This window comes from Drosophila santomea, chromosome X (genome assembly GCF_016746245.2).
Source record: "Drosophila santomea strain STO CAGO 1482 chromosome X, Prin_Dsan_1.1, whole genome shotgun sequence".
Classification (NCBI taxonomy): domain Eukaryota; kingdom Metazoa; phylum Arthropoda; class Insecta; order Diptera; family Drosophilidae; genus Drosophila; species Drosophila santomea.
In genome coordinates this window covers 4,431,748-4,549,988 of record NC_053021.2, presented here as the reverse complement: position 1 = coordinate 4,549,988, position 118,241 = coordinate 4,431,748, and the positions used below count along the sequence as shown (strand labels likewise).

The 118,241-nt window shown below is 40.7% G+C and overlaps 10 protein-coding genes across 15 annotated transcripts; 5 read left to right on the top strand and 5 right to left on the bottom strand.

Annotated features, from left to right (window-relative positions):
* The first annotated feature begins 1,288 nt into the window (after positions 1-1,288).
* On the top strand, positions 1,289-2,509 carry LOC120456675 (galactosylgalactosylxylosylprotein 3-beta-glucuronosyltransferase I). Its single transcript, XM_039643632.1, has 2 exons — positions 1,289-1,571; positions 1,630-2,509. Exons 1-2 carry the CDS (start codon positions 1,363-1,365, stop codon positions 2,339-2,341), a joined length of 921 nt encoding a protein of 306 aa, XP_039499566.1. The 5' UTR covers positions 1,289-1,362; the 3' UTR covers positions 2,342-2,509.
* Positions 2,510-2,963: 454 nt separating this feature from the next.
* LOC120457398 (fasciclin-2) lies at positions 2,964-68,320 on the bottom strand. Of its 6 annotated transcripts, XM_039644969.2 has the most exons (11): positions 68,155-68,320; positions 65,643-65,924; positions 24,938-25,109; positions 24,743-24,787; positions 19,728-19,891; positions 13,569-13,693; positions 12,004-13,497; positions 11,707-11,890; positions 6,524-6,725; positions 5,399-5,485; positions 2,964-4,892 (listed from the first exon to the last, which is right to left on the bottom strand). In XM_039644969.2, the coding sequence occupies exons 2-11, from the start codon at positions 65,710-65,712 to the stop codon at positions 4,769-4,771; spliced, it is 2,667 nt and encodes an 888-aa protein (XP_039500903.1). In that variant the 5' UTR covers positions 65,713-65,924; positions 68,155-68,320; the 3' UTR covers positions 2,964-4,768. The 6 variants fall into 6 exon arrangements, with proteins under 6 accessions (XP_039500903.1, XP_039500905.1, XP_039500904.1 ...); XM_039644971.2 differs by lacking the exon at positions 5,399-5,485 and having other exon boundaries at positions 68,155-68,313; XM_039644970.2 differs by lacking the exon at positions 24,743-24,787 and having other exon boundaries at positions 68,155-68,313.
* Positions 68,321-75,741: 7,421 nt separating this feature from the next.
* LOC120456438 lies at positions 75,742-76,234 on the top strand. The gene is made up of 2 exons (XM_039643271.1): positions 75,742-75,869; positions 75,932-76,234. Exon 2 carries the CDS (start codon positions 75,939-75,941, stop codon positions 76,122-76,124), a length of 186 nt encoding a protein of 61 aa, XP_039499205.1. The 5' UTR covers positions 75,742-75,869; positions 75,932-75,938; the 3' UTR covers positions 76,125-76,234.
* Positions 76,235-80,636: 4,402 nt separating this feature from the next.
* Positions 80,637-81,167, bottom strand: LOC120456095 (A-agglutinin anchorage subunit). Its single transcript, XM_039642691.2, has one exon. It carries the CDS (start codon positions 81,100-81,102, stop codon positions 80,659-80,661), a length of 444 nt encoding a protein of 147 aa, XP_039498625.1. The 5' UTR covers positions 81,103-81,167; the 3' UTR covers positions 80,637-80,658.
* A 743-nt stretch (positions 81,168-81,910) lies between these two features.
* Positions 81,911-86,509, top strand: LOC120456709 (serine-rich adhesin for platelets). Its single transcript, XM_039643683.2, has 12 exons — positions 81,911-82,744; positions 82,842-83,165; positions 83,263-83,292; positions 83,350-83,484; positions 83,552-83,698; positions 83,756-83,890; positions 83,951-84,217; positions 84,318-84,566; positions 84,640-84,771; positions 84,830-85,486; positions 85,556-85,690; positions 85,752-86,509. The coding sequence occupies exons 1-12, from the start codon at positions 81,961-81,963 to the stop codon at positions 86,318-86,320; spliced, it is 3,564 nt and encodes a 1,187-aa protein (XP_039499617.1). The 5' UTR covers positions 81,911-81,960; the 3' UTR covers positions 86,321-86,509.
* A 19,928-nt stretch (positions 86,510-106,437) lies between these two features.
* Positions 106,438-107,303, bottom strand: LOC120455771. Its single transcript, XM_039642227.1, has 2 exons — positions 107,216-107,303; positions 106,438-107,121 (listed from the first exon to the last, which is right to left on the bottom strand). The coding sequence occupies exons 1-2, from the start codon at positions 107,262-107,264 to the stop codon at positions 106,571-106,573; spliced, it is 600 nt and encodes a 199-aa protein (XP_039498161.1). The 5' UTR covers positions 107,265-107,303; the 3' UTR covers positions 106,438-106,570.
* Positions 107,304-108,369: 1,066 nt separating this feature from the next.
* Positions 108,370-110,133, bottom strand: LOC120457065 (mucin-2). The gene is made up of 2 exons (XM_039644243.1): positions 109,955-110,133; positions 108,370-109,896 (listed from the first exon to the last, which is right to left on the bottom strand). Exons 1-2 carry the CDS (start codon positions 110,004-110,006, stop codon positions 108,479-108,481), a joined length of 1,470 nt encoding a protein of 489 aa, XP_039500177.1. The 5' UTR covers positions 110,007-110,133; the 3' UTR covers positions 108,370-108,478.
* A 1,327-nt stretch (positions 110,134-111,460) lies between these two features.
* Positions 111,461-112,026, top strand: LOC120455781. The gene is made up of 2 exons (XM_039642238.2): positions 111,461-111,619; positions 111,685-112,026. The coding sequence occupies exons 1-2, from the start codon at positions 111,580-111,582 to the stop codon at positions 111,891-111,893; spliced, it is 249 nt and encodes an 82-aa protein (XP_039498172.1). The 5' UTR covers positions 111,461-111,579; the 3' UTR covers positions 111,894-112,026.
* Positions 112,027-112,546: 520 nt separating this feature from the next.
* On the top strand, positions 112,547-112,915 carry LOC120456666. Its single transcript, XM_039643606.1, has 2 exons — positions 112,547-112,669; positions 112,724-112,915. Exons 1-2 carry the CDS (start codon positions 112,630-112,632, stop codon positions 112,879-112,881), a joined length of 198 nt encoding a protein of 65 aa, XP_039499540.1. The 5' UTR covers positions 112,547-112,629; the 3' UTR covers positions 112,882-112,915.
* Positions 112,916-116,062: 3,147 nt separating this feature from the next.
* LOC120455798 lies at positions 116,063-117,074 on the bottom strand. The gene is made up of 2 exons (XM_039642259.2): positions 116,933-117,074; positions 116,063-116,862 (listed from the first exon to the last, which is right to left on the bottom strand). The coding sequence occupies exon 2, from the start codon at positions 116,831-116,833 to the stop codon at positions 116,450-116,452; it is 384 nt and encodes a 127-aa protein (XP_039498193.1). The 5' UTR covers positions 116,834-116,862; positions 116,933-117,074; the 3' UTR covers positions 116,063-116,449.
* Positions 117,075-118,241: the final 1,167 nt, after the last annotated feature.

The window sequence follows — 118,241 nt, the reverse complement described above, 5'->3', positions numbered from 1 at the left end:
TGCGAAACGAAAAACTGGCCGATTTAGCAGCGAAAATAATATCCGGACGGCTGAAATTTTAAAGAAATTTAAGAGATTCCCGATTTTAAGTACTAGGCGAACAAAAATCCTAGTAGGTAGCCAATGATCCCTTTTTTTGCCTAAAATAGAGAGGCTCGCGTGTAACTGATTTTTTGTCACGCTCCCAACAACCACATGGGATATTTTAATTATATCGTGATTGTCGTGCAAATCTCGTGATAAACGCGTGAAGCACCAAGTGCACAATGTGACTGCGCATCTCTGATCTGAGTTTCGTTGCGAAGTAACGGCTTTTCTCCTGCATGCCTGAAAGCATGCAAGGGACGGCAATCATGGAAATATCAGATAGTTGTCTCGTTCTATGATAATTGCTGGCATCTCCTGCCACCTGCTGAGATTTCTGTTCGCCTGGTGTGCGAAACGAAAAACTGGCCGATTTAGCAGCGAAAATAATATCCGGACGGCTGAAATTTTAAAGAAATTTAAGAGATTCCCGATTTTAAGTACTAGGCGAACAAAAATCCTAGTAGGTAGCCAATGATCCCTTTTTTTGCCTAAAATAGAGAGGCTCGCGTGTAACTGATTTTTTGTCACGCTCCCAACAACCACATGGGATATTTTAATTATATCGTGATTGTCGTGCAAATCTCGTGATAAACGCGTGAAGCACCAAGTGCACAATGTGACTGCGCATCTCTGATCTGAGTTTCGTTGCGAAGTAACGGCTTTTCTCCTGCATGCCTGAAAGCATGCAAGGGACGGCAATCATGGAAATATCAGATAGTTGTCTCGTTCTATGATAATTGCTGGCATCTCCTGCCACCTGCTGAGATTTCTGTTCGCCTGGTGTGCGAAACGAAAAACTGGCCGATTTAGCAGCGAAAATAATATCCGGGCGGCTGAAATTTTGAAGAAATTTTAGAGATTTCCGATTTTAAGTACTAGGCGAACCGAAATCCTAGTAGGTAGCCAACGATCCCTTTTTTTGCCTAAAATATCCGGACGGCTGAAATTTTGAAGAAATTTTAGAGATTTCCGATTTTAAACACAAGGAACAAAAATCCCAGCCAACTAATAATTTAATATTTATAATACAATAATATAATATTTATATTGTTTATAAAACAAGGTAGATGTTTTTTGTGTTTTTTTTTTTTAATACGCTAATATAAATTTGTTATTTAAAACCTTAAGTGTAACCATACTGGGGCTGAAGAATATAGATAGCTGCCCGGGATTGGATAGTGCGACCGTTCGCTCCGTAGACATGCCTTTTTTTAGGCACACAGGCCGCCGATTTGTTTGTTTTAACAAAATTGGGTTTTTACCAACTGCCGCAGGATGTCGGAGGTCCGCATTCGCCCGCGCCAGGTTCTCATCCTGATCATCGTCTTCCTCGTGGTGCTGATGATGGTACACCGAAACGGGAAGCGCACATGCCAAGGCCCAGAATACCTTCAGGCCATGTTCGTCCAGGCGGACACGTTACCCACGATTTACGCCGTAACGCCAACGTATCCACGGCCCGCCCAAAAGGCAGAGCTAACCAGGTGGAGTATATCTATACCGCGTACAAGTACCACCACGTAACGCCCCGCATTCCATCAGACTATCTCACCTGTTTATGCTGTTGCCGCACCTGCACTGGATCATTGTGGAGGATACGAACGCCACCACCTCGCTGGTCAGAAACCTTTTGGATAGAGCCGGCTTGGAGAAGCGTTCCACGTTGCTAAACATCAAGACTCCATCCGAGTTCAAGCTGAAGGGCAAGGACCCCAACTGGATTAAGCCACGCGGCGTGGAGCAGAGAAATCTGGCTTTGGCCTGGTTAAGAAGCCATGTCGACGACGATCGGCATTCCATAGTATTCTTCATGGACGATGACAACTCCTATTCCACGGAACTGTTCGCCGAGATGAGCAAAATCGAAAGGGGTCGCGTGGGCGTCTGGCCGGTGGGTTTGGTAGGCGGTCTGATGGTGGAGAGACCCCTGCTAACTGAGGACGGCACCAAGGTTACCGGATTCAATGCCGCTTGGCGACCGGAAAGACCATTCCCCATCGACATGGCCGCCTTCGCCATTAGCATGGATCTCTTCATCCGGAATGCGCAGGCCACGTTCTCGTACGAGGTGCAGAGAGGATATCAGGAGAGCGAGATTCTAAGGCATCTGACCACCAGGGATCAGCTTCAGCCACTGGCCAACAAGTGCACGGATGTGCTCGTCTGGCACACGCGCACTGAGAAGACCAAACTAGCCGCCGAGGAGGCGCTATTGAAGAAGGGTCAGCGGTCCGATGGCGGCATGGAGGTCTAACGCACGGGGCCCTATTGTATATGTAGCAAACTATCATCCTAGTGAATTTACTTACTGTGTTCCGTCTCCCTAAACTTTAACTGTTTCCTCATAGTCTAGCCCCAATTTATTTAACATTTTTTACCTCATTTTATTCTTCATATTCTATAAAAATATGGTGTAGGCAAATTTTTATGATTTTAGTTCAGACATTTTCAGAAGCAGTCAAAAAATCACATATACTGACGGCATTAGACTTCAAATTAAATGAGATTTATTACGTCTTAGTTATGAAAACACTACTAGTTGTACAATGCTCAAATCAAAGTTGTAACATATCTCTGCGCGAAGGTTATTATTATACTTTGAAAAGAATAGCCCAAAATGAATTAATTCTCTAATCTATAAGAACGCTTTAAGTTGTCCCATTATATTGTACATACACCAAAAGGTATTGCAAAACTTTAGAAGATCGTTAGAAATATAAGCTTCAATTGTGTGCCTCCCAATTAACGCAAATAAAATTGATAGCTACTATCAATACCTATTTCAAAAACATGTTGGTTCTTTGATAATGAATTGGGTCGATATTGTTGATTCATTATTACCGCCCAAATGGGAATTGAAACTACATCGATTGGAATTATAGTACAGTAAATAAGATTTATTTCCCCCGTTTCAGTTTCAGTGTATAATTTTTCATCAATTTGGTTTAGTTCATATAAAAAGCTACACTCTGCCGCCGAACAAAGTTATCGAGTCTTCCGATTCGTTCAGTTCCTTGCAAACATATTTCATATGCTCGAATGACCAGCAGTTTTTCAAACAATCTCATCCAAATTTAAATGTATATAGCCTCCTGTATTCTCGACTTGAATTCGCTTCGTGGGTTGTTCAATAGGTCTTTCATATAGTATCATGTATATTTATAGGTAAAAAGCTCTGACAAGGCGCTTGACTTAATTGGCAACAGAAGGTACAAAGCTCAAAGGCAAAGAACAGAAAAATAGAGGATCTCAGCGATTTCAGAGATCTTTATGGCTGTCAAATTGTCAAATAAAAAAGCGTTTTTCAGATCGGCGTGATAACATATACTATACGTAGTTCGCTTTTGGTTTTTTTTTTATTTTGTATTATCTGTTTCGTGTAGAAAAAAAAACTTACGAGTAACTTTAAATACATGTACATACATATATATATATTTTTAGATTTATATATCCGTTAGATTAATGGGTTTCAGATCTCTTACCTACAATTTGTTTAATTTTTACATATATAAGAAAATACTTTTAACACAAAACTGAGCGATTTGCGGTTGTTCGATGGAAGTGGGATGAAAGGTTATGAAAGGTTGTTAATGTCTGGCAATCGCGTAGTTCTCAGATTTCTCTACAACTTAGCAGGTGGTCTTACCAAGATCGATCTTTTGTGTTACGAAACGGATGTGGAGTTGCCTCGGGGTGCTTATTTCCGTTGGTCAAGCAGCTAAGCAATTTGTAAACATTTTCAAATATGTATTCAATTTCTTCAACATTAATGTACATTGAGCATTATTCATTAAGTGCCGCCTGTGGGTTACACTTGCTGGTGGTTAAGTATACGAATTAGCAGTAGGACCCCAAGGATTTCGATATCAAGTAAGTATTCAAGTCCATTCTTTTGTTGTTCTACCTTTAAGCTATCCAATCTCATGGTTTTGTGGAAAGAAATGCTCGCAAGTCTTTTGTTTAGCGTTTTAAGTACTACGAATTGGTGGGGGATGATGATCAGGGGCAAACTTAATGTTAAAACTTATTTATGGCATGTTTAAGTTAGTTATACTAAAGAAATCGATCTCATTTCTTGCGGCTTACATGCATAAATCCCTCCTCTGCGCTTTAGCTGCTAAATAATTGTAATTTTTTGTTTGTAAGGCATTAATTTAAGATTTCTTTCTTGCATACATTCATATATATAACTTAGGCTAGGACCTTTTCTTATCATCTCTTTTATATTCATTTACTTCTCCTGCTTTGTTCATCGTTCATTGTTATTTGTAATTTTTCGTTTTCATTTGTGACCTTTTTTTGGACTAAGAAAAAACAAAGCAAATGCAGCGGTATAAAATACTTGTTTAAACTAGAAAATGAAGCTACATTGAGTTATTTCTTTCTTTGTATGCTTGCTGGTTTTTCGAGCTTAATGTGCTAGGTTTTAGATGTTGTTAAGATATCGTATGCATTATAGTAAGACATTTAGTAAGATTTACGCTGTGTACGAAAGTAAATTAAAACCAACTTAGTGTGCCAATCGATCGATATTCAAGTGCTCTTCCCCAGCTTTGGCTTTGGCTTGTTCTCGCTTCTAGATCATCATACATATATATTTTCATATATCTTCCCTCCTCCTCTTTATTTTGTGCACATTGTGGTCGGGACTCTGCAGTTCCAGGTGCTGTGGATACCCTCCTTACACCGCCGAATTCTTCCCGATTATCTCGCCACTGCGTGAGTGCACGAATCGCCCGTCGAACTCGATGGTCGAGTTCTGTTTGATGCTGCCGGTTGGCGTGCGAAGCGGCTCCTTTTCGTCCCTGCGAAAGTCATTCGAAAGTTAAAATTGGTTAGTTGTCACTTGGAGTTCAAATCTCAATTTCCACTGCATGCCAGCTACTCATGCATTCCAAACTAACCTTCCGCCAGAGTATGACACTTATCTGGTACAATTTCTAGCTAAGCTTGGAAATGTAAGCTATTGATAAATGTTTCAAAACAAAGCTAATTAAATCATAAGAGTAACCCGTGTGTCATATGCTGAGGTAACCCTAGATACAGTTGAATGGCATGCAGTGCTAGCTGAATATGACTTATGAGGTATTTTTGACAGGATATAGGTGATGTCAGTTGTCGAAAGAAAGGCGGCAATAGAAATACAACAGCTACAGGGATGCAAAGATGCAGACAGGCCGAGCGGCGGCGGAAAGAAAAAAATGCAGAATGGAAAGCGCGCGTGGAACGGAAACGGAAATGAAAATAGAAAAAGAAATAGAAACGAACCGAAAACGGATACGGATACGGATAGAGAAGTCGGGGTACGTACAATGGCGTGCTCATGGGCGAACCGCCCAATTTGACGGGCGGCGGCAGTGGCAACGGCGACGGCGGTGGCTCCTTTACCAGCTGGCCACTGCAATAAGGTAGCGGAAAACGCCAACCGTAAAGACTGCTTGGTTAGATGGTTTTGGGTTGATATTGTGATTGTGGTTCGGTTTTGGTTGGATTTGGTTTGATTTGGTTTGATTTGGTTTGGTTGGATGTGTGATTGGATGATTGGAATAATACATGATGAGGTTGATTTAGTATCGAAAAAGAGTTGAATACATAGATATGGATGTAAGTGACCAACAATGATTGGTGTGTATGTATAACTTTGAGTGCTGTTGTTATGTTTCTTTTACATTGATCAAATTGCTGAGAAAATAACGGAAATAAATATTTGTAGGTATTCCACTTTTTTACAGAATTCGTAAAATTGGATAACGTTATTTTATCAATCATAATTCTTAACTAGACATATTTAACCTGTTTCAGCTTAACACACACTTAAAACACAACAATCTTGTACAATTAGTCAAAAAATTAAGCAAATGATTTTAAGCAAAATTGGGTGTTTCTGTGTTAACGAGTGTGAGTAATAGATTTATATTATTGACTTGGTTTGTGTTGTTCTGTTTTTGGTCTTCCGATAACATTCAATATTGCACTAAAAATTTCATGGCAACCGAAAAGGTAAATGGTAAACAAATTGAATGTTAAATTTTGTTAAGTCCCTCTGGACTTTCCGGACTTGGCGAATCGCTCAGACGGATATCAGAGAATTGCGATTGAACAATAAGGACTTGGGCCGCGCATAAACCCAATTGTATTCGAATTCCTGGCGAGTGTGGCTTAATATCGCAAAATAGGAGCGTGTGGGGGAAAACACAAGTAGAATGCAAAAAGCATAAGGTTAAATTCGAATCCGATTCTGATTTTTAGTGCAATATTTAATTCAAAAGTTTTCCACTCAAATAAGGTAAAGAAAACAAAAAGGTAACAGAACGAAGTGATTAGCTTAAGGTTAAGTTTGACCTTCGAAAGTGGTCTTGAATCAAATACTTATCGGCTATATCACTTGGTTCTGCCTACTATGTATATACAGATGCTACACATCGATGAAGCTTACCTGCCCAGCTTGGCCTCGTCGTCGATCTCGGAGGGCGATCGCTTGGCCTTGCGGCACATGGTGGCCATGACGCCCATGTGGACGGTGATGCAGCAGAGGAGGTCGACCACGAACAGGAGCAGGAGGACCCCGCCGAGTGCGATGCCTACGATGGCCGACGAGGAGAACACCTGTCGCTCAGCCACCTGGATGACGTCAATTCCTGCATTTTGCATTTTGTTTGCAGCGTATTAGGGAGGGTGCAGACGAAGGGTCGGCAGGGGGAAACAAGTGTACTTGATTAGTAAGTTCATTCATTCAAATCGATGTATGTATATTTTGGGGAAGGAGTATTAACTATACGTATCTCTAGGTGGTACGGTGCCAGCACCTGGCTCACTAGCCTAGGAAAACTCCTCCAATTAACAGCTAATCTTACACATTTAAAACTCGGATTCTTAATCGTTTAATCGTGGTTAATCGTTTAAAAGTTTTTTTTACATTTTTGTGTGTGTATTAATTTGTGGTTGAAATTAGTAGAAAGGTTTATCATAACGAAATCATAACAGTAATAACAATAGTAGTAGCAATCATAAATTCCAAAAACACAAGATGGAAATCAATTTCAAATTGCACCAATTGACATAACATGAAAAGCATTTTCAAACAAAGCAACAAACTGAGCAATACAAATTTTCATTTCTCCTCGACGCCGGATTATTTTCTTTTTTTCCATATATAAAAACTGGAGGGATTACGAATAAAGCATGCAGCTGGGAACGGGGAAAAGTGTGGATTTTGGGGGTCTTTTTCGCTCAGCACAAAGAGATAGTAAGAGAGTGGGCGGTGAAAGTGAGAAAATTAAGCATTTGGTTGAAGTGTTTAAGAGTTATACAAATTGCAAAATACATTAGTAGGCCAATATGCAAAGTATACAAGCAGTGTTAAGCAGTTCAACTTAAAAATAACTCATTGATACCTTATGTTATATAGAGGTGTATTTGTATGTACATTTCGTGTGCGGAAGGGGGATTATATAGAAGGTAGGGAATCGTTTGTCTAGAGTGCCTTGCTTGGGTTTTAGAAACTATAAAATAAACAATCAACAATTAACAATGGGGTTTTTATAAACAGAATTCTCTCGGTTTTCGGGTGTACAATAATTTGTTTTTCTGGTTATTTAACTGATAGTGTCTGCGGTTGATCATGTGCAGTGCAAATAAACAGGTTATGATACATATATAGGCGTTAAAAACATCCTTTTTTTGTTACCTGGCGGCATCCAAAATGCTGATGGCAACCCTGTCCCAAGTCACACACGCACGCACTGCTTCTGTTAAAGTTTTCTCTTTATTACCCAAAATGAACTGCTTAAGTGGTAGCCTTTATTTTCATTTCCTTTTACCAACTTTTTTAGCGTTTTTGTGTTCGACTTCGTTTGCTTACATCATTCGGGAAAATGTTATAATGTGATCTGTGTGAACAGTGAAAGGTCCTACTGCTTGCCCAAGGGCGTTAAAAAAAATCGCTTTCCCCATCTCAGCAACGTTAGGCGGGCTGCATTATTCACTAACTATATATGTATACATATGTATAACTAGATATTGTAAAGGTATAAACTGTATTTATGTTTCCTTCTTTTTGTTTCTGATTTAAGATATATATTTGGCTAGAAAAATCGATTTCGCTTGCTAAAAAAACGTGTATACAGGAATATCGGTTCGTCTAGATCGAGTTGCATTCTAGTTTTGACTTTCTAAACGCTTACTATCAACAGAAGGTAAAACACTCGAGTGTGGAAAAATTCGTAATAGCTTTAACTTATTTAGAGTTACTTATTGTCCCCTCTTAACGTTTACGTGCTCAAAATAGAACAGAGACTCGGATAACTGCTCGCAACTGCCTGAAAGACAGTGTTGGAAGAAGCTTTTTGGGTAACTTTAGAGTAGGGTATGGTGTAAATGTAATTGTAATTGTTTTCGTAACTTGTACTCGTATGCATTTAATAATTTTTTTTTTTGTAATTTTCTTGTAGAATTTCGCTAAAATTTGGTTTATTTAATTTGGTATTCTTTTGTTTTTAATCTTTTATCGCTTGGCAGTGTTGTAGAATTCACGTTGAACTAATCGGAACGGGTGTACGGAATCGGCATACGTTCTATAAATGCTGTCGCTATACACATACAACTAAATAACAACATAACACATTGGCTTAGTGGTAAAACAAGGTCTCTAGCGGTTAGACATAGGATTTAGGATACATATAAGTACAATTTTTTAGTTGTGTAAGCTGTGTTTCGGTTTTGGCATTTCGATTTCTTTCTGTCTTTCTTTTTTTTTTTTACTAGGTACTATCATATATTTTGGTTTTTTATTTGTACAGTTAATGGAATCGTGACCCGCCCTATATTTAATGATCATATTCTCTACTTGAGCACATTTAACGTAATTATGTCCGCTTCTTCATGCTTGTTAAGGGTATGTTTTATTTTATTACTTTTTGCGTTTTTTCATTTAGTTTTCTTATTATTTACACATTGACACACCAAACGGAAACAAGAGAAAGAAACCCATGATAGATAATTTATCAGCAGAAGGATCCTCCAAACACTGCTTCTTGATGGCTGGAAGCAGAAGCATCGGCATCTAAGGTCGTTTAAGCAGTGTGCGTCGTCGGCAGCAAAATCAGCAGCATAGTCGGCAGAGCAGTAAAAATTACAAGCAGTTGGGCCAGGGTTGCAGCGCCACTCGCCGAGGGATGGGGATTATCTGTTGGTTTTTCGATATTGGTTGTCGATTTTCGATATTTGAATGCATTTTGGCATTTTTACAGTTCGATTTTGATGGATTTTAGTAGTAGGAGTTGTTGTTGTTGTTGTGGTTTTTAGCACATACACACCATAAAAGAGAGAAAAACGAGGAAGAAAAGTGGTAGAAGAAAAAGGAAGAAAAGGAAACACACAAAAGAACATTTCGTTTTGTTGGTTGGTCTAGATTTGCTTTTACTTATGTTTTTGGTTACTGAGAAGACAACGACGGTGGATCAAACACAATGTGCAAAGGGTTAGTTAGTTGTTTGTTAGTTTGCAATGCTTGCAATGTTTGTTTTTGTTTGGCTCGGTTTTGAGTTTGCGTGTGTTTGTGTTTGCTTTCGAGTATTTGATTCTCTAACAAAAGGGCCACAATTGTGTTGCTAGTAAAGTTTTGTGGTTGTTGTTGGTTAGAATTATAGCTATGACTAAATGCCTAATTAGATGCACACACTAAGTTCACTGTTTAGCCAAAAGATCAAAGATTAAATATTGGATTTGGGGTTGATTTGGGGTTTCGGTATAAAAGCGGTATGGGGAAAAACGGTATACACAGAGAGAAATTGACAGCTAGAGAGGGAGCACACACAAACACAAAGGCTTTAATACAACACAAACAAACAGACTACGCACAACATTTATGTACTTAAAATTAGCAAAGAAAGGGACATCAAATCAAGGAACAGAGACGACACAGCGAGAGCGACAGAGAGGACAAGAGTGTAAGTGGGGGTGAGCGAAAGAGATAGAGACAACGCAGGCAGAACGAACCGATACAAAATAAGTACGACAGCAGTTGCAGTAAATTACAGTTTGTTTCATTGGTTTTCTTTGAATGTTTTATTTGAGAAACGTTTTCATTTTCATCGCTTATAATTCAAAAATTTAACTAAAGAAGTAATCGCATTATACAAACAAAATCAAATCAAATGAAATCAAATAATAATCGACGTAATAAAAAATAATATTGAAGAGCTCTAGTGCGGTAGCGATCCAATTTGAAAACAGAAAATACTTTCATTTCTTGTTTTTTTTTTCATTACATACTAGATTTACATTTAACAGGGTTCTTGTTTTGTTATATGTATGTGATGAATGCAGACACACACACAAAAATATAAAGTTTAAAATTATAATCATAGTTTTCGAGTGTTTCATTTCCTTCATTTTGTGTCACAAAAATGTCATGTTTAGTGTGTTGGTAATTATAATTAAGTAAATGCTTAATAATGATAAGAAAAAAAAAGAGCGTAAAGTAAGCTAAAATTCAATTCGGACGCGCGCGTCTCGCACATTTCTACATATCGTACAACGGCTGACTGACGAGAGTGTGGTGAACCTCGCATTTGAATGCTAGTTAAAAATGATTACGGTTTGATCTCAGAGGGACGACAACACGATCTCGAACGAATTGTAATGCTTAGTCAAATGCGTTGCAGTACTTTTGCCATTTTTTTTTTGGCTCAGTGGGTTGTGTGGTGTGGACATTGCGATTGGAATGTATACATTGTAATGGATTAATGGATTATTATCAATAAAAGAAGTTAAGATGGTTAGGATGCTCGAGACAATTCAGAACTCACGAAAACATGCAAACGTAAAAGGTTTTAAAAGAATAGACAAAGAATTGAAGTCATTACGTTGAGCAAATGAGGTTAAAATCGGGGAGGGGTTCGGTTTTAGGATATTGGTGGGACATTACAAGGTAAGGGGGTGTAACACTGAGTGTACACGAAAAACAAAAGTTGAAACGCAATTGAAATAAACACTACAAAAATGTATGCAAAATTCATCGATTATATCTGGGATATATTATGTATCATATTCATATATAAATATATATATATATATGTATGTATAGAGCAGTAAAAATTATGTCTTTATCTAGATATCATGTAGATGATGTTTGAGTGTGAGTGAGTGTATGTATATATAGAGATTTTTCAGTTATATATTTTGATCTTTTTCGTTTTTTACTGGGATTTTGTAGACTCGATACGATTTGATTCGATATTATCGATATTCAGTATCGAACGATCGGTTAGCCGAAGAAACAGCGGTCGTATGATAGCTCTCTGCTCGCATTTGGAAAAGAAAATGCAAGATATTGTCCACGAGCAAATCTATATTCCACTGTGTTTCGCTGATTGATCGATCGATTCTTCTTTTTTTTTTAGACTAACATTGAGGCTAGGACACTAAGTAATGTTATGCTTATTGTGGTGGCCAGCGTAATGATTGTTGTTGTTGCTGTTGTTATCGATGTGATTGTTGATGTGGCTGTTGTGGTTGTTGTTGTTGTGAACAGTCGTTTGTGTAGCGCACCGACACCGGAATTAAATCCGGCCGAATAGAGCAACGTGCCGAGATTGTTATTAGCTGAATCGGACTCACCTCGTGTCGTCTTCATGATAATGGAAGCAGGCGAGGAATAGCCGATGGCGTTGTGCGCCTTCAGTTCGATGCGATAGTAGGTGTTGCCCACCAGCTGGGTCATCTCGAAGGATGTGGTCTCCGTCACCTCGACGGTGTTGCAGGAGTTCTCCAGTTCCGTCCAGGTGCCGCTGATCTTAACGCCCTGCGGAACAGAAGAATGGATTAGAATGAATTCTTTTGGGAATTACAACCGCCCCACCAAAAACTAGATTAGGTCTATAAATACGATTAGTACTTTAAAAAAACCTCACTTACCGGACAGTATTTGATCTGGTACTTATCAATAGGCTCTCCATTGTCAGCGGGCACGCCCCAGCGCAGCTCAAAATGATCGGAATAGGGCGACACGACCACCGGCTCCTCCTTGTCGTGCTGGACGGGGTTATGCAGTGGCTTGGGCTCCTCGGGGGCCGATCGACGGGGTGTGGACTGCTGCTGATTGACGCCCCAATTTCCCAATCCCACCTGGTTGCGAGCGGCGAATCGGAAGCTGTACTCCGTCTGTGGTCGCAGTCCCTCAACAATGTACGGTGAATCGGGTGACCAACTGCGGTTATAGGCCGTCGACCAGTCCGGATTCAGGGCCTCCTTGTACTGCACACTGTAGTCCAGAATGGGCAGACCCAGTTCGGTTGATGGGCCGCGAATGTCGAAGGTCATCGTGGTGGCGGTCAGTTGACTGGGCTTTGCTTCGGACACAAAATCAGGCACACGTGCCTCCTTCAGTTGCATATCGTGTTCGGCGGAGCCATGGATGTTGGTCGCAATGCACTTGTAGCCTGAGTAATACTGCCTCGTTACTGGATGCACAATCAAATCGCTGCGGGGTCCAGTGCCGACAATCTTCAAGTTGGTGTCGTACAGATCCTTGATCTTGCGACCATTCCAGTGCCATTCGATTGTGGCATTCGGGATGCCCATGGCCAGGCAGCTGAGATTCGCCTTGCGCTGCTCCCACGAGAAAACCGGAGGAAGATCCTTCATGTGGCTGAAGTCCGGAGCAAACTCAACGGTAATGTGTCCGGTTTTGTAGGCATCGGCTCCCTTGTTCCTGGCAATACATTGGTAAAGTCCATCGTCGGAACGTTCGGCATTGGCGATGCGAAGGGTGCCGGTGCTCTCGCCACGCTCTTCATCGAAATTTGGCTCCAAAATGATGCGTGGATCGTCATCCTGCTGCCCGTTGGTGTACTCCTCCTGGGTTCCCCAACGTCGGAAGGTAATCGCCGGTGCCGGACGTCCTTTGGCACGGCAGGTTATGGCAATCTCCTTGGTCCTGGCCCCGGTCACATTGTACAACTCATAGATCTGCGGACGCACCAAAACATTCAGCTTGGTCTTCTGGTCCACTACACCGGCCTTGTTCTTGGCCAAGCATGTGTATGTTCCGTAATCATCTTGGCTAACGGAGCTGATGGTAACCAGGCCAGTTTGGGGATTCACTTGGAAGCGATCGGCGGTCGCCACGTTCAGTTGTGTGGCATCGCGAATCCAGCTAATCTCCGGAACTGGCTTGCCTGTCGCTGTGCAATTGGCTGCAAAGGGTTTGCCTTCGACGGCCTCCAGATTGGTGGGCAGCGATACGATCACCGGCTGAATGAAGACCTCCACGCGAATGGTGCGTTCCAATAGCTCACCAGTTTCGATGACGGCCGCTCGGCATGTGTAGATACCTTCGTCACTTTCCTGGACATTGCGGATGAGCAGGCCATTGGTTTGCACCACATACTTGTCGTTGGTCGTGCGGATCTGTAATGGTGAATCAGGTCAGTTGTGCAACTCTACAAGGGTATGTCGTAATGGTAGTCAGTTCTACTTACCGGGTCTCCGTTGCGCAGCCAGTCGATTGTTGGATTGGGATCGGCTTTAACCTCGCACATTACCACGTAGTCTTGGCCAAGAGTGGGATACTGATTCTCCGGTGCATTTGTCCAGGTAATGGCCACTGCAAAAGGGCAAGCAAAATATGTTATTTAGTTTGACGTGTTTATGTTTTTATCAAAATAAATAAAGCTAATCATTATATTTTTGGCCTGTTTTTTATCTGTTTGTATTTCCTTTTCTGTTGTTACTGATTGGAAAAACCATTGTTGCTATGTGGGCAATAAGACTATTGCCAACTAAACAGTGATACAAGGATTCCTTAAGATGTGCAACAAACAAATTCCTGAGCTAGGTGTGCGCAAATTGTTTGATTTCGCTTCCCATTCATTTACACAGCACACAGACCTAGAACAAGGAACAAAGGACAAGAAAGGAGATGCTCGGAAAAGTGCAAGCCAAGCCGGACGCTATTTTTCTGGTCATGTTGACAATCCAAGCGAAGCTGTACGTGGCGAATACGTAATATAATTTTAAACAAACTGTCTGGCACATGAAAGCAATTCAAGCTTCAAGACATGTGCGCGGCATTCTCCTTCTCTTTTCCAGAGGGTCACTAACGAGTTGGAAAATGGGGGGGCAGATGGACGTCCCTGCCTGGCTGCCAATAAATCTGCACTGGCGAGATGACTTGGAAATTGAAAAAGGGAAAAGAGCAACAGAAAAAGTTTAACGTAGTGCATTGCAAAAGTCAAATTCCTAGATCAAATACTTGCAAACACTGTGCGGCACTGAGTGCCAGTAATAAAAGCAACAAGGAGCAGATAAACGGGGTCGTCCTCCTTGGAAAATCGGTCTATTGAAGAGTACCAGGTGTTGGAAAATCAAAGCTCAGACTACCAACCAACTGCAATGCAAGTCAAGGCGTGAAGCGGAAGAGTACCTTAAATGTAGAAAATAGTCAAAAGGCCTGAAAGGCAAATCAAAGCAAATCCCGAAGGTAAATTGCTGGTGCAGTCGTATTCCAAAGGGCAGTGGGAGATGGACTGGGAATTTAGTTGGCAGCCTAAAAATTGATAAAGCACTATAGACACGCATAAGCTTTTTCACTAAATTTACAATTTAAAGCCCTTAATCGATAGCATTGCATTTGGGAATGGCACTGGACCACGATTTATTTATAGATCTACTTTCCTCAAAATTTCAAAAATATCACATATCCCTGTACAGATAATCCTCTGAAAGTGCCACTCGGGGTATTTCAAATAACATGTTAATCAAAACATGAAATCTACCTGTCAGGTAAATTTCATTTTATATTTTATACTCCAGATCTTGACTCAGTTTTGCTTCTTTTCGGGCAACGGCTTTCAGGTGGAAGTGGATTCCACAGCCCACTTAAATATGCCATCATATTTTGCATTTGAAAAGGCAATCTTGGCCTAAAAGCTGTTAACCATCATTGGCAGCCTTTCAGTGCCAGCATGTGTGTGGCTCAAATATTTACACTTTATTTATAAATCAGTGTAATAACAAGCCATCTATGTCTGTCCACCGGCTGTCAAGTTTTCACATACATATCTATATGGTATATACATATATATATATATAGAACCGAAATCTTTATATATATGTATATATATATTGGATGTCCGGCCAAAGCCAAAGCCAAAATAACGGAAAGTTGTGTTAAAAACATTTTCTATTTGCAGTTTTTATTGGCAGTGTCTGGCTCTGGATGTCCTGTATCCTTCTGCGCTCTACTCCTTTTTTGCACCCACACAACATATAAAATAAATAAAAACTTGCTGCTCCTGTCATTTCTCTCCTTTCCCCGGGATTTTTCCAACATTTTTCATGCCCCTGCCCCTCTGGCCATTCCTCTTCATCCCCTTGCTCTTCTCTGTTTGGCTGCATTGTCGTAGCGTGTGAGATTTTGTTGTTCAAACACTTTTCGCTAGCTGCGTTCGTTTCTGACGTCTGATGGGCAGCCGGCACACACAGATATATACATATGTACATATATATACACCGATTTATATATATCCAGCCAAACGGAGAGGGAAAAACGATGAACTAGTTTACGATTTCATTATTAGTTTGAACAAGGACAAGCCTGTGTCCCGGAGTCCAGGAGTCTGGATCCTGAGCTTTCTTTACCGGTGCTGGCGAGCAATGAACATGACTCACAACTTATTGAAAAAGTTGCTGCAGCAACTTATTAAAAAAGGTATACAAAAAATAATGGATAAAGGAACGAAAGGAGACCGACAGGGGGGGCCTGTACCGGCAATAGGTTCAAATTACCGCTGACCAGGTCGAATCCACAAAATCGGCCAACAAAGTGATAATAAAACAAGAGAGAACGCTATAGTCGAGTTCCCCGACTATCTGATACCCGTTACTCAGCTAGTGGAAGGGAGAAGGAGAGTCTTAAACACAATTTTTGGCGGTTTGTAGGCGTTATAGTGGGCGTGGCAGAAAGTTTTTTGGCAAATCGATAGAAATTTACAAGACTAATACAAAAATGACAAAATTTCAAAACATTTTTCAAAAGTGTAGGCGTGGCAGTTTTGGGCGGTTTGTGGGCGTTAGAGTGGGCGTGGCAACATGAATCGACAAACTTGCGCTGCTTCTATGTCTCTGGAGTCTATATGCTTAATCTCAACTTTCTAGCTTTTGTAGTTCCTGAGATCTCGACGTTCATACGGACGGACAGACGGACAGACGGACGGACAGACGGACATGGCCAGATCGACTCGGCTATTGATCCTGATCAAGAATATATATACTTTATATGGTCGGAAACGCTTCCTTCTGCCTGTTACATACTTTTCAACGAATCTAGTATACCCTTTTACTCTACGAGTAACGGGTATAATGAAACAGATTGCTGCACTTTCGGAGATTAAAGACATTATATGTGGTTGGATCTTTTAAGAAACATATTTCCAGCATGTAGAACATTTTTTCAAGTCTGCAATACCATACTATACCAACAATATTGTTAAAGCCCAATTATTATTTATGCTAATTTATCATTTTCGCCGGATCTTGTTTTATAGCTGTATATTATGCTATAAATCCTTGTTTGTTTTGTTACTGTGCGCCAGCAGGACGAGCACTTCCGCTTAAGAATCTTTAAGTTACTGACAATGCCAAAAGCTGCATTGCACACCGAAAGCAGAAACAAGCTAATTGGTCAACCAAGGCAGATGCATCGAAGAATTTATGTTTGCCAAGTGCAAAACTCTCTAATGCCTCCAATCAACGTTATTAGTGGCAATTACATGGCCGGCATGGCAAAAGGACGTCTACTATCATCGGATAGCAAATTAAATTCAAATATGTATATATTGTATATAGAAATAAATATGGAATTAATGCACTGCCTCCATTCTTTGAGCTAATACGCTTTAATTCCCCTAATTGCGAGCTGCAAACAACAAATTGCACAAGATAACTTAAAGCGCTCGAAAACGGAAGTAGATTCTAATCTGCTGCCATACCACCGATGTAGTTTGCGTCTGTTGATGCTGTTGCTTTTCTGGCGGAAGTTTGTTTTGAGCATATGCATTTATTAAAAGCATAAATATTGAAATATTAAGCTGTGACTGGCACAAACAACGGTATGTAAATATGCCATTCCCTTTCCCCCTCCGAATTCCCACTCATGTGTGCCATGTTTTCTTACACTGAAAGTGAAGCTCATCTGCATAACAGTTCTATATGGATTTAATTAACCTAAAGAGGTGAATAGAATTCTCTTAACAAACAGAGGTTATCTAATAATCGAACTGCATGATCACTTACTTGACTGTTTGATTTATGGTATAATTTTTAGTTTAAAATATATATCTATTTTGCAAGACACACGTGCGGAGTTTCAGTGTAGCAAAAGTAAATCTTGCAATTTGCCTCCAGCTCTCTGGATGTCTGTGTTGCAGTGTGTCTGCTTATTTGCTGAACTAAATGCAACTTGTGAGTTGTCAACACAATGCCAGTTACTTCTAACCCCCCTCCACCCCATATCCTGGCCACATCCTCGCCCAAACCCTTAAGTTACTCGTTGTTGGTGTTGATAACTAACTGCTGTTGGGCTTTGTATTTGAATTCTGGCTGGCCAACCTGGTTTTGAACTCATCCAGGAGCAGGGGCTCTTAAGTCGACTTAGCACGAACATTCCGACCGCAGAGTTGGAGAGCTCTTTAAGTTGCACCTTTTGCTTGGCATTTGGCAGCACTCGCGCTGACCAACACTGATGTCCTGGCATTTAGTCAACACTGACTGTGTGCAAATGCGAGACTGCACTGCAGCACTGCCCCATTGCCACACACCTGCTGTTTACCTGCCCCTCATTGTGACGAGAGATTCCATTCCGAGGCAGTCATTGCAAGTCAAACAGTTAGCCTGACATCGATCGAGAGTGGAGTGCTGCTAGCAGTCGTATTGCTTCCATACACTACAAATACTACTCCTCCAGTCCTCGAGTTCCGTGTGCCCATATCACCGGGCACAAATTGTTGCCCGGCAAAATATTTGATTTCATTTCAAACGCACCAGCCTGGGCGGCCTTTCAATACGATTTGCTCACTCTCTGCACCCCAATAAAGGGCCGCAACTGCACGGTTAGAAAAATGGGATCAAAGTACATATTTCAGAACGGCTAAGCAGTTGAATTACCAGTTGGGAAAGTAACGATGCCAAAGCACTGAGAACTGAGAGATGTTTGGCATCGGTTTTAGCCTAATTTAGCAATTACCTAATCCAATTCATTTCCATTCATTTTCCCGGTGTACTTCTGTCGTGCTCCTGCAACAGTCCAGAAATTCTCACATATCACGAGAACGAGTATTGTTGCCCCACTACTTCTTTACCTTGACCAGCTACACCCTTCCACCAAATGAGCTTGTGCATCCGACGCAAGTAGATAGAGTGGGAGCAGGGGGTGGGTTCCAGTTGTTAGCGCCCAGTGGTTTTTGCTCCGTGTGTGCAATGAGTACGAACTTTAAATTGCTTAGAAAAATCAATCTCGTAAAAGTTTTGAGCTGCAGCGTCACTTATGTGCACTCGACTGCAGGCAGGTGGTAAACAGGGGAAGGGTTCAGGAGCAAGGGCTTTCGCTTGCTGAAAGAGCATGGAAAGAGTTTCTAGAAAATCAACAAGCCAGCAAAATGTGTGCAGGTGAATGGGGTTGTGGGTGTGTGGGTATGTGGGTGTGTTTTTTCTAGCTGCTTATTGAGGGACGTGTTCTGCTTTGTATTGTTGCTGTTTTACTTCTGTGTTATTTTTTTTTTGTTTGATTTTTTGTAGTGATGAAAGTGGGTGGCGGCAGGGGCATATCCTCAGCTATTGCTTCGTACTGGACGCATCCATTTTGTTTTAGATTCGCTTACAATGCTGCGCATGTAATGAAATCCCGGCCACTGAAATTTCTTACTGCCGTAACACTGGAAACTCTGGCATTCGGGCGCTCTGGAACTCTGGCACTCGAGCAATGTGCAGGGGACACAAATTGCTAACAAGATAAATGAATCATGCAGCAGAGGAATCACGTCGAGCTTTTCCGCTTTCAAATGGCGATTACTCACAGCATGCCGGACGACGAGGGGGAGTTCAGATGGTCCCTAATCGATGGCGACAACAAGTCAAGCATGCTTGGACATGTAATGACAAATTTTGGCCACCCGAACACAACTGTACTTGTCTCGGAACCACCAAGCCACCAAGGCGACCTGGCCAGCCACAGATTTGCTATTTTATTTAATTGGTGGCTTCAATGCATATTTGTCAAGATCGCATCACGTAAATACCACTTACTGTAGATCTAATAAGACTGTTTGAATTGGAAGCTGCTCATTTAATGGAGTGCTCTTACTCTTAATGCTTAAAGTTACATAACTTTACTGTTGCTTTTTCACATAGTACAAATACCAAACAAAGAGAATGGAAATAAGCATTCCCATCTTCACATTTACATGGCATTGCGAAATGAATGTAACAGAGTAATTTTCCATATATGTTAAGATATGCCACACACTTGCACAAAGGTCATGTGCAAATAAATATACATATAAGTTAAACAAAAAGGAAAAGCCCCGAAAACAATTTATAGCTCTGCCGCTGGAGTGTTATTACATACTGCAACTGGGACTTACCGTAAGTTTTAATTGTGACGCCCTTCTCGAGGATCTCCGTATTTGCATAGGAGGCGGTGCAGTAGTACTTGCCGCCCATTTCCACCGACAGCGAGGTAATCATCAGGGCCAAACTTTCGCCGGGCAGCGTTTCCGTGTACATCGGCGGCTGGTTGCGTCCATTCCTTCACGGCGGGAAAGCACGGAAAATGCCGGAAAAGCAAGTGGTGGGAGGGGCGGAAGAGCGAGCGGGCAATGAAAGTGGGTTGAATGTGTATTAGTAACGGAATAATATGCATTTCATTTGTACGATTACGAGTATAGGAGTATGGGTGTCAGTAGTACTCGGGTACACGGTATAATTATTATTATTATTTTTATTACGATGGTTTTATGCTTATGCTTATAACAATTACCGTTGCTGTTAGTAAATTCCCTGCTTTTCTGTTCCCCTGCTCATTTGCATGCCTCACCAAAATGTGTTAAGCATTTTTCCCCATGGCTGTTAAAAATATACATACGTATGTATGTATGTATATATAGAACGCATTTTCTACAAATTTGCCACGGCAACATGAATGGAAAATGTGAAAATTCTTTGAATTCAACAGCAAGTGCGGTTCCTACTTTTCAAAGGGGAGGTGGAAAACCAGCTTTTCCTTATGTTGCTTGGCCAAATCGAAGCTTGAATCTCCTTTGACAACCCCAATTGCGAATACAATTGATTTATTTAGTGTTCACTGTTTTTATTGTAAAATATGTAGCTGTGATACTTAGTTGACCATAACTATAACAACCTTAAAACACACTAAAATAATTCATAAAGTGATGTGCGTGTTTAACCGATATGCTAATCAAACCTCGATTCAAATTCCATTTCCTCACGATTCGCTTTTCTTTTGCGCTTGTAAGTGTGTGCAGTTTTCCATGACTGCTCTCAGTTTTCTTCCTTTGAATATTTGCGAATTAGCAGGAGTAAATCGCATAAGGCAAACAAATTACTTCGGTCCCCTTCCAATTCCCCTCGAATAGTGGGAGTTATTACAAAAAACTCCAACTATTTTCAAACTGCTGGTCATTGTGCGACTCACGTACTAATTAATTAAAAAAGTTTTCTTCGTGGCGCCGAAACTAAATATACATAGAGGCGGTTATTATTATTGTTACGACTTTGACAAGCAAAAAAGAAAGTAACAACTACAAATACCGACCAAGATACACAATGAGAAAAAAAGGAATGGGTAAAGGCAAAAAGCAAGATGCATTTTCCTTTCTCCTTTTTTTCAAGCAGAAATTACAATATTTGGAAAAGCGGCAGTCATTGAAAGCCTCCTTCTTTTTTCGGCGGTGGATTTCAATTTTTGACAGTCGCTCGACTTTTGATATTTGCTTTTTTTGTTTTTACGACTGTAATTGGTTTTATATATTGCACATTGCACATGTGTGCGAGTGTTTGTTTGCATTTCCTTGTTTGTGTGAGCTCAGGCACAACCTGCGTTCGATTTGCGATTCGTAATTGTTTGCAAAAATGCAAAAACAGAAAAAATATTCCGGAAAGCAGTGAACGCTGCACGGTTTTTGGATGCTGCACAGTCTTGTTCGCGAAAATAGCACCAAGTGCATTCTATGCCAATGAAAAATTGTTTCCACCTTGTAATCCAGACTTTCAACTTTAGCAAGCGCTGATTTTTCAGAATCATTTTCAGCCCGCCCACATAATAATGGATTTAAAAACACAAAATATATTGTGTGGAAATCGCGAGTCACTTGTAACTTGAACTGACTTGTGCGCATGGAAAGTCGTCACTGTCGAGCCCAAAATTATGCTAACCAAAGTTGTTGGCGCATAAAAAAGCACGACGCCTCGCAGGAAAACCGCAGCAGTGGGTGGAAAATGGAAAATGTGAGTGGAGGGCGTACTCCCCCCACGGAAGAGGGGCTCTGAAGACATTGTGCAAAAATTTCGCTGCATATTTGCGTTGGATTTTTAATATTGCGCCAAGCACCGGGCACATTGAAAAACGAGGGAGAAAAAGTAAACGAGCATTGAAAGCGGAAAAATAGAAGGAAAATGGAAAAGAATAGGGATGAGCAAACCGTTACGCATACGTAAAAATCAAATTTTTTTTTGTTGATTGTCTCTCTGGAGAGTTGGCGCCTTGGGGACCCGCGCCATATAGCAATTTCTACTTTTTATTGCATTTATTTTGGCCCCCTTGGATGCGAATAAAGATGTCGCTGCTTTCCTGCTGTTATTGCTGTTTTCGCTGCTATTGAATACGCGAATGAATGAAGGTCGCGGCGGAGTAAGCGCGTTGTTCCATGGGGTTTTCATGAATGTGTTTAGACGGGTGTATCCATTCCATCTTCAGAAAAATTCAGGAAAATGTGCTGGCATTTCCAAATGCGATCATCGGTAAAGCGCGTTTTCGACAGTTTAAAATTCATCAGCGTTCATCAGCGTAATTAGCCAGCGAAGCTGACTGCATAGCTTTCCCATTGAGATGCACACAGATGCGTTCTGTTGGCACCAGTCTTGCTGGAATTATGCCCGCTCCTTGCACCCGAAAGATGCTGACCAAAAATCAAAAATAGGCACAAAAAATGGGAAAGACAAGCCCCCGCCCCCGCCAGAAGGCCATGCCCAAAAATGTGAGCAATGCCCGGCCGCAGAACTATGCCGAACTTAATCGCTTTAATTAACTTGGCCCCGAGTATAAACGGAACCATGGGTCCGGGTCCGGGTCCTACCATTTTCATTCGTTTTTGGGGCGCGGATGGCAGAAAGAGGCCGGCTTGTCGGTTGGTTTTTGGCAGCTTAATTACATTTCGCGCCTGCAAGTATGCACTGCATAGCATGCGTAATGTGGATGGGTGGGTGTAGGGTGTAGGGTATGGACGGTGGTCGTTTGGGCCGGACGTAGGCGTGTCCAGCCCCAAAAAACAAAACCAACAGCACCAGCAAACTGGCCAGGAACAACAACATACTGGCCACAGAGTAGGGAAGAGGAGCCCCAATACCAAACCAAACCAAACCAACACAATACAATCGGCAGTTGGCGGAGAGGTCAGGAAACTGAGGGTAGAGCGATGGAAAACGGGGAAGAGCAGGCAAAAGCAAAAGGGGTTTGCCCAACAGGCCAGAGTTGCCACAGCATCGTTTGCAATGAAAAACTGCATTCACTTTTGCGTGAATGGAATTGAAAAGTCGGGTATACAGCCAGGGTTGCCGCAATCATAATTAAAACTGGCTTTGCCAAAGCAGAAATGATGAATGAAATGGCCTAGAGTAATAGAGGAATTCGGAAAAAAAATCTATATATGCAGAGACCAAAATAAAAAGGGAAAAAGAAAGATTTAAAAATTTATAATTTTTTAAAATCAATTGTACCAGCTTCTGGACAAGCTTTGATACCTTATAGCAAGGATGTACGAAACAAAAAACGTTAAATAATATAGAATGTGCTGAAAAAAACCCCCATCTAAACTGAACCCTAGCCGAAACACAAATTTCCACTAGTCTAAGTTTGAAGAGGAAACGGGGCTAATTGGCACGCAATGGACGGGCGAAAATGTCCCGTCCGGCAAAAGCCCCTTGAACCCTTTCACGGCTTAAACGGGGGTCAGGTGTGAATCGCTCTCGAGGGACCGAGGGTCCTTTTCTTGTATTTTCCGTGTTATACTATGGATTTCCCACTCTGGTCAGTCTGCAGGCAAATTAATTAACACGATTTCGCTTTTCACACGCACACACAGCCACTGCCACTCACATACACACACAAAACTGGGAGTTGAGATTTCGATCTGGATATTTGACCTAAGAATTTCCATTCGAATTTGCCTTTCACATTCCCTTGCGCGTTTTTCTGCAGCATTTTCCTTTATTGCAATTTCGTCCTTTTTTGTTGTCAAGTAAAGGATTTCACTTGATTTTGCAGAGGAGAACTTTTGTTTCAGTTTATTTTGTATGTGAAAAGTTCGTTGGCTTTTAATTTACCTGCTCATGAAATTTGCTTTTAATTTATCTTGCATTTTTATGGAACGACAAGCTGATGAATATGAGCAGAGTTAAGCGAAAGCTCTAAAAAGTTTGACAAGTTAAAAATATGTAATTACTTGCAGCAGCCTTTAGTTGTTCATGTTTGTTAAAAGTGTGAGACTGGGAAGAATAATTCTTTCATTGCGCAGCAATCTATGTATTCGAAAATTTGTTATCGTTTTTGATCAAGTTATAACCGTATTGATAGAAAAACCGACCCTAAACGTTTCTTTTAGCTTCTGCCACTCAAATAATTTAAAATGAATGCTCAAGATGAAGAATTGTTAGTACAAAAACTAATAGGGATATTGCATGAGGAAATGGACGTGTGTGTGAGTGCTTTTGTGTCAATGTCGAATGGAAAATGGAAAATGCCAAATGCCAAATGCTACTCTTAGGTTAGGCCCGTGAAAAACCGGGCCTGGGCAAAATGCAGCGAGGTGAGTTAACAACAATCAAGAACAAATCAAACAATTAATCATGCCAAAAACAACCACAATGAGGACGCTGGGAATAGGGGCAGAGGCAAAGCTAGAAGTCTAGAACTTTGGTATTTCAGTCGCAGTCGATTTACCGGCAAATAGAGCAAGTGGTCGTCAAAATGACCAGCTACTTAACAATGTCCTTGCGGCAGTCGGTTAGAGTCCATTGGGACTTTAAAAAGTTTCGTGGGAAGTTGTTGTCAGAGGATTTGCCAAATTTTGGTGCTTGAACTTTTGATGACAATGTCACAAGAAAGCGTAAAGTATCTTTACAGGATTCCGATAAAAACGGCTGTTTAAGTTAACAAGTTAACAGGGTTAACTGTCTCGGTCCTTGGAATCAGTTTCGCAGTCGCAGGTCGCAAGTGTCCATTTCTAATGCTGGTTGCAGTTGCATTTACTGATTACTGTTGGAGTTAAATTACTGGTTACTGTAGTATACTCTTGCAGTTGCTGTTACTGATTTACGGATTTACTGCTTTTTTTTTTTTAATATAGGCGTTCGCGTCACTTACTCTTTCTTTCTATTGCCCTTGGAATCATACAGTGGATCGTAATTCCTACAATACGATATACGATAGAGGAGAAGTGAGTGTTGTGGTGTATATTCATTGGTATGTGTTTTGTGTTCGTGTTTGTGTATACACGGATCAGTCACCGATAACCGGAGGTTAGGATAGAACCCTGGGGTCATTAGATTCAATACTTACGGCTTGGGCAGAATGGTGTTGTTCCGGTTATCCTTCCATTGCAGATCGGCGACCAGGGACGGCTCGGGAACAGTGGGTCGACAGGTGAGGATCATGGGCTTGCCAACTGGCTTGCGCTGGACTTCTTGTTTGGGATAAATCTCCAGGATGGGAGACTGCGCACTGGTCAGATCTGAAAGAAAATTAATGTAAATATAGTGGGTAATTAGCAACGTTGCACTCGGAGAAAAGCATGGAAAAGTTAATAATTATTTGAATTCTGTTTAATGTATTTTAGGTATTTAATACGGCAAATGTATATCGGAAAATGAAGCTACCGCCCATTTTAAGAAGATTATTCAAAAGCTAGGATGGAAAACGCGGAAAAACTCATCTGAAATGGCGTTTTTCTCTTGATTGAGTGCTGTGGTCATCGGTCTTTGTTTTCATTTTATCTGCTCTTTATCCGTGTGACTCATTTGCACAGGCGAGTAAATTTTAAATTAATTTTAATTGCCTTTGCTGCCAAAGGGCGTCGTTTTGGTGGCGGGAGGTGGTAAGTGGGAGTGTGTGCCAGCTGGGGACCTTTGTAATTTTCGCCCCCACTCATTATGCACGAATATCGACGGGAGTGTGTGGGTGTCTCAATTAAATGAAATTATTCCAACGAAAATCCAAGTGAAATAGAATCGACGTTTTATAGAAATGTGATTGAAATTAGGCGAGCGCACTTATTATTACATCACAATTATTACATCAAGAATTTAATAAAACTGCATGCAGCACTTTCCGGTGGAAAATTGTGAAATGAAAGTTTATTAATGGGGGGCATTTGGAAATCAATATTTCAACATGACTTATGCCATTCAAATGCACAACAGTGAAACACGCCAGAAACACGTTCATTTAAAATGTTCAAATTAAATTTGAAAGCTATCTGTGTCGATGTAAGTGAAAATAATAAAGTGATATAAAACTTGTCCTAAACGGAAGCTCAATTAAAAATGTGTGCAGCACTCATTGAAATTTATTGTGAGCTTCTGCATAAAACTTTATTTAATATTGCCATTAAGGCCATTTAAATTATTTTTATTATTTTCTTCCCGTGAACGCTTATTGGTTGCTTTCATGTGAAGCTTGTTAACATTTTAACGACAACTTGTCCGTTGATTGCATTTTATGTGAAATACTGTAACAATTAAAAATCATTATCTTCCTCTTTTGAAAATGTTGTCGAGTTGTTGAGGGAAATGCGGATGGGAACACAAACCGGTTGACAGTTTAATATTATTATTATTAAAAAATATCTTCCATCCCGAACTCCACCCTTTCTTCCACCAATGGGGGAAGTGCATCTGTTTTATCCTAGAAAAGCTCTCCATATCCTTTACTTATATAGGCTAGTTACCCATTTTCTGCGCCAGCTGCTCTTTTTGCTCTCCCTTTGAAACTTGCTCCATGGCGACTAAAAGTTGGCCATTGTTCATCTAGCTAATTACCGACAATTAAACGCTCATGAAACCCTTTGTTACGAGGTCGTGGGCTGCTATATGGATAGAGATCCTTGGATGCCAAGGACTAACCAGACTATCCTCTGAAAGGCAAGAAGTTCCAATGTTTTTGCCTTACAGTTTCATTTTCATTTTCATTTACGCCATCGTGCCCATTACAATTAAAAGCCTTTCTGCCCATTTTCTTTGACATTTTATTGGACAGTCTCAGTTGACTTGGCAGGATGGCATTTCGGGTGGCTGACTGGTGGTGGGGAATGGAGCCAAGAATAACTGCTTAGCCTTTTGGCCAAGTTCAAGTTGTGCCCGCTGCCTAATAGCCAAGTGTCTGCACATTTGTTGGCCAACTTAATGTATGTGTGGTCAAGATTAAAGTGGCGCAAAGGCAAAAAAACTGAGCGAGTTGTATTCAGTGGGGTTTTGGGCGCTGCGTACCCTCCACTGACAGTGGCAGCTGTGATCACTCCGGTTTTTTTTCTTTTTGTCAAGCCGCAAGTGGCGCACACAGTCGAGTGCATAAATAATTTAATGTAAACGAATCCGCTGAGGGGCGTGGGTGCAAAAGGGGTGAGCGGGTGAATGGGTGAACGGTAAGGAGGGGGCATGCAACAGAGTGCATTAAACTGCCCCCAGCTTCTCTTCTTTTTTCGTTGCTGCCCCAACGCCCGTGTCTCCGTTTCCATCTGCAGCTCGGGCGAAATTAAATATGAGAAATTTATGCGACGTTGCCTTTTTGCATTGCAATTAATGCAAGGCAACAAAATGGCGCCACCAACTATCCCGGCAACAAAAACAAAGAAAAGCGCCGCAAAAAACACAAATAAAAAGTGAATAATAATGAAAAGCTGAGGGCTTTTCATGAAACTATCAAATGCCCTTTTTTTATTTCTTTCTAAGAGAAATACTCATTTAAAATAGTTACTCATTAAGCTAAAATTGCTATTCATTCACAGGAAAAAACTCTATTTCAAATATATAGAGTTCTTTTTTCTTTCAAAGTATATCGCGCATACACCATAATAAGTATGTAGTAGTTTTAAGCGTCTTTTCGAATCAGTTGCAGTATTTTTCCTCTGTGCATGCTTATATTTGTGCACGTATTTTTTTTAATTTGTAAATGGTTTTGTTTGACTAATGGATCTTTTTTTTTTTTTTTGAATGTTGATAGCGATTAATGGATTTACTCGTTCATTGATGTTTTCATTTAACACCGATAAATGTGGATTCAGTTTGGCTTAAAGGTACCGAAAACGCATTGATAGTTCAAACGTCCATTTAACCTCTTAATGCATTTTTTAAACGTGTAAATCCGATTGTATACAGCGATTATTTTAATGCCGGTATTTATTACATTTTAACAGCTTCATCAAAGGCCCCTTAAGTTCTGGCACCCGCTCACCATATTTTTAAGGCTCTTTGTGGAGGGCAGGGCATTTCCTTTGGGACTCGGGCTATGCTTAATTTATATTTATTTTATTTTAAATGTATGCTGCATAAATAAAGGCGCAGGCTCACACATACGAATGCACATTATCTTTCTACCTCTTTGAGCCCCCGTCTTTCCCCGCTTTCCTCGCTTTCCACGATTTTCCCTGGTGAATGCGTGTTGCTTTTCCGGCGCCGTATAAATAAACAAGCGGTTAAGAATTATCGCGAGGCTCTGGGGAGAGCGGCGAGGGAGTGAGAGGGACTGATATGAGCCGGAATGAGATAGGGCGCAGTGTGGGCGTGGCAGCTCCTGGACAATGCGCCCACTTCTCGAGCAATTAATTCATTTCGCCTGGCTAGAGAGAATATTTTTGAAAAACAATTAAAAATTGCACAATAAAATGGGCAAATTAACAGACACATAGGAGAGCATCTCTTATATGTACGTATTTGTAATGGCTTTAAGTCTTGAACTCGTTTTTATTATCCCACTTTTTGTAGCTGTTTTTGTTTTTTTTATTGCTTTGGCCGCGCAAAAGTTAAAATTAATATTTGTTTGCTTGAAAGTTTTTGGCGCTTTTTCGGCCAGCAGAAAATGTTGATTTATGTAATCCCCCTTTCTCCGAGGAAAAGTTAGTTTTCTGAATTATGGCTGCAGAATATTGGCCATCTCCGTCTCGCTTGCACGTAAATATTGTTCAGCCTTGTACCATTACCACCACATCCCCCTTCATCGAGCGCCCCCTCTACACCTACTCGGCAGAGACGTGCTCAAGTGGCGCCGACCTGAACCCGGCTCCAAAAATAGCATCTATTAGATATCGAGAGCAGCCTAAATTTAAACAACCCACTCGAAAAAAAGCGAGATCAAAGAAAATTCGCGATGGGGGGTTTGCTGATGGCATAGTGATTGCATAAAAAGTGAAATCCTTTTTGATAACTAACGCTGGGGCAAGGGTATGCTTAGTATTCATTTGGAATCACCTGAAAAAACAGCTTTCCTAATTTTTCTCTACAAAAGTAGTGTGTGTAGTAAAATATTACATCTGTTGTGCTTAACGCGTGAGCACCGTACTGCCGTACATTAGACGCTGTTTCGGGCAATTCAAGGCCGAATTTATTTGCACAATAAACATTAAAGGGCGCCAGGAAGCCGCTAACCGCCAACCAGACCGTCTGGGGCTCCTCCTCGTTTTGGCCGCAAACATGTTTGGCATATGTGATGGCGTTTCCTTTAGGCATGCATGCGTGCCACCAAACGATTGCAGACATCCTCGACATCCCAGTGTGTTTTATTTGCACTCGTTATAATATTTCCACGTAATGTTTGCGCTCCTTTCTCGCTTTTCTTTTTGTTTTCCTTTTCAGCTGGCTTTGCTCAGCCATGTTGCATACTTTTGTGCGCGCTGGCGACAGGAAACTGGAGCAGCCGCCTCAAGTGGTCGTCGATGATGCCACCCGCCATCCGCTACCGATGGCACCCCCTAAACAAGGACCCTTCCTCCACAGACGCCAGCTGAAAATCCAGGATGCGTTTGGATTTTTTTGTGCTTGTGTATGCCTTTTGAATTTTTAAATAGGCCACAAGAGATGGCAGGGGGCGCAAGGCAGCGGCATTGACAGTCGGGCTTCGTTTTGAATACCCATTGGGGTAACTCTCTGGGATTGTATGGGCTAAGATTCCAGTTTGGAACGCAACATGTAATCTGGAGATTTTAAAATATGCTATGGCCTAGCTTTGGGAGTTGCACAAGTCCGCTGAAAGCTGGTAGCCTAGTCTGATTAAAGGTTGGGTATTACTTTTGTCTGAACCTCCCCCTTTGGTTTGGGCTCTTCCTTTGGGTTTTTCTGATTTGACTTAAACTCTCTTTTCGTGCGCACTTCAGGCCAAACTCAAGTGGGGCTTTCAAATGGCAAAGTGATGCGAGGGGCGGCACTCTGACGATTGTCGCCGTCTGTGGCTGCACTGTAATTGCTGCCATTTGCACGCCTCAGATCTTGCCATATTCTATTCTGCTGCCGAATTTCCAACGAGTCGCAACGATTGCGCCAAATGTGTGCGTGCATCTATTAAGCAAGAAACATTTGCGTCTGAATTTTTAAAGTGCGTCGAGTGTATGTTTACTTTCCTAATTGGCGCTCGATTCATAGAATTCTCCATGTAAATGCCAGACATACCAAGTGACTCATTCAATTCCACGCACTCAGCTGCTGACCTTCAAATGGGATGCGATTTATCGATGAAGATCTTTATAATCACTTCGAATTGCCTCGTGGCCGATGAAACAATGTATTGCCGTCTAAATTGGCACAAACTGTTTGCGCTCGGTCGATTTGCACTTGAAAATGTCAGTGACCCAGAAACCCAGTAACAAGTGAATTCTCGGCCCCACCCAAAAATTAAACCACCGGCAGTTGCCCGCCAATGTTTAAACAAATGAGGTCATTATGAGAGCAACGGAGACGCGAATGGCAAATGGCGAATAATGGCAGCAGCCAAGTGGCGACAAAGTAGTTAAAGTTTTTATCTCCCTGGAAAAACTATAAAATGGCAAATGAAAAGTTGATGAGCATTGAACAAGGCAACTGCAACTGTAACTGCAATGCAATGCAACAGCCACATCCACAGCCACTGCCATTGCAAGTGCAAGTGTAACATCCATTGCAATTGCCACTGCAACTGGCAGTTGTTGAGCAACTGAGTGGCAAACTGCTAAGTGAGTACTTGGCAATTGGATGCACACGATCCTCCGAAGACGAAGAATAAAGGGATAATATCTACCCGAAAAAAGTTGACATCCAACGCAAGCACGTTCGCGGCCCCCAAAGATGCAACTGATTTCTGGGGCAATCAGTAATTAAACGGCTTTATAGCTGCTGGCTAAGAACAAACTTGTTCCAGGCAACAGAGTGCCAGCGCGAAAAGATTTCCAAAATGGCTAATTAATGGGGTAGTTAGTTTTAGCACAGACAACAGCGTTCAAATGTACAGAAAGACGTGCCCATTAAATATATTTGGACAAAGTCCCCTTATACTTCGACTGCGCCTTTATTATAGGTTGGAGCATAAAGGCTAAATTTCATTGACAGTTAAGTATAATTTGTGTGTCTATTTATCAAATAGCGCCAAAGCTTAAGTATTTTTCAAGACGCGATAATGCGAGTATACGACTTGCACAAATCGCCACATAAGACTTTTGAATGGTCCCAGATCCCCCAAGCAATCCATTATAAGTAGAAGATCAAACTCGTGACTTTTGGTGGCAAGCTGCCCGTAGAAAGTTTTTCAATCACTGCAAAGAATGAATCAGGTACGAGGCGAAAAGGACGAAGGTCTGAAAATATGAGTGCGAAGGGGTCGAATTCTCTGCGGTGGACAATCGTTGCATATTAAAAAGAACTTTCCAGCGAAAACAGAAAATAGTCAACAACAAAAACCATTGCGGTGAAATACTTGGATATTAAGCGCTTGAAACCGAAAGTTGCTGAAAGAGTCGGGTGGCAAAGTAAAAAGAAAACTACACGAAAAAAACTTCAAAAATTGCATATAGAAGTTGAGCTTATTATGCGCGTAAAACTTTTCGCCGTCTCCGTCATCGCCGCTTGCTTTTAACTTACTTTGCGTATTAAGTAAACTTGGCTGATAAAGTTCCGACCGGGATAGGGAATAAAAAAATAAAATCCCAGAAGAAAAAAACCCGAACGGAACCACGCGCAATGTGTGTGACCCCTAAAGAATCAAGAAAAGTGCGCTTTCACTGCTTCTTTTCATCAAGTCACCTCAGGTATGAGTGAGAAATTGTGCAGAGTGAGATTTGTGGGATGATGATATTAAATTATTATATTGCAAAAGTCTGTCTGGCTAAAACCAGCATTATTTAAACGCGTGCTCTGATCCATGCTTACATGCGGACAACCTAAACAATCAAATGGTTTTGAGCACGACAGATCATATGAATACATTTCATACCGCCTTTCTCCATCTACATACATATACTTGGAGAAATGTTCTACCCAGCTATATCGTCCTTTTAAGGCATTTTTTTGCTCCTCTCTCCCCTGGCGTTTTATTTTGCTTTTAAGTGCTTGAATATGTCTTGTTAAGTAAGCAGTTAGTTTTTTGGGCTCACGTTGTTCCTGTCCCCGTCCTTGTGCCACCCCTATCCCCTCTCCACCTCTCCGCCTCTTCCAAGCCCCTGGCATGAAATGTTTCGCAAAGTGTTTCCACCACCCCCTCAGGCCTACAAATTTTCCTGGCTAGCAAGTTTCAACTCCTGCACCGCCTGCAAGCCAAAAGTTACAGCGTTCACTCTCCATTTTTTTGCTCCTCACTTTCTTCAACTTTTTATTTAGGTTTTTTTTTCTTTTTTTTTTTGGCCAAAAGTTGTGTTGCCTCTTATTTTTCTTGGTTGGCCCTTTTCTGGGTGTGTTGTTCTTTTTTATTTCTCATTTGCGGCGCTAGAAACTTTAAACAAACCCGAAAAGTCAGCTCGGTTAGGAGCCAATGGGTGGGTGGGCAGTTAGGAAAGATGAGTTGACATAAGTAAGCCTAAGAGTGTTTCCCCAGAATCTTCCGGATTAGAGATGCCAATGCAGGGGGAAGGCTACGAAGAGAAACGAGAAAGCTTGACTTTCGATAAGTTCGAAACGGTAAAAGCAAGTGGTTAGCCGGTTATGTTGGCAGCGACTTGGAGAGGGATTTAAAGTCACTTCAGGGATCAAGAAGTAATTCCCGACAGGATAAGCGAGTTCACATCGTAACTAATTGATGTGCATACATTTTGCACGATAACATATCGATTTGTTGCTATCGATCCTTCTAAGGGGCCATTCTAAATCGAAAGACCTTCGTATGGTGCTTCTATTTTCAAAATCAATGCACGTAAAGTGAGCAATTAAAGTCCAATTTGAAAGGTTTCAAGCAATCGCTATCGATGGCCCTTGACCAAGTTTTCTTCTCGCTATTTCGTTCGCTCTTTTCATTATTTTCCCTCTATTTTCGTGCAATTTCCCCTTGATTCTTGCGCTATTGCCTTTTCTCTGTGGCGCCGAACAAAAGTTCAATTGCATAAATTAACCAAAAGCACACACATCTACACATATATTTCACATTCCACATTCCACGTTCTGCTGCCACACAGCATTTGCTTCTTCTCCATTATTGATGCATTCAATGACAATTCGTAGGATCTATGGGGAGATTGAATGGCTGGATGGATGGATGTGGAACTGGCAATGGAAAGGGTTGAGTGGTTTCGCTCGCCAGTGAACTCATTAAAATGCCATTTAATTAATCATCGCAGCGACGACGGCAGCGAGGCCAACCAAATGCTATAATTCAACGCTCTCCTCTAATTGTTATTGGGGTTTCAAGGGGCGCGAGCTGCTGTCCAGAGGGAGCTTCCAAGGGGGAGTGTCGTAGGGGAACTATGTGGGGTATACATATATGGGTGGCTGTATACCGTGGTCGATTGATTCATGCTCCGCTTGTCCGCTCATTAAACATTGCCCATTGCAGCTGCGGCATCATCAGCATTATTATCATCACCGCTGCATATCATCATCCGCATCAAACGGGGTTTATCACCGACATATATACCAACCATCAACAGTTACTTAGTTTTCCCTCCTTAGAGGCGGGTGCTTTCTGGCAGTGTGATTTCAGTGAATCATACTTCTTGTTTTTAACCCAGAAACATTATGGCTCCCCACCCTTCAGTTAGTAGTTTATCTTCTCCAGCATCTTAGGCTATCCGGTTCCTTTCTATACATTTCCCGAGTATTGGGTCGCGGACGTGGACAATTCCAATTAACTGAGCAACTTTTCGCTCAATTGAATATCTTTGAAGTGCACTGGGAGAAACCAAGTTCTTTTAAGTAAAGAATTTAGGTTTGACTTATAAATATACCATGTATATTTACTAGGTGTAAACTTTAAAATCTATTTTCCATTTAGAAATATTTAATAATATTTTTGTGCACTTTTTTCGGGAGTGAGCTCTGTAGGCTTAGCCCATAGGCAGTCAACGTTTTGCACAGTTGGAGCGTCCGAGAGATGAAGCGAGCTATCAATCAGGTTATCAATCAAATCCGCCGGCCCATTTTTCCCATTCCCCTTCTTTGATGATCGATTTGTGCTAGACTGCTAGATTTCTGGGCTACCTGCCCACTGCCCCGCCCACTTTGCCGGACAGCTGGCGAGCGTTTTCCACCGCCTTTTTCCCTGACTTACCCGGGGGAGTGGATTTCGTCCCTCTAGCTGCAAATTATGCAGCCCGACGGGGCCATCGATCAAAAATCCGTACGCAGGAGCAGCTGGTTCGGATTCCTATCTGCGGCTCATATTTTTTGCAGTCATCAATTTGGTCTTTGATTTGCCTCGCTTCTCACTATTCGCTTTTCCCTTTTTTCCTACGTATTTTGTTTGGCCGGTTTTAATTCTTGGCTGCAACGTTTGCATTTGGGATTTAGGCCTCGGAAAGGGGGCGTCCGGTATTCGCATATACTATGCTCAATTGAGCCACCATGATGGATGGGTGGTGGTGGATTGGAATACAGGTATATTGCAGGGGCCATAAGTCTATCTAAATATGACAGATGAGCCATGCCCTTCTGATTTCGATTCTCGCTCTCGTGTGTCAATTTGCATTCAATCGCAATTTCAAATTGACTTTGAGTCTATAGTGTGGTATAATAAACTTCTAAAGGGCACTGAGTTGGGAATAGACCTAACTTTCAATTTATTCTAAGGCCTTAAAATAAAGTAGCCATTTCAATTGTGCAAATGTCCTTTTTAAATTGAACTTCTATTTTATAGCTGAATAAAGCAAAAATGACATTTTATATACCGTTTAATCTGTCCATAAATATTCTTCCTTCACAAAATAGTACAACTCAAATTCAAATTCAGGCGACTGAAAGCGATTCGTTTGATTGATTTAGTTATTCCCATGGGGCCCATATAATTGCTTATCAACTCGGTGGATGGCCAATAAAAACGAAATCGACGACTATCAACAGCGAAATGGCCAAAACAATGAGCGGGGACATCGTATGCATTAACATTAATGTCTTTTCATTTGCATTGACAAAGTTGCAGGCGGGAAGACTGGGGATGCTGAATGGGGTTAAGTGTTTCAGTACAGAGACAATACGAGTAACAAAAAAAAAAAAAAAAAAAAAAAAAAGAAACACAGAAACTGAGCGTAATAAACCCGATTTTCTTACTGCCTCCAGGCCCATTCTCAATTGATCGGAATATATTCTGTACATAGAGCGTTTATGTTCTCGGTCTATGACATTCCCTGCCCCTTTTCCCATAGAGCTAAATTAACACCATCACACAAACTAATTGACTTCAATTAAAACAAATAATGCCAGTGCAGACTGCAATAGTTGAATGCTCAGCGTTCAATGCTACATAGAAGTTGAACGGAATCTGAACCGCAACGAGTAAATATTTCTGTTCCACTTATGTATACCCTGTAATCGGCCAGGTAAGGGGGTATATTTAAGCACAGATTCTAAAGAAAGAACAAATAATTTTCGCTCTGTGCTCACATGCTAAAATACCCATATATCAACATACATTTTTAGAAAAATTTTACTATATTATCACATTTAATGTGATTTGAGTACTCGGTACCAATCATTCGAAATCTCCACCATCGAAGTTATCTTTACTTTTCGTTTCGAACTCGCAAAAACGTAAACATGTAAACAACAACTTTTTGAAAGCCCCCAGCTTTGTTTACCCCTTTTCCTTTTCATCGTTTTTTGAACTATTGTAGAGAGCAGCAATATAGATGGTTTCAGATATAAACGCAAACAATTGATCCTGCTCCATTTGTTCATTTGGAATTCATTTAATTTGGTGGCGTAAGTTAATATAAACATGTTTAATATATAAATACGAAATGCAGGCCACAAATCATGTAAAATGTGAACAATATGTTGCTACTATTCGATTCCAAGGGAGATTGCATTGGGTGAGTTGCGGCAAAGGTTGTGGGAGTCGAAATGAATTCAATTGTCCATTATAATTAACAATTTCATGTGGTTTTATTGCGCCTTCTCGTTTTCCTTTGTGCGTGGGAAGATCGGAAATTGCCAAGTTAAAGAACATTGAACATCAAACACGAAAGTCCAATGCAAGTGGAAAATTAGTTCAAGTCGGTAGTCGGTAATGCCATTTGTCAGTTTTAGTTGACGAATTTATACACATTGAAACGAGCATCAAATCGATTGAATGCTATTTGTACGGAAATAGTTTGTTTAATTGAATCGCAAATTGAAATTGATTGAGTAATAGAAATGGAGGGCATGATGAACATTGCAGGGAAAGTTAAATGTGAAGAAATATTAGACTGCTGCAAATTGTTGAGAACAGCAATTGCTGCCTTGATTGACTGAGCAAGTGTTATTGTGTAACTGTGGATGGAAATTCGAATGTTATTTCACTGCATAGCTACGAGTAAACTATTCAAGAATTCAAAGAAAAAAATGCAAGTGCCCTTCAAGACACTTTAGTTTTCAATGTGTGTTTGCATAGTATTGAAGGGTATAGTGACTGCAAAAACTCTTGCGGTTTTGTGTTGCTCTTCCTGTGGGTCGTGTGGGCGCATTAAATATTTAATTAAATTCGGTCAAAAAGCCGCAGCAACCGTCTAAGAAAGTAACCAAATGAAATGCCTTTTGCGGCTGCCATTGAAATGAAATGAGCGGGCGACTTGGAGACCCCGAGCCCTTGGAGTCTGAGCCTGAGGCTCAGTCTGAGTCTAGAACTGGTAGTGGAAGTGGAACTCCGACATGGAGACCCCGACATTCGACCCCGAACTCTGCAGAAGAAGCACTTGAAAATGCCACTGACAAGCAAAGGAAATTTATAGCAAAAATGTATGTACTTATTGTTGCTGCTGCTACTGCTGCTGTGGCAGTTGCAGTTGCCGCCGTTGCCTCTGATGTTGCTGCCGCTCTGCGGCTGATGTTGGTTGTGTGGGAACGACAGCCGCCGCATTTGCAGAAGCATCTGTAGGCTGCGGAGGAGCAGGAAGTCAGCTTCTACGCAAAATATTTGCATGCTGTTTATACTTTTATTGCAAATATCTCATTCGCCAGTTCTCGCTCCCTTCCCAGTTTTTTGCCCGACAGCAGCCCCCAAACAGACATATGTCAAAGTTTGGGACACTGGCTGCTGCCCGAGGGCCGTTTTGGCCGTTTTTACACCGAGCATAAACAGAGTTCGAAGAAAGGGAGTAAATTTAACTTTAAAATGTTGTTGTATCGTCCTTCGTTAAACTGAGTATTTAATTTAATTGTTAATATACCTTCTGTATTTTTTCAGTTCGGGATAAGACCATTAGACCATTTCAGGGACCACTTTTTGCAGTGCAAATATATATGTTCATGTTTTTGAACGTTGCCCCGCTCCGAGGCTCATAAATCACTTGGCAAAATGTGCTGCGTCTGGTCCCGGGTTCGGATACGGATTCGAGGTCTGGGCTGGGGTCTCCACGGCAGTTCCATCTGCAAAGCAGCCCCAACTGCGATCCTCGGCAGCTAATTCCGCCTGATGCTTTTGCACCGAAGCATGGAAAAGGAGGAGGGACTTTCGGTTATGCCTCATTTAAATGCGGCAACTCTGACACTTTTTCAGACACAACTCCTCCCGAAAAAAAGAAAAACTTTAATTGTAATAAATTTGCCACATACTTGCGTGCGTCGGTCTGAAGTTTTACCTCCCCAGTGTAATGAAATGCTAAACAGACAACAGACACTTGTTGCCGCCCCCTCTTTAGCTTTCGGCCACGCCCATGGGCACCCACATGGCAGACGAAGAGGGGGTGAACTAACTAAAATAAGAGCCGAGAACACAAAGGATAAGACAGTTTTATTTTATGACACATTTTGGGCTGTCTGTATATACAGTCAAGTGCGGAATAAACAATTGGGTCTTCAACATGATGGAAGACAGTCATAATTGATGCCAAGTTGATAGGCAATTGAGTGCGTTGGGTTTTTCATGTGAAATGAAAATGAATGTTGGGAAAACGGTGGAAATACCCCATATTTACTTTCAGTTTTGTTGCTTTTCATTGAATTGCTAAACAGAAAATGAAACTATGAATATTTGTTTACGTACTGCGTTCGCCAATCAAGTATTTACAATATTTGGATTTGAAATAACACTGTGCCCTAAGACAAATACCACCACTAGGTAATTAATTAAAACCATTGATAATTAAACACTGGTTAATTTTCGAAATCGGCTTATGGCCTGGCTTAATTAATTGTTATTTGATGGCATTTACAAGCACAATGGGCCCGTTTAAATCAAACCAGTCTATTGATTGTTATTATCGCGAGGCAGCAGGTTAAAATCTGCTGGAAACGGATTGATTCGAAGGATAATGGAGGCTCTCCGCAACTTCGGTACTTTGGTTACCAATTTCCCAGCTCTCGAGTGAGTTGCCTTTCAATTGGGCGATTGAATAGCGCAGATAGCTGGCATTTAAGCCATTGAAGCCATAAGCACCACATTATGCCGCCCCTCTTATCATCGCTGGAAAATCTCGCACTCGCGGGGAGTCCATTAATTGGGCCACACACACACACTCACACATGGGTCGGAAAAGTGGTGAAAAGCAGCGTGAAAGCAGGAAAATGTCTCATACAAAAGCTTCCATCTGAATGCAGACGTTGCATGGCTTAATGGCATAAGCGCAGCTACCGAAGTGCTACTTAAGACGCCTCTGGATTCCTTTCGCCCACCCACCTGCCTCCTAGATGCATAGATAACTGCCGGATAGCTCCTCCTGCCAATCCAGGCATTGAGCGAAAAGGATTTGCCATCGTGAACCGACAGCTACTGCACCTCCTGCCTCCAATTCCCACTCTGACTTCGACGTGCCGGCGTCAATTGAGGAAACAAAGTGCGAGAGACCCGAGGAAGTCCCCAGTCTTGATATTCTCTCCCCTCCGCAGAACAGGACCACGTGTGTGTTCTCCAGCATCCTGTCCTATGCACTGCGAGAAAACCATTGGTGAGGGCGCTCGCGCTGAGTAAATAAATCGTGTGAAAGGAAGTTGGCGATTTCTCCATATTGTATGACTTCTTTCAGTGTACTGCCACTGCTTATCCTGCGCATGCATCGCTACACTTGCGTTTTTTTCGCCCAACTCGACACACTCGCTTCTTTTCCATTTTTTCTTTTAGCTCCCTACTTGTATTTCATCAACAGCGCCTGCATAATATGGCACTGCATTCATTCCGGTTTTCCCGCTCGTTTTGCCCCTTTCGATTGGGATGTTCTGCGCTGTGATGTGAGTGCCCCATGCAGAGTGTGGCGCTATTAACACTTTTGTCATTATCGGGCAATGGGCTGCTGCAGTGGATGCCTTCAGGATCTGCAGTTTCACTCCTGGAGTGGGAAACACCATGCCGCACACCATCCATCCATTCCCCCTGCTTAAACGTTGCGTTACGGTTAATGTTACTCAGGTGAGAGGCACGGAAAACGGAAGTCTCAACTTCCGTTTGTCGCTTCTCGTTTCTCGCTTCTTCCCCTCGATGATGAAGCCATTCGATATAAATGCTGGTGGCCAGCCCTCCAGGTCCTCGGCATCCCCACCAGTAAATCGCCCTTCGGACTCCCAACCCATTCCGCATTCATGTGCTCCTCTGGACGTGGCATGCGTATTCAAGTGTAAGCGAGTTGAAGTGTCATTTGGAATTTGGAGCACGGTTTTCCACCACTGGGCGAAATGGGGCCGGCGGAGGAGGGGGTTTTACGGATTGGTCCTCTGATTAGGGTTGCTGCACTGCCTCACAATGGCCATGGAATGTGACATGACGTGTACAAGTGCTGCCATCCCAACGGAAGTAGCGTGCACAGATACTTTTCAAAGGGAGTTCAGATACCAATGGAAATTTAGGTTACTTTACAAGGGCCAGAGAAAATGGATCCTGGAGTAGAGGGCGCAAAAACGCTGATGCTGACAAGGATTCCATTAATCGAGCAGCAATGTAGAAGTATTCGTCTAAATAGTGCACTTAATTAGGTGTAAATGATTATAGCAAACTAATCGAAACAATTGAATTAATTACGAGTTCACTATTTACGTATTTTCAATTAGACCACAATTTCAATTCTAGAGACGAAAAGAGGTGAAAATCGTTAAAAAATACCACCACTCCGATAGCGTAAAATATGTTAACTGAACCTCCAACAAATACAAATGTGGCTGGCAAGCAGACTGTAACCGGACTTTAAGAAAACAAAATGAATTCGAATTTGCATCTGTTTGGTAACCACTGGCGATATGCAGATGCATATCGATATCCGATATACATGCATACAAATAACCATTTCCGCGTTCGAAAACGCCGGAAAAAAAAGTGAGAGTGAGCCACATGAATTATTTATCGATTGTCTGCCCACCGCACTCTTCCGTTCCCGCTTAATTTCATATGTAATCGGATTCTGGGCACGGCCATCGGACTTAAGACCCCCAAATGCAGAAAAGGAACCGTTCACGCACAATCGATATTTCATATGCATGGCGTCTGCTCTTTTTTCTGAATCTGGTTTTCCAAATGGTTCTACACTGACAACAAAATGGTCAAGTAAACACACATGCAACTCGAGTTTTCAAGAATATATTCTCACAAGCAAAAGGTTTAGGGATGTTCAAAGAATAACTGGGTAACAGTAAGTTTGTATAAATGATCTCAATTTTAAATAGAGAACTAGAATATTTAACTTAATATTTGCATTTCAAACAATTTGGAATTCCAAATTTACCATTCTTGGTAAAAATTTCTTTTTTGACAGTCCCTCAACATTTACAGCATACTGTAATTCATTTTTGACTTTTTACGCTTGGAATTATCTGCGCTTAAGATTTATGCACCGAAATTGTGTGTCAATTTACTCCGTCGATTCCTCATGGACCCGCTGCGTCGCTTCCGCCCCATTTTCCCCTCATTTTCCTACCGATTGTCCCCCTCTTTTCAGCCCACACATGCAAAGTAGGGAGGAAAATTGCCGACGTCGTTGTCGCATCGGCCCAATGATGTGGAAAATGTGAATTTATATGTGAACAGCAGCAAGTACGCGGCGGCATAAGTAATAAAAGAAAAAACGGCGGACGAGGAGCTGCGGAGCTGGGGAAATCGACAGGAGTTCTCCCTGGTATCCTTGTCACTGATGCCAGTAAAGATAATTTTAACGATCTCGATAAACTTCAATTTCCATTGGCAGCCAAGGAGAACTCTCGGACCGGACCGGCCATTTATGAGGTACTTTTTCGCTTTTCTCAGCCTGCTTTCCTTTTTGTCCTGGCCATTTTTCATCATTTTTCGAATGGCGTTTAACTGTGTAACACTCGGTAAATGCGAGGACAAGAGCGATGACGGCAAAAAGAGGTGTCAACACCATTCTGATTGAGTCCCCGGGCGGTGCAGTCACCGTTTCGATAATAATAATTCCTTATTGCGTTGCCACCGAATGGCAATTGGATTATTACTGATATGAATGCGGTTGTCGCAGGACAAGGAAAAAAACTGCAATTGAAAGCCCTACGATCCTTAATCTCTTATGCTGTGTAAGAGTGGTCGGTCATGAATTGAGTGTATGCTGCTGTGGTGTGAATTTATAATTCATTTTTGGAAAAACTGTAATTCGCTTAACAAATATAATACAGATCATCGCATAATTCCCAATTTTAATAAATAAAAAAAATACAAATTCCAAACAAAATACGTAATAGACATCCTCGAATTGGTTACAATTTCTCGCCTACTGACACACAAACTGATACCTTCGAACGTTTGCATTTTTGCATAACGCTTCGAATCTGTTTGCAAACGGAGGATTTTCTCAATTATTTTCCATTTTCCGCACATCCATTTTCGGCTTATCAATTGCATTCGAATTCGAAACGACAGTGGCAATTAAAAGTGAACCCAGTAGAGCTATGAAAAATCACGGCCAACAATTCGTTGGTGGTTTGCAATCAAATCAGATTCCACTTTGACCAGGGTAGTAGAAAGGACTACAGAAAAAAAAACAACGAACATTCAACATTCCGTAGTTATTTAATGGGTGCCGTTTGCGTTGTCGTATTCAATTCATAACCACGTTCCAAACGGAATATGCATTTGTTCATGCACTGTACGAAAATCTAGGTAACAGAATGGACACAAACATTTGTTCAAAACAATATCAAAACAAAAGGCAACAGCAAAAAAAATTGGGAAATTTTTTTAAATTTTCTTTAATTTTAATAAAAATGTAGCCAATGTTTAGTGAGTAAACTTAAGTTGTATTATTTTATCCGTTTAGTTTCAGTGCTTATTTATGCTGAATGCACGTTTATCTGCCCACATAACTGTAAGCCCGCTGGCTATTTGGGATTTTTTATTACATATGCGCCACTTTTTTGCGGTCAAATGATTATACCCGTTACTCGTAGAGTAAAAGGGTATACTAGATTCGTTGAAAAGTATGTAACAGGCAGAAGGAAGCGTTTCCGACCATATAAAGTATATATATTTTTGATCAGGATCAATAGCCGAGTCGATCTGGCCATGTCCGTCTGTCCGTCCGTCTGTCCGTCTGTCCGTCTGTCCGTCCGTATGAACGTCGAGATCTCAGGAACTACAAAAGCTAGAAAGTTGAGATTAAGTATACAGACTCCAGGGACATAGACGCAGCGCAAGTTTGTCGATTCATGTTGCCACGCCCACTCTAACGCCCACAAACCGCCCAAAACTGCCACGCCCACACTTTTGAAATTTTTTCATTTTTGTATTAGTCTTGTAATTTTCTATCTATGTACCAAAAAACTTTTTGCCACGCCCACTCTAACGCCCTCAAACCGGCCAAAGCTGCTACGCCCACACTTTTGAAAAATGTTTTGATATTTTTTCATTTTTATATTGGTCTTGTAAATTTCTATCGATTTGCCAAAAAACTTTCTGCCACGCCCACTATAACGCCTACAAACCGCCAAAAATTGTGTTTAAGACTCTCCTTCTCCCTTCCACTAGCTGAGTAACGGGTATCAGATAGTCGGGGAACTCGACTATAGCGTTCTCTCTTGTTTTTATTTCGATTTCAGGAAAAAACGGTGAAAATTGAAGGATCGCGGAATGGCAAGAGGAAACAGGAGTCAATGGCAGAGGATGTCTGATAATGCCGATAATATTTTCAATAGCTTTTCCCCAGCGGTTCATTTTATTTTGATTTTATTATTTAGACTGTCTGAGTCTTTCTAAATTTTTTTTACCACATCCCTATCTCTTGTTCTCACGATTCTTGCTCCTTTTATTTGTCTGTATTGCAGATTTTTCATGTCACTAAAAAGGTTTCCTCGATTTTCCCCTCGAACCAAAATACTGCATAACATTTTACCCTATTTTACCCTATTGTTTCCCAAATTGGTGAGTTTATTTTGGGGGAATTCAATGTATGTCCTTCAATTTAATTTTTCGATTTTTTGTTATTGAAACCACACAATTTTTTTTCGAAAGATTTATAGATTGTATTAATATTTGCATGGGATTAGATAATCCATTTTCTCTTCGCTTTATTTTATAGGATTTTGCAGAATACATTAAAAGCAAATTATCAGTCCCATGCATTGATGTGCATGATGTGATGTACATAAAAACTAAAGAACTTCCGAAATGGTATAGGGATAGGGTATTTCTTGGATGCTCCTTCGTTCTGGCTGAATCTAACAGCATATAAATATTGGATATATTGAAAAAGCAGAGAAAACGGCCGGAGGAAAAAAGAAAAACAATGTGTATGGAAAAACATATTCCCATATATGCGCTCGTATCTGTCTGCTTTAGTTTGGAGGGTCGAGGCACCTCGATCCCCGCGGATCCCGTGCCCCTGTCCCACTTTATTGCTCCCCCATCGCCACCGGCTGCCATTTAATAGCATGTGTCAAGTGCATTGAAAAAGTCTATTTACGTTGCAATTGCAACTGTGGCAGTGCCACTGTCAGTGGCAGGCAACACCCAACCCCACCCCCCACCAGCCCCTTCCAGCGCCACTGGCAACACTTTGCAACACCACCACCTCCACTTCTGCCGCCCACAAGCCTTTTCCTTTATGCCACTCCCAGCCATTCCGATTTCTGTTGATGATTTTGTATTTTTAGGATTTTTAGCCAGCAAGAATAGTTGCAAACAAAAAAATAAATTCAACGAAAATACATAGATAACCGAAAAACAATGAAGGCACGAAAAAGAGGGAAAGAAAATTAAATTTGATAGGGAAAATATTGATTTTGCGGTTTGGCGAAAAATCATTTTATTTCGAATGGTGGAAATTTGTGGTCGAAGTGAAATTTATATTTCATAAACAATAAAGGTAGCTCTATCAGGGATTGCCGGTAGCAGGGATGTATACCCGCGATTTATCGATAATCGGATAGAGTTGCCAGGCACGCACATGAATAATGGCAGTTCACCGCCTGCTTTTGCTCAAACACATTTCGCAGTCCATTTAAAGAGCCCTGAAGTGGAGGAGCATTGGGTGTTCTAAGTAGGGTGCTGCAGCTGGCAACCATTTTGCACTTAAGTGAGTTTTTTTCCCCCAGCCCCAAGTGTGTTTACGAAATATAAAATTGAAAATCAAATTATTATACAAACTATAAACTATTTTTCTTCAAGTTCCCTGGGGGGAAAGTCAAGCGGTTGCCAGCACGTACCTGCAAGGAAACAAAGGGGAAAATGAATTGGTAAAATTGTTGATTAATCGAGCAAAACTTATGAAAATCAAAGTAAAAGCCAACGCACAAAAAGCAAAACCAGCGTCCTCATGATGTCATCAGCAAATGGCAAGGACGAACTTTCACTTTTCCCTCCCTTCAATGTATGCTGTGATTTCGTTTTCCCCTCCATTTTTTTTTTTCTTATTTGGTTCCCAGTAATTGACAGTCGTGATTCAGATGCAGTCGAGAGATAAAAACTTTGCGCGCATCCCCACCAAAAACAATCATGACATAAAATCACCCAAAAACCACCCACCACCACCCAACAAACAATCCCCACTCACACACAACTTCCCCTAGTTTTCGGCAAGCAATGTTCGTTATGAAAATTGAAAATTTATGGCCAAAAACCGAGAAAGGAAAGTTGCCTTGTGCTGTCACTTTCCCTAACCTCCGCTCATTTTCCTATAATGTAAATAAACTTAAATTGTATTAGGACAAAGTTTGCATCGCTCATTCTTTCATTTAATGGCCCACTTAATGTTGGCACATTTTAGGGCTTAATGATAAGATCACATCTTTGGCTGACATATCATTTGTGTTGTTTTAAATTAAATGTTCCTCACTGGCACACAAAAGAAATGCTTTAAGTATAGTAAAGTGAATCCCAAGCCAAGTTTAGTTCTACGTAGATACAAAGTGTAGGATCAGCTTTAAAGGGCACAATGATTTCACCTACTTATGAATTCATGACACTTCAAAGAGATGTCAACGCCATTTGCTCGCTTGCCTCTTATTGATTCGAGATTCCGATGCGGAACTTGCCACTTGACACTTTGCAATTCCTCCATCTGTATCCTTGTGAATCCCTCTGAAAAACCCACACCCAGATCCCCCTAATTTCACCATCAAGCTCTGTGTATCGACCCCTCTTGGCTGCCACTAAATGGGTCAACTTGTCTTCTTTAGCCGCACACACAAAACGGCCAATTGTCAGTGAGTTTGAGAACAATTTTGTGGCACAACGGCAGTCGGAAACTCAGTCAGAAGCTCTTTTCGACGCCAATCGGAACCCCACTTTTGAATTTTTTTTTTTTCTTACTAAAAATGCTGTCTAGGAACTGTAGTTTATTTCTGGTATAACACCATAAAATACCTTATTAATTAAGGATTTAAAAGACTGATTATGTTTAAATATATGTGGAACAATAAACTTTTTGTAATAACACCTATATCGCATTTTCGTTGCTTAAATAAATCGATGGTTTTCTTGGTTCTTCCAGTGTGCAAATATCCCGGAAAAAAAATATATATGTATATATATTTATATATATCCCGTTTAGATAGGTCTTTTCTTTCTGCTGACTTTGCATGTCATCTGACTTCAGCAGCTGAGGCCGTTCCTCCACCTGATTTTCCCCGACTCCATTGTAGAAAACTCGGCAGCGCGTTTTAAGCGGAGCTATCAACTTGTCCGGAAAAACAGACAGCCAGACAGACAGAGTAGAGGACCTACGGAGGCCTTGACATTCAGGAAGAGACTCAATTATTTTCGGAGAAATCCTCTCCGCTGGCAGGAGATTAAACTTAAACAATCAGCTGAAAAAGTTTTGGAGTCGTTGTTGCCTTTGCTTTTTTCTTTCCATTTTTTTTTTACTTGCTCAACGTTCTCCACAAAAGAAGCCAAATGAGCTTTTAATTAGTCAGAGAAGAAGCCTTCGATGTGCTAATCAACTTTTCCTATGCAAAAAGAACTACAGAGATTAAGATTTAATGAGATAGACCACAATAGAGAGCCATCAGAATGAATAAAGGGGAAAACTGGAGAGATAAAACCTGGAGACGAACTGTAATTTTTTTGTAATGGAGGTATTTTACCCATTAGTTATAGGCGGCAGTGATTAAAAAGCAAGATTTAGATTTATCATAGAGATGAGTTATACATTATAAATACATTACACTTTAGTGAATACGATCATGGTGACTCTTCTCCACAGATACGTGCAATGGCCATTTTTAAGCAGGATGTTCTGGTGGCAGCTGCTCGTCATCATCGTTGAATTGAAGTCAATTGATGAGGTTGCTGTTGCATGTTGCATATTGAAACGCCCTATATTTTCCCCGAACTTACAACAATGCCATCGAAAGAGGCATATGAACACACTCCCTACTAAAAAACAACAGTTGAGACCAAAATCGCCCATTCCACAATTCCTCAGATGTCATTTTGTCGGCATGACTTTGAAGCAGGTTGTCCCCCCTATTTTTTCCGACTGCCTCAAGTGGGTGAAAGAAGTTTAATTAGGAAAAGAAAATTTTAAAGTGACACAAAAAAATGTTCGATTGTATTGACATGGTAATATAATCTCGTATAATAGTCATGTAAAACATGCCAAAAACTGTAAGCGTGTCTTTAATTGCAATGCAATATAACAACATTGAAATAAATAAAAGTTAAAGCTGTTAAGCGTGTAATAGGGAATTACGAATTAAACAAGGTATGGCATTCCACTTTTGGACAACTACTTTTATTGCTATCGAAAAAATAGTGATTATTACATTTTAATTTTTTGAGCACAGGTGGATAGAAAATTTTGTTACGATTTAAACGAGGTATGCCATTCCACGTTTGGACAACTACTTTTATTGCTATCGAAAAATATCGATTATTTTTTATAAAAAAAAAAAAATGTTTTTCCAAAAAATGATATTTTTAATCGGCCAAAAAAGGTGGCAGAGCTAAAATGAAGACCGTCTTGTACTACCAATAAACATAGCTAACAAAATATAATTTGCTTTTATGAATATAAAACCCTGAGATAGAATAGATTCTAGACCCGTTCGTATAAAAGTTATCCAAACAGATTTTGAAACTTCTTCATTAATATCGGCAAAATGCGAATGCCAAATTTTATTCGATTACAAAGTTGAAAATGGACATGAGATCAGATTACCAGTCTGAAGCACTGTGCACGCTGTATCGCAAAACGAAACATTTGTAAAATAATTATGTAGTGGGAAGCCCAGTCTCCATGGCTGTAGAATAAGCAGATATAATTGAGTTTTGAATTACCCGAAAAGGGATTTCGGTCGGATTTCGAGTTTGCAACTTTTGTGACAAACGCGCCCCAGCATTGTTGGTCATTTTAGTCCACACAACACACACACATCATTCACATTGGTTCCAGGGCAAAGTTTCCATGCAACTCGAATAAAATCGTATTATTTTAATAATGCTCTGACAGTCGGCAAAACTGTCGGCGGAAACTGGAAGCCGCAACTGCCAGAGTTGCCACACCTAACTGTGTGACAAAAATGACTCGCAGCTAAATGCGACACATTCTGGTCGCTTATAAAGGAACGTTTACAAAGTCAGTGATTAAACTATTTATGACAGCTTTTTAAATGGCCTCTGGTTCGCGTCATTTCCACTCTCAGTGCGGCCATAAAAGTTATGCCCGCTGCCAGGGTTGCCAACGCGGTCAGAGAAATTGGCCAGAGCAACAAAAACCCGCAAAGGGCAATAAACATTTTCTGGCTGGCAAGGAAATTAAGAAAATGAGCTCGAAATGGGGCAACAAAATAAAAGAAAAATAGTAAAACATAACAGGAAGGCAGAAGAAGTCAGCAGATCCCAATGTGCGGTTGGCAACACTGTTGCCGGTGCTGCCACGCCCCTTAAATGCCTTCACGTCCCAGACACATTGTTGCCTGTTTTTTGCTGCGCTTTCGCTGCATTTGATTTTGATTTCGAGGCTCTTTTCTCGCGAAGGCTGCCAAGTACAGTTGTGCATGGAACATTGTATTAAAAGGGCGAAATGCAAATTTAAAACTGCAGTGCATAACATCTTGAAATACTAAATTGGATTGGAGGGTCCTCTCTCGCAGTTTTTTGGCCACAATAAGTGGAAAAATTTATAGTTTATTATTTATTATCTACGCGGCGAGCTTAAACATTCGACCGATATTACCATCGTGCTATTAATATCTATTGAGCTTATTTCCAGACCTAAATGAACCATTAACACGGAAAGCCCGGGCCAGGCACTCATTTTTGCTTTCAGTGTAGTCGCGTGTGTGGCATTTTTGCTGACACCGAGTTGCGTGACTCGACCGTGGGCAATCGATGTTGGATGTTGCAGGTTGCCAGCGGTGATGTAGCTCGCCGGCAGCGGCAGCAGCAGCAGTAGCAGCAAAATGCAACAATGACTGTGTGTGCCCATTTTCTTCGAGAGTTTGTAACCGTTTTTTCTTTTATAATTTTTCTACTCTACAGCGGCAGAATTATTATCACAAATTGACCTCGTGCCGAAATCCAAAACGAGAAACTGCATCAATTTATGAACCAATTGTGACATTTACCCTTCGAGTTTTAAGGGGGGATCATGGGTGTAAATCGGCTTGGTCGCCGTTGAATGCCATCTGCATAAAATTGACATTTTGCTATGGCTTGACCTTTGATCGCTTTAAATGTTGTCCTGACTGCGACTGCTATGATTTCCAAATTCCCCCGAAGCTAATGACAAAATCGATGGCAATCAGATTTTAGTCACTAAAAGGACAAGATTCTGAAATGCTGAGATACTGCCCTCTCCTGGCAATTAAAAGGCAATTAGCTGGTAAATGCTATCCGGCAGATGCACAGATTCAAAATGCATGAGGTCTGGTACAGGAAAAACAATTCGATTCCCCCAGAACAATCAATCTAAGATACTCGAATCGAATCAAATCAAACCGAATCGATTTGATACGTACCTGATGATCTTTTAATTAACACATAGCCTCCTGATGTTAAAGAATTCAGGGCATTGCAATTGAGAGCTTAACCCATTGAAAGCGATAAAGGTAATTGTTATTTACAATTTAAACAAAAACTGTTGGTAAAATTACGAATATTGTGCCATACAATTAAATTAATTAATTTCTAAGACAACACTTAATAAAACCACTTATTAAAATAAAGTTTACTTTGAACTATTGAATATTTCAAAGAATTCGGGAAAATTACTTAGTGGGTTAAGATAACCAATTCGCCTAAAATCAGATAGTAACTAAAGGATTTCCGTACGAGAACTGGCGATTGAAAATTGAGTTATTGAAGACGAACGCATTTTCATCGGATTTGAATTTTTCCCATGCTTCCAAAATCAGACAGACGATGATGCGGAGAAAACTCAAATGAGTTATGTGTGTCGAGCACATATATATCATCTACGAGAATATATCTGTCCGCACTCGGCACTCTTACAGCTCGTATTTCGACAAATTGATTTCACACACAATTCAGACGGTCGGTTGGTTGGACCATCACAAGAGCCTCATCAGCTCATCTCATCTCACATTCTACATTCTACAGTTCTTCCATTTACTCCAACGAGCTTCATCAGCAAAAAGGCATCCAAACCCGAAAGCTGCAAGAACAATTATAATGCTGATGTTGCTGCTGGCGTTTGCTTCTTTTATACCATTTAATATGCATATAAAAAAAACGCAAACCGAAATGAAAACAGAAATGGGGGGCAGTATAGTCATTATGAATCTCATATCCAAGTCATGGGTGCCGTCCATCTGTGCCAGTTGTTGTGAGAAAGTTGTACAATGTTTGTTTCGGAAGGGGAACACATAGCGGGGAAATGTGACCCGACACTTGATCGATGTGGCAAATGTTGCCCAACTCGCAGCTTTAGGCAATTTCCTGTGAACTGCGGCAGGGAACAGCTTCCAAGATAACTAAGCATAAGAAACTCAAGATCAGCTAATAGTGTTAGGTTTGAAATTCAATTTTAAAACTGATGAGTCTTCGTTTTGGTTTTCTTTATGAAATGGTCACAGTTCCAAAACGAAAGAAACTTCAAGCTCCCATTTACCCAAGCTTCCCAGGATACAATAAAGCACGTCAAAACTCAATTCCGAGCCTCAAATTCAATTAAGATGTGCAAACAAAAATTCAATAACTTTTGACTCGGGCCATTATGGACGGCAATTGTGTCACAATTTTGTTTATAAGAATCTCTTCGAGACGCTTGAAAATCGTATCCCAAAATCCCCAAATTCCAAAAACCAATTCAATCGCTATCATAAACAAAGGATAAAAGTGAAGGCGAAACGATAGAGTTTCGCTTTTGTGCAAATAAATTTCATCGTCTAAACAATGCAAGTTGATGTGTCAATTGTAGACGGAAACTTTTCAGCCATGGAAACAACTCTGCAAAAGTGCAAAGAACAAAACGAAAACAATAATACTCCTTCGTTTCATTGGACATCTCAATCGCAATCTTGCATCTATATATCCTCCTCATCCGTCCATCCATCGACAGTTTTAATAACTTTTTTTGGTCATGTTTTCGAGTTGTTTTGTTTGGACAGCGATTGGTTGGTTCTCTATCGTTTTGTTTGCCTAATGGTAAATGGGCAAATGGCAAATGGCGATGGCATGATAAACCAAAATATTTGATGGCTTTCAGTGTTTCCTTTCTGCGCTTAATGAAATTCTCTTGCGGTTTGTTTACAAATCAAATTTGACTAATGTGGTTTGATTGATTTTGAATCTGTTGTTGATGGTTTAGGCAATGTCTTTTCTTTTTCTTTTCGTTAAAGGCCGTTTAAAGTTGGCCTGCCTGCATCGAAATCTCTAAATCCCCAAAGATACATTTGCAAATATTACTTTTTTTTGGTTTTGCATATCCACACCCTCAGCTATCTTTTGTACCTTGCATTTTTTTCGCCCGGCAATTATACAAACATCCCATGTGCGCAAACACAGATACATATACTCTTTTCAAGCGTATAGTTTCACCCGCTTGCTCCACAAAAAAAAATAAAAACCGCCAGCCACCACTGTGTTTTTCGCATAGTTTGGCAATCCATTGGATGCGTCGAAAACATTTAGATATTTTCCCACTTTTTTTTTTCAGCCAGCAGAAGCAAAAATCGCAGTTAACACTTTCTTGTTCCTATTCGAGAGCACTTTTCGCTTGAATTGGCGATCCATTTATTGTTTTCTTTTTAAGTGGAGTGTGGGATAAAGTTACTGCATGGTCCACTAGATAACTCTGTGGCACAGAATAATGAAAGCCTCATGCCTCTTAATCGAGGAAAGCCTCGGCAGATATTAAAATCGATTATTTTCATATATGCAAATACAAAAAGCCTATTTTGTTAGTCCATGGCCACTGCTTTCTGCAAGAGAAATAACCAGGCTTTAAGCAACAGCAACTAACTTTGGTTGAACTTACAAATTGAGTTTCTTAATGGAAATCTACCCCAATCAACCATTTTCACGAAAGATACAGATATGTCTAGCCACATGATTGGAATTTGTGCATACATCAGTATCTGATGGCATTTCCCAGCCAGTTAATGAGGCAATAGGGTGGGCTAGACGCCCTGTTGATTACTTGCTCCCTTTCACAAAGAAAAAGCAGAGGAAAAAGTGGAGAAAATCACGAAGACTGGCGCCTGACCTTTTCATAATGTTTTCAATCAATAAGACAAACACGAAACTGAGCCGTTAAAAGCCAACGAAGCAAATTCCCACCGGCTTGACCCAAAAATCCATGAGTAGGCCCCAAAAATATCCCCCAGTGCGTATATACTTTTGGATCAGAATGGAATTCAAGTGGCGAATGGATACGCAACATTTATATTTTTGGCGACACCATCGCACACGAAAATGGAAAATATTTTTAGTCTCAATAAGAAAATCAATTCCAGAATGAGCTTCAGGCACTTTGAAGTCCAACGGATTGTGAATGGACAGGCGATATATCTATATATATATATAGATATATACATACATAGTGAATGACGTGTAGTGTCGTTGCCCCAGCTGCCTTAATTCATATCTAAATCTGACTGAAGCTGATTCAAATGCTCTTCTTGCTGCTGTTGTTGGGGCATAAACAAAACTATAAAAGTTCTGTTTTGGTTTTGCCAAGGCGCCACAAAAATTGAGGGAGGTTTTATGCCACCCGGCATCTGTGTTTGCGTTTGACCCGATTTATTTATAAAGAATGCAAAGCGAAGCAAAGGAGGAGTTTGAGATTGGGTTTCGGGTTTTGGGTTTTGGGTCCATGTCCCCAGATAGAAAATACTGCCGGGGCCTAATTGCATTTGTTGCGTGTCAATGAGCAGCAAAAACTCCCAAGGGCGGAGCTTTCAATTAAAGAACGGATAAAGGAATATCAAATAAAATCAATTAGGAGAACTGGGCCGGGGGAATAGATTTGTTCCTGAGAAGTTCTCGATTCCCCGGGGCTAAGGTGGGCTCAAATGCGGTTGTCAAAGCAAATGTAATATACCGATATTAATTGCTCCTAAGCTTTACCTATTTGAAATAACTTTAAACATGATGCTATCTAAGTACAAGCAACAGTATTCAACCGATACTGTGAGTCTATATTTAACTGGCGGAATTGACCTATTACCTCTGCAGCAACGGCAGCCAGTAAGTATCTGCCAGATACATTTACACATGCCTATTCTCAGTCGGTGTTTCCCAATTCCCGTGCCCATTCCAAAGAAAAGAACACCCGAAAATCCAATTCAATGTCAATGCAGCTGTTTGCCATTGACAAAAACAAGCCATCGTCGACAACTGGAACTTAATTGTGGCAGACACACACGAACGTGTCAAATTAATTGCCACTTTTAGTTGTTCGCACCTCTGAAGAGCTGGATACTTCTATGGGCCGCATTCTTAGGAACTCTGTCCTCAGCGATTTCCCTCAATATACTTCTAGGTACCTAGATTCCATAAATTCCCATTCGTGTATGATAGGCAATTAGAGGGCGTGGCAGTTAGGCTGTCGCCACATTTGCATTGTCACCTTTAATGAGTTTTTGCCGGCACACGGAGCATAAACAGGCCATAAAAACGCGACATATACATTCTGTTGGTAATATTTTCCCCATTCCCAGATCCCCAAGAAAAGAATAACGAACATATATAGAAACCAAAACTGGAGGTGTGAAATCATCAATCATGACTTACAAGCCGTTTTTTGTGTTGTGCGTGTGTTTGTTTTCTGGCTTTTTTCTTATTTTTTTGATGGCCATTGACATTGACACTTACCTGGAAGAAGAAAAGTGGAAATGGTGGGAAAAAACATAATTAGTGACGTGTTTTCGTAAATCTCATAAGGTTGGTTGGTAAGCTAACAAAGATTTATGTCTTAACTGCCTTGGGACATAACAATTTTCTCATAAGTTATATATATATTTTCCAATAATTTTACACCACAATTTCGGTCTCAATTTAACTTAACACAAAATTCCTACAATTTGATTGTCTGCTTAACTACAGATTTCCTACATCCTGTTAATTGAATTGTTTATTATTTTAAGCCCATCTTAGAAACTAATGCCGGAATTGCTTTAGGGCAAACCAATTTGAAAATCCCCCGGAATAATCTTTGGACACGTGACAACAACCACTTGATGGTATTTGTAATCTCCTTTACCTAATCCACTTCATTTCCGCACTTTGTCGTGGGGTTGTGGAAAATTGAATTGTAAACAATTATGGGACGCTTCGAATCGAATGAGAAGTCAGAAAAGAAATCCAGGCCTTGGAGAACACAGAGACTGATGATGACAAAGTGACAGCCACCCCTAAAAAGCAACTAATTGAAAATACTTGAGCTGAGCTGCTAGAATGCCGAATGCTTCTTTTTTGGTGCTGCAGTATCTGTAGAGATATTTCAGCTTAAATGAAGTGTTAACAGGCTGCCAAGAAATGCCTTTCGGCCGCATAAATCACATTCGCAATTTGGCAAAGTGCAGCGGTGGTTTTTCTTTTTTCCTTTTTTTGGGGGGTGGATGGGTTTTGCCGGAAAATATCGAAATGGAGAAACAAAACTTGAATTTTGATTTAGAAACTAGACATAGACATAGGAAGGCGGGCAGGCAGCCAACCCTCAAAAAAAGTTGTCAAGCTGCACTCTGATTTATGTGGCTGAAAAACAATAATAATAAAAAAGAGGAAATCAAATTAATATGTTGACTAACCCCCTATAGATATTGTTTCTGAGGCGAAACGATAACCCACCAAGAACTATGCCAAAATCACAGCGGGTCATAAATAAATGAAATCTAAGGAGACTGGGTAAAAGCTTTTCCGTCCCACACATAATCCAACCTCCAAGATGTTGCGCCTTTAATTGACATATTATGTAAACAGGATAGTTAACATTGCTCATTTCATTTGGACTCATTTATTCGCAGCTGTATTTGTTCAGATGGCGTTGAAAAGGGGCGGAAATTGAGGTGGTGGGCTTACAAAGTGCGTATTGTATTCGAATTTGCCAACTCTTACAAATATCCTGAGTTGTCAGAGTGCTTAGATTAAAGAGAAATAAACAAGAAAATAGCTAAATTATATATTGCTAATTTCTTATCCCCAAATACAGACAGTCTTTTCTTCGTTTTCTAATTGGATAGTTATGTTTCTTGTGCTTTTTTATACTCTCTAAACTAATTCAATTTCGTTGATTGGGGTTGGCAATCCATCAACTGTTCCACTCTTTTTTTTTTATAGGCAGTTAGCATGAAAAAAGTCATGGAAAAAGCCAAGAACACTGCACTGGATTTTCCTCTCTCACTTTTCCACTCTTTATCGGTGAGTGCAATTAAGTTTTTGGAGAATGTTTTGTCAGTTGGCTGTCTGCGGAGCGATTAAAGCGTTTGATAAACTGCAGCTGCAGTTTGAAATTCATTAGATGCGCTTTCCTATCTGCTCGAATAATTAAACCAAACAAACTGCCAACTGTCGCCGAGGCAGAAAAACTTACACGAATTTCCATTACACGATCAAAAAGTAGTAGAGGTTTTGGTTCCGAGTTGGGATCGATGTTGTCCCGAGTTTGAGACTGTTTCTTGCTATTTTTGAACACTAATTGTGGAGAGCATAAGCATGAGATAAATTTGTATCCACGGCCGCTTTAAATGCCGTCTGGGGAGCAGCCGTCACTCGGATTTTCCTTCTGTATATGAAAAAGCAAAGGGAAAACCAGAAAGAGCCCCCCTAAGAAAATCGGCTTGCAGCATAATTGGCATCCCTAGAACAAAAGCCACTTGCGGTCCATATATCATGGCAGATCCGTAGAGTTAGGGGCAGTTAGGGAATGTGGGAAAAGCGGACGGAATCCAGATGGAATCCCATAATATCTGTTTGTTGTCGCTGGCACTTTTTAAAAGCAGCTCTAATGATGTGATCCTTGTGTTTTGGTTTTCCATTTCTTAAATGCTTTGTGGGACGTTCCGTTCAATTAGTTGTATTATAACTAAAGATACATAATAAGATCCTCATGGAATCTGTTCACTAATTTATTGTCTTTGCATTGTTTCAACCCAATAATTTTAATATGATTCACACACTTGTTTCACAATATACACTAGTTCACAGCCAGTTTCCCTTACTTTCGCTTCCCATCAGAGTGAAACTTCCTGTGCAACCTTATACCCTATCAACTGTCGCCATATCCATACCAATATCTAATGAATATCCACTGTTTTCACGCATCAGTTGGCACCGAAAACAAGTCAAACACCTGTTGGTTCTTTTCAGCGGGAACTACTTTAAACATTGCACGCATCGCTGGCTGCATTAAAAGCGAACGAATTGAATTTAATATACGGCAAACAAAAACATGCAGAATTTTAAAACAGTTGAGTGTAAAAGAGACTGGTAGGATGAAGAAAAAAGCAAAAACATTTATGATTCATTGAGTGCAAAATGTCGTGCTCAGTTGTACGACTTCCGCCAAGGGGCTCCAAATAACGAGTACGAAAAAATGTATAAACGAGTATACACAAAAAATAGGTGACCATCAAGTCGAGAGTCTTGTGTTGACAAATTGACGACTACAAAAAACGGCAAAGGAAGTCGATTCAACATCATTAGGCACACAGACTCGGCCACGCCCCTCTTTACCAACGCCCAGATCTCTGGAGCGACAGTTGCAGGCCTTTTCGGAGATCAGAGGGTTACAAATACAAACGAATCGCTGAGGAATATAAAAATTAATGTGGCACTAATGGTTGACAAATAAAACTCCACTATAACACTCGGCTACATCGGTAAAAGCCCATAGTTCTGTCAGCACACACATGTATTTCTGGACCCACTGCAAGTTATTCGATGTCATATGAAATATTTTTAGCAATGGAACCATCAAATGGGGTGGAAATTGAGGGGATGGAATTATGCTGTATGATTACAAGAAGTCGTTAAGGGTCTAAAATATAGTAATATAAAAATAGATAAGCTGATTACAATGTTATGAAAAACAAGAGAAGGTTTCGAATGGATGTTTCACAGTAAATTAACTATATTAAATTATTGAATATTAAAAAAGGATATTAAAACTGTTGACCCATGTGTGTTTCTTGATCTTTTCTTTCTCAAAATTCTCCCCTCAGCGACACAGTTTTTTGGTTTCCCTGGCCGACTTTCTGCAATTCTGAAAATTTCATTCGAAAACAGTTGGCCAAAATGAAGCCAGAGGGTAGAGAAAGAAGCAGACTTCTCTACGGACCCTCTGGACGATTCCCGGAAATGATCCACCGGGGAGAGGCACTCAACAGTAAACACTCGGCACGCGTGACTACCATAAACTATCTACGAATGGCGAAAAAATCTGAATAATTAATAAATCTAGAAACAAATTAATGAGGCCGCAACACGCGCAACGCATCTAATATTTTCCAAGACCCGAGTTAAGCGGGTTCAGGGGGTTCACGGGGGTTAAGGAGGGGGTGGTAAATGGCTCGGACGCATGACTGCAGTACGTTAAAATTTTCCGCCTATTTGTTTGCAACAAAACAGAATTAAAACAATCGTAAAAACGAAAATAACCAAGTAGCAGCGGCGGGCATGTGGCACTCCCCGTTAACCCACCAACGAACGGCCCCGACCGTTCCCTTCATAACCCAATGGTGCCGCACAATATTTCGCTGTCGTTAAAACGGCACGCGTCAGAAATCAAATGTCAACCGACACACAACACAATACACAACTAGAAGGGGGGAATATTCAACTACAGATACGAAGGCACTTGGTCATATCCTGGCAGGCTACATCCCCCTAGGCACCTTTTCACGGTGGCAAATTTATTCGCTCCGATCGAATATGTATCTACGGAATTGGCATTGTGCAGCGGCAATTACGTGTGCTGGCAATTGAACGGCGACGACCGACAGCCGTTAACAATGCCGCACAATTGCATCCGGAACCAGGAGAACTAATAACCGAAACGCAAAGACCAAGCTGACTTCGAAATTGGATGGCCAGGACAAAATCTTGAGCACATTTCTATGAATTTTTATTTGCGCCCTTGAATTGGAACGATTTCATAACAATTTAGTCGTTATTATGCACTTTTTTTCCAGACAGACAGCTTAGGCCAAGAGCTTCACTTGCACAGCATAAAATTCGAAATAAATAGGCAAAGGGACTTGCAACTACCAAAAGCTCCTTGCCGAAACCCTTTTCCCGATTTCGGGATTAATCAAACCAATCGGAAGCAAATTCAATTTGCTTTACATTCCTGCGCTCTCAGGCCCAAAAACAATTTGAGGAAGCCCCTCCACACATGACGATGGTTTTAATAGCCCCAGACCGTAAACAAGAGCGGGAAAAGGAAACCTGGCTCAGACCGAAGAAAACTGAATCACCGGAATTTAATCATCAGTCAGTCCATCGTCGTTTTTGTTCAAGGAGTGTGCGGATATCTGTGTGAAAGAGTGCTTCATGCGCTTTACTCAGAATTTGCTGCAGAGCTTAAAACATAAAGTCCGAAAGTGACGACAGACATTGGCAGCGCTTTCGCCGGAAAGTGGGAAATCCGAGGTAGAGGCTGGGCCCCTACAAGTCCAGAGATAAAACTGCCTGAGTTATGTGAGTGTGTCCAGCGTCTCGACGTTTTGAATAAAAAAAAAGAAGCAGAGCACACAGGTAACCTGGAAAAGTGGCCATTTATAGTATGGACAAGATCAACTCCCCGCAATCTTAAAGATGATTGGAATAAAGTTTCCACAGTTTCTCTTTAAAAAAAAAAACAAAGCATTCTTTGTTATTTTCGGCACAAAGCAAGCTGATCCTTGATTTACCACGTGCAAAAAACGAAACTGACAGAGAAAAGCAGAGAAAGGTGAATCACTAACAAAGTTTTCAGTTTTGATAAAAAATGATAAAGCCCTAAATCAAAGGATATACCCAAAGATGAGGACGAAGTAGCAGACCAAGAACTTTGCCTGCAACAAAGCAATGTGAATGAACTTTTACTTTTAGCAGACATCAAATCACCCAGCATCGCTTTCTCTCCATCTCTTTCGGGGTAAAGGTAAAGGCCATCATTAATCTTGGCTGTCCACTGGTTTCGCAACTTCTCCGCTCCGAAACCCCCGTGCTCCTCCCATTCATCGCCCGATCCCCCGGCACAGATAATGCCCGTTAGCCGTATCTGTATCTGGGTTCGCTGACTCAGTTGCCCACTGCCGTGCTGCCACATTCTTGTGTTATTAATGGGTTAAGCTAATTATTGACAAAGCTGTTCGCCCCCCACCGCCGGCGTTATATGTTATAGAATCTGTTCTCTCCTGGATCCTGGATACATTCTGGATACTAAATTCTGAACTCTCTGCTCCCGACGACTGACTAATGTCCGAGAATCCAAGTGCGCGTGCATTATCCATCCTCCTGCAGCACAACAGAACACAACGATAACAATCAATTTAAAATTCTTTCCAATACATTTGCTGCTCAAATTATGCATGACAAATGCTTAAAAGTTCATGACTAAAATGCAAACACAATGAAGGGCAGGCAGGGCGCCGAAAAGGGGTGCCTGAGTTGGACTAAGTTGATTGTTGTTATTTTTGTCTTTTCTTCGCTCCTTTTGTTGGCCGCATTGCGAATGCGCATGTGAAAAATTGCCATAAAATTATGAAAATTTACGCTAAACTATGCCCAGCGCCAAAAGAGGGGTACAGGGGGTGTCGAAAAAGGGTGTTCTCAGGCCCCCAGCCAATTTGGCGTCGGCTAAAAAGTTTTCGTAACTTTGGGAATGGGATAATGATGAGAATGAAGCCGGCACACGGCTCAGTCAAGAGGTTTCCACAAGGGTAGGAGTAAAAAAGGGGCCCTAAAAGGGAAGAGTTCCCGTCAAAGAACTAAGTTCCCGAACTAGTTATTTTCAAGTCGCGGAACTAGTTTATCAACAAACTCCTAAAGAACTTTTGCCCACGATACCATATTCTTTATATAGACCATGTTTTCACCAGAGAAGGAAGGTTATTATATTTTAAATGGCCATTAGTACTTTCGATTAATATTAGCTGCTTATTTGGTAGGTAGGCAGCTAAAGAAAAACTATCTCTTGAATAAATGTTGAAAAATTCCGAATTTCAGTCTCTAAGCTTAACTGCAGAATCCAGAGCATTTCAATATTGGAATGGGCAAAAATATACATACATATATGCGCATCGTTGTTAAAAACAATTTGGACGCCCATGTGAGTCTGTGAACGTTTCAGAATCCAAAACCCAATCCCATTTCTGTTCCATCGCATCCCATTTCAGCGGAACTGAAGGGGAACTGGCAAAACCGACAGCGGAACATGGGAGACGGTGTTTTGGGGACCTGGAAAAGAACTAAAGAGTGGGTGAGGGGGTGCAGGGGCGTGGGGGTAAACGTTGATAATGACGCGGGCAGCCACTGAGCACATCATATGAATGTCAGTGAGGCACTGGCAAATGGGTGAGAAGAATGGATGAGCGCAGAGAAAAAAATAGATTTTCTCCACTTTTTTTTTTGGAACATTCACTTGTTTGTTATTCGAATGCCAAATAAAGTTTTTTTAAAACCTGGAAAATTACTTTAAACAGAATTATTCTTTATTTTTAGCTGTCAAGCTCCATCCCATTTGGTTGAGTGTAAGCAGAGGGCAGAGAGCATGCAACGCTGCCGGCAGAGGTTTATTTGGTTAAATGCTGAAAATTGCCAAAAGCAGCGGAAAGTGGCGGTGTACAAAATGGGGCAAGGGGGGAAGCAAGAGGAATTGCCTTATGGTTGCACTTTTTGCAGCTTTTCGTTGTTTTGTGCACATCTTGATGAGCTGCCGCTGATAGTTGAGCCTTAATGGTGGGAAAAAAACAGAAAACAAAGCGGCAAGGCAAGATAAGTGCTGCGGATGGGATGGCCTTTTGAGGATGGAACGAAATGGGATGGGATGGGAGGACGAGCGGCTGCCAAGGGCGCAAGGTGCATGGGAGGAGGTGGAGATTGTGGTGGGTGTTCGTGGGAGTGGAAGTCACTCAATTTGCAGTGTGGGAAAATTAATGAGTAGCGCCAAGAGCGGCGATTGCGAGGATCAAGGGTATGCAAAGTGGAGCACGACTTCGTAGCAAAAACGAAAACCAAACGAAGATAATTTAACCTAACCTCCACCACAACCAAATCATTTACAGTGGGACACCCGCAAACTGGGAACTGTATAAACAAAATTTCACACAGAAATCTTAAAATCCAATCGCAAAAAGTGTTTCTAACTTATATGCTCACTCAAGTTCTTCTTGGCCAGTACATTTTGTCTATATATATTTCCTGAGCGGACATCTCTCCCTTTAACGGACAGTAAACGAAATAGGAACGAATTGATTAAAACACAGGGCTACAGAACAAAGACGAAAAGTGAGACAATAAAGGGTGTGGCTTACGGGGGAATGAACGAAAGGACGCAAACGGACAGTTGGGCAGACAGACAAATGGACGGACTGGAGAAGTTGGAACCTGGCCATGCACTTTGCATTACCAATTAGAAAACCCGACGAACGGACGAGCAGAGAAGGTAACAAAAATTGACAATTGACGCCGCAATCAGGAAGGCAAACACACATGGGCGGCGAGAGTGAGGGGAGTGTGTCTCATTGTTATGCAATTGCAATGGGGCAAGTCAATTAAAAACATTCTATTCCATTCCAGCAACAACCCTCGGGTTCGTCTGGCTACCGATGACTGTTTGGATTACGGCCAAAGGCGGATATCAATGACCTAACCTCACTTTCCTTATTTCCCTATGTGACCATGTGTATCTCCCTTTCTTTCCGATGACCAAACCAAACCTCCCCCGACCAACGGCTCTCGTTCGAGCAAGACATAATCCAATTAGCAATTAGTTGTGTATGCCGGGGCGTCATCGGGGTACCTGAGCACCTCCTAGATGGTTCGGTTCCGATAGGATGGAAGAACAGGTAGGAAAAGACCTGGGCCTCAAGGAATGGGTCCCAAATCGAATGCCTGCCAATCGGTTATAACTCAATTTCGGCTGGTTATTAGGCCCAGCACGTCTTGGGACGTCGTTTCCTGTATTCCAACGTCTGGGGTTGTAGGATCTTTATCTCAGCAATTCTTTAATAATTCAGTAAAGTTAGGTAGCATTGGCAAATAACCCTTGGAAACATAGTGTAAATTTTTAAAAACCAAAGATTTTATTAACTAAAACGTGCACCTTATGTTTCAAGTAATGAACTTTTGGCTGAAGGCTTAATGTGACCCGATTGAACGCGATGCGGGTGGTGGACCTGAGACACATGTGGCTCAATCACTTTTTGTGATTCGCCTGAATTTTAATTTAAAATTCATTCATCATATTCATGAAAAACCCGAAGTGTGGAAAAGCGAGGGTCGCCAGTGGCTTACCAACAATCCTTCATTTGTAATTTCTGTGCATTCTTTGTTTGCTGGGCTGCCGTTTTTGTTTTATACATACTATACCATACTACAGGAATGTATCTTGTCTTGCTGCGACTCATTGTTTAAGCTTCATTGGGATTATGCGGGCTTAACCCCTGTTTTTTGGTCCAACTCTCTCTTACCCACTCTCACTGCATTCCATAATAAGTAATGTCTTGCCATATTTTCACACTAATTTAATTCTTTAATTTTTCCCTCTTAAAATAATGTTTTCTCTTTTTTTCAGTTTATTTGAAAATTTTTAAGCACTCATGTGACTGCGATTATAATGCTTGTAATATGCAGTGTTATGCTAAGTTTTCTGCTTTATCTTTTTGAATATATATTATAAAATATACATATACATATAAGCCATTACTTTCCTTTATGCTTGTATGTACTCGGTATTTTTGTAAAGGCTTTTCCAGCTCATTTGCAGTTAATTTAAATGGTTTGGCCTGGGTTTTTTTTGCAACAATGCCTGCTAATTATGGTGAAGTTTTTTGGGTTCTCGGCCGCATTGAAAAATCAAGCATCCATAAAGATCTTTGGAGAGATTGCCACCTATAAACATATGTACATATATAGGGAGATATATATAGAGATATAACACAACAGAGCTCATTATCATTTCTGCAATCCACTTGAATCCTTTTGTTTTGCTGTCCCATCCGAAATGTTTTGTTTTATTAATTAAAGCGAAATGCAAGGCTTTCCGGGCATTACTGGATTAAAATTAAAACAAGGGAAAACGTGAAGAAAAGAGGAAAGAGCCGGTTAGTGAGTGAATGAGTGAGAGGCAAACAAGAAGCTGCAACAATTCTTTTCTACGCACGGCCAGACTTTGCAACATAATTGGAATTTCCTTTTTCCTGCCCATACCCATTACCCTCTCTTTCGCTCCAGGTTCAGCCCTCTCTTTCTTCAGCATGCTTCATCTTTGTCTTGTCAAGTGGCACAAAAGACAAGAAAAGAAAGAACTCAAGAGTTGCTCGCTTGACCATAAGCTGTCCCATTCAGGCAACAACTTGAGCAGCAACCTGATGTTCCCTGTCCCCCTAGTCTCTCTCTCTCTTTCTATAGTCATCAACCCATCCCTTTCTCCGCGCTCTAAAGGTGGGTAAAAGGAGGGTGAAGGAGGCGTGAGATACTGACTAAGAAGTCAAAGAGATATGAGTCAGAGAATTCTGAGAATGTCCTCAGTTCGAGGAAGAGGTATTAAGTTGAGTTCATGGGCTTGTCTTTTAAACTCAAGACCCTCTCTGAACTCACAGCTTCCTCATTGGATCTCCACAGTGATTTTATACAGTAAATGAACAGGGTATGCAATAACGTGTTGGTTCCTAAGAGGTTTTTAAGCCCCACTCGTTTATCTTAACAACTTTATTGGAAAATAACAATTTTCAAAATGCCAAATTTAGAAATGAGCATATGATTATGAAGCATAAGATGCAAACCGATATTAAAGTTACCTTAAAATATATTGCCAGCATTCCCTTTTTTGAAACACCAGTGAAAAGATGAAGATAAAGTGCAGCTCTTAAGATTCTGCTGCCCTTTCCAGTCCTGACCTCTCTTGGATTTTCCATTCATCTCAAGGCCCTCATCGTCCATTAATGGTATGACGAACTGTCTAACTGACAGTTTTCCCAGGCGCGATGGCCGAAGTGAAAGCGCCACCCAATTAAGCCAGTTTCGGGCTTAGCTAATTAGGACTGTCCACCCTTTTTCACTACTTCAGCTCCCCCTTTATTCTGACCATTTTCTCCGGCTTTTCTTTAACGTTTTTTTCTCACACAAAAATATAGAACAAGCTCTTATTTAGAGTTTGGCCAACAAAAAAAAAAAGAGCGCAGTCAACAACATAAAAAGTTTTTACTTTACTGCTCAAAAATTAGAGCCCAAGTGACCACAAAAGAAAGAAGGAGGGGAGTTGGGATGTTTTCTCCCTTTCTACAAAAGCGTTCTTACCAAAGAAAAGTGCTTAAACACTTATTACCAACTAGCCAAATCATGATCACCTACCGACTGAGTCATCCTGCAATGATTTTACCAATTGTTTTCCCTTCTCTGTGAGAATTTGATCTCTTTTTGAGGGGGTATTTGTAGAAAACATACGGAGCAGAAGGGGTGAGGAAACTGAGTTAATTAAATTCGACTTTCTGCGGTATTAGATCATTTTAAAAGGCCACGCATGAAATTGTCTGCCTGCCCCATCTTTTGTGGTCCAAACCGGATGCGGTAATTGCTGGGAAGTCGACGCTGGACTCTTCTTGACTTAACAGTTCGCCAAGAAGCTTGCGACCCTACAAAGTGTCTGAGTTATGAATCTTTCAATTCGATAAGTCTTTAGATTTGCTGGTAGTCCGGTTAAATGGGTTTAAGGCTAATATCAATCTGCGCTTCTATGTTCTTTCTTCTGGTCTATAATTTGTCCTCTAATTAATAATTATATAAGTAGTGTTTGCACCTTATTTTCTTCTTAGGCCTAATTAGCTAAATATCTCTGAGAAAATCTCATCCAGACACTTAAATAGTTTCTTTTCTCCTTGTTGCCGTAGTAAAAGCACTTCAGGAAATGTTCCCATAATCCAAAGCATCTAACAGCACCTAATAGCAACTAAGTCGTTGTTAACAGGCAACTCTTGCGCAATATTTATCAGTGTTTGTCCAAATTTTACGGCTTCAAAGTCAGGTGCCGGTTTTTTAGGAGTATCTGCGATTGTAATTCTCTCTCATGTTCACTGAAAAATTTACGATATTTGACCAGCCACGATATAGGCTGCTCTGAGGTAAGGTAAATATTGTCTTTAGTTTTCTGGGAGATTGCGATAAGGAAAAGATGATTTTAGTTTTCGTGGGATGTTGTTTTCTTATATTTCTTTGGGTCTATTTGCTGAGTGTTCGTTTCAGGGTCGGCTATGGCTATCATCAGGTACCTAAGTGCAAGTGCTCAGGTAATTTTTCTGTCTGGAATCACATAAGGAAACAACAAAAATTTGATATGACCCTCTCGACTGATAAGCGGATTTAAGCTAAGTCGGTCCTTAGTCGGAATACCTCTGTCAGCCATAATTGTGTCAGCCATCACATAGTGATATGACACAACCATAGGATTAAAGGTGTTTAATTATATTTTTCCTATTCAGTTTTTTAAAGGAGTACATACAAGACTTGTGTTATAAGCAAAAGCGTTATTAGCTTTTTTGGCCCCATTGAAAAGCCATATATTTCCAATTTGGAGCACTTTGCGGCATTTCTTATCATAATACCAAATAGAAAAGCACATTTTGGGGACTTGGGGAGCATTTTTATCCGTACTCACCTATTAAAGAGCAGCTGCAGAGGAGCAGCGCCAAAAAGACGCCGACTGAATTTAGCGGCAGTTCACCCATTTTTATCGCTGATTTTGCAGTTGTAGTAGTTTCCTAGGTTTTCCGCTCGCAAATTGCTCTCGTTTTAACTTCTTTGGTTTGTTTACGGATGCACACGAAAAAAATGTTTAAAAAATTTCAGTTTGTTTTCGTTGCTCGTGATTGCACAGATTATTGTATTTTGATTAACACTCTGCGTCTGGTGTTTTTTCAAGCTGTTTTAGTGTGTGAATCTGAAAGAATAGTGATAATGAAAGAAAGATGAATTAGCTAAGGCTACAATTTAAATACAGATATATTTTTTTTATTTAATTCATGGTAACTGGCTTTTGTGGTTAGTTAGTTCGAGCCTGAGAAGTTCATCTGCATTTGATATTTGTCATAACTTTAACATTTCAGATTCAAATGGCAAATGTTGGCATTTATGGGCGAGAAGAAGAGGAAGACACATCGCACGAGACTGCTTCTTGGCGGTGCGAGCGGGACAGTGAGGTGTGCGATGTTGTGTGCGTGTGTGCCTTGTCTCTTTTGCATTCTAAAGTCGGCGGCACCGAAGAAAAAAGAAGGAAGATGAAGAAAATAAAACCTGCTGCGCCGCCGACTTCGCACATGTTGGCCAGTTTTTGTAACGGAAATTGCGGGGCTCTCAGCAGTCGAAACACATATTGCGGGAAATATTGTAGGGGTAACACAGACAGGGGAAGGGAGGGGCTTTGGACAAGGTAGGAGAGAAATGCTTAAGCTAAATTGTATCTATAAGTTTGTGTTCTCTGCAGATCGTTATCTTTTGTGTTCAGGGTTCGAGAGCGAAATGTATATTTCTTATCGGCACGAACTTATTTTTTTTCGCCTCTCCAATAATTCATGACTCAAGCTTGGTCTCTTTCTCTCTCTCTCGCTCTCTCTGTTTGCTCACTGAAGTTACACCTATGCTAAGTGTCCTTGGGTTGCAACAAGTTCTAAAGTACAGTTATCACTCGCTTCAGAGAATCTCGAAAGCAAAATGCACATAATATAGAAATAAAAGACGCTTGGGTAATAGAATTGAACGTGACTTCAATGCAATGGCTAATATAAATTAAACTAAAGTTTCATTTACACTAACGACTTTTAAGCAGTGCTTTAATATTGCATGCAGTGCAGTTCCCACTTTCGCAAAGAAATCCAGTGAAACATTTAGCTTTTAAGTTGCAACAGTCCTATCGCAAACAAATTTGCATACAAACGAGGTAAAACTGTAGCTGGTTCTTCGCGAGCTCGTCTTGCCACTAACCCCGCCTACTTTCCCGACGCCCCCCTCACTTGGCTTACGGTTATCACAGTTACTGGATAATCGATATTTATGGCAGGCCTTGACTTTTTTTCGCATATGTGTGTCTGCGGCACGCGAAATATTCTTGGGAAAATTCCCCTTGCATCTCTCTTCATTTTTGCTTTTGGCAAATTGAGACATTGTTGCAAAATACCCGGGAAGCAGCTTTAAATATTCATAAAGTTTCGAAAACGCTAATTATAATGAGAGACTTGGCCGAAAGGGAACTTCTGACGACGGTAGTTTTTGTGAATCTGTGAGAGTTGCACAAAGTTTAGAAGTTTTCCACTTGATATTCGTGAATTAATAATGCTGTCAAATGATTTGATTGTGAATTTCGACGCTGCCGGAAAATTGTAATTACATTTTCCGTTTACATTTGATTGCCTATGATTGGCCCAACAGTTGTATTGTATACTTAATTAAAATATTGTCTGGTTACGTTTAATAAAACCTAATAAACTAATTTATTAACTGCCGAAAGTAAAGTGGCAAAGCTTTTCAAATAAGCATGGAATGATGTCAAAGATGTTAATTTACCAACTTTGACTTTATTCCTGCTTGTTAACAGTTTAAACAATTTTTAATTACGTTAAAACTTTTACCAGAAGCCGCAGCTAACGAAATAAACTTTTTTTTATGCGACAAAAAGGCGATTGACAGACAAAAGAAAAACAAAGTCGGCTGAAATTGTTGCTGCAAGAGTGAGTCAATTTCCAGTGCTCACTGTTGGTAGTAACAACAATAAAGTTGGCAGCAAAGCGGGCCCAAAAACCTGTTCTCCGTTTTATTTTTCTTGCTTTTCAGGTGATGTTCTTTTTTTTCATATTTGTTGTATGCACTTTCCAACTCGATTATTGGGTGAGTTTTCAAAGGGTTTTCATGGAGGTTTTCATTGAAATAACTTGTGCACGTGACTCATTGGAATCTTTAGTTAAAACAACAAAATAGCATAGGGTCAGAGCGAGAGAGATACTATTTGTGTATTTTTTGTCACACGCTAAAAAAAAGTTTCGAAAAAAATATGTACAAGAATGGCGCCAGTTTATTTTTGGTTTTTGGAGAGCTGTGTCGGTATGTTTTTTGAGTGCCTCTCCGCCACGGCCAAAAATTGTCTGTTATGAGCAGTTATTGTTATTATTTATTATTACCAATTTCTCATTGTTTAACTGGCACACTAACACACACGCACACGACGCGCCACGACCGTTAACACAGACGGTAAAGAGAGCGCGAGAGAATGCGAGTAAGAAGAAGAACCACTTCTGCTGTCTATTTATTTTTTTCTCTCACCAAGCAGAGCACTCGACGCGTTGGCCGTCGAAACGTAACTGAAAGCACCGCCAGCGCTGCGGCCGCAAAATACCACAGCTATCGCCGCGCCACAAGATCTGGCAACCCCCAATGTTGCCAGCAGATGCGACGCAGCATGTTGCCAACCAAAAGTAAGCGAGCGAGGGATAAAGTAGGAGTTTAAGAATTCATATAATTCATAAAATCAAAACTCACGGCTCCTTTAAGATACTTTACTTTGATACTTTTCTTTTAAATACCATTTGTGGTAATTATAATGATTATTTTATTATTGCTGATTGTCACAATATGTTTTCAGTGCAAAAAAAAGAGAGATAGAGAGTGTCTACCGTTAGGCGGCGAAGAATTCAGCTCTTTTCTTCTCGAGTGTCAGCAAGGTCAAACGACGATGTGCGGAGAAACTGGGTGGTGGCACTTAAGCCGCATTTCATCACTTTTACTGGTGTCAGGTTTTTTGACACGTTTTTGTTGCCCAATCTCTGTAGAGCTTTGTCAACAAACTTTCAGAACGGAGCACTAAAAATGTAACTACTTTATTCGGGGGCACTAAGTATAATGGTATTTAAAAGAGCTACACGTATATTACGCAAAGTGTACTATCATAAAGACTAGAAGTTTAAGTTTAGCTGAGGTTTTCTCTATTGATATGCAAGCTGGAAACCTCATATTACCTCATAAACATCCTTTGCAGTTCGCAGCATGTTGCCGAAACCTCTTACAACATTTCTGCATGAGAAAAATTAAAGTTTAACGTCTTAGTTTTCGGCATTTCATTTTACGATCTTGCTGTCGAAGAAGACGACGAATGGTTAGGAAAAATCGGGCGGGAAGACAAGACGAATTTTCCGGTTGGCAACATTTCGGAGACGGCCACTTGTTGCCCGCGCAACATCGAGATTCGATTCGAAACGAAAACTTCTTTTATGTTCAATTGCAGCGCTGTCAATTAAACCAGCCTGCAAAAAAATCGTGACGAGGGGGTGATTTTCCCGGTTAAGTGGAAACAAAAAAATCCCAGTTACGTTTGAATGCGTTGTGTGCAATTTACTAAATTAAATTGCGTATAGATGCCAATACGATGTATTCTGCAGTTATCATTGTTGTTTTGTTTCGCGTGTCGTGTGTGTGACGGAGCAATTTATCACCCTATACAGAGATATATGTATGTACCTACATATATCTATATACCAGCAACACCACTCCCCCGAATCACCAATAAGTGATTTATAGGATTGTTATTTTGTCGTTGATGTCGCACTTTCGCTGCGCTTTATTTATTGCTCGGAGTCTTTGTCTTTTTCTTTCTCCCACCCACAAAACAAAACAAAAACCCGATCCGCCCGATTTTAAACGCGTTAATTTTATTTCACAGCCGCCCGAATTTTCCGAACTTTTCACAGATGAATATTTAATTGATCGCCTGGCTGTGGGAAATGTGGTGACAATTGTTCTTCATGCTTAATTAGCTAATGCGTTCGACCTTTGACCTATGATGTGCCAGCGATGTGAAAATTTTTGCTACCACATTCATTTTAACAATTCGATTTCAATATTGTTTTTATATGTGGTTTAAGACGATTGTATAAAAATGTATTGTAAGTTTAATAAAATAAAGAAGAATTAAAGAAGATTATAAATATAAATAAATAAGTAATCATATTAAGAATCTTTGGTCTTGGCAACAGAAAACTGATGTAGAAACAAAGGAAATATGCCCATTTCCCTCTGAACACAGCAATTATTTAACAATTATGGGAACAAGTGAACAATGGCGGTACGTTGATCAAGCTTACTTGAAATGGTTTCGCCTGACCTGTGACCCCGAAATCTGCTACCTGATTTGATGGCCAGCCAGACAAATGAAGACGTCGATTTAGTTTTCAGATGGGTGGTCCCCAAATCAATCTCCAGCTATCTCGGAAATTCTGTTCCAATTTGTTGTCCGGATCGAGTTCGGTTTTTTTGGGTGAACACCTGTATTTTTTTGGTGGTGCATCAAGAATATGTTCTCAAATGACGGTAACCGCAGCCTGAGATCATTAGAAAATGGTTAATAACTCTATAAGCAATTAGATCCGAAGAGCTCCCCCCCACACTCCGCTCAATTTCTGACAGGTTTTGTCCGCACCGAAGAAGCAAAACTCAATTGCAATCTCGATCTTGGCCAGAAACTTAAGCTGGAAATCATTAGTCCACAGGAATGACAGCCATTCAGCGGCCAAAATGATGAATTATGTTTCAAATCGAACTCCCAAAGCAAAAATGTCGGATACAGATTCGAAGTGCATATCAGTAGATACACTGCGGCACGTTGTATGTGGTCTAAGGGCCGGAGGTGCTAACGTCGGATGCTCAACAATTAATTGATATTTAAGCATTCGCATCATGAGTTCATTTTACCAGGACTTGACGGCACAATTCAAAGATGCACTTAGCCTGGAGCAAACAAAGGAAATTTAATGGTATTATGCCCCAAACTTGGCTCACATTGTTTCTTAGATGAAGTGGCCCCAACTAAATACCATAAATTGTTTTAAACAAAATTTATCTAGTTTCTAATCATTTGTTTTTAAAACTGGTTTACAATAAAAGAGTTTTAAGGGTTAATTTTTATTATTTTTCTAATGCCACTGCTGCTGTTTTTGCAGGAGTCTATTACATTTAAGTCCTTCGTTGCCACAAATGGGTTAATGAGTATCTATTGCTGCCATGTCCATGGAAACTCTCAACTTCTCGAGTGCGCCCACAGAACCCTTCTGTTATTATTATACCATTAAATAGCCCTCTATTTTCTCCAAATAACCCTTGACCCCAGCAGAACCCGGAACAAGTCGATGAGCCTCATCGCTTTGGTCTTTTGAAAATAGTCTCATTAAACCATCAGGACAATAAATGGACATGAAATATTTTCACAGTTGACCTTTAATGGGCTGAACCCCTTGCAGTGCGAAAAATTCCCCACAACATTTCAAACTTTCCAACTTCCGTCCGAATGGCAACCGCAAAAATCCGAACAACTATGCTAGGTATTCGATTGCTGGCGATTTGGTGGCATAACCGACCCTTATTTTTCAGCACCCCCCAACCCCAGTTTTATTTCTATTTTGCTCGGACTATGGATTGTTTGTTTGTTTGTTGACCTTTTAGCTCTTGGCGCGTGACTGTGACCATTTGTCTGCTTTTCTTGCGCACGCGTGCCCCGATATATTTTGGGGTGAAATCAGCCGCCCTTTTTGTTTTAAAAATATTTCGTCCCCTTGCCATTTTCGGTTTTCAATTAAACTGCCAAAAATTATTGCTGTGGGTGTGTGGAGAAAATGAAAGTGCGAAAAGGTGCAGGGTTTGGAAAAAGGAATTTTTCAATTCGACGGGGGGTTATCGGGGTCACTATTGTGTAAGGGCTATTGCGACCAGTTCATTTCCTGTTGCGTATTTGGCGATTTAATTTAATTGAACGAATTTCACTTTCGTATTTAAAGGTCGGGATGGGATTCATTTGGTCGGTGGTCAGCAGAGAAAGGGCGGGTATCAGAGAACTGCAAGAGTGGCATTTTTTGCCACCCTAATCACACTCAACAAATTTGAGTGTCTGGTGCCACTCACACCGGTCATCGCGGGTACTTACAACACTTACTTAAAACACTCATTTATGTCTTGTAAACACCCGGGTCTGGTAGACACTTGAGTGTCTGTGGTAACATAATGACTGAAAAACGAAATAGATTTTGCCCAAAATCAATAGATAGCCTCCATTTTTTCCTTAGCGAAATAGACATTTCTTTTTTATATATTTAATTATTTGCTTCCAATATTTAACTTTATAAATGTACAATTTTTCTTTTTAAAATGATAAAAAAAAACAACAGTCGCAGCCAAAATTCAGAAAGTTAAGCGTCCCTCTACATTCCCCCCAAGGCACTCACCCCTTTCCCCAAGCTCTTTTCTCCTCAAGCTGACAGCTGGTTGTAACTCCTGGAAAATAGCTAGCTAAGGCACTTCGTCCAGTAGGTCGAAATCACATTATTGATATACTCTGCTGCCACATAAAATCATTGCACCACTCACTCACAATTAGTATTTAAAAAAAAACATCGAAAAAGTTGTTTGCTTACGTAGGACTTTTGAGAAGCGCAGAGAAGGGCACATATATTTTGGTATTATTTAGTATTAAGTATTTAGTATTATTTAGTATTTAGTATTATTTATTGGGTGTTTGTAATGTATACAATCTACAAACACCCGAGTGCTGAGACACCCGGTGTTTAGTGGGTGCACTAAGAGTGCCGGTGGCTTGCTGCAGTTCTCTGGTGGGTATACAAAAACATAACTGACTTTAAGATCCGAACCAAAGGTCAGATACTTAAAATAAAATAAATAATACTTAAGGAACATACAAAATAGTGTCATTTTCATAAAAATAAATTTATATTTGACAGTTTTGTGTTAGATTTAATGATAATAGATGTAAAATTTTGAAATATTTACTCTGTACACTTTAAAGGGGCACTAACAAAATAAATTTATTGCCGTGTTTAGATTCCTGAAATCTTAGTGCAAATGGCGGAAGCCAGCAATCAAATCACCTAGCGATAGTCAATCTGAGCCAAAACGTCACGGGGCATAATCCTCCGAAATTGTGCATTCAAAACAGACTGAAAACCGAAAGACCGGATTCGAAACCAGGAATTTGGGAACAATGAACAAAGGGGTGTGGAAAGGACAATTAGCGTCGGCCGCAGCTAATTATGATCCCACCACCGCGGGTGGTGAACAAAAATATACTCGTATGTATGTACTTGTACTATATATATAGGTGAGTATGGAGCCTGGAAACTCAAACTCAAACTCATTTGTAGTCCAATGCACCGGGCACCGGGGGCAGACCCAATTTCACTTTTCCTCGTTGCGTTGACATTTTCCGCATAGATTGTGAAACCCTTAATTAACTTTCGAGGGCAAATGAGGACCCCGGATATGTCCACTAATCCAGAGAGACTTTCGTTTTGTTTCGCTGTGTTTTGTTTGCCGCGCTTGCAACGTGAGCAGGACATCCGAGACGCCACCAAAGGACCAAACAAACCAAACAAAAAAAAGGACAAACGGCCCATTCTCAAACTCCTGGTTTTTTGTTTCTCTTCTTCCATGTCGCGTGCTCCTCATCATCCACATATCCTCTTTAGTTTAGTTTCCCGAGAATACATATATTTTCTATAAAGAGACCTTAAATTAAGAATTTCTAGCCAAATACATTAAATATTTATTGGGACCGTGCTTTTAAGACTTCGGAATATAACAAAAGTATATTTCCCTTTTTTTAGTATTTAGTATTTGTTTTAGGAAATGGCCCAATATATTTCATACTTTACGATAGATCTTGGTTCAACTTTTTTTTATGAAATTCTAGACCATCAATCAAAAACTCGGTTTCTAGGCAATTATCCAGCCTATGGTATTCTCAATTGCACGATTATTTTTCTCAGTACAGTTGGCAGAAGGGCAAATAACATTCGAAATTTACACCTACTGCGGCGAATTGGGTGGGGCAATCGCCGTATCCTGACCACAGACATCCTGCCAAACACCCGCACCTCCTGGCGGGAAACCCACCTGAGTCCTTCGGCTCGTTTGTCCTTTTCCGGGCACTCATTACGCCATGTGGTCAAACACAAAGTATGTCTGCATGTGGTGCGGTCCAACAACGGTACTTTGAAGCTATATATATATCCACGTGACTGTATATATGTATGTATGTATCTACATGCATGTATTGTTATATGGCTATAGGCGGTATGCGAACACAAAAAATGTAACAAAATAATTCCCACGCCAACATTTCCGGGAGCTGTGCAAATTTAGGGCTTCTCACCCGTGCGAGGAATGTGTGGATAATGCGTTGCCATTTAACGCATTACTGAGCCCTGCTCATCGCAGAAAAAAAGGACGAAAAAAAGGCGCGGCTAAATTCCATCTCCAGGATACTCCGGGCAAAATGAGTACTTTATTATATTAAAGAATGTTTCAAATATAATGACAATTCCAACAAAAATATATTCTAAATTTCCTTTTAATGTTATTATTCCATTTATCAATATTAATATTTAAATTTAAATTATGTATTTTTTGAGTATACCCTTTGCCCTTGAGAGTTACTGGGTATACATACGGCGTCTGCGGGGGCCGTTTTTTTTAGCCTTAATTATTAGCTTTTGGTTGGAAAAGGCGTCGCTGGGTCTGGGCTGTCTCGGAAGGATGCTTTGTTGCGGTCAATGAGATAGGATTTTAGCCGAGCAACCTGGCTACCTTTTTTTACTTCTTGAGTGGCAGGACAATGGCCACCTCCATACAGGCTGAAGTTAAGTTTTGTGTGGCATAAGAAGAACAGCTTTCAGGAATTTTTTCATCATGCTTAATTTTTCAAAAAAGTTCCTGTAGAACATGAATAATTTGTGGCTTAATTGTAAAATATTTCCTACATCACAATTCACTAAACAATTATTTTTATCAAACCAAAAACAGTATTTCAACGTTCCCAGAAATATCAAAAATCAGCCGAGCCTCTTTACTTTTAAATATCTAATGGTCAATTAATCGGAAAATTTCGATTAGATCGTAGCAAATTGTGTACTTTATTACTCATCAGAGGAAAGTACCAGCATAGTTTTATTATCTAGCCAGTAACTATCTGACCAGGCCCGAAATTGGGAAACTAGAGATCCATGCCACGCCGTAAAATGAGAACAAGAACCGTGCGAACGTAATCGGATCGCTTTTTTGGGCATAGGAACCTGCGTTACCATCCAATTCCAACCGCTAATCTAGGCGGGGAGTCTTGTGCGCTATTTATCGATGAAAGCGTGGCCTTTATTTCGGAATTCGGTTTAGGGTTTCGCTCTTAGAGATCCGGGTAGAAAGGAAATGTCAATATTTGTCATTACCGCGTGGCATTTTCTAGCGAATTTCTTCGACGCTTTGTCTACGGTTACTTTTTTTTTCCTTGTGGGGGTTTTTCGGGGTTCGGTTTCGTCGGCTTTTCCTTTGTGCCCGCAACGGCCATAAAACCAACAAAGGCGAAACAAAGGCCGCCGTGCGCCGTGTGATTATGTAAGACGCAGTTGCACATCGAGCTCATATTTGCTTCGGCAAAACACCACACATTACAGGCGGAAATCCACAGCCAGAACCAGGAATCCGGGCAACCAGAACCAAAACCAGAGTCAGAAACGAAACACCAGACACGGCACTGTTTGCCCTAGACTCTTCCGTTTCCGATAATCGGATATAGCGATGTTTATATGTGTATATTTAAATGGTGGGACCAGACATGGTGAAACAAAGAAAGTAGTCAAGGGGTTCAGAAAACTTCAGCTCAAAGCTGAATTAATGTATTTACAATAGAAATCGTTTATTTCAAAATATTAAATGTTATGCTCTCAGGCTTATCAATTTAACGCTTATAGACATCATGTAGGTCTTTGCGTAATTTGTCAAAATTGAGATATTCCAAAATTATAATCTTTATTTTGCCCAGCGATTCTGATATATTTTAAAATTTGTAAGCATCAAAAAACTCGTACATTTAAATACTTTATAAGGCGTACTATTAACTTTTCATAGTAAGAAAATGCAGGAGGACGCAAAGGATATAATCCCCGAAAAATTCGATTTCGAGGAGGAGGTCTCTCGCCTAATGATCGAATATGACGTGATACTTATAGCTGAATGGGATGAATCCATTTTTGAGGAGAATGAATTAGAAAACGACCACGAGAGCGACCACAATACATCTTCTAATGATAACACCCAGTAGGTGCGATAATATTTACATTGTGGAGCTCTGGATACTGAATTTTTCACAAGTTGTTTGTTATCATTAAGTCCCAATAAAATTGTGTACCATATTGCCATGTCGTCATCCGTCATGATCTGTTTTCAGGATCACTTATTGTCCCTTAGCTCATCGCTCACTTGTGCTCTGAGCGGATTAGGTTTCACACAAGAACGTGTGCGGGACAATGGACTTGATGGTAGAAACTAAAAAGTAAAATAAAAAGGGAAACACAGGCAACCCCCGAACAATGAACCATCTGGCAAGTGGATTGGCAGCTTGTAATCCGCCACCCCGCCTTATAAGTCCTTACATATCCTCAGGGTCGATACGATAATGCACTTGTTACACGGTTATTGCATCATCGCCAATTGCCCTAATGCGATTAGCATGCATTTTTAATCGGGCCAAATTGGAACTGGGTTTTGTGTCTAAGTCTTTCGATAGTCTTGTCTTTTCGCACTTCTGGTGCTTTTAATTTTAATGCAGAACAAAAGGACCAAAATCAAATCAGCAGATTTTGAATATATGATATTGATATAAGCATATTATAATTATTTAATAATTTAGATCTAAAATGTTCAATTTGGCTGAATATTATATTTTTTTCTTACCATGTATGTATGTACATATATCACATTGCTTTAGATGCTCATTACGCAATTTTTCGGGCGGGCGTTTTTGTGTGAAGTGGTCCATTGTCAGTGCCGTAGACCAGAAACGCAAACTGTCTCGAGAGCGAACGACTTGAGGCCGACAAAGTTGCGGGAAGAGTACAGTTACCATCGTTGGCCAACCCCCGTTGACCCCTGGCCCCTCCGATATGACAACCCCCGTTGACCCCTGGCCCCTCCGATATGACAACCCCCGTTGGAACAAAGGAGTTGACTAGTCTGCAATGGAGTGGGTCAACGTGGAGCGTGCTCAGCCTGTGAAATTGCAAACCAGAACCACACTTTCATCGATAATCCAGAGGGTCACTCGGTGGGTCAAGTGTCGTCGCAGCGCGTGCCAACCCCTTTAAAAATTGGGGGAGAACACGTGGAGAGCTGGAAAATGTAACTAGTGCCCCATTATAAATGCAAATCAATTGGTAGTATGTAAGTGAGAAAAATGCCTAAATTTATTGCAATTAAAATCGAAATTATCCGTTAAAATCCGTTCCCAGCCAATCTGTTCCCAAACTGCCGCCCGTGAGTATGCAATAAATAATTTCAAACTGCCTTTCGGGAAAAAGGAGGCCCAAAAGCAGGCAACAACAAACAGATTCCATTTACGTATTCGATTGCTTTCAATTGCAAATTTATAGTTTGTAGTTCCATCTGCAGTATCGCTCCATCTGTTTCCGTTTTCACTTGTGGTGTTTGCTTTTAACTAACGTGACACAGCCGCATTCAAATCAGCTTAATTAAATTGTAATTGGATATGTTTTTTTGCCTAAAAACTGACTCAAACAAACGGGAATCACGAGGGGTCTGGAAAATGGGAATCGGAATGGTGGTTGATGGCTGACGCTTGATAAGCTCATCGCGTGAATTGTCTTGAAAGCTGCGGACAGGCGTCTCTATCCGTCCAGCCATCTATCTGTAGCCATTTTATACCATATATATGTATATATGTATGTATATATGTATGCCGCCCACCAGCCAACCCTTATCCATCCCATCAGGCACAGTGATGTCAACGAAACTGTCGAAAGTAGTCAAACTGCTATTCGTTTTTCTCTCCGTGATCCTGGCAGAATGGTTAAGCATATTGTTTTGAATTTAAAACAGTGCATGGCTTTTAGCTCTCATTATTGTCAACAAAATCTTTCAAATTGCGCACATAAGCAATGAATTTCTTATAATATATAGTCTAACTGAAATACTACTCTCATAAATAACTCCATAATAACTTGATTAAAAGTATGAACTTCTTTAAAAATGCTGGCACATCTTTAAGGGAAATAATATATCTAAAATAGCCAAACTGGCAACATTTTGGTAGAGACTGTTGCTTCTTGTTTATGCAACGAAACTAATTTAAAGTACTTCACGCGGCGCACTATGGGGCGAACGACCACCTTATGTGGAAAAAACCCATTTTTTAAAAGTCGTTAAATAAATTTTTTTTAAATTGAAATGTATTCAAAAAACATCAATCTATCATGTTACGTACTTGAAATTTTAAAAGAGGGCGCCACTGTTCAGTGAACAGCTGTTCAGTCAGCTGTTTCGTTTGCGCTGGCACACCGATAACCGAATTTTTGTTTATCGCTAAAAAATCTTACAAGTTTGAAGTGACAAAAAGTGCATAAACAATTATCAAAAGTGTTACTTATAACATGCAGTCGAATCCTTGTGGGTTTCAATATGTGTTTGTGATCTTGGAATGTTTAAATGAACTGTGGTGTCCCAATAATCTTCAGTAAATTCTAACCCTAATAAAACACAACTTTTGTAGTGTATTCTAATTTTTAAATAGAGCTACAAAGTGAGTCTGGCTCACTCCGGCTCTAAAACCTGTTATATGTTGTAGAGTTATCAATTATTAGTATATGCTATTAGTATAAATGCACACTTTCTCCAAAATTTAACTTTTAAGGGTCTAACCTCAAAGTGGTTTTAAAGCTTCAATTCGTGTATGACGATTAACAATAGGTGTGAAACATAAATATATTTATTACAATAAAGTTCTAGTTCCTTGAATTTTATGTTTTTTGGGAAACATTAGTTTTTAAACATATTTATGCTATTTTTAAGAATAAAAGCTGTGAAGCAAGAAGTAAAACTTCGATATTTTTTAAAAACAAGGTAAGCAACCCCCATTTCTTACTTTATTGGTTTAATTTAAGATTATATTTTAAATTTTTTCGAACAAAAAATGTTTTTTGTACACTGAAAAAAAGTGTGGGTTGTTTTTTTTTGTTTGAAGACCACGCTTATTTTTCCTCAAATATATTACTATTTCTATCATGAACATAAATCAAAAAACAGAACTTAAATATGTTGCTTCGTTCTCGAGTTATTAATTAATTCCACAAAAAGTGGTCGTTCGCCCCATAGTGCGGCGGTCGCATAATCCGCTGCCATGGTGTGCGTGTGTCCCCACCTCTCTTTCCCACACTTTTCCCTCTATGACTCCTTCGCTTTGTGTGTGATAACTTCGTTAAGTTGTTGACACGCATACATTTATATATAAGGCTGCATATGGGGGTAAATAATAATAACAATATAGTCAGTAATTAAATGACACTGGCACGTGGCGCTATGAAGCCAACAAGAAAGTTCACAGGATAGCCAAAGGAAACCCCCCCAGAGAACTGCAGCAAGCCACCACTCTAAGTGCACCCGCTAAACAGAGGGTGTATCAACACCCGGGTGTTTGTTGACAATCAATTTTTTATTATTAAATATATTTAATATTAATTTAATCTGTTCTATTTCTATTGCTCTAGTTGGCATTCAAAGTGAAATTATAAAGTTATAAGTAAGATAGCTGAAAGTATTAAAAGGAAATAAATAATAATAAACAATACTTAATACTTAATAATACCAAAATATATGTGCCCTTCTCTGCGCTTCTCAAAAGTTCTACGTAAGCAAACAACTTTTGCGATATTTTTTAAAAAATACTAATTGTGAGTGAGTGGTGCAGTGATTTTATGTGGCAGCAGAGTATATCAATAATGTGATTTCGACCTACTGGAGGAAGTGCCTGAGCTAGCTATTTTCCAGGAGTTACAACCAACTGTCAGCTCTGACGTGGAAAGAGCGCAACAGTCAGGCATACATATATGCGGATTTCATATGACAAGTTCGTATGACCACTGTCACTGCCACAAATATTAAAATGGAGAAGGGGATTGTGGATGCTGCGGCACATCGTTGACATCATTCACATTCAACTATTTGCACAACAAATTCAAGTAAATCTTTGCACGAATTAAATTCCATTTGTTTATGACTCAATGAAAAGCCACAAAGCTTCTGCCAATAGGCTTTCGCTGTTAGTTTGGTCCATATAAATATATACATATGTACATACATACACATATACTTACATATGCACAATCGCTGGTTGAGATACTGAATTTATAGCCTGTGTTTTTGGCACAATTAAGATTTGCGCACATAAACGCCCCAACTTGTGTTGGCATTAAGTTCTTTGCTCAAAAACTTTTAATTGAAATAATTTGTTAAGGCCTCTGGGGGCCAAGGAGACTTCAACTTTTGAACAAAAAGGCGAAACATTTCCTTATTCCATACATCAAAAAACACACGAACGTAAATACTTTTCCAAACTCTGCAGGCATTTTGACTTACAGCTAAAACAATAATAGTCCTTCAATCACATATTTTATGCCCGAATACCACAAGGACATCAACGTTACTAATTGATTCGTACATTATTGACTTCAATTTGTACAGTGGCCTTTGGATAAAATATGGATATTGAATACAACCGAAGAGTAGAAGAAAAATTTCAAGAAATAAAAAAGTAAACCTCTTTTGTATCCATTAGTTTATTCCATCTATACTATGTAACCCTTGTCGTTGCTAAACTTGTAACAGAAACGCTTGAAACAAATCCTGCGCCTCATAGTAGTTGGATTTGTTTCGGTGCTTGTGGTTGTGGATGCGGTTGTATTTTCGCTATCCTTCGTTGTAGAAAGCAAACTGGGTGTGGTGGAATTAGTGGATGTTTTCAAAGCTTCTGTTGTCACTTCTGTGGAAGTTCCAGGTTCCGAAGAAGTGGTCACCAAGGTAGTGGTATTTGAATTCGGTGGCAATGTGGTAGTTATATTACTTATTTCCAGTTCCAGGAAATTCAACAAAGAATCCATGAATTTCTGTATAGAGCTACGATCCTCGGCAGTGAAGGTTTGGGCATCGGAAAATTCCAAAATACAACTACTTCCCACGAGGGCAACGACCAATAGAAGCACGAAGGTATGATCCTGATTAAAGGCAGTCATTTCGATCAAGTTAATTGTTCTAGGTTCTTTACGCACTGCACAAATTTGCTGTCAGCTTTTAAGCATTTATACTACTGGGTATCGCTATGCGGAAATTTTGAGGCAGCTTGGATTACGTGCTGAAACACCCAAAAAAGATGATAGTTCTTTGGATATTCGGCCAGCTGGGTCACTGGCTAATCTAACAACATAACACGGGTTCAAAACATTCTTTGAAGATATTTGCTGGAATTAATCTCAGTACTTTTGTGGTTTTTCTGCTCAATGAAAAACATAAAGCTATGAATGAACACATAGTAAACCAAGTTTAGTCTCGAGAAATGAGTGTCAATACGCTTATTAAGTTATAGAGTTTAGTTTATTGTTTTATAAAGTGAAACACTAAAACAATTGAAAGTTATGACAAAAAATAATATAAATTATGTTGGAGCTTTGATTCAGTATTTACCTTTTTAAACATTTTCTTCTAGGAGATCTACAATGAAGCTGCCTTGGATTAATGTAACAGCTGACTGATTTAAGCTTACAACCCGAGCGATCAGAGGTCCAAATCAAAATCGATGGTAATCTTGCTAGCACAACGCTTTAAACCCGATTTCCTCAAGTTCCATCCAACTGATCAGCACCCACTCATTGGCCGCAAAAGATAAGAAGATCGGTGCCGGGCATGCCGAAAGAATTCTGCAAGTTTATCGACAACGATATTGATGTTGGGAAGGCACGTTTTACAGCATGCCAGTGAGATTATCTCGCTGGGCTTGATGGCGATAAGCTGGCAAAAGCCGTATAAAAGAGCTGGGAAGAGCAGCGAAATCTATCAATCATCATCAACTCAAGTTAGTGGCAACAACCATCGAAATGTGGCGCCTTCATTTGTTCCTAATCCTCTCCACCTGCTTCCTGGTGCCCCACGATGCCAAGCCCACGAAGCGATCCCCAGTTGGATTTTCATCGACCCCACTGGCCTCACTGCTCCTGGAAACGGGAGCTAGCAATGGAACCACGGATCTACCCACAAGTACCGAAACTACGACCCTGAGGACTCAACGAGTGACAAACATTGGACGATTGGCTTCCAAGGATCTGGCCGATTTGCTTTTGGCCAGTATGCAGGCACGGGGTGCCAACTTGACCTCCTTCCAGGAATCCACCATGAAATCGCTGCGCAACGAGGCGGTCAAGGATACGAAGGGAAACAATGTGCTCCTGCAGATTGGCATGGATGTAATCATTGACATCTTGATCGGAGCTCGTGATAACGCCACTTGTGAAAGGATCATCCAGGACATCGATCAGTCACAGGACCGCAACAGCCTGACCTTAACACTCAAATCGTTTTTGGCCCTGTGCTTCTTTAACGGCATCGAATGCGCTAATGGTGAGGTGAGCCAAGTGATTAAGACCACCCACTTGCGCCAAAAGCAGCAGAACAAGATCGCTCAGGATGATCATCAGCAGGCGGAGGGCTCGGGTCTTCGCACCGCCCGCCGGGTGGGCGTGATCAAGGACGACCGCAACTCGGTGCTAGAATTCATGCAGGCACGCAACATCAACGAACTGTCCACCATCCTTAATACTCTGCTGCAGGTGTGCGGAGCCTCGAGCGGCGAGGCACACAAAATCATCAGGAATTTGCGAGAGAGTAAGTATTTGTCCACCAGCGCCAGAATTGGTATTAGTATGTTCAATATCTTATATACTGCTTTCTAACCTATTCGATGAATTTTGTATCGTTTCAGTGGGTCCCGATAGCGTCAGCTTGTTGCAAGTGAACGCTTTCAGCATGCTTTCCGTATCACTTTTGGACAGTCTATCGACCGTTGCGGAGGGTAAGACCAGTGGGTTGTGCTCTGCCGCCCCAGAAAGCTGGATCGTCCGTCTGCTGGCAATGGGCGTGGACAAAGTGGTGCTTATGGGCCTGATGACCGCCCTTGATCGCACTATTGTCAACTCCACTACCGATGAACTTAATAATGCCGCAGCGCTCAACAGCATCAATGGTGGCGATCTTCCCGATTTGAAGTCTAAGTTTGACCAAAAGACAGCGGCCAAGCGTGCCATTTGTAAGTAAAATACGAAGATTTTTACTTTTAAAGAAGATCTGGTTTTCCCATTTTCCTTTTTGAACACATCCCTAACATTTTTATTTCATTTTTGCAGTGGATTCTGGCGTTGGTAACGACTTAAACCGTAAGTTTATGGAATATATTCTATAAACGGAATTATTAACTTTATTTTTATTTATAGTGGCGCCTTCAGTGCAGGAAATTGGCAATCTGAATACAATCAATGATCTTATTCTTGCCAATGTGCCCGTTGAAGCTAATATCCCTGTGATCTCAGATATTGAGGGTTCCAGTTTTACCGGCAACACTCTCAACCGTTAGTAATGATTTTATTAATGCACACTTCCGATCAAACATAAACTTTTATACTTTTAATATTTTAGAGGGATCTGATGTAGTCTTTAATGGAGATAAAAACAATTTGAACCGCCTAGTGGGTGCAAAACTTCCCATTCTTGCGAGTGCTCCTATTTTGTCCCAAATAAACAGTGGAAGTTCAAGCTCATCGGGCGTGGGTAATAATTTCAACTGTGAGTTTGCCTCATTTTCCCCAATAGGCACATTTATAGAATTGTATACTTTTTTAGTGGCACCATCAGTTCAAGCCATTGGGAATTCCAACTCTATTAATGAGCTCATTACCGCCAATGCGCCAGTTGCAGCTTCTATCCCTGTGGTGAGTGATATTAACGGATCTGGTTTCACCGGCAACATTCTGAAACGTAAGTAGTGATTAAGTCTATATTTCTCTATTTAAATATTAAAAAATCATTTTTTTGCAGAGGGATCTAATGTGGCGATCAACGGAACGGGAAACACTATTAACAGCTTGGTGGGCGCTAGAATTCCGGTTTTACTTAGTGCTCCGATTTTGTCTTCGATCAACAGTGGAAGTTCCAGTTCCTCCTCTTCGAGTCCATCTAGTAGTTCGGGATCTTCTGGGTCTTCAACGTCGGGCTCTACGGGCTCTTCGGGTTCGGGTTCCACAACTTCTTCCTCTGGCACAGCTAGTTCTTCCGGCTCGTCCGTAATTGGCAACAATGTGAATGGTGAGCTATATATTGAATTCATATTTCATCTTCTATATATTCCTAATTGTTGTTATACTTTCTTACTCATACGATTGCATTATATCTATTTTAATTTTAGTTAAAGGCGATACCATAAATGGAAATAAGAATTTCCTTTTCAAACTACTTGATCTTGGTCTGCCGATCTCCTTGGCCGCTCCGGTTTTGAGTATCATAAATCAGGGCTCTTCCACTGGTTCATCGACTGGTTCTTCCTCTGGTTCTTCTACTGGTTCATCTTCTGGTTCTTCGGGCACTACTTCAACTGGTTCTTCGAATGGGTCTTCAAGTGGCTCCTCAGGCGCCTCAGTGGGAAATAATGCTAACAGTAAGCTGACGAGTTTATTTTGCCCTTAGAAATTTACTTATGTACTTAAAATATTTATACAATTATAAAATAGTCGACCCCAGCGTTGATATTGTTGGAAATAACAACCAAATTTCCAAGGTCGTTGATGCCAACGTTGATGTGTTGGCAAATGCCCCGGTCCTTAGCCAAATAACTGGAGCTGGCTTTGCAAATAATCTGAATCGTAAGTAGACTCCCTTTAAATAGGTTGTGTACTAGTTAATAGCTATCCTATGTTTTAGAAAAATCCAATGTACGTATTAGAGGTAATAACAATAATATTGTGAAGGCTGTAGACGTCAATGCTCCCGTTTTGGCGGCTGTTTCGGCGATCAGCAGCATCACCAATGCCGGTGGATCTTCCAGTGGCGGATCTAGCAGTGGATCTTCTGGAAGCGGATCCTCCTCTTCGGGAGCTTTGGGTGGACTAAGTGGTCTCACAGGAGGCTCAGGATCCTCTTCTGATGGCCTTCTCGGAGGTCTCCTTGGCAATGTCGTTGGCGGCGTGGTACCCGCTGTTGGTGGAGTTGTCGGCGGCGTCGTTAAAACCGTGGGGCCCGTTCTTGGAGGTGTCGTGGAGACAGTGGAGCCTGTTGTTGGCAATCTGCTTGGCACCGTTGGCGGAGTTCTTGGTGGTGTGACTGGCGGTTCTTCAAGTTCCTCAAGTCCTCTAGGCGGCGTTACCAATCTTTTGGGTGGTGGCAGTTCCACCTCAAACGGTTCCTTCTCCGTAATTGGCAACAGTGCCAGCAGCGGTCCTAATACATTAATCACTGGCAACAATAACAACATCGTACGATTGGTGGATGTCAATGGATTGGTCCTTGCTGACATTCCCATCTTGAGCAGCATAACTAACCTTTTGGGAGTGACAGGACTAATCGGAAACTCAGCCAACAGTAAGTTTAATTGGTTTTTAGTCCGCATTTGAAACCTCATTTAATGAATACGTATTGTTACTCTTGTAGAGGGTCCCAAGACTGTGGTTATTGGTGATAATAATCGTATTGTGAAGCTGATCAACGTTGATCTGTGGGTGTTGGCTTTCCTCGACGTTCTCAACATAATCCGAGGAAGTGGAGGTGTTTGCAACCAGATTAACTGTAAGTGAAGATACACTTGCTGATCGGTGATCACTTATTAATTGATTATACATCATTTTAGCTGGACCTAACACCGAGATCATTGGCAATAACAACGATGTGGTTCAACTGGTTGATGTGGATTTGAGCGTGTTGCTTGTGGTTGATTTGCTGAGTCACTTGATCACCACTGTGGCCAATGACTGCAGCGGCACCACGACAGTCACACCCATTACAAGTCCACCCACTCAGCCACCTACTGAGCCGCCAACGCAGCCTCCCACTCAGCCACCTACTCAGCCACCTACTCAGCGTCCAACTGAGCCACCTACTCAGCGTCCAACTGAGCCATCTACTCAGGCCCCAACTGAGCGCCCCACCTATGGGCCGCCCACTAATCCGCCTCCCACAAATCAGCCTCCTACCAATCAGCCTCCCACCAATCAGCCTCCCACAAATCAGCCTCCCACCAATCAACCTCCTACCAATGAGCCACCCACCAACAGGCCACCCACCGATCAGCCACCTACCAACCGCCCACCGTCGCCCAGTCCCAACAACTGCTATCGCAGATACTGCCGCAAGTGGCGCACTCGTCCCAGCTACTTGTGCTACAAGAACTGCGGTGGTGCCTTCGTCTACAAGCCCTAAATCAGTAACAGTGCACCACCACTCCCGAAACCGAGGGAACCACCAAAACCACCGGCTGCACAGGTATTCAATCTTGTTATGCGTGGCTCTGCCAGCCTCACTGCCTTTGGGCATTTATTTATTTTTTGTACTTTCTAAGCAAAGGTTGTTTAATTTATTTAAAATATAATATAAAAATTGAATCAATAATTTTAAAGCGTTTTTCAAATATTGTGGTGAAAATGGGGGATTTAAAGAATCAGTTCATAAGATTATAAATAAATGTTTGGAAAATTCAAATTATTACGCACTTTATTCAAACACCAAATGCAATTACATTTTCCCCACGCCATAAAGAAAAAGTTAAAACGAAAACAAAAAGTTACGCTTTATAAATAAAAGATAACATTATTAACAAAGACCACCCACAGACGAGCGCAGCATCAAAATACCTAAACCTCTGAAGTTAGACAAATGGTCGTCAACCGGTGGAAATTGGGGAATTTTCAGGGGGGAAAAGCCATCCGGAACGTGCCTCACGCCGCATGAAATCATAATGAAAGCAATAAAAGCATCACCAACAACCAGAAACAGAACCCAGAACCCAGAACAGACAACCCAGAACCCAGAGCCCAGAAACAGAAACAAAACCATTCAAGAACGATGTCGGCGCTTGAGGTGCGAGTGTCTCACCTCATAATTGATGACCTAAGTAATTTGTTATGGCTATGAAACGTGTGGCAAACACAAAAAACGCTGCCGCAGCACGACAACTGCGGAAGAACGAAATATTGAAGCAATTATAAAATTTACAGCAAAACAAAAAAAGCCCACGGGGTTGACACAAAATGTGGGAAAAGTTTTCCTGGGGGGGTGGTGGATAAAGTATCATTTTGGCATGCTAATGATAACCATCAGTAGGTTTTACTCTGTTAAATATTATGCAACACCTCGGGGACGCCATTGGGTTGCCAAAACGACAACAGTGCAATGATTGTCGGCACCTGAGGAACCTCAATACGGCAATGGCCATTCGGGGTGGTCAATCTTCTGCTCAAAAGTGGTTTGCACAAGGTATGGCCCACTTAAAAGACCTCGTAAGAAGGTTGGAGAAACCGAAGAACTTGTATTTTGGTTGAGAAATGGAATTGCTGATATTTGTTACTAAATTATTTATTCGAATTTGTAAGCCCTGTAAAGTCCGACTTCGTATGCCAGTGGTTAGAGTTTTATATTACTTTTTAAGAGTGCAGACCAACTTATGGCTTGTTCTGGGTCACCTGTCCGCACTTTTAAATGTTCAAAAAAGTGCACAAAACTCATCTTCTTTTCTTATCGCCTCTTCTTTGCTAAACTCAGCCCAGTATATATAAACTTGTTGGCAGTTTGTGTTGGTGGCTAAACCCTTTCTTCACCAGACTTCAGTAGCGAAACAAGACAATCGATATCCAGCACGGTGCATTGGGCATTGAAAATGCAGCAGACTGTTGGGCGCAGACATGTTTTATGTACTTGTCAGTCAGTCAGACAGACAGACATTTGCGAGACGGAGAGCGGGACGACGAGCAGGAGGAGGAGGAAGTTGCACGGCCGTACAAGTTGCAAGTTCCGCACAGCAGTTGCGCCCATTCTCGTCTTACTTTCGCTGTGGATTATTCTTCTTTCCGCCGTTGCCTTTTATTATTGTACATAATTTGCACGTGCTGCGAATATCTAAAATTTACGACCGGCATAGAGACACACCGAGAGCGAAAGTGCACAGGTTGGTTGTCTGCGGAGGAATCGTGGTATTTCGGATGGGTTGGTCCTGGGGTGTGGGTGGTGTGGGTTTGGTTTGGTTCGAAATGCGAGTGTCAGGGGTTGGTGTTGTCGTGTACATTATTTTGCTTTCAAGCGTTGAAATAAAAGGAAAAGTCGCCGAGCTTTAAATGAGTAAAAGGTCACAGAGAAAGAAAAAAAGAATATTGAAGCTAACTTCTGAAACTTTCATTTCTCCCACATCTTATTTAATCTGGTGTGAAGCATGCGAAAGATGTTCCATTTCCGAACAATTCGGCTTGATATTTTCTCTCCGTGCAACCACCGTCCATTGGGTCGTTCCCGCTCCATTTCCGCTGTCTCTAGGTGAGTGAAATCTTCTACAAGCTGCCCCTCGGGATCCCTTTGGCCCGTCTGCCCCATCCACCTTCCCCACTCCCCCACTTTATGACTAACTCTGTCTGTATGGCTGACTGGCTTGCTTACTTTTACACGTTTTATGTCGAAAATAAATGTGAACTAATGCATTTTTATTAATATATACAAGCGTGCTGGGAATTCCAAGCTAGGAAATGATGTCGGCTGGGGATATATAGAGACACCACGCCCCGTGTGTAAGCCACCGCCCGCTGACGATGATTAAGCGTAAAAACCGCAAATGTTTTTTAAATGCAGTGCAAATGCTTGTGGGTCATGCCCGGTGCTTTGCTTTTTGGCTTTGGCTTTGGTTCTGGCTCTGGCTACTGGTAGAACACGGCGGAGTGCAGAGGAGACACTTCTTTTTAGCCAGCTAAGTGAGTAGTTTGTTGAATCGTGTTGAAATATTTAGCACAACGTGTACGTGCCGACATTGTGCGGTCGCTCTCATTTGCAATTGGATTTCGGATTTGCAGCGAGCCAACAGCTACAAAAAATTGGAAAATAAAAGTGTGCCAGGAGACATATCCGCACGCGGAATGCTCGCATGTTTGGGTGTAAATGGATATCTGGCCCTAGAGGGAGTGCGAAATGCCGACTACCCAGATGCTTCATTTGGTAAAATCAAATGGAAAGGCACTTTAAAGAATAATATTTTAGCGATAGCTGAATAGCATAAAAGCACAAAAATGGTGGACATGTATTTGTGGATCTTGGCTCAGACGCTATTGCCCTTCTATTCTCGATATTATCCACTTTATTTCAATGCGTCCACTGACAAGTAAAATGTAGAAATGAAAAAGCCAACAAAGTGTCAATGAGGGGGGTGTTTCCTAGGGGGACTGGGGCTGCGAGGACGGCACTTTGCATACCAAGAAGTGTGCTGGGGAGTGGGCGGAATAAATAGGAAAAGCAAATAGCGCGCCGCTCTATTGACATTTTAGGGTTTCATTGTAAAGCAATTTAAATTATTGTGTGTATTTTCTATTTCACTCAGCTTCTATTTCTTTTCTTCGCCCTTATTTGGTCCGTCTCCCCATTCTCCAAGTACAATATATACATGTATGTGTGTGTGCCTGTACTTTTTGGGGTAAGAAACATTTTCAACTTAAGCATTCAGGACATCGTGTCCGCGACTCGTGTCCTGTTCTGTTCTGTTCTATTCTATTCTCTGGATCGTTTTGGCTAGATTTTATTTTGTGCAAATTTTTCAAACGTTATCCTTAATTTAGTTTATAAGTAGATGCCAGGCACGTTCCAGGCAAATGACATTTTGTTTGTGGATTTTTATAGACTTTCCTTATGCGAACACTCGCTCATCCCCAAGAAACTCCCCATTTTTTGTGTGTCGTGGAAAGAACCCGAAAAATAGGTCGTAATTTGTGTTTTTCTTGTGAGTTTCAATTTTTTGTATGTTCTTGCTGTGGATTTCATTTTTGGGTTTTGAAGGGCTGCAGCACATGGGTCTTTGATGAGTCAGGCACGATGTGCTAGGCTTTATGAAGTAGGCGTGGTGGTTGGTTCATTTTTGGGGCTGATCAGCATCCTTTAAAATAGGCCTTTCCATAAAAGTTACAAAAAGATTTCGAGCTTCATATTTACCCGTTTGCTTTTCACTTGCGGTCACAGTGAACTGTTATAATTTTCCTAATTTCATTCGGCAATATATGATTTTTGTAAGGTATTTAGGTATCCAAAACCTTTCTGATGCATTCCTTAATGCATTTTAACCGCCTAACTGAGCTATGCCATTTATTTTTCTTTGAGTGCCTGAGTCCTGCATCCAAATAAATAAAATCCAGAACGAACAAAGCCTAGGCAAAGGCAAGCATTTTTGAGAAAGGAGTGGTAATGGTCCAAGTTTTAAGCTTTAAGGTGAAAGGTAAAAAGTGAAAAGGGGAAAGGTGTAAGGTGTGAGGCGAATGCGAAGGCTGACGTGTGCCCCATGAAATTGCTCTTCTCGGCTTTCCTGCTATTCACACACTCGTACAGGTTGGAACATAAATTGCGCACAATAAAGCAAAAATTAAAAAGCGTAAACAGAAATTTCTCGCCATCCCCAAAAACCTTTTCTTTCAATTTTCCCCACATTTTCCCCCGCGTTTCAATTTTCCCCTGTCAGAGGCGGGATTCCGTTTTGACTGCATACCTGTCAGAAAGTGAAAACAAAATAAAAACTAAAAAAAACATGGCATTTTCAAATGAAGGCATTCTTTTCTTCAGGCAGAGCAAAGCTTATTACATATTTGAAAAATACAATCCATTATATAATAATTAAATGCTTTCCGCTTGAATCTAAGTTTTCTTCCTTAAAATTCTTTTAATAAAATGAAATGCCAATTAGTTTATATTTCGTATATGCAAATGTAACAAAATATGTAAGCCCAAAACTTGCGTTCAAAAAAAATTTTATTTATTGTAATTTAATTGTGAAATCATGTCCCAAGTCTGGAAGCTTCTCGCCTTTAAAAAGTTAAAGGCCAAATATATACAAAGTAGAAAAGTCGGAAATGGGACGAAAATGGTGGGGATGAGATCTGTTGTTGGGGGCGGTATACAATGGCCCAGAAAGAAAGCAGGGAGACACGTATAGACACACACCTTTATTATTATTATTACACTTAACTTCCGGTTTACGCCTATTACGCCACCCATCGCCCCCAAACAACAAAAGGAACAACCACAACCACCGCCCGGATCAAATTACAAAATACAACCCCTGCTCTCTGATGTCTGCCACCTCGAAGCTTCTTTCTCATCCTGGATGAAGTTATTGTCCCCTGACATTGTGTTGTTACTTTTTCTTCTTTTTTTTCAGCAGGACCGGTGTATCCTTTGTGCCACGCATTTTCACGTGTTCGTTCCGCATAGTTCCGTTTGATATGCCACAAAGGTGTCGCCGTGTCTGTGGGACTTCCCCGGCGGAATCCGACTTGGGAGAGGATGTCCTTCGGTGGCAGGATGTAACCGGAAGCCGCCGATTATGCATACGGATGCGGATGAACCCAGCCTGGAACCTGAATATAAACGACTCCATCGTACAGCGATATAACCAGGTGAATGATATGCATTTTTAGGATTTCCATAAGTTACTTTTAGTTTATTAGAATTGGTGAAAATAATACTCATTATGTTACATGTAAATTGTAAATTTCATGTCATTTACGGAATGTTTTTATCCATAATATATTCATAACCGAAATCGAAACTCATATCGAACTTAACCAGTCTTCCGTTGCGGAAAAGCTACATCCCTGGAAATGGGACACATCCGATACACAGTTAAGGCCTTTCACGGCGCTTAACTAAACGTCAGGATCGTTTTTGATTTTCTATTTTCTATTTTTTTTTCTGGGAATACGGTGTTTTGAGACTAGACGATGTGGGTTGGTTTTGAGGGGTCGGTCGGTTTTGCAGGAGATATGTGAAAGAGAAGAGGCTGTCAGCTTTGATTGATGCGCTGCAAACTTCGCGTGAAATTGCCCACCGAAAACACCCAAAACCAGAAACGGCAGCGGTGGTGGCTAAAACAAAAAAGGACCGGAACGCAGTGCGGCAAAAACTAAGCGAAAGGAAGCACTCAGTGCACGCAACATACACCTGAGATACAAGTTTCACATTTCCCAAATACTTAGCAAAGCTTAAAGTTATGTAAAAATATGGTGAAAATCAAATAATAATAAAGAAAAATACAGAAATTGACGCGAAATAAGGTGTATGTATACGAGTATATCAAAAATAAGCAATTCACCATATATGAACAAATTATTTCCAGTGCATCACACATACATACACTGTCCCGTGTATGTGTAACACTGTGCATGTTAGGCACTGTATTTGTGTAGGGCGAAATGCTTGGCTGGGCACCGGAATATCTGGGTGTCTGTATATCTGGATATCTGTGGGCGGAAATGGGCTTTAGTCAGTCCTCGAGTGATGCGCTTTAAAATGGGGAAATTAAAATTCCAATAATAGCATTGCTCCCAGCAGAGCCCAGGTGCTTAGCTATCGCAACACTGCCGCCTTTTCCACCTCCTCGAAACCATTTTCCGCCCGACTTCCCCACCATCCAGTATGTATGTATGTCTATCGCGGCAAAAGAGCCTCTAAGTCTGGGCGCTTTCGCTTATATCTGTATGCGCCACTGTGTATGCGATAAAAATAAATTAAGCCACAAATTGCAATTTAATTTAAGGTTTTTCTTAGCCTCAATCCACCCACAAAGGCGGAAAGAGAAGTTGCGACACTTTTTCGTGGCATATTAAAATAACTTGCCACATATTTCGGTGTCGCCACGTTCCCTGTGGTGGGCGGAGGATGGTGGCCGTGGTTGTTGGGCTGTTGAATTTATAGCATTGCAATTGCAAATATAATTAAAATTTTCCAACTCGCTCTCTCTCGTGTTCAGCGTTCGTTTGGCTTACTTGTGTTTGCCTTTTGGGAATTATTTTTAGCGCCTGTCATCTTTGGGTTTAGCTAATTGAAGCTTAGCGGCGACTTTACAATTAAATTGGAATCGGCTTAGGCAACGGAATGGGAAGAAGTAGCTGACAAGATTTCTGCTCATATATACATGTATACATGAATATTTTTAAGTGAATATTAAAATTGATCAAGTTTTGCAGTGGAAAGAAAGCTCGAAATGGTTTGAATGCTAACTTTACAGATCAGCGAAATAAAAATGTGTATTAAATACATTTCTTTGAGTTGGATTACCCATAAAAATTACGGCGAGACCCCGAGCAAAGTACTTGAGCGTTTACGTGACTAAAAATCGCATCGTGCTCCGTGAATAGTTGATATATGTAATTTACTTAGGAACCTGTTCCCATTTTATGGCCACGTGTTGCTGCATGTTGCATCACTTTTATGTGCGGCTCCCGTAACTTTTAGCCCCTAATAAAGCCAAACACACAGCAACAACACAAAAAAAAAAAAGAAGCAGCCACCCCTCGTGGCTTTCGTCTGAGACAAGCTTTTATAGTTGATTAAGGCATATCAAATGTCAAATGTCACTAAAGTCGACAGCAATGCCTGTTGTAAAAACTAAACAAAACCCATTGTGGGCTATGCGAAGAAGAATGCGAGGGGAGCGTGGGGGCATACATGTAGCTTTATGGTGCGGTTCAGGTATATCTATATCACCTCCCCCGTAGAAATCCCCCGCCATTTCTGAATTCAGTTCGGCAATAAAAGAAAAACAAGCGGAAAAATAAAGGAAATAAGGAGTACGCGAGCAGGCAGCTTATGTGGCGGATATCGCTTTGTTACCGAAAACCCCCACCTACATTTCCCCCCACCGACTGTCTGTCTGTGTGTCTGTTCGGCAGCTCAATTGCCAACCAGCTCCAGCAAAACTCGGTGGCCCCTCAAACCGGAAACGGAAATTGAAGCATAAAATTTCCAAGTTTGCCGCAACACCAAAGCATCCAAAACTCCCAAACTCCCAAATGCTGGAATAATGGCGGAAACGCGAAATTGTTGTCGATTATCTTAGGAGATGGACTGCATGGAGATGCAGTCGGAATGTTGTACAAATAAATTATGAAAGAAGTGCTAAGTGAAGCCATGACTTTATAATTCTTTGTTCGCTACTTAACCAAAATGAGACCGAATGTTCGAATATTAATTTTGACAAAGCTATGATATTTCCAAACGTGGTATTCATCATAACTCGGCTAAAAAAGACCGCAGATATAAAAGAATATGCAGCTAATACACCATCCTTTTAACTTTTCTGCAGTTTTTCCGATAACCATTATAAACAATTAAGCCAATCTGTCATGTAAATTATCCGTTCGATTTGTCGCGCTCGCTATATTCTTTGCCCTGGGGGCCTTCAATGTGCGATGGATAAATGTTTCGGCTCCTGGTGGTAGATCCAGAACCCCTTATAAGCGCCCAAACTCTCGTAACCGATTTGGTGGTGACTTCTACCAACGATAATTAACGAAATCTGACATCAACTGGGGTAATGGTTGGATCCCAGACTGACCGAAAGGCGAGTGGCCGTGGTGGACAAGGGTGAGTACACAGTGAAACATGGAAGAAACTAAATATTTTGTCGTCAAAAGAGTTATATATAAAATGAATAAACAAAATTGGCCAACAAGTGTATACCAACTCACAATAAGCACAATAGTTTCACTTTCTAGGTGTTACTAGCTATTTTCTCTATGTGCACCCATGGACAGTGTGATCTGCAGAGGGGATTTCTGAACGGTAGGGTTGGGGGCCTGTTCGAGTGTATCGATGAGTGAGACAGCGACGTTGAATGCCCTTAATGAGAAATCGTTTTAATTGAGTTTGCATGTTTATGGCTGCCTTTTCACTTGAGCATCGCCTGCACTTTTTGCGTGGCTGAGTGTGTGGCTGCCCCGTCCATTCAGCAATCACTTTAAAAGCCAAACCTTTGAGTGGGGTTTTCTGGCAAAACGAGGTATGGGAAATTGGGGATTGTGGAAGTGGGGGCTTTTGGGGACCGGGCCCGACGAGGTCAGCCACATATTGTCATGTACAATGGCATCGTTTGTGGGCTGGAACGGAACGCAGGATGTAACCACATGCTGCTGCTCCTGATGAGGGTCAATTTTCCATTAGTATGTGTGTTTATGTCCTTGATGCCACCCTGTATTTGGGTGGTTTCAGTACTTGGGTGGGGCATCTTTGTGGCGTCTTGGGGGGCAACATGTGCGGCTGGCACAACTTTTGACATGTCTCCGCCGAAGATCCACTCTTGGGTTGACTGCCTGCTGTTCCTGCATCTGTGGCATAATTATTTCTTGATTATGTAAATTCGGAACTCCATTGATAGTTGCTTAGCCCAGTGACTGAAATTCGCGTTCTACTGCGAGGACAAAGACAGTGGCGTGGTCCCAGAATTCCCAAGTGACATGCTCAGTCCCAAAGTCAGATAGCGAGCTTTGTTTGGTAGTTCAGGATATGTTTACTAGTTGGACAATCCGTTGATTTGTCGGATTTATTTGAAAATATATTTATTTGAAATGGAAAAACCCTCTGTTACTGGGTAGGAAAAGCATTTCACACAAGACTAAATATCTTTATATATATACTGTTTTCAACCTTTAGGTTACAGTGATTAATAAAAATAGAATATTTGAAATAAATTAAATTTTGTAATTTAAAAATTTTAATTTAGAATGCTTAATTTATGGGAATAAATCAACCAAATCACTTTTTGACCGACTCTATTAAAATAATTTTTGGCCAATTTTCGCATTTTTTGTAAGGGGTAACATTATCAAAAATTGCAAAAAATGTGAAAATAAAAAAAATTTTTGTTGAAAACACAGTTCGATTGGAAATTTAATTACGAACTAAACGATGTGTGACATTCCATATTTGGACCACTATTTCGAATGCTGTGATCAAAATACTGATAATTATTTACGCAAAAACACAGAAAATCGATTTTCGCAAAAATTTCAATATTTACGATTGGTATTATTATCATTATTATAATGGTTAGAGCAGTTTACAAAACTAAACTAACTTAAGTAATACAGCACTGGCTGCAGGGCCTATGGCTATGTTGGATTACAATTTTTATTTATTTATTATTTTTTTTTAATCTAATTAATGGCTAATTGGTTAAATGATTACTGTGTTTGTTGTTGTACATCTATATATATATTTTTTTTTAATTTGGTGGTATAATTCTGTATTTTTTAGGAAGCGTATGATTTTTTGTATGTTTTCTGGGTTGGGCTTGCTAAGAAGGTCTAGGGGGTTAGCGTTGCTAAATATGGCTTGTATAAGGGATGGACATGAGTTCATTATGTGGCTTATTGAAAGATATCCTTGGCAAAAAGGGCAAACTATTATTGGATTTGGATTTAGGTAGTGTTGGTGGGTTATGTTTGTGTGTCCTAGTCGAAGTCGTATTATTTTTATTTGGTCGAGTCTGGTCCAGTTTTGGTGAGATTGTTTAAGGTAATCGCAGGTGTGTGTGTTATTCATGTTAAGTGATTTGTACCATTGATTGCAGGTTATAATGTTTTCTTTATGTTTTCTCGCAAGTTCAGCTTTAAGATGTCTTTTTATATCTGTGTTGTTTATGTTTGGGGTGACAATTAGTGGCATATTGCTTGCTGATTTTGCAGCTTGATCGGCAAGTTCATTTCCTTTTATTCCATAATGGCCAGGAATCCACATTATTTTAATTTTAGGGGCATGTTGTGTTAATAGGGATCTGATTCGGTTTGGGTAAAAGCTGTTGTTATTTGGGTTTTTGATTGAGTCTATTGCTGATAGGGAGTCGGAGCAGATAATAAATTTACCTCTTCGGGTTTTAATTAGTTCTATTGCTTAATATTTATGATTGGTATTTTTGGTACAATTTGGCTGAAAATGGTCAGAAAGCGAAAAGAAGGTGCCAAAAATTGGAGACAGGATTCAGGAGGTATCGAAAAAATATAATGATATGCTAGAATCTCATCCCAATAGCCTAGCGATGGTAGAACGAAAAACAATACAAGAACAAGAAGAAGACTAAAACGCCACCACCCTCAAGACCTGATTAACCGGGACTAAACAATTTCGTTGAAAAAAAAGAGGATAAATTAGAGTATTATTAAGTATACGTCAGTTGCCTATCAACTTTTTTGTACAGCATATTTTTAGGTCCAGATAGAGTATGAGTATGAGTTGAACCGAACACTTGCATATAAATGCAGCTAAGCGGAGACTTTTGGTGTCAGCATTTATATTTATCCCTGGGGAACAAAAGGACGAAAGAGGGGAATGGGGGCTGGAAGCGGCTGTTTGTGCAACAAAGCAAATTGCTGTAATCCATTTTCTGGGCGCATCATCTGCTGTTTCCACTGCTGCAGCAGTCGCTTTTCCTTTTTGCCCGCCGCTGGCCATCAAATGAAATGGATTTTTATTAGATTTTGCTTGTAAAGAAGATTTAAATTTATTTCGTTTTTGTTTGCTCCGCTTGTTTATTCCCGGAAAAAACAGTTGTTCCTTGCGCTTCTCCTACTTGTTGTTCTTATTTATTTGTTTCTTATTTCATGCTTTCCGTATTTGGTATCTTTCGCTCAGTTTGTTTACTCCTTTCGTTGCTTTTTTGCGGAAGATTAATGACGGTCGCCTTTGGAAAGAAAGTTGCGCGGGTGGCTAAACCAAGGGTTTTAACCATACAGCAATCGTGAAGCGAATGTTTCTAAAGATACGTTTTCCAGGTTTCTTAAATTTTGCCATTAAATAATTATATTTCAATTAGGCATTAGTTATTTATTTATATTTTGTATGGTTTCCTCTAGTGTTTTTCTTAGATTGTTTATTTAAAAGATAATTTGGTTCTTTCAGAGTGGAATTCTATTAAATTATATATTTATCATCCTACCAGCCCCTACTGATAGAATCAGTCCCAACCCATTACTCAGACTGCTCTCCAAACTCACTGTGGGCTGTACTAATCCCAAAACTTCATGGATTGGCCGAGGCAGACGACACTCGACGACTGCAATTACAACATGTTAAGCATGGATTTCAATCGGCCCGGCCCACCGATATACTGGTTTTCGGGTTCGGGCCATGTCAGCACGAAGAAAATCCTGGGGGTGAAACTGGCGCCCTGTCAGGACTATAAAATGTGCAACTAATACGATTACCAGACGAGACGGACAAGTGGGGAGTTGGAGCTGGAATCTGGATGGCCGAGTTCGTGAGTTGTAGCTTTAATGCGGCTGACTGCTGGTGGAAAATAGCATAAAATGGGGAATCTTGGGTGCCAGCATTGCCAGGGGTGGTTGGGTTAGCTTAGGCAAATATATTTTAAATTATGATAAATTGACTTTCGGCTAAGGAAGTTGACTTGGCAACATTAATGTTGGCGCAACTTTCAGCTTGAAGTTCAAGACTACACTGTTTCAAAAATATATGGTTTCTATGTGAGCATTATTACTGAAAAGTAACCAATTTCCTAATGTTTTAAAAGAAAGCAGGGTTTATGATTGTCACTTTGTTTCCATATTTAAAGTTTAAGAATTTGCAAATGTTTGGTATTTGTGTTTTTGGTTTTCTTATTGTTTAATTCGAGCAATATGTCTCTGTTTTTTATCAGTGTAGCATGATGTGTGTTGCTGGTTTGGGTGGTGCTTCTTGTTTGTCGTTTGCTTGCCGGCCTCCTTGTCATCTTATTATGCAGAGTCTGGCAAAGCGTGACAATGAGACAATGTCGTCAGCATCCACCCCACATCCGCACTCGCACTTGCGTTCACGTCCACATCCGCATCCGCACATACATCCACATCCACATCCACATCCGCATCGGCAAGTGCATTAACCGGAGACTATTGCGCCGAACTCCCGCAAAACTCAACTGGATTCTGTGTCCGAGAGCAATTTGCAGTTTTACGCTTACTTAAATTGTGTCTCAAATGACAAGGGGTTGCTGCGGCTGAGCCCCACAAAAAAAATTTAGTATAAAAGGGGTAACAACAGAGCATTACAAAACACAAAGACTCAGTGGTAATGTACCCATTCCCCAGGAGGCGCACAATTTTTATTGTTATGTGTTTCATTTTTTGGAAAAACCGCCATTTGCTGTTACCATTTTAAGCGTTACTATGCCCCGCAATCGATATTAATATTCGTGGGGCATAGAAATTGAAAATTATGAGGGTGCTGAGTGGATTTGTTGCGTGACTTCTCCGTGTTCCGATTTACTAGAATAACTCTGCGATGTGGTCTGATAAATCATACTTTCCTCGCTTTGCATTTTGGGTGTCTATTAGCTAGCAATCGGTTGACCGTAGAAACGGTTAGGCCTAAAAGGAAACAACCTCAAAAAGCCATTCTAAAACCCTTTATACATATTTGAAATTGTTGGTAGAAAGAATTATTGTCTTTAATAATAAAGAACGGAACATTGAAATAATTGTTCTAACATTGTTGAACAATATAAGAAATATTTTCACTTAAAGCTGCCATGATTTTCAATGCCATCATCGAATTACGACAGATTTTTGGGACCCAACCGACAGCAATAATTCGCTTAAAGCTCCAATAATAACAGGTTTTGTGGGTTGCTAAAGTGGTTTTTTGCATCCGATAAGGAATGCGTTTCCTTTGCCCTCGTCAGGCGATTGACATGATTTGCATTTGAAAATCTTGTGGAAATTAAAAAGGGAAAACAAAGAAGGGAGACAACCGCAGCTATCGGTCGTTTGGATCTCATGTAAGCCGATATATAGGATATATAAAAGTATATGTCCATCCCCCAAAGCAAAATGCCACCCTCGAATGCAGTGCCCCCGACTTTTTTTTTTTTGTTATTCGACACAAAGTCTGCGGCCGGTTACGTAATGTGATAAGAATGCGGACCAGATAGTCATCATCCCCATGGAGTCGCAGTCCCTTTCATGGAGTACGTATGGATATATGGGGCTGCTTTTACTTTTAACTCGATTTGCATAATTTTATTTGTTTTCATTTGCTGCTCAAACAGACTCCTTCTTTGTGTCCTGCGAATTTCAATTGAATTTTGACATTAGTGTCGAGTGCCCTTAGCGCAGCATGGCTTTTTTTCCGTCGCGCTGGCCAAGAGTATAGGAATCTGAATGGACGAAGCACAATCTGACAAATAGTCGAGATTTGCTACTTTATGGGGGCTTTTTAGGGGTTTTTACGGTTTTACCTGACCAGCCAGCCGTGACAGGTTGGGTTTTTGTGGGGAGCCCCGGAAGAATGACTCACTTCATGCGTAAATTCGAGTGGACATTTGAAGAGTTTCCTTTTGTTGGCCACCTGCCAAATCCGCCTGCTAATTGCCTCAACTTTTGTCAAAAAAAAAACACTGGGATTCATGATGATGGTGGTACGCTACCAGGATATCAGGGAATTGTGTGTGACACGAAATGCGCAACATTGAAGCATCCGCCAAAGGAATTTCCTGCTGACATTTTTTAATTTTACACTTGACTGAGTGAACGGCGCGGGGGACACGGAACCGTGGATCGGTGGAACCCGGGATAAGACCTCACCCTGGATTAAATCCGATTATTGGAGGGGCTTCGGGTGGCATCACAATATCAGCTCAAATATAAATACTTTTCTCATATTTGTGCGGCTAAAAAAAAATGCATACAGACTCCCTTTTCCATCAATGGTTATTGGCCTGCCTGAATGGTGTCTGAAAGTGGAATCAAAGAGTTTTCCGAAAGGTATTTCGATTATCAATAAAAAATAGTATGTCATTATTAACTGAGCTGTTGCTAAAAATTTCTGCTGCACTTTAATATGGTATCGATTGGCTTCAATATAGCTTACAAGTTACATTTAATTAAAAAATGCAAACTTCGTCTCTTCTTGTATATTGTCTTTCCCGATTAATATAGTCAGTAATTATACCCGTTACTTGTAGAGTAAAAGGGTATACTAGATTCGTTAAAAAGTATGTAACAGGCAGAAGGAAGCGTTTCCGACCATATAAAGTATATATATTCTTGATCAGGACTAATAGCCGAGTCGATATGACCATGACCGTCTGTCCGTCCGTCCGTCCGTCCGTCTGTCTGTCCGTCCGTATGAACGCTGTGATCTCAGGAACTACAAAAGCTAGAAAGTTGAGATTAAGCATACAGACTCCAGAGGCATAGACGCAGCGCAAGTTTGTCGATTCATGTTGCCACGCCCACTCTAACGCCCACAAACCGCCCAAAGCTGCTACGCCCACACTTTTGAAAAATGTTTTGATATTTTTTTCATTTTTGTATTAGTCTTGTAAATTTCTATCGATTTCCCAAAAAACTTTCTGCCACGCCCACTATAACGCCTACAAACCGCCAAAAACTGTGTTTAAGACTCTCCTTCTCCCTTCCACTAGCTGAGTAACGGGTATCAGATAGTCGGGGAACTCGACTATAGCGTTCTCTCTTGTTTTAATTTCACTGTTGACAAAACCAAACAACCTATTGCCCAACGACATTCGACTTTGTCATGGAGAACAGATTCTGCTCTTGAAGTGGCCCATCATTGTGAAGGGTCCAAAGTCTGAAATCTATGCAAATTGTGCTTCCTTTCGCTCTCATTTCGATAATTATGCAGTGAACTGAGCCAAAAATCCCTTTCTCTGCCTTTGCCTGTTGCTAACAGTACATATATGGACAGGGTGCCCGGAAAATCCAGGGAAATCACCACCCACCGACCACTGAAGTTGTCTGCTCCATCAGCATGTTTTCGGAGTCGGTCTCGTGCACTCATTGAATGTTATGAAGTCATTTGCATATTTGTTGTTTATGTTGAAAACAAGATTTCGTTATTAACTTTGCTTAATTTGTTTGCCAACGAAAATGGAAATGGTAAGCGGGGAAAGGCGGGCGAATGGCGTGGAAAACGAAAGCGAATTGAGCCATCGAGGCGAGAGGCTGAAGAACCGAAAAAATCGTGTTGACCGAAGCGTTTTCTTTGCCTCAATGCGTTTCGGATTTGTTTGAAACGTTCCCTTACACAGATAAATATAATAATAATTTACAAGTATAAATAAATATTTAAAAAGTGTTAACACCTCAAATATTTATACAAAATTATAATGTATTTATATTCTTTAATACCTTTGGTCATAAATCGATGTTCCCTTTGAGAATGCAAGTATGCAAGTTTTTTTGTTGTGTATGCTGAGGGTCCTTATTAATTGCATTTTAGATTGTGCATCCCTTAACCCTCCACTTATTTTCAACCACAACCGCCAACCTTGCAAACCCAGTCCCAGTCCCGAACCGAGTCTCCAACCAAATCGCAATTCTGAAAACTCCTCGAGAAACAACGAGGCAACAAAGAGCCAAAAAGGAAGCCATAAATAATGCCAAGTACTGTCTGCTCTCTCTCGGAATTGTCCGTCTAAAATCCAAAGTCCGGACTTTGGACGGGAAATTTGTGTTCCATTTAATTGCTGGCGAAATGGGACGAATGAGGGTGAGGTTGAGGATTTGGGATGTGGGGAAGATAAGATTGCGCCGAGATGGAATGAAATGCTTAAGTGGAAATTTTAGTTTGCATAAATTATGCGGCAAACGTGCAGACTGACCCCTAAGAGAGATGTTTGGTTGCTGCTGGATCCCCAGCTTGTCCAATTGTCCAATATACATATGTATGTATATGAATATATATATATATATGTATTCAAACGCTTGCAGAAGTCTTAATAATGACTTACTAATTTTTTATTTTCGGTGCCTTTGTTGGATGCAATGGTAAGGGTAGTTCGATCTCTGATACCTTTTCAATTGTCTGTTTTGGCTCAAAGCATTTGCAACTTTCTGTTTTTTTCGTCTGTGTCTGTGGGCTGTCTCGCCGTCTGTCTGTTCCCATTTACCCCTTGAGTTGGGTCGAATGCATGCAGTCCTCCAGTTCACTCCTCCAACTTTCCCTTTTTTGCCCCGCACTCGGAGCATCCGCTTACATCCTTGTACACATCCGCACTCACATCTGCACACATCGGATGTTGCTTTGTTTGGCCAACTAAATGGCGTTTCCGACGCAATTTCCACCTGCTTTAATCCGCGCCTAATGTGATTGGATTAGAAATATTGAGGAAATGCTGGATAGTACATCAGCATCAGCATCATCATCACCATAACTATCATCTTCATAAACTGGAAACCAATTTCCGTTCATCCTGTGCAATAAAACTTTGCCTTCAGCTGCAGGCCTCTCAACTCAACGTCAACTTCGGCCATGCAGCAAATAGAAAATATAAAAAATAGCCTGAAATAATAGCCGCAAAGTATGCATTGGCAAAAACCCTAGTCCGGCAACCCTGAAAACTTTACCAAACCAAACCGTCTTGACCAGAGCAAAAAGTTGATATCATTTTGGTTTCGCACTTGGATTTGCAGTACCAAATGGAAGCAAAAACTTGCAGCATATATTGCGGCTTGCCAGATGCCAAAAGAAAAAAACGAAAGCCAAGAAAAGCATCAACAACTGCGGTAATATAAGAAAATAGAAAACAAAAATACAGTTCAACTTTGATAAGCACGAAATGTACCTGTTTATATATGTATGTATATATTATAAATTCCAAGAAGTTTAATTACAATCAAGCACTTAAACTGAAAGTGATATAAAATTGCATTTCTATAAAGAAGGGTTTTTTATGGTTATTAGATTTTGGCGAAAACAAGTTCAAGTTTACGAATTTCAACTGTTAGACGGTCGGTAGAACTTTGCGGACTGAGATGAAAGTAAAAACGAAGCCTCCGTAGGTCTGACAGTCCACTGTCAAAACTTTTTTGATTATCTTAATTGCGATTACGGGACGGCTGATGCCCCATTCCCCTTGTCCGCAAAAGTGGAAGAATGAACCCCCAAAAAATTCCCCGATGCGTGCATAACCCCAAAAAGTCGTCCGACAGACAGACACACAAATGATAGGGAAAACAGAATATATATACAATCGGTCGGGGAGTTAAGTTTTGGGGTCGTTTTTTGGGGGGCCAAATGTCTGCTTCATCCGCAGAGCTGAAATTAACAAGATTGACCCCCTCGTCGCTGAGCTGTAACTGTGGCAGGCAATGAAAGAAATTGGGCTATCCAAAGGAGTGGGGGAATCCCCGACCAAAAAGAAAACTTTTGGGCCAAAGGATAAACAAAGTTTGCTCTTCTTTTTTCCACTGCAATTACAAAAGCTGACCGCTGAAGTCCAGACCTCGAGCAAAGTCAGTTCCCAGAGGAGTGCCACCCGATAATCGCAATTCGAAAATAATAATAATAGTTTTTCTCTTTCCCGCTCCCCATATTCAATGATTATCTATGGGACACGGAAAACTCTCAGAAGACCACCCCTCAATATATCTACTAAATCGATAGGTCCAATGTTTGGCTATCGAAGTGAAAGTGGATTTAGAAGTTGAAACTCGAAAAAAAAAAAGATGTTCTAGGAAAACGGAACGAAAAAGTATAATAAATAATACCTTTTGAAAAGAAAGTCAAAACTGTGGAAAAAATTCGAGACTAGAAATTGTATAATTTGTTCATGGTTTCCCAAGAATCATGATCATACCAAATTGCAGAACTGTCCAGAGGGTCGTTAGGTTATAGCATTTATATTATTATTAACAAAAGAATTTCCTTTGGCTTTGGTATCGCTTTGACAAGGAAAAAGGCCCAAAACTATGCAGGGAGTGCTCTGCGAATCGATTGAGCCATAGCCGGTTTATCGACATAAAAGCGAGTGGAGCTGAAAAGAACGCAATGGTTTTTTAATTGCACTCGATGCCACGAGTCAATGGGCAAATCAACATTCATGGCACAAAATTTCCGAGGTGAATCAGTCCGTGAAAAACACACACACACACACTAGTACACTCTTGTTTCACACAGATACTGGCACACACTCATGCACAGAAAGGTGAGTGCTTACAAACCATGAAATGCTTTTGGCCCAAAAATGTTTGCTGCCTCAGCATCCGGAAGCGAAAAACAAACAAAACCCCGAATTATTATTATGATTACCATTAGCTGCTGGAAACGTATGTATGCGTATGAATACTCCGCCAATTTCGGTTTCGCAAATGTTGCAATGGATTCCATTCCCCATAACCCCGGTTCCGACAAATGTTTCAATTGACAGCTGGAAAAGCATTTTCATGTCAGTGCATATATATGCAGATAGTACACGAGCTATGTGACAAAGAACGATTTTAAAATTGTGGAAAAGGGCATAATTTCAATAGCTAGTTTTGCTCGTACTGCATATGCGTTCAAACCTCAATTCAGTGCAGTACTATAATAGGATAAATGAACAGCAAATGATGATGATAACTGGAAATCAACCACTAGTAAATGGTAACCAGCGTTGCGTATAAACATGTATGTACATATTCAACCGATGCAAAAACAATTATCTACAGAAACAATTTTAACTACAATGAAGCCCGAGTTTGCTAAAATTTCACATGTAGACAAAACGAAAACGAAAGTGCTTGTTGCAGCACATTTCACACTTGTTACACTTATCAGTGCAGTAAAAAGCAACAACTTACGTGTTAAATTGCAAAAATACATATGTACATAATGGCTTGATTGAAATTTCAATCTCTGATATATATAATCATATATATATATATCATATATATATATATCACATATATATATATCATATATATATATATCATATATATATATATAATATATTTATATATCATATATATATATATCATATATATATATATAATATATTTATATATCATATATATATATATATATATATGTATATGTGTAAATTCATTAAAACTTATTGAATAAAATGCTTTGCATTTGGAAAATGTTTGAGGCAACTTGACGGATTAGTTATCTATTAATAGCTACATGACAGGAGCAATTAGAAGCGCAAACTGGATGCAAGTACGACGTGACAGCTTAAATTGGTGATAAGCTGGAAAAAACCTTTCCTACTGAAGCGGAGGTCGTGCAGGAATTGTACGATCTGCACCCACCTTCAACGACAGGATAAACTACCTTCTGTGGGTCCAAAGACACTTGATCCCCCCATCCGGTATCCCCCTTATGCAAATAATGGTCGCAATGTGTCACTGAGCCACCAACTGACAGTTCGAATGAAGTGTCGCTGACAGGACGCGGATGCGGATACGGATATGGATATGGAAGCCAGTGACTGCTGTGTTGGTATGCGGTATGATGGATCAATACCACACATAGACATATACTGTGCACCACACAGCATACATCACACCTACCACCTCGCAGCCAAGTGCGAACATAAAATGTATAAAATATTGCCTGTCTACACGAATACTAAGCAAGACACCAAACCGAACTGAATTGAAGCGGGGAATTCAATTTATATGCAAATGATATGCGAGGCGGGCTGAAGACAGGCAGCCCAAACCAATACCAATACCAATACCAAAAACCGTAACTGAACCTGAACCTAAAACCAAGCCCAAAAACCGATGTGAGGTCGTTCAGCTATGTAAATTTTAATTATATTTATTAAAAAATGTAATTATGTTATAAAGCAAGAGCGACAGACACGTTGATGACAGGCAGAGAAAATGCAATAAATAAATATCTGTCCATCCATCCGAGCCAATTAGCTTGGTTCTTTCAGGTAAAGTAGCGAGTGCCCTCCGCAGAATCGTCCCTCACATCGTAAATTGTGGGTAGAGAATAGGTTCGTCTGTCGTAGCTCTTGCGCTCGTAGCTCTTTCGGCTAGGTTTTTCCGTAACTTCCTCGGACTCCTCGTATTCCGACTCGGTCGCCTCCCCTGAGTAGTATCGAGCAGTGTCCTGGTCCTGGTAGCCATAGCAAGGCTTTACTGTGGTCTTCTTGGACTTGCTCTTTTTGCCCGACTTCTTGGACAACTTGCCCTCGAAGAAGGCCAGCTCCTTCTCCTTTTTGGCCTCGAAAAAGGCCAGCTCCTTTTCTTTCTTTTCGTCCCACCACTGCTTGAACTTCTCCCACTCGTTCTCCTTCTTCTCCAGCTTGGCCTCCTCCTTTTCGGTGAACAAATTGAGGAAATCCAGCTTCTTGAGCAGCTCCTTCTGCTTCTTGCCCTCGAACCAATCCAGCATTGCCTCATCCTTGGCCTCTTTGGCTTCTAGTTTCGCCTCGAGCTTGGGTAGCGTCAAAAGCCATCCGTGGGCCATCTGCAGAGCTGTTGGTTTTTTCGTATTTTTTTTATTTTGCCACAAAATACGACAAAGCTATGAGCTATTGTGTTCCATTTATGTTCCTTGTAAAAAACTCACCAAAACAGGCCATCGCCAGCAGCATTAGTTGTTGTCCAAATCTCAGCATTGTCTTTTGGCTTTCGGTTCTTGAAGTCCAAACACTTGTTCAGTCTCTGTTCGGTCACAAGCAGATGGTATGGCTACTTATAACCCGAAAATCCGAGCCACTGCATCTGGGAGCACGTGCTGCCTGCCTCGCCACTGCGATAAGCACGTGCATTTCGGTTGAGAAATCTATCAAGCGGCATATTTGGGCCTTCTGCGATACTGGGTTCAATGCTCTGCCTGCACCGAAAGAAAAAATACATTGGCTGAACATGAAAATGATGTACACCATGCATACACCAACTTGACCTACTAAATAATCAGGCTAGCGCAAGTCATCTGTTTTATTTGGTTTTCTTAATGGCTACATTCTAGCCGCTAAGTTTTCGCTCAGTGTCTGATGGTGTATGTTCAACTGGCGCTCTGATTAGTCTGCCAGTTATTTAGCAATGTCTTGGGGGACTTTAGGCGGTTTTGGCAAAGATTTTAATGCACTGGCTTGCGACTCGAAAAGCAGGCGCTGCTAATTGAGTCTGCCATTATTTAGTGGGTTGTGTTGCCTGGCTTGTTTTTGCTGATGTGTTGAAAGTGGAAGTTAAATTGTATTTGTTAAGTGCGGCTCATGCACACGGAAACCAAAAACCAGAGAGGGGGCCTTTGACTGTGCAATGTGTATTTGTGTTGGGCAAACAGTTTGCCAAATTAATTGCACACCAACTGTTTATTTGCCCGTTTGTCCGTTTGTGTTTTATGAGTTTCTTCCCTGATTTCCTTTCGGAGTTTCTGGTACAATTTGCCTAGACCGTTTGCTTCCTCTAACTTGGCACGTTAATGAGGCTCACCAGATTGGAATGTATTGCTATTGAGTGGCTAGTCCTGTTTCCCCACAAAAATAATTATCTTCTTCGGATGAATAGAGATTATTTGTATGGAACATTTTCTCGGTGACTTTGGCCAAAAACATTGAATGTGGACAGTGTAAATTATTTTCCTACTAAGTAATGGGAACCTGGCTTTGTTCTTCACATATGTGGCCACACGCTCATTGATATGATAGCCGGCACTTTTAATAGAGGGTCTTTTTATACACTAGATATGACCGTGACGAACCATTAACTAGACAGAACTTGCATTTTGTAAAACATATATTTTTGTAAACATAACCTATAAAATGTGAAGTAAAAATGGAACTCCAGTTATCAGTGTCAGTCTCTGGAGGATGGTGCAATTAAAATGTTACTTGGGGATTCTATTATTGTCGATATTTCCCAAATTAAGGGGCAACTGCGGAAATGGTTCCAATACATTGTTCGAGTTGAGGACGAGATCGTCGTAGTCCTCGCTGAAGTCGTCAAAGGCACCCAACGTCGTCCTGACGGTGGTTGTTGTGGTGGTGCTGGATGTCAGTGGTGCCGGGGTGGTGCGACGACGAGGTCTCCTACCTCTGCGCCCTTTACGCCCCCTTCGCAACTTTCGCTGTGGCTTGCTTATCTCGTTCGATCGGCCATATATATTCGGATATGGCTCCATGGTGTAAACGGTGTAAGCAATTGGTGTTGAGCTGGTTGTTGTTGTTGATGTGGTGGTGCTCTCATCAACTGTTGTTGTTGCTCTTTCAGTGGTGGTCGTTGCTGCTGCAGTGGTTGTTATATCGGACTGTGATGTTGTTGATGTTTGTGTAGTTGTTGCTGTCGTTGTAGGTACAGTTGTTGTTGTTGAAGGTACAGTTGTGGTTGTCGTTGTAGGTACAGTTGTGGTTGTTGCTGTAGGTACAGTTGTTGTTGTCGTTGTAGGTACAGTTGTTGTTGTAGGTTGTGGAGTAGTTGTTGTTGTCGTTGTCGGTACAGTTGTTGTTGTAGGTTGTGGAGTAGTTGTTGTTGTGGGTTGTGGTGAAGTTGTCGAGCTTTGAGTTGTAGTTGTTGGAATGGATTGTGGTGTAGTCGTTGAAGTTTGTGTAGCTGTGGACGTTGACTGTGTCGTTGTTGTTGTCGGAACTTGTGTAGATGTTGTAGAAGTTGATTTCGTTGTAGTTAAAGTTGTGGGTTTTAGTGTTGTTGTTGAAGTTTGAACGACTGTTGAAGATTGTGGTTCTGTTGTTGTTGGTGCTTGTGTAGTAGATATTGTGGAAGATGCTGTAGTTGTTTCCGGTGTTCCCGTTGAAGTCTGAGTAGTTGTTGTTGAGCTTTGGGGTGTTGTAATGGTTGTTGAAGTACTAGTGATAGGCAGTTGTGTTGTTGTTGAAGCTTGTGTCGTTGTTATGGTTGGCTGTATTGTTGTTGGAGCTTGTGTTGCTGTTGATTGTGATGTCGTGGTTGAAGTTTGCGTTGTAGTAGTTGGAGTGTTTGGTGTGGTGGATGTGTCTGCCAAAGTGGTCGATGTCGACTGTGTGCTTGTGGATACTTCTGTGGATGTGGTGATACCTGCTTGTGTAGTGGACGAGCTTGCTGACACTGTTGATGTAGCTTCTGTAGTTGTCGAGGTAGTGCTGGGGGATTCTGTGGCATTTGATGCTGCTTCAGCTGCTGCAATTATTTCACTAATGTTAATTGTAATGGTTTCGTTGTTTAAGCTAGTTCCGTTTGCCGACCGCTGTTGGTTGTTTGAACTAGTTATTGAGGCCAGAAACGATGACTCCTGGCCCACTGTTAAACAGACTGAAATGAGCAAGAAATTAGAATCCTCGTTTAAATCATGTGAGTCATCACTAATTACCTAATGTTGTCACCACAACGAAGGCAATTAAATGATTACGTGACGGCAGCATTGTTGACGTGTTGCGTTCCTTTCCGTTTCCTTAATTAGCCCTGAATTGAAGGCTTCAGTCGAGGTGTTTTGCTTCTGTGACTGGGCGTACTGCTCTATAAATTTGGCTAATTGAACTGATTTGCTGACTGCTCAGATGGTCCAGTTTTATATCAATGTGCACTGGGCTCCACGTCCGGAAACGTGTGCTCCGTACGTGCAATTGCCGATTAACTTATCGCGTCTTCAGCCGATTCCAATCTTAATGCGCCAGCTGTTGCCACTTACTCTCACTCTCAATCCCCGGATTTATTCTCCACTTTCCGCCCCTCCGCCATTGAAAAAGATGTCTTGTGCTTGTGATTCTGAATTCTGATTCCGGAAGTGGCTTACACTTGTTGAACTTTTTAAAATATGTACAACGAACAGACAAACCGGATGCATTGCTCTTGCATTCGATTAACAACCGGGCACGTAATCTTGGACAGCATCGAAAACAGATGGTCCAAATAAAAAACAACACAAACCATTTTGAAGGCAATGAGTTTGATTACATTCATTAATGAAGTTATGGAAAAATTATGCGATGAGATTTTAGTTTAGTAAACATTAGTGGCTTATTTAAGTCTAATGCTTAGTATATTAAGGTTTGTAATGTTTTGTACAACAAAAAAGACAGAACGAAAAAAACGAATTAGTCCTGATATGCATTTACAAGCACTTTGTTATTTCCTAAACCTTAATAAACATTTTAGTAAAATGGCGTGAAACAGCAATTTATTAAAATAATATATATACATATATCAAACGCTTAACTAATTTCAGTTAATTGTGGAAAAAAACTAGGTATTCAAAAAAACCAACTATGAATAAATCGAATGAAATGTAAACAGACAATCCGATTAGCTCTGATAACAGCAACGAATGCAATAGAAATCATTTAATTGTTGGTGTTCAATAAAGAAAAAATACACACGCAATTTTAATTATGTAATTATGTATTTTGTACATGCCATTCCTCGCCCGCTTAAACAGCTGAAATTGGTAATTATTTAGCTGGAACGTGCCGAGAGGCAAATAGCGAAGTATTATGAAAACAATTCGCTAAAACAGCAAGCAAATAAAAAGTAGTGCAAAATGTGGGAGAAGCGTCCCTTTTAAAGGGTTTTTATATTTAATATATATATATATATATAAATATACGACAGATGTATATCAAACTGACAAAATAATTTTAATTAGCGTGCAATATAATAACATTACATCGTTTATTTTAGTTAAGTATAAGTATAAGTAAGTATGAATAATATACATTATAATATATATGCATATATATATGAAATTTTTATAAATAAAAATACCTATTATATTTTTTAAAAGTTCTTCTATGTAGTTCGGTCCCATTTCGTCGTATGACGTAGTACTGTACTTGTACTTAGTAAAACCAATTCCAGCAGTGATAAATCGTAGAACACGCTTTAGATAGTAATAGTGAATACGTGAGCTTAGCTTACGAAAGTATTCCATTCGGACAGTATAAAAACCGAAGTCGATTCAGTTGGGTCAAGTAGTCGATACATTCAAACCATACTAAAATGTTCAACAAAACGATTGTCGTGGCCCTCCTTGTGTGCGGTACGTAGTCCTCCATTGCAAGGATATGAGTTGTTTTATTTATAAGCAAATTTATATTTTTCCAGCCTGTTTCCTTGGCACCATTGAGGCTCGCCCCGGACTTACCGATGTGGTCTCTGGACCAGCTGGACAGATAGCCGGGCCATTGGCACTTGGAGCTCTAACTGGAGGTGCTGGAGGACTAGCTGGTTCCCTTCCTGCTCCATTGACTAGTGCTCTCGGCCAGTCAGGACCTTTGGGATTGGCTCAAGGACTTGGAGGAATTACCGGATAATCCTTTCAACACTTCAGAAGCTCTTAGACAACGTCTTGTCAAGCAAAACAATGTTTCAAGCAAAGCGCATTTAATTTAGCATAATTCGTCAAACTTTAATTACAAATAAAGTAACGTTTTGAGCATTTAAAAACATGTGTATATATATTTTATTTTTTAGTCATTTAATAATCCTTTGAGAATAAGGTAACAAGTATGGAGTATTTTCACCTTTATAAACTCGACTATAAGATGCTTAATTATATCAAATGCTTTGTATAAACTCTAATAGCCAACTTTGAAAAACAAAAATCCAAATGCCGTACTACAAATTGGATTTTAATAATTTTTTCAGTTCTTTAAGATGCCGTATAAATAATTTTAAACATGTAAGTTACATATGTAACGTACATTTAGCTTATAACCGAATTTTATTTCTATATCTTCAAAGAATTTTATATTTTATTGTCTTACCAACGTCCCATGCACCGTTCTAATAATTTTTAGTTGAATAGATATTAAATAATGGATTTTATTATTATTATTTTAAGCTTTACTGCACTCTTGGAGGTTATAAGTAGAAAAAATTTAACCCTTTAAAGGCCACGAAAAGCTTAGCCTTACGTAAAGCAATAAACAAGTCTAAATAAATCTCAACTACGTGAGCTGTCGTAGCCCTAAACTCCACGTAGGACCAGATTTCCGACTATTTATGTAGGGCGAACTCCCTGAATAGAGCTCAGTTTGCCGTTCAACTATGTCAGGGCAGAATTTATTGTTCATTGCCCTGCTCAGCCGTAAGTTATTTCATATTTTAACGTACGGAAACTAAAACATAAATTTTGAATCAGTGTTGATGTCAGTGGCCTGGACTTTCCCCAGTCAGTCCTTAAATGTGGCGAACAGGTCGTCGGCGAGAAAGCAGCTCATCAAAGATTTTGTCTTTAAAGTTCAGGAATTGATAAAGATATTAATGCACGATTTGTTGAAACTTCCGGTTACTAAATAAGATTTATGTAAATAAAAGTGTATTATTTTCTAAATTGTGATTGTTTTTTTAATTGGTTCCGAAACCATTTGAGACTCGGATCTATACCTTTGAAGTGTATAATTAACAAACATAACTCTCAGGAGCATTATCTCAACAGCTTGTACTTTCTTAAGTCACCACATGCTTGCGGCGACTGTACCGCATGGCCCAGAAGCCATCGGGAAAATGCCTAAAATTATGCCACAGCCCGGGCAAGAAGCACACACATCTTGTGTTCTTGCACAAGAAAATGTGTTAAGAAAATCTTAACGAAATTTCTCACGTTTGCCATAATTACGAGAAAAATACGTGACATGTGTCTTGACTGCGAAATTTACCAGGGACTTCGACGTGGCTTAGCGATTGGGTTGTGTGGGCAGTACGGGTAAGTAATGCATATGCAAGGTCGACGCAGAAAGGGGAACAAAAAGAGTGCTGAGTTGTAAATGGCAATAATACCAATAAAAATCTGTGTACAATCCCCATTCCCATTACGGCGTAATTCATAAAAATCTCTTGAACAAATGTTTGTGACTCTTGGTCGTGACTCACCGCCTTCTGCCTTCTGCCGTACACACACACAAAATGTTGCTTTTTTGGAAGGGCCTTCGATTCCATTTCGATGGCTTTGAATAATTCAGGCAAATGTGGTGTGTGCCTTCCTTGGGAGTCATCTTAAAGTTGCCTAAAGTTTGTCCTCATCGTCGCACTGGAGAAGTTGGGAATTCTCTCAGAGGACGTTGCGTGATTGAATTGCGGCCTGATTGACAACTGACAGTTGAAATTGATTTTGCTGCAAAGTCGAGCGATGCCGGTGGTTGAAACAAACCATCCGGATCCGTCTCAGGGAAGATGGATATATGAAGCTGAAGAGGGAACAGCGAAGTGTGAGTTGGGGTGACGCTACAAACAGCCACACTTATTAATCCCCCGAGTGCAGGCGTGCATAAGTATTGGGCAAATGGATTAGAAACTTTTATGTGCACCACGGTGAAATTAAGGACCTGCACCGCAATAAAAAGACTAGCGTATCCTCAGAGGTGCTTCCAGTCAATGGCAGGTGTAAATCAGCCACAATTTGTGAAACTTTGCACCATTACAAAAATAATTGATTTAAGAATTTAATAGTTGGTCTAATAATGACAAATATTTATTAATTCAATTAAATTAAACCTTTAAAATGACTTTCGATGTATAACCCGTTTTTCTGGGTGTAGGTAAGCGAGGATGCGATGGTTGGCTAACTTCTCGGACTAAAGGATTCCGCACCCTCGAATCTGATGCTACTTAATTAAGTTGAACGGACCAAAGGGTGAGTGGTGAGTGCTAGCATATGTACGAATAGAATGGGGTGCACCGCCACCCACTGTCCTTCAAGCTCCACCCACCACCCACTTGCAGCCCTCCTCCACTTTGCCACATATGTGTGACAGTTAATGAACTTTCGTCACTCTTACGTTTTTGTTTTCACTAATCAAAGACACATGCGGCATGTGAGCGGCATACGCAATAATGCAATGGAGTGCAGTCAATTAATTGATGGATGATGTGCATAATGAAAAGCGTAGGGGGAAGTGTCAAAGCATCGTTTGCCCCTCTTTGGGCATTTTACAACATTAGAGCTGCAACAAAACTTAAACATCAGAGTACTTTTTTCACATTCTTTCATCAAGCCTATACAAAACTTCACTGAAGTACACGTATGCTTCCCTTGTACCTATCAAACTTTTTTGCCCCCTATTCAATGGCAGAAGTTCATCAAGGAACTCCGCCCATCGAATGCCGGTCCATTCAGTCGAAGGTTGCACATCCGGGTGTATTGATTGCTTTGACAAATCTGAGGCTCGTGTAATTTCATTACAAAACCCCCGAATGGGCTTCAGCATGGGATTACCACAAAAGCATTTTTCGAAGTCTATATATTCCCCAAAGTGAGGAGAGCTGGGCCAATGTCTGGTCTGGTCTGGTCGGGTTTTCCAGATGCTTTTTCCTCGCCGCCCTCGTTGTGTATGAAATTAAATTCAATTGTGTGACAAGGTAATCCTATTTCTCATCTCCCAACTTTTATTTAAGCTTCATTCTTTATGCATTACATTCGAACTTCGTGGGTGAGTGACTGACACCGGTCTTGGTTTCCTAGGCAGTCAACGGTCCATCAATCAGTCAATCAGCCAGTCAGCCAGTCCGTCGGTGAGTCAGTCACTCCTTCGGCAGACGTCATAGTCTGTCAGAAATGTTTGATATATATGTTGCTGCTTTCTGTCTTGGAGCCCGTTTCAAAAAGTGAAAGCGAAGGGTTGTCTGTCTGGATGTCTGGGTGTCCCAAGGGCCGTGGATTCTGAGTGCCTCAATGACTCCAACGATCCAGCAACACTTCATTAAACGCATAAAGCAATAAAATGTTCTCTCGATAGGCAAAACAAAGACCATCCCAAATGAAACCCCATAGAAAAAGGCTTCGAACTGTCTGACAGCTTGACGTCGCCTGCTAATGGCAGAGAAAAAACCCAAATAAAGGAAGGCATCTTCTACCCGAATTGATACACCCGAGTCCTTGCAAGTTGGTCCCAGTGATTGGGAACACCTAAAGCTGCTAGAAGGATATAATGAAAGTCAAACACCTACTAAAGTTCCTATGTCTGCGCTTGAAATTTGCTTTGATTACGCAAATGTCACAGCTGAGAAGGCAAAATTTGTTTCAATTGCCATCGTGATTGGGACCTGCACCTGCACCTGCTCTCATCTATGTTTGCAGAAACTTAAGAATAAATGCATTAATATACGCCCGCTTTAAAAAAATAACCTTTCATTGATAAGCTCGTTTAAAGATGAAATAATCAATTGTTTTTATTGGGTTTCGTTGACTTAATTCATTGGAAGTCAGAAAAATATTGAAATTGCTTGCGAGTCATCTTGGAGAGTAGTTAACTTGTGCAGTTCAATCAACTTTCCGTGTGCTGTTCCCGTATGTTTGTCACGCCCCCATTAACCCCATGGAAAAAGTGACAGACAGGAATCAGACTTGAGCTGGGGCTTAATCCATCACATCAGTGCGGAAGAGACCAGTCATCATCATCAACGTTGTCATCAGTGCTTCCCCTCTTGGCCCCCTATCGTTTGCCACTGACCACCACTGTCGTCCCCGAATACAAATATAATATAGAGTAGCAGAGTTGTATCTTTATTACGATAATTGCTCATTGAGCTGGAAATTATTATATGCGTGTGCCTTGGCGTGTCCTCCGATTGCAAAGCCCCTCAAATTCTTGGGGGAAGGGAAAATCAACCCAGAACCCAGAGGGGATATAATAATAGCACAACATGCGTCCGAACAAAGTCCGTTCTCCTCTGTTGCTTACTGGCTCAGGTGGAAGTGGCACAGGATTGTTAGGGGTTTTGGGTCTTTTAGCTGATGATGGCATTCTTTTTTGTTGTTTTTTTTTTTTTTTTGCGGAGGTTATTCAGAAACGCAAAAATGGACACCACACACAGGAAGAGGAGAGACATAAGACAATGATGCTAAGAGTGGTTGAAGGAGGAACAGATCCTAGGCGGTTGGTGGGAGTGCTCGCAGTGGTCGATCATTTGCATTTACGTCATCACCATAGCCATCACCATCACCATCGCCCTCGCCCATCAAACCGGTGGGCAGCGAAGGCTCCCTCCAGTTCCACACGTCGATACTATCACCGGCTCCCAGATTGAAGTCCGTCCTCTGTCGTTGCAGCAGTATACGCATATTGAGCATAAAGCGATCCACATCTCGTTGATGATCGACGCGCAATCGGATTCGTGGCATGTGGGTGATTCGACGTCTATCTGCCGATCGGTTGATCGATCGTTGCATAATGCGCTCTATTTCGCCCGGCATGCGATCTAAATTCAGGCGAATGCGAAAATTCGGACCTTGATTTGGCCGAAATGGATTCATCTTGTTGCACCTTGTAATTTAGTTATTTTCTGTGTTTTGTATTATTGGTTAATGAGATTTTGAGGGGTTTCGGATATTTTTTAAGCTGGTTTTGCTTACCAAAATTTCGATCGAAAGGGACTGCTACCAGTGGGGAATTTCGAATGACTGAACTTTTGTTGACAGTTTGGCAACAAAAGCATACTCGAAAGGTAGAGCTCTCATAGGGGACTAAGCACACCTGACATCATTTTAAAATAGCATAACACCTAGAGTTGATTTGTGGATTGTTATTTGGTAAAATACAAGATATAAACAATTAACCAAAATTTAGCTAACTAAACGCGGCCTAACCAGATTGAGGTATTTCTGGGGAAACATCTATGCGAATCTGGCTTTTAAGTACACATACTTGTGTACGCTCGATGCATATTTAATTAAACTTTCACCTCTTCAAAGCCGACAAAGAATCTTTGGCGTGGGCAACAGGAGACAAGTCCAGAACACTTTGGTCTCTCGCTTCAATCATTTTCATGGGGTGGATGGATGTGCCAGTAAATGTCCTAGCTCCAGGACCTGTTCTGGAAATACTTAAAAGCAACACGACAAGCTTTAATTAAATCAGTTTTAATTAATGCAAAATGCGAAATTTCAAAAGACGTTGCCAGGGCTTGATTCAAATTGCCGACAACATGGAAAACAGAAAACAGAGGCGAGCGATGCGATGCGATGCCATGCGAAGAGGTCCAAAGGACCCCAAAAAGGATCTGGATCCCCTCGAACGCAACGTTTTGTTGTCGCATAATTACAACTCAATTGTAATCCAATTTTGGCCAGGCATATAAATTCGATTCAGGCACAAAGTAACGCCCCCGGCCTGGTGTCTGTGTCAACTTTTTCGGTGTCAAATAAATAAACTTTTGACAGTCGGCAGACAGGCCAGCGGGGTTTTTCGAGCTTCAACTCCGCCCGAAAAAGCCCATCCACACACCTTTCGCTTGTGGCCACCACCGGAAATGGAAATTTGTTAAAGATGGGGGGTGGGCTCCCTCACCCCTATCGTTTGCCATGTACATAAGTATCTAGGGTACCAAAATCAATGCCCCAACAGATGGATTAGATACAGTCATCTGACCAAGAGCTCATCCGTTCAACCCCGTCGAGGGCAGAACTCTTGGTAACTGCAAATTAGTTGCACATGTTCCACATGGGCCACAACTCAAAACAAGACGTGTTTGCACTAATTTGGCCAAAATCAACAGCTGTGTGTACATGTGCTGCCATCTTTTGCTCGCTGTGTGAGTGAAGAAAACTCATCATAACTTTCTTATCAGAAACTTACTTCTTGCTCTTCAGATACCTAACAGAAGCAGTCCCAAAAAAATAAAATAAAATAAAAGGGAACTAGCGAAATTTTGGGGCGAAAAAC

Coding starts and splice junctions, on each gene's coding strand:
- LOC120456709 (XM_039643683.2), top strand. CDS start 81,961: ATGTGGCGCCTTCATTTGTTCCTAATCCTCTCCACCTGCTTCCTGGTG. Junction 83,293..83,349: donor CGTTGGTAACGACTTAAACC/GTAAGTTTATGG, acceptor TTTTATTTATAG/TGGCGCCTTCAGTGCAGGAA. Junction 83,485..83,551: donor TACCGGCAACACTCTCAACC/GTTAGTAATGAT, acceptor TTAATATTTTAG/AGGGATCTGATGTAGTCTTT.
- LOC120455771 (XM_039642227.1), bottom strand. CDS start 107,264: ATGCTGAGATTTGGACAACAACTAATGCTGCTGGCGATGGCCTGTTTT. Junction 107,122..107,215: donor GCTGGCGATGGCCTGTTTTG/GTGAGTTTTTTA, acceptor AAAAACCAACAG/CTCTGCAGATGGCCCACGGA.
- LOC120455781 (XM_039642238.2), top strand. CDS start 111,580: ATGTTCAACAAAACGATTGTCGTGGCCCTCCTTGTGTGCG. Junction 111,620..111,684: donor CGTGGCCCTCCTTGTGTGCG/GTACGTAGTCCT, acceptor ATATTTTTCCAG/CCTGTTTCCTTGGCACCATT.
- LOC120456438 (XM_039643271.1), top strand. CDS start 75,939: ATGCAGGAGGACGCAAAGGATATAATCCCCGAAAAATTCGATTTCGAG.
- LOC120456675 (XM_039643632.1), top strand. CDS start 1,363: ATGTCGGAGGTCCGCATTCGCCCGCGCCAGGTTCTCATCCTGATCATC. Junction 1,572..1,629: donor CAAAAGGCAGAGCTAACCAG/GTGGAGTATATC, acceptor GCATTCCATCAG/ACTATCTCACCTGTTTATGC.
- LOC120457065 (XM_039644243.1), bottom strand. CDS start 110,006: ATGCTGCCGTCACGTAATCATTTAATTGCCTTCGTTGTGGTGACAACA. Junction 109,897..109,954: donor CGTTGTGGTGACAACATTAG/GTAATTAGTGAT, acceptor TGCTCATTTCAG/TCTGTTTAACAGTGGGCCAG.
- LOC120456666 (XM_039643606.1), top strand. CDS start 112,630: ATGTCAGGGCAGAATTTATTGTTCATTGCCCTGCTCAGCC. Junction 112,670..112,723: donor GTTCATTGCCCTGCTCAGCC/GTAAGTTATTTC, acceptor ATTTTGAATCAG/TGTTGATGTCAGTGGCCTGG.
- LOC120457398 (XM_039644969.2), bottom strand. CDS start 65,712: ATGGGTGAACTGCCGCTAAATTCAGTCGGCGTCTTTTTGGCGCTGCTC. Junction 13,498..13,568: donor GGCTGCGCAACGGAGACCCG/GTAAGTAGAACT, acceptor TCACCATTACAG/ATCCGCACGACCAACGACAA. Junction 4,893..5,398: donor TCGCCCATGAGCACGCCATT/GTACGTACCCCG, acceptor TGACTTTCGCAG/GGACGAAAAGGAGCCGCTTC.
- LOC120456095 (XM_039642691.2), bottom strand. CDS start 81,102: ATGACTGCCTTTAATCAGGATCATACCTTCGTGCTTCTATTGGTCGTT.
- LOC120455798 (XM_039642259.2), bottom strand. CDS start 116,833: ATGAATCCATTTCGGCCAAATCAAGGTCCGAATTTTCGCATTCGCCTG.